Source organism: Lissotriton vulgaris, chromosome 6 (assembly GCF_964263255.1).
Source record: "Lissotriton vulgaris chromosome 6, aLisVul1.2, whole genome shotgun sequence".
In the NCBI taxonomy this organism is placed as follows: domain Eukaryota; kingdom Metazoa; phylum Chordata; class Amphibia; order Caudata; family Salamandridae; genus Lissotriton; species Lissotriton vulgaris.
The window spans coordinates 763,943,973-764,088,151 of NC_141694.1; positions in this window are offsets into that span (position 1 = coordinate 763,943,973).

Genomic DNA, 144,179 nt, shown 5'->3' on the forward strand with positions numbered 1-144,179 from the left:
AGCCCTCGAAGTGGGCATTTGGGTCCTTTTAAGTCACTTTTACCCTTCCGCCAATCCTTGAGTTTTGGCTCCCTAGAAGCATAAAAATGACTATAAAGATGCTCATTTTAGCTCCAAAAGTGATGATCCACATATGAAAGTAAAAATTAGTTGAAAGATGGAAATTTTCAAAACGGACCATTTTGGTCATCTCAGAGCAATTTCATCAGGTCGCGGGTCATCGATCGTTTAGCATGAAAAATCGAACGTTCTCGGATGAACATTAATTTATTCTAAATGTTGTTTATATCTCTTCCCGCAGTGAATAAACCCGTTTTAAGCCCTCGAAGTGGGCATTTGGGTCCTCTTAAGTCACTTTTACCCTTCCGCCAATCCTTGAGTTTTGGCTCCCTAGAAGCATGAAAATGACTATAAAGATGATCATTTTAGCTACAAAAGTGTTGATCCACATCTGAAAGTAAAAATTAGTTGAAAGATGGAAAATTTCAAAACGGACCATTTTGGTCATCTCAGAGCAATTTCATCAGGTCGCGGGTCATCGATCATTTAGCATGAAAAATCGAACGTTCTCGCATATACATTAATTTACTCTAAATGTTCTTTATATCTCTTCCCGCAGTGAATAAACACGTTTTAAGCCCTCAAAGTGGGCATTTGGGTCCTTTTAAGTCACTTTTACCCTTCCGCCAATTCTTGAGTTTTGGCTCCCTAGAAGCATGAAAATGACCATAAAGATGCTCATTTTAGCTCCAAAAGTGATGATCCACATCTGAAAGTAAAAATTAGTTGAAAGATGGACATTTTCAGAACGGACCATTTAGAGCAATTTCATCAGGTCGCGGGTCATCGATCGTTTAGCATGAAAAATCGAACGTTCTCGCATGAACATTAATTTATTCTAAATGTTGTTTATATCTCTTCCCGCAGTGAATAAACCCATTTTAAGCCCTCAAAGTGGGCATTTGGGTCCTTTTAAGTCACTTTTTCCCTTCCGTAAATTCTTGAGTTTTGGCTCCCTAGAAGCCTGAAAATGACTATAAAGATGCTCATTTTAGCTCCAAAAGTGATGATCCACATATGAAAGTCAAATTTAGTTGAAAGATGGACATTTTTAAAACGGACCATTTTGGTCATCCCGGAGCAATATCTAACCCTGGGCGGAGTTGGCGGAGTGGGGCTTCGCGGAGCTACGCGAAGTGGGCGAGAAACTACGCCCACCTCCGCACTCCGCGTAGCCCTACTCCGCAAACACCACTGGCCGCCAGCCCCGCCACCCGCCTCCCGCCTCCCTCCCGCCCTCCCTAAATACTTTAAATTAAAGGAATAAATTAATTTAAAACGCACTTACCTTGCCCGCCGCTGCCCGCTGCGTCCCCGGGGCTCGCTATCTTCCGTCTTCTCTACTAATGCGCATGCGCGGGCGGCCGCGCATGCGCATTTCTCACGAGAAAATGCGCAAATGCGCATGCGCGGCCGCCCGCGCATGCGCATTAGTAAAGAAGACGGAAGACGGAAGATAGCGAGCCCCGGGGATGCGGCGGGCAGCGGCGGGCAAGGTAAGTGCGTTTTAAATTAATTTATTCCTTTAATTTAAAGTATTTAGGGAGGGCGGGAGGGAGGCGGGTGGCGGCCAGCTACGCCCCGTCTGCGGAGCGTGTGTAGTGCCGCCTGGCTACGCCCGCTCCGCAAAATGCGGAGTAGGCGGCACTACACACACTCCGTGCACGAAGCGTAGCTGGCCGCCCACCCCTAGCAATATCATCAGGTCGCGGGTCATCGATCGTTTAGCATGAAAAATCGAACGTTCTCGCATGAGCATTAATTTACTCTAAATGTTGTTTATATCTCTTCCCGCAGTGAATAAACCCATTTTAAGCCCTCGAAGTGGGCATTTGGGTCCTTTTAAGTCACTTTTACCCTTCCGCAAATTCTTGAGTTTTGGCTCCCTAGAAGCCTGAAAATGACTATAAAGATGCTCATTTTAGCTCCAAAAGTGATGATCCACATCTGAAAGTCAAAATTAGTTGAAAGATGGACATTTTTAAAACAGACCATTTTGGTCATCTCGGAGCAATTTCATCAGGTCGCGGGTCATCGATCGTTTAGCACGAAAAATCGAACGTTCTCGCATGAACATTAATTTATTCTAAATGTTGTTTATATCTCTTCCCGCAGTGAATAAACCCGTTTTAAGCCCTCGAAGTGGGCATTTGGGTCCTTTTAATTCACTTTTACCCTTCCGCCAATTCTTGAGTTTTGGCTTCCTAGAAGCATGAAAATGACTATAAAGATGCTCATTTTAGCTCCAAAAGTGATGATCCACATCTGAAAGTCAAAATTAGTTGAAAGATGGACATTTTTAAAACGGCCCATTTTGGTCATCTCGGAGCAATTTCATCAGGTCGCGGGTCACCGATCGTTCAGCATGAAAAATCGAACGTTCTCGCATGAACATTAATTTATTCTAAATGTTGTTTATATCTCTTCCCGCAGTGAATAAACCCGTTTTAAGCCCTCGAAGTGGGCATTTGGGTCCTTTTAAGTCACTTTTACCCTTCCGCCAATCCTTGAGTTTTTGCTCCCTAGAAGCATGAAAATTACTATAAAGATGCTCATTTTAGCTCCAAAAGTGATGATCCACATCTGAAAGTAAAAATTAGTTGAAAGATGGAAATTTTCAAAACGGACCATTTTGGTCATCTCAGAGCAATTTCATCAGGTCGCGGGGCATCCATCGATTAGCATAAAAAATCGAACGTTCTTGCATGAACATTAATTTACTCTAAATGTTGTTTATATCTCTTCCCGCAGTGAATAAACCTGTTTTAAGCCCTCGAAGTTGGCATTTGGGTCCTTTTAAGTCACTTTTACCCTTCCGCCAATTCTTGAGTTTTGGCTCCCTAGAAGCATGAAAATGACTATAAAGATGCTCATTTTAGCTCCAAAAGTGATGATCCACATCTGAAAGTAAAAATTAGTTGAAAGATGGAAATTTTTAAAACGGACCATTTTGGTCATCTCGGAGCAATTTTATCAGGTCGCGGGTCACCGATCGTTTAGCATGAAAAATCGAACGTTCTTGCATGAACATTAATTTACTCTAAATGTTGTTTATATCTCTTCCCGCAGTGAATAAACCAGTTTTAAGCCCTCGAAGTGGGCATTTGGGTCTTTTTAAGTCACTTTTACCCTTCCGCCAATCCTTCAGTTTTGGCTCCCTAGAAGCATGAAAATGACTATAAAGATGCTCATTGTAGCTCCAAAAGTGATGATCCGCATCTGAAAGTCAAAATTAGTTGAAAGATGGAAATTTTTAAAACGGACCATTTTGGTCATCTCGGAGCAATTTCATCAGGTCGCGAGTCATCGATCGTTTAGCATGAAAAATTGAACGTTCTCGCATGAACATTAATTTACTCTAAATGTTGTTTATATCTCTTCCCGCAGTGAATAAACCCGTTTTAAGCCCTCGAAGCGGGCATTTGGTTCCTTTTATGTCACTTTTACCCTTCCGCCAATTCTTGAGTTTTGCCTCCCTAGAAGCCTGAAAATGACTATAAAGATGCTCATTTTAGCTCCAAAAGTGATGATCCACATCTGAAAGTAAAAATTAGTTGAAAGATGGAAATTTTCAGAACGGACCATTTTGGTCATCTCAGAGCAATTTCATCAGGTCGCGGGTCATCGATCGTTTAGCATGAAAAATCGAACGTTCTCGCATGAACATTAATTTATTCTAAATGTTGTTTATATCTCTTTCTGCAGTGAATAAACCTCTTTTAGGCCCTCGAAGTGGGCATTTGGGTCCTTTTAAGTCACTTTTACCCTTCCGCCAATCCTTGAGTTTTGGCTCCCTAGAAGCATAAAAATGACTATAAAGATGCTCATTTTAGCTATAAAAGTGATGATCCACATCTGAAAGTCAAAATTAGTTGAAAGATGGAAATTTTTAAAACGACCATTTTGGTCATCTCGGAGCAATTTCATCAGGTCGCGGGTCATCGATCGTTTAGCATGAAAAATCGAACGTTCTCGCATGAACATTAATTTATTGTAAATGTGGTTTATATCTCTTCCCGCAGTGAATAAACCCGTTTTAAGCCCTCGAAGTGGGCATTTGGGTCCTTTTAAGTCACTTTTACCCTTCCGCCAATCCTTGAGTTTTGGCTCCCTAGAAGCATGAAAATTACTATAAAGATGCTCATTTTAGCTCCAAAAGTGATGATCCACATCTGAAAGTAAAAATTAGTTGAAAGATGGAAATTTTCAAAACGGACCATTTTGGTCATCTCAGAGCAATTTCATCAGGTCGCGGGTCATCGATCGTTTAGCTTGAAAAATCGAACGTTCTCGCATATACATTAATTTACTCTAAATGTTCTTTATATCTCTTCCCGCAGTGAATAAACACGTTTTAAGCCCTCGAAGTGGGCATTTGGGTCCTTTTAAGTCACTTTTACCCTTCCGCCAATTCTTGAGTTTTGGCTCCCTAGAAGCATAAAAATGACTATAAAGATGCTCATTTTAGCTCCAAAAGTGATGATCCACATCTGAAAGTCAAAATTAGTTGAAAGATGGACATTTTTAAAACTGACCATTTGTCATCTCGGAGCAATTTCATCAGGTCGCTGGTCATCGATCGTTTAGCATGAAAAATCGAACGTTCTCGCATGAACATTAATTTATTCTAAATGTTGTTTATATCTCTTTCTGCAGTGAATAAACCTCTTTTAGGCCCTCGAAGTGGGCATTTGGGTCCTTTTAAGTCACTTTTACCCTTCCGCCAATCCTTGAGTTTTGGCTCCCTAGAAGCATAAAAATGACTATAAAGATGCTCATTTTAGCTCCAAAAGTGATGATCCACATCTGAAAGTCAAAATTAGTTGAAAGATGGAAATTTTTAAAACGGACCATTTTGGTCATCTCGGAGCAATTTCATCAGGTCGCGGGGCATCGATCGATTAGCATAAAAAATCGAACGTTCTTGCATGAACATTAATTTATTCTAAATGTTGTTTATATCTCTTCCCGCAGTGAATAAACCCGTTTTAAGCCCTCAAAGTGGGCATTTGGGTCCTTTTAAGTCACTTTTACCCTTCCGCCAATCCTTGAGTTTTGGCTCCCTAGAAGCATGAAAATTACTATAAAGATGCTCATTTTAGCTCCAAAAGTGATGATCCACATCTGAAAGTAAAAATTAGTTGAAAGATGGAAATTTTCAAAACGGACCATTTTGGTCATCTCAGAGCAATTTCATCAGGTCGCGGGTCATCGATCGTTTAGCATGATAAATCGAACGTTCTCGCATGAACATTAATTTACTCTAAATGTTGTTTATATCTCTTCCCGCAGTGAATAAACCCGTTTTAAGCCCTCGAAGTGGGCATGGGGGTCCTTTTATGGCACTTTTACCCTTCCGCCAATTCTTGAGTTTTGGCTCCCTAGAAGCCTGAAAATGACCATAAAGATGCTCATTTTAGCTCCAAAAGTGATGATCCACATCTGAAAGTCAAAATTAGTTGAAAGATGGAAATTTTTAAAACGGACCATTTTGGTCATCTCGGAGCAATTTCATCAGGTCGCGGGTCATCGATCGTTTAGCATGAAAAATCGAACGTTCTCGCATGAACATTAATTTGTTCTAAATGTTGTTTATATCTCTTCCCGCAGTGAATAAACCCGTTTTAAGCCCTCGAAGTGGGCATTTGGGTTCTTTTAAGTCACTTTTACCCTTCCGCTAATTCTTGAGTTTTGGCTCCCTAGAAGCCTGAAAATGACCATAAAGATGCTCATTTTAGCTCCAAAAGTGATGATCCACATCTGAAAGTCAAAATTAGTTGAAAGATGGAAATTTTTAAAACGGACCATTTTGGTCATCTCGGAGCAATTTCATCAGGTCGCGGGTCATCGATCGTTTAGCATGAAAAATCGAACATTCTCGCATGAACATTAATTTACTCTAAATGTTGTTTATATCTCTTCCTGCAGTGAATAAACCTGTTTTAAGCCCTCGAAGTGGGCATTTGGTTCCTTTTAAGTCACTTTTACCCTTCCGTCAATTCTTGAGTTTTGGCTCTCTAGAAGCCTGAAAATTACTATAAAGATGCTCTTTTTAGCTCCAAAAGTGATGATCCACATCTGAAAGTCAAAATTAGTTGAAAGATGGAAATTTTTAAAACGGACCATTTTGGTCATCTCGGAGCAATTTCATCAGGTCGCGGGTCATTGATCGTTTAGCATGAAAGATTGAACGTTCTTGCATATACATTAATTTACTCTAAATGTTCTTTATAACTCTTCCCGCAGTGAATAAACACGTTTTAAGCCCTCGAAATTGGGCATTTTGGTCCTTTTAAGTCACTTTTACCCTTCCGCCAACTCTTGAGTTTTGGCTCCCTAGAAGCATGAAAATGACTATAAAGATGCTCATTTTAGCTCCAAAAGTGATGATCCACATCTGAAAGTAAAAATTAGTTGAAAGATGGAAATATTCAGAACGGACCATTTTGGTCATCTCAGAGCAATTTTATCAGGTCGCGGGTCATCGATCGTTTAGCATGAAAAATCGAACGTTCTCGCATATACATTAATTTACTCTAAATGTTCTTTATATCTCTTCCCGCAGTGAATAAACACGTTTTAAGCCCTCGAAGTGGCCATTTGGGTTCTTTTAAGTCACTTTTACCCTTCCGCCAATTCTTGAGTTTTGGCTCCCTAGAAGCCTGAAAATGACTATAAAGATGCTCATTTTAGCTCCAAAAGTGATGATCCATATCTGAAAGTCAAAATTAGTTGAAAGATGGAAATTTTTAAAACGGACCATTTTGGTAATCTCGGAGCAATTTCATCAGGTCGCGGGCATCGATCGTTTAGCATGAAAAATCGAACATTCTCGCATGAACATTAAGTTACTCTAAATGTTGTTTATATCTCTTCCTGCAGTGAATAAACCTGTTTTAAGCCCTGGAAAAGGGGGCAATTGGTTCCTTTTAAGTCACTTTTACCCTTCCGCCAATTCTTGAGTTTTGGCTCTCTAGAAGCCTGAAAATTACTATAAAGATGCTCTTTTTAGCTACAAAAGTGATGATCCACATCTGAAAGTCAAAATTAGTTGAAAGATGGAAATTTTTAAAACGGACCATTTTGGTAATCTCGGAGCAATTTCATCAGGTCGCGGGCATCGATCGTTTAGCATGAAAAATCGAACATTCTCGCATGAACATTAATTTACTCTAAATGTTGTTTATATCTCTTCCCGCAGTGAATAAACCTGTTTTAACCTCTTGGCTGCTAATGACAAGGGTAACTCGTCATGGACTTTCCATTGATTTCAATGGAAATTAAAGGAGAATTCAAATAATGCCTTAGCAGCCAAGAGGTTAAGCCCTCGAAGTGGGCATTTGGGTCCTTTTAGGTCACTTTTACCCTTCCGCCAATTCTTGAGTTTTGGCTCCCTAGAAGCATGAAAATGACTATAAAGATGCTCATTTTAGCTCCAAAAGTGATGATCCACATCTGAAAGTAAAAATTAGTTGAAAGATGGAAATTTTTAAAACGGACCATTTTGGTCAGCTCGGAGCAATTTTATCAGGTCGCGGGTCACCGATCGTTTAGCATGAAAAATCGAACGTTCTTGCATGAACATTAATTTACTCTAAATGTTGTTTATATCTCTTCCCGCAGTGAATAAACCAGTTTTAAGCCCTCGAAGTGGGCATTTGGGTCTTTTTAAGTCACTTTTACCCTTCCGCCAATCCTTCAGTTTTGGCTCCCTAGAAGCATGAAAATGACTATAAAGATGCTCATTGTAGCTCCAAAAGTGATGATCCGCATCTGAAAGTCAAAATTAGTTGAAAGATGGAAATTTTTAAAACGGACCATTTTGGTCATCTCGGAGCAATTTCATCAGGTCGCGAGTCATCGATCGTTTAGCATGAAAAATTGAACGTTCTCGCATGAACATTAATTTACTCTAAATGTTGTTTATATCTCTTCCCGCAGTGAATAAACCCGTTTTAAGCCCTCGAAGCGGGCATTTGGTTCCTTTTATGTCACTTTTACCCTTCCGCCAATTCTTGAGTTTTGCCTCCCTAGAAGCCTGAAAATGACTATAAAGATGCTCATTTTAGCTCCAAAAGTGATGATCCACATCTGAAAGTAAAAATTAGTTGAAAGATGGAAATTTTCAGAACGGACCATTTTGGTCATCTCAGAGCAATTTCATCAGGTCGCGGGTCATCGATCGTTTAGCATGAAAAATCGAACGTTCTCGCATGAACATTAATTTATTCTAAATGTTGTTTATATCTCTTTCTGCAGTGAATAAACCTCTTTTAGGCCCTCGAAGTGGGCATTTGGGTCCTTTTAAGTCACTTTTACCCTTCCGCCAATCCTTGAGTTTTGGCTCCCTAGAAGCATAAAAATGACTATAAAGATGCTCATTTTAGCTATAAAAGTGATGATCCACATCTGAAAGTCAAAATTAGTTGAAAGATGGAAATTTTTAAAACGACCATTTTGGTCATCTCGGAGCAATTTCATCAGGTCGCGGGTCATCGATCGTTTAGCATGAAAAATCGAACGTTCTCGCATGAACATTAATTTATTGTAAATGTGGTTTATATCTCTTCCCGCAGTGAATAAACCCGTTTTAAGCCCTCGAAGTGGGCATTTGGGTCCTTTTAAGTCACTTTTACCCTTCCGCCAATCCTTGAGTTTTGGCTCCCTAGAAGCATGAAAATTACTATAAAGATGCTCATTTTAGCTCCAAAAGTGATGATCCACATCTGAAAGTAAAAATTAGTTGAAAGATGGAAATTTTCAAAACGGACCATTTTGGTCATCTCAGAGCAATTTCATCAGGTCGCGGGTCATCGATCATTTAGCTTGAAAAATCGAACGTTCTCGCATATACATTAATTTACTCTAAATGTTCTTTATATCTCTTCCCGCAGTGAATAAACACGTTTTAAGCCCTCGAAGTGGGCATTTGGGTCCTTTTAAGTCACTTTTACCCTTCCGCCAATTCTTGAGTTTTGGCTCCCTAGAAGCATAAAAATGACTATAAAGATGCTCATTTTAGCTCCAAAAGTGATGATCCACATCTGAAAGTCAAAATTAGTTGAAAGATGGACATTTTTAAAACTGACCATTTGTCATCTCGGAGCAATTTCATCAGGTCGCTGGTCATCGATCGTTTAGCATGAAAAATCGAACGTTCTCGCATGAACATTAATTTATTCTAAATGTTGTTTATATCTCTTTCTGCAGTGAATAAACCTCTTTTAGGCCCTCGAAGTGGGCATTTGGGTCCTTTTAAGTCACTTTTACCCTTCCGCCAATCCTTGAGTTTTGGCTCCCTAGAAGCATAAAAATGACTATAAAGATGCTCATTTTAGCTCCAAAAGTGATGATCCACATCTGAAAGTCAAAATTAGTTGAAAGATGGAAATTTTTAAAACGGACCATTTTGGTCATCTCGGAGCAATTTCATCAGGTCGCGGGGCATCGATCGATTAGCATAAAAAATCGAACGTTCTTGCATGAACATTAATTTATTCTAAATGTTGTTTATATCTCTTCCCGCAGTGAATAAACCCGTTTTAAGCCCTCAAAGTGGGCATTTGGGTCCTTTTAAGTCACTTTTACCCTTCCGCCAATCTTTGAGTTTTGGCTCCCTAGAAGCATGAAAATTACTATAAAGATGCTCATTTTAGCTCCAAAAGTGATGATCCACATCTGAAAGTAAAAATTAGTTGAAAGATGGAAATTTTCAAAACGGACCATTTTGGTCATCTCAGAGCAATTTCATCAGGTCGCGGGTCATCGATCGTTTAGCATGATAAATCGAACGTTCTCGCATGAACATTAATTTACTCTAAATGTTGTTTATATCTCTTCCCGCAGTGAATAAACCCGTTTTAAGCCCTCGAAGTGGGCATGGGGGTCCTTTTATGGCACTTTTACCCTTCCGCCAATTCTTGAGTTTTGGCTCCCTAGAAGCCTGAAAATGACCATAAAGATGCTCATTTTAGCTCCAAAAGTGATGATCCACATCTGAAAGTCAAAATTAGTTGAAAGATGGAAATTTTTAAAACGGACCATTTTGGTCATCTCGGAGCAATTTCATCAGGTCGCGGGTCATCGATCGTTTAGCATGAAAAATCGAACGTTCTCGCATGAACATTAATTTGTTCTAAATGTTGTTTATATCTCTTCCCGCAGTGAATAAACCCGTTTTAAGCCCTCGAAGTGGGCATTTGGGTTCTTTTAAGTCACTTTTACCCTTCCGCTAATTCTTGAGTTTTGGCTCCCTAGAAGCCTGAAAATGACCATAAAGATGCTCATTTTAGCTCCAAAAGTGATGATCCACATCTGAAAGTCAAAATTAGTTGAAAGATGGAAATTTTTAAAACGGACCATTTTGGTCATCTCGGAGCAATTTCATCAGGTCGCGGGTCATCGATCGTTTAGCATGAAAAATCGAACATTCTCGCATGAACATTAATTTACTCTAAATGTTGTTTATATCTCTTCCTGCAGTGAATAAACCTGTTTTAAGCCCTCGAAGTGGGCATTTGGTTCCTTTTAAGTCACTTTTACCCTTCCGTCAATTCTTGAGTTTTGGCTCTCTAGAAGCCTGAAAATTACTATAAAGATGCTCTTTTTAGCTCCAAAAGTGATGATCCACATCTGAAAGTCAAAATTAGTTGAAAGATGGAAATTTTTAAAATGGACCATTTTGGTCATCTCGGAGCAATTTCATCAGGTCGCGGGTCATTGATCGTTTAGCATGAAAGATTGAACGTTCTTGCATATACATTAATTTACTCTAAATGTTCTTTATAACTCTTCCCGCAGTGAATAAACACGTTTTAAGCCCTCGAAATTGGGCATTTTGGTCCTTTTAAGTCACTTTTACCCTTCCGCCAACTCTTGAGTTTTGGCTCCCTAGAAGCATGAAAATGACTATAAAGATGCTCATTTTAGCTCCAAAAGTGATGATCCACATCTGAAAGTAAAAATTAGTTGAAAGATGGAAATATTCAGAACGGACCATTTTGGTCATCTCAGAGCAATTTTATCAGGTCGCGGGTCATCGATCGTTTAGCATGAAAAATCGAACGTTCTCGCATATACATTAATTTACTCTAAATGTTCTTTATATCTCTTCCCGCAGTGAATAAACACGTTTTAAGCCCTCGAAGTGGCCATTTGGGTTCTTTTAAGTCACTTTTACCCTTCTGCCAATTCTTGAGTTTTGGCTCCCTAGAAGCCTGAAAATGACTATAAAGATGCTCATTTTAGCTCCAAAAGTGATGATCCATATCTGAAAGTCAAAATTAGTTGAAAGATGGAAATTTTTAAAACGGACCATTTTGGTAATCTCGGAGCAATTTCATCAGGTCGCGGGCATCGATCGTTTAGCATGAAAAATCGAACATTCTCGCATGAACATTAAGTTACTCTAAATGTTGTTTATATCTCTTCCTGCAGTGAATAAACCTGTTTTAAGCCCTGGAAAAGGGGGCAATTGGTTCCTTTTAAGTCACTTTTACCCTTCCGCCAATTCTTGAGTTTTGGCTCTCTAGAAGCCTGAAAATTACTATAAAGATGCTCTTTTTAGCTACAAAAGTGATGATCCACATCTGAAAGTCAAAATTAGTTGAAAGATGGAAATTTTTAAAACGGACCATTTTGGTAATCTCGGAGCAATTTCATCAGGTCGCGGGCATCGATCGTTTAGCATGAAAAATCGAACATTCTCGCATGAACATTAATTTACTCTAAATGTTGTTTATATCTCTTCCCGCAGTGAATAAACCTGTTTTAACCTCTTGGCTGCTAATGACAAGGGTAACTCGTCATGGACTTTCCATTGATTTCAATGGAAATTAAAGGAGAATTCAAATAATGCCTTAGCAGCCAAGAGGTTAAGCCCTCGAAGTGGGCATTTGGGTCCTTTTAGGTCACTTTTACCCTTCCGCCAATTCTTGAGTTTTAGCTCCCTAGAAGCATGAAAATGACTATAAAGATGCTCATTTTAGCTCCAAAAGTGATGATCCACATATGAAAATCAAAATTAGTTGAAAGATGGAAATTTTCAAAACGGACCATTTTGGTCATCTCAGAGCAATCTCATCAGGTCGCGCGTCATCGATCGTTTAGCATGAAAAATCGAACATTCTTGCATATACATTAATTTACTCTAAATGTTCTTTATATCTCTTCCCGCAGTGAATAAACATGTTTTAAGCCCTCGAAGTGGGCATTTGGGTCCTTTTAAGTCAATTTTACCCTTCCGCCAATTCTTGAGTTTTGGCTTCCTAGAAGCATGAAAATGACTATAAAGATGCTCAATTTAGCTCCAAAAGTGATGATCCACATCTGAAAGTCAAAATTAGTTGAAAGATGGAAATTTTTAAAACGGACCATTTTGGTCATCTCGGACCAATTTCATCAGGTCGCGGGTCATCGATCGTTTAGCATGAAAAATCGAACATTCTCGCATGAACATTAATTTACTCTAAATGTTGTTTATATCTCTTCCTGCAGTGAATAAACCTGTTTTAAGCCCTCGAAGTGGGCATTTGGTTCCTTTTAAGTCACTTTTACCCTTCCGCCAATTCTTGAGTTTTGGCTCTCTAGAAGCCTGAAAATTACTATAAAGATGCTCTTTTTAGCTCCGAAAGTGATGATCCACATCTGAAAGTCAAAATTAGTTGAAAGATGGAAATTTTTAAAACGGACCATTTTGGTCATCTCGGAGCAATTTCATCAGGTCGCGGGTCATCGATCGTTTAGCATGAAAAATTGAACGTTCTTGCATATACATTAATTTACTCTAAATGTTCTTTATAACTCTTCCCGCAGTGAATAAACACGGTTTAAGCCCTCGAAATTGGGCATTTTGGTCCTTTTAAGTCACTTTTACCCTTCCGCCAACTCTTGAGTTTTGGCTCCCTAGAAGCATGAAAATGACTATAAAGATGCTCATTTTAGCTCCAAAAGTGATGATCCACATCTGAAAGTAAAAATTAGTTGAAAGATGGAAATATTCAGAACGGACCATTTTGGTCATCTCAGAGCAATTTTATCAGGTCGCGGGTCATCGATCGTTTAGCATGAAAAATCGAACGTTCTTGCATATACATTAATTTACTCTAAATGTTCTTTATATCTCTTCCCGCAGTGAATAAACACGTTTTAAGCCCTCGAAGTGGTTATTTGGGTTCTTTTAAGTCACTTTTACCCTTCCCCCAATTCTTGAGTTTTGGCTCCCTAGAAGCCTGAAAATGACTATAAAGATGCTCATTTTAGCTCCAAAAGTGATGATCCATATCTGAAAGTCAAAATTAGTTGAAAGATGGAAATTTTTAAAACGGACCATTTTGGTAATCTCGGAGCAATTTCATCAGGTCACGGGCATCGATCGTTTAGCATGAAAAATCGAACATTCTCGCATGAACATTAATTTACTCTAAATGTTGTTTATATCTCTTCCTGCAGTGAATAAACCTGTTTTAAGCCCTGGAAAAGGGGGCATTTGGTTCCTTTTAAGTCACTTTTACCCTTCCGCCAATTCTTGAGTTTTGGCTCTCTAGAAGCCTGAAAATTACTATAAAGATGCTCTTTTTAGCTCCAAAAGTGATGATCCACATCTGAAAGTCAAAATTAGTTGAAAGATGGAAATTTTTAAAACGGACCATTTTGGTAATCTCGGAGCAATTTCATCAGGTCGCGGGTCATCGATCGTTTAGCATTAAAAATCGAACGTTCTCGCATGAACATTAATTTATTCTAAATGTTGTTTATATCTCTTTCTGCAGTGAATAAACCTGTTTTAGGCCCTCGAAGTGGGCATTTGGGTCCTTTTAAGTCACTTTTACCCTTCCGCCAATCCTTGAGTTTTGGCTCCCTAGAAGCATAAAAATGACTATAAAGATGCTCATTTTAGCTCCAAAAGTGATGATCCACATCTGAAAGTCAAAATTAGTTGAAAGATGGAAATTTTTAAAACGGACCATTTTGGTCATCTCGGAGCAATTTCATCAGGTCGTGGGGCATCGATCGATTAGCATAAAAAATCGAACGTTCTTGCATGAACATTAATTTACTCTAAATGTTGTTTATATCTCTTCCCGCAGTGAATAAACCTGTTTTAACCTCTTGGCTGCTAATGACAAGGGTAACTCGTCATGGACTTTCCATTGATTTCAATGGAAATTAAAGGAGAATTCAAATAATGCCTTAGCAGCCAAGAGGTTAAGACCTCGAAGTGGGCATTTGGGTCCTTTTAGGTCACTTTTACCCTTCCGCCAATTCTTGAGTTTTAGCTCCCTAGAAGCATGAAAATGACTATAAAGATGCTCATTTTAGCTCCAAAAGTGATGATCCACATATGAAAATCAAAATTAGTTGAAAGATGGAAATTTTCAAAACGGACCATTTTGGTCATCTCAGAGCAATCTCATCAGGTCGCGGGTCATCGATCGTTTAGCATGAAAAATCGAACATTCTCGCATATACATTAATTTACTCTAAATGTTCTTTATATCTCTTCCCGCAGTGAATAAACATGTTTTAAGCCCTCGAAGTGGGCATTTGGGTCCTTTTAAGTCAATTTTACCCTTCCGCCAATTCTTGAGTTTTGGCTTCCTAGAAGCATGAAAATGACTATAAAGATGCTCAATTTAGCTCCAAAAGTGATGATCCACATCTGAAAGTCAAAATTAGTTGAAAGATGGAAATTTTTAAAACGGACCATTTTGGTCATCTCAGAGCAATTTCATCAGGTCGCAGGTCATCGATCGTTTAGCATGATAAATCGAACGTTCTCGCATGAACATTAATGTACTCTAAATGTTGTTTATATCTCTTCCTGCAGTGAATAAACCCGTTTTAAGCCCTCGAAGTGGGCATGAGGGTCCTTTTAAGTCACTTTTACCCTTCCGCCAATTCTTGAGTTTTGGCTCCCTAGAAGCCTGAAAATGACCATAAAGATGCTCATTTTAGCTCCAAAAGTGATGATCCTCATCTGAAAGACAAAATTAGTTGAAAGATGGAAATTTTTAAAACGGACCATTTTGGTCATCTCGGAGCAATTTCATCAGGTCGTGGGTCATCGATCGTTTAGCATGAAAAATCGAACGTTCTCGCATGAACATTAATTTATTCTAAATGTTCTTTATATCTCTTCCCGCAGTGAATAAACCCGTTTTAAGCCCTCGAAGTGGGCATTTGGTTCCTTTTAAGTCACTTTTACCCTTCCGGCAATCTTGAGTTTTGGCTCCCTAGAAGCCTGAAAATTACTATAAAGATGCTCTTTTGAGCTCCAAAAGTGATGATCCACATATGAAAGTCAAAATTAGTTGAAAGATGGAAATTTTTAAAACGGACCATTTTGGTCATCTTGGAGCAATTTCATCAGGTCGCGGGTCATCGATCGTTTAGCATGAAAAATCGAACGTTCTCGCATGAACATTAATTTATTCTAAATGTTGTTTATATCTCTTCCCGCAGTGAATAAACCCGTTTTAAGCCCTCGAAGTGGGCATTTGGGTCCTATTAAGTCACTTTTACCCTTCCGCCAATCCTTGAGTTTTGGCTCCCTAGAAGCATAAAAATGACTATAAAGATGCTCATTTTAGCTCCAAAAGTGATGATCCACATCTGAAAGTCAAAATTAGTTGAAAGATGGAAATTTTTAAAACGACCATTTTAGTCATCTCGGAGCAATTTCATCAGGTCGCGGGTCATCGATCGTTTAGCATGAAAAATCGAACGTTCTCGCATGAACATTAATTTATTCTAAATGTTGTTTATATCTCTTCCCGCAGTGAATAAACCCGTTTTAAGCCCTCGAAGTGGGCATTTGGGTCCTTTTAAGTCACTTTTACCCTTCCGCCAACCCTTGAGTTTTGGCTCCCTAGAAGCATGAAAATTACTATGAAGATGCTCATTTTAGCTCCAAAAGTGATGATCCACATCTGAAAGTCAAAATTAGTTGAAAGATGGACATTTTCAAAACGGACCATTTTGGTCATCTCAGAGCAATTTCATCAGGTCGCAGGTCATCGATCGTTTAGCATGATAAATCGAACGTTCTCGCATGAACATTAATGTACTCTAAATGTTGTTTATATCTCTTCCCGCAGTGAATAAACCTGTTTTAAGCCCTCGAAGTGGGCATGAGGGTCCTTTTAAGTCACTTTTACCCTTCCGCCAATTCTTGAGTTTTGGCTCCCTAGAAGCCTGAAAATGACCATAAAGATGCTCATTTTAGCTCCAATAGTGATGATCCTCATCTGAAAGTCAAAATTAGTTGAAAGATGGAAATTTTTTAAACGGACCATTTTGGTCATCTCGGAGCAGTTTCATCAGGTCGTGGGTCATCGATCGTTTAGCATGAAAAATCGAACGTTCTCGCATGAACATTAATTTACTCTAAATGTTATTTATATCTCTTCCCGCAGTGAATAAACCCATTTTAAGCCCTCGAAGTGGGCATTTGGTTCCTTTTAAGTCACTTTTACCCTTCCGGCAATTCTTGAGTTTTGGCTCCCTAGAAGCCTGAAAATTACTATAAAGATGCTCGTTTGAGCTCCAAAACTGATGATCCACATATGAAAGTCAAAATTAGTTGAAAGATGAAAATTTTTAAAACGGACCATTTTGGTCAGCTCGGAGCAATTTCATCAGGTCGCGGGTCATCGATCGTTTAGCATGAAAAATCGAACGTTCTCGCATGAACATTAATTTATTCTAAATGTTGTTTATATCTCTTCCCGCAGTGAATAAACCCGTTTTAAGCCCTCGAAGTGGGCATTTGGGTCCTATTAAGTCACTTTTACCCTTCCGCCAATCCTTGAGATTTGGCTCCCTAGAAGCATGAAAATGACTATAAAGATGCTCATTTTAGGTCCAAAAGTGATGATCTACATCTGAAAGTAAAAATTAGTTGAAAGATGGAAATTTTCAAAACAGACCATTTTGGTCATCTCAGAGCAATTTCATCAGGTAGCGGGTCATCAATCGTTTAGCATGAAAAATCGAAAGTTCTCGCATATACATTAATTTACTCTAAATGTTCTTTATATCTCTTCCCGCGGTGAATAAACACGTTTTAAGCCCTCGAAGTGGGCATTAGGGTCCTTTTAAGTCACTTTTACCCTTCCATCAATTCTTGAGTTTTGCCTCCCTAGAAGCATGAAAATGACTATAAAGATGCTCCTTTTAGCTCCAAAAGTGATGATCCACATCTGAAAGTCAAATTTAGTTGAAAGATGGAAATTTTTAAAACGGACCATTTTTGTCATCTCGGAGCAATTTCATCAGGTCGCGGGTCATTGATCGTTTAGCATGAAAAATCGAACGTTCTTGCATATACATTAATTTACTCTAAATGTTCTTTATATCTCTTCCCGCAGTGAATAAACACCTTTTAAGCCCTCGAAGTGGGCATTTGGGTCTTTTTAAGTCACTTTTACCCTTCCGCCAATTCTTGAGTTTTGGCTCCCTAGAAGCATGAAAATGACTATAAAGATGCTCATTTTAGCTCCAAAAGTGATGATCCACATCTGAAAGTCAAAATTAGTTGAAAGATGGACATTTTTAAAACTGACCATTTGTCATCTCGGAGCAATTTCATCAGGTCGCTGGTCATCGATCGTTTAGCATGAAAAATCGAACGTTCTCCCATGAACATTAATTTATTCTAAATGTTGTTTATATCTCTTTCTGCAGTGAATAAACCTCTTTTAGGCCCTCGAAGTGGGCATTTGGGTCCTTTTAAGTCACTTTTACCCTTCCGCCAATCCTTGAGTTTTGGCTCCCTAGAAGCATAAAAATGACTATAAAGATGCTCATTTTAGCTCCAAAAGTGATGATCCACATCTGAAAGTCAAAATTAGTTGAAAGATGGAAATTTTTAAAACGGACCATTTTGTCATCTCAGAGCAATTTCATCAGGTCGCGGGTCATCGATCGTTTAGCATGATAAATCGAGCGTTCTCGCATGAACATTAATTTACTCTAAATGTTGTTTATATCTCTTCCCGCAGTGAATAAACCCGTTTTAAGCCCTCGAAGTGGGCATGAGGGTCCTTTTATGTCACTTTTACCCTTCCGCCAATTCTTGAGTTTTGGCTCCCTAGAAGCCTGAAAATGACAATAAAGATGCTCATTTTAGCTCCAAAAGTGATGATCCACATCTGAAAGTCAAAATTAGTTGAAAGATGGAAATTTTTAAAACAAACCATTTTGGTAATCTCGGAGCAATTTCATCAGGTCGCGGGTCATCGATCGTTTAGCATGAAAAATCGAACGTTCTCGCATGAACATTAATTTGTACTACATGTTGTTTATATCTCTTCCCGCAGTGAATAAACCCGTTTTAAGCCCTCGAAGTGGGCATTTGGGTTCTTTTAAGTCACTTTTACCCTTCCGCCAATTCTTGAGTTTTGGCTCCCTAGAAGCCTGAAAATGACCATAAAGATGCTCATTTTAGCTCCAAAAGTGATGATCCACATCTGAAAGTCAAAATTAGTTGAAAGATGGAAATTTTTAAAACGGACCATTTTGGTCATCTCGGAGCAATTTCATCAGGTCGCGGGTCATCGATCGTTTAGCATGAAAAATCGAACATTCTCGCATGAACATTAATTTACTCTAAATGTTGTTTATATCTCTTCCTGCAGTGAATAAACCTGTTTTAAGCCCTCGAAGTCGGCATTTGGTTCCTTTTAAGTCACTTTTACCCTTCCGCCAATTCTTGAGTTTTGGCTCCCTAGAAGCCTGAAAATGACCATAAAGATGCTCATTTTAGCTCCAAAAGTGATGATCCACATCTGAAAGTCAAAATTAGTTGAAAGATGGAAATTTTTAAAACGGACCATTTTGGTCATCTCGGAGCAATTTCATCAGGTCGAACATTCTCGCATGAACATTAATTTACTCTAAATGTTCTTTATAACTCTTCCCGCAGTGAATAAACACGTTTTAAGCCCTCGAAATTGGGCATTTTGGTCCTTTTAAGTCACTTTTACCCTTCCGCCAACTCTTGAGTTTTGGCTCCCTAGAAGCATGAAAATGACTATAAAGATGCTCATTTTAGCTCCAAAAGTGATGATCCACATCTGAAAGTAAAAATTAGTTGAAAGATGGAAATATTCAGAACGGACAATTTTGGTCATCGATCGTTTAGCATGAAAAATCGAACGTTCTCGCATATACATTAATTTACTCTAAATGTTCTTTATATCTCTTCCCGCACTGAATAAACACGTTTTAAGCCCTCGAAGTGGCCATTTGGGTTCTTTTAAGTCACTTTTACCCTTCCCCCAATTCTTGAGTTTTGGCTCCCTAGAAGCCTGAAAATGACTATAAAGATGCTCATTTTAGCTCCAAAAGTGATGATCCATATCTGAAAGTCAAAATTAGTTGAAAGATGGAAATTTTTAAAACGGACCATTTTGGTAATCTCGGAGCAATTTCATCAGGTCGCGGGCATCGATCGTTTAGCATGAAAAATCGAACATTCTCGCATGAACATTAATTTACTCTAAATGTTGTTTATATCTCTTCCTGCAGTGAATAAACCTGTTTTAAGCCCTGGAAAAGGGGGCATTTGGTTCCTTTTAAGTCACTTTTACCCTTCCGCCAATTCTTGAGTTTTGGCTCTCTAGAAGCCTGAAAATTACTATAAAGATGCTCTTTTTAGCTCCAAAAGTGATGATCCACATCTGAAAGTCAAAATTAGTTGAAAGATGGAAATTTTTAAAACGGACCATTTTGGTCATCTCGGAGCAATTTCATCAGGTCGCGGGTCATTGATCGTTTAGCATGAAAAATCGAACGTTCTTGCATACACATTAATTTACTCTAAATGTTCTTTATATCTCTTCCCGCAGTGAATAAACACGTTTTAAGCACTCGAAGTGGGCATTTGGGTCTTTTTAAGTCACTTTTACCCTTCCGCCAATTCTTGAGTTTTGGCTCCCTAGAAGCATGAAAATGACTATAAAGATGCTCATTTTAGCTCCAAAGTGATGATCCACATCTGAAAGTCAAAATTAGTTGAAAGATGGACATTTTTAAAACAAACCATTTTGGTAATCTCGGAGCAATTTCATCAGGTCGCGGGTCATCGATCGTTTAGCATGAAAAATCGAACGTTCTCGCATGAACATTAATTTGTACTAAATGTTGTTTATATCTCTTCCCGCAGTGAATAAACCCGTTTTAAGCCCTCGAAGTGGGCATTTGGGTTCTTTTAAGTCACTTTTACCCTTCCGCCAATTCTTGAGTTTTGGCTCCCTAGAAGCCTGAAAATGACCATAAAGATGCTCATTTTAGCTCCAAAAGTGATGATCCACATCTGAAAGTCAAAATTAGTTGAAAGATGGAAATTTTTAAAACGGACCATTTTGGTCATCTCGGAGCAATTTCATCAGGTCGCGGGTCATCGATCGTTTAGCATGAAAAATCGAACATTCTCGCATGAACATTAATTTACTCTAAATGTTGTTTATATCTCTTCCCGCAGTGAATAAACCCGTTTTAAGCCCTCGAAGTGGGCATGAGGGTCCTTTTATGTCACTTTTACCCTTCCGCCAATTCTTGAGTTTTGGCTCCCTAGAAGCCTGAAAATGACCATAAAGATGCTCATTTTAGCTCCAAAAGTGATGATCCACATCTGAAAGTCAAAATTAGTTGAAAGATGGAAATTTTTAAAACGGACCATTTTGGTCATCTCGGAGCAATTTCATCAGGTCGCGGGTCATCGATCGTTTAGCATGAAAAATCGAACATTCTCGCATGAACATTAATTTACTCTAAATGTTCTTTATAACTCTTCCCGCAGTGAATAAACACGTTTTAAGCCCTCGAAATTGGGCATTTTGGTCCTTTTAAGTCACTTTTACCCTTCCGCCAACTCTTGAGTTTTGGCTCCCTAGAAGCATGAAAATGACTATAAAGATGCTCATTTTAGCTCCAAAAGTGATGATCCACATCTGAAAGTAAAAATTAGTTGAAAGATGGAAATATTCAGAACGGACAATTTTGGTCATCTCAGAGCAATTTTATCAGGTCGCGGGTCATCGATCGTTTAGCATGAAAAATCGAACGTTCTCGCATATACATTAATTTACTCTAAATGTTCTTTATATCTCTTCCCGCACTGAATAAACACGTTTTAAGCCCTCGAAGTGGCCATTTGGGTTCTTTTAAGTCACTTTTACCCTTCCCCCAATTCTTGAGTTTTGGCTCCCTAGAAGCCTGAAAATGACTATAAAGATGCTCATTTTAGCTCCAAAAGTGATGATCCATATCTGAAAGTCAAAATTAGTTGAAAGATGGAAATTTTTAAAACGGACCATTTTGGTAATCTCGGAGCAATTTCATCAGGTCGCGGGCATCGATCGTTTAGCATGAAAAATCGAACATTCTCGCATGAACATTAATTTACTCTAAATGTTGTTTATATCTCTTCCTGCAGTGAATAAACCTGTTTTAAGCCCTGGAAAAGGGGGCATTTGGTTCCTTTTAAGTCACTTTTACCCTTCCGCCAATTCTTGAGTTTTGGCTCTCTAGAAGCCTGAAAATTACTATAAAGATGCTCTTTTTAGCTCCAAAAGTGATGATCCACATCTGAAAGTCAAAATTAGTTGAAAGATGGAAATTTTTAAAACGGACCATTTTGGTCATCTCGGAGCAATTTCATCAGGTCGCGGGTCATTGATCGTTTAGCATGAAAAATCGAACGTTCTTGCATATACATTAATTTACTCTAAATGTTCTTTATATCTCTTCCCGCAGTGAATAAACACGTTTTAAGCCCTCGAAGTGGGCATTTGGGTCTTTTTAAGTCACTTTTACGCTTCCGCCAATTCTTGAGTTTTGGCTCCCTAGAAGCATGAAAATGACTATAAAGATGCTCATTTTAGCTCCAAAGTGATGATCCACATCTGAAAGTCAAAATTAGTTGAAAGATGGACATTTTTAAAACTGACCATTTGTCATCTCGGAGCAATTTCATCAGGTCGCTGGTCATCGATCGTTTAGCATGAAAAATCGAACGTTCTCGCATGAACATTAATTTATTCTAAATGTTGTTTATATCTCTTTCTGCAGTGAATAAACCTCTTTTAGGCCCTCGAAGTGGGCATTTGGGTCCTTTTAAGTCACTTTTACCCTTCCGCCAATCCTTGAGTTTTGGCTCCCTAGAAGCATAAAAATGACTATAAAGATGCTCATTTTAGCTCCAAAAGTGATGATCCACATCTGAAAGTCAAAATTAGTTGAAAGATGGAAATTTTTAAAACTGACCATTTTGGTCATCTCAGAGCAATTTCATCAGGTCGCGGGTCATCGATCGTTTAGCATGATAAATCGAGCGTTCTCGCATGAACATTAATTTACTCTAAATGTTGTTTATATCTCTTCCCGCAGTGAATAAACCCGTTTTAAGCCCTCGAAGTGGGCATGAGGGTCCTTTTATGTCACTTTTACCCTTCCGCCAATTCTTGAGTTTTGGCTCCCTAGAAGCCTGAAAATGACCATAAAGATGCTCATTTTAGCTCCAAAAGTGATGATCCACATCTGAAAGTCAAAATTAGTTGAAAGATGGAAATTTTTAAAACGAACCATTTTGGTAATCTCGGAGCAATTTCATCAGGTCGCGGGTCATCGATCGTTTAGCATGAAAAATCGAACGTTCTCGCATGAACATTAATTTGTTCTAAATGTTGTTTATATCTCTCCCCGCAGTGAATAAACCCGTTTTAAGCCCTCGAAGTGGGCATTTGGGTTCTTTTAAGTCACTTTTACCCTTCCGCCAATTCTTGAGTTTTGGCTCCCTAGAAGCCTGAAAATGACCATAAAGATGCTCATTTTAGCTCCAAAAGTGATGATCCACATCTGAAAGTCAAAATTAGTTGAAAGATGGAAATTTTTAAAACGGACCATTTTGGTCATCTCGGAGCAATTTCATCAGGTCGCGGGTCATCGATCGTTTAGCATGAAAAATTGAACATTCTCGCATGAACATTAATTTACTCTAAATGTTGTTTATATCTCTTCCTGCAGTGAATAAACCTGTTTTAAGCCCTCGAAGTCGGCATTTGGTTCCTTTTAAGTCACTTTTACCCTTCCGCCAATTCTTGAGTTTTGGCTCTCCAGAAGCCTGAAAATTACTATAAAGATGCTCTTTTTAGCTCCAAAAGTGATGATCCACATCTGAAAGTCAAAATTAGTTGAAAGATGGAAATTTTTAAAACGGACCATTTTGGTCATCTCGGAGCAATTTCATCAGGTCGCGGGTCATCGATCGTTTAGCATGAAAAATTGAACGTTCTTGCATATACATTAATTTACTCTAAATGTTCTTTATAACTCTTCCCGCAGTGAATAAACACGTTTTAAGCCCTCGAAATTGGGCATTTTGGTCCTTTTAAGTCACTTTTACCCTTCCGCCAACTCTTGAGTTTTGGCTCCCTAGAAGCATGAAAATGACTATAAAGATGCTCATTTTAGCTCCAAAAGTGATGATCCACATCTGAAAGTAAAAATTAGTTGAAAGATGGAAATATTCAGAACGGACAATTTTGGTCATCTCAGAGCAATTTTATCAGGTCGCGGGTCATCGATCGTTTAGCATGAAAAATCGAACGTTCTCGCATATACATTAATTTACTCTAAATGTTCTTTATATCTCTTCCCGCAGTGAATAAACACGTTTTAAGCCCTCGAAGTGGCCATTTGGGTTCTTTTAAGTCACTTTTACCCTTCCGCCAATTCTTGAGTTTTGGCTCCCTAGAAGCCTGAAAATGACTATAAAGATGCTCATTTTAGCTCCAAAAGTGATGATCCATATCTGAAAGTCAAAATTAGTTGAAAGATGGACATTTTTAAAACGGACCATTTTGGTAATCTCGGAGCAATTTCATCAGGTCGCGGGCATCGATCGTTTAGCATGAAAAATCGAACGTTCTCGCATTAACATTAATTTATTCTAAATGTTGTTTATACCTCTTTCTGCAGTGAATAAACCTGTTTTAGGCCCTCGAAGTGGGCATTTGGGTCCTTTTAATTCACTTTTACCCTTCCGCCAATCCTTGAGTTTTGGCTCCCTAGAAGCATAAAAATGACTATAAAGATGCTCATTTTAGCTCCAAAAGTGATGATCCACATCTGAAAGTCAAAATTAGTTGAAAGATGGAAATTTTTAAAACGGACCATTTTGGTCATCTCGGAGCAATTTCATCAGGTCGTGGGGCATCGATCGATTAGCATAAAAAATCGAACGTTCTTGCATGAACATTAATTTACTCTAAATGTTGTTTATATCTCTTCCCGCAGTGAATAAACCTGTTTTAACCTCTTGGCTGCTAATGACAAGGGTAACTCGTCATGGACTTTCCATTGATTTCAATGGAAATTAAAGGAGAATTCAAATAATGCCTTAGCAGCCAAGAGGTTAAGCCCTCGAAGTGGGCATTTGGGTCCTTTTAGGTCACTTTTACCCTTCCACCAATTCTTGAGTTTTAGCTCCCTAGAAGCATGAAAATGACTATAAAGATGCTCATTTTAGCTCCAAAAGTGATGATCCACATATGAAAATCAAAATTAGTTGAAAGATGGAAATTTTCAAAACGGACCATTTTGGTCATCTCAGAGCAATCTCATCAGGTCGCGGGTCATCGATTGTTTAGCATGAAAAATCGAACATTCTCGCATATACATTAATTTACTCTAAATGTTCTTTATATATCTTCCCGCAGTGAATAAACATGTTTTAAGCCCTCGAAGTGGGCATTTGGGTCCTTTTAAGTCAATTTTACCCTTCCGCCAATTCTTGAGTTTTGGCTTCCTAGAAGCATGAAAATGACTATAAAGATGCTCAATTTAGCTCCAAAAGTGATGATCCACATCTGAAAGTCAAAAATAGTTGAAAGATGGAAATTTTTAAAACGGACCATTTTGGTCATCTCGGAGCAATTTCATCAGGTCGCGGGTCATCGATCGTTTAGCATGAAAAATCGAACATTCTCGCATGAACATTAATTTACTCTAAATGTTGTTTATATCTCTTCCTGCAGTGAATAAACCTGTTTTAAGCCCTCGAAGTGGGCATTTGGTTCCTTTTAAGTCACTTTTACCCTTCCGCCAATTCTTGAGTTTTAGCTCTCTAGAAGCCTGAAAATTACTATAAAGATGCTCTTTTTAGCTCCAAAAGTGATGATCCACATCTGAAAGTCAAAATTAGTTGAAAGATGGAAATTTTTAAAACGGACCATTTTGGTCATCTCGGAGCAATTTCATCAGGTCGCGGGTCATCGATCGTTTAGCATGAAAAATTGAACGTTCTTGCATATACATTAATTTACTCTAAATGTTCTTTATAACTCTTTCCGCAGTGAATAAACACGGTTTAAGCCCTCGAAATTGGGCATTTTGGTCCTTTTAAGTCACTTTTACCCTTCCGCCAACTCTTGAGTTTTGGCTCCCTAGAAGCATGAAAATGACTATAAAGATGCTCTTTTTAGCTCCAAAAGTGATGATCCACATCTGAAAGTCAAAATTAGTTGAAAGATGGAAATTTTTAAAACGGACCATTTTGGTCATCTCGGAGCAATTTTATCAGGTCACGGGTCATCGATCGTTTAGCATTAAAAATCGAACGTTCTCGCATGAACATTAATTTATTCTAAATGTTGTTTATATCTCTTTCTGCAGTGAATAAACCTGTTTTAGGCCCTCGAAGTGGGCATTTGGGTCCTTTTAAGTCACTTTTACCCTTCCGCCAATCCTTGAGTTTTGGCTCCCTAGAAGCATAAAAATGACTATAAAGATGCTCATTTTAGCTCCAAAAGTGATGATCCACATCTGAAAGTCAAAATTAGTTGAAAGATGGAAATTTTTAAAACGGACCATTTTGGTCATCTCGGAGCAATTTCATCAGGTCGTGGGGCATCGATCGATTAGCATAAAAAATCGAACGTTCTTGCATGAACATTAATTTATTCTAAATGTTGTTTATATCTCTTCCCGCAGTGAATAAACCTGTTTTAACCTCTTGGCTGCTAATGACAAGGGTAACTCGTCATGGACTTTCCATTGATTTCAATGGAAATTAAAGGAGAATTCAAATAATGCCTTAGCAGCCAAGAGGTTAAGCCCTCGAAGTGGGCATTTGGGTCCTTTTAGGTCACTTTTACCCTTCCGCCAATTCTTGAGTTTTAGCTCCCTAGAAGCATGAAAATGACTATAAAGATGCTCATTTTAGCTCCAAAAGTGATGATCCACATATGAAAATCAAAATTAGTTGAAAGATGGAAATTTTCAAAACGGACCATTTTGGTCATCTCAGAGCAATCTCATCAGGTCGCGGGTCATCGATCGTTTAGCATGAAAAATCGAACATTCTCGCATATACATTAATTTACTCTAAATGTTCTTTATATCTCTTCCCGCAGTGAATAAACATGTTTTAAGCCCTCGAAGTGGGCATTTGGGTCCTTTTAAGTCAATTTTACCCTTCCGCCAATTCTTGAGTTTTGGCTTCCTAGAAGCATGAAAATGACTATAAAGATGCTCAATTTAGCTCCAAAAGTGATGATCCACATCTGAAAGTCAAAATTAGTTGAAAGATGGAAATTTTTAAAACGGACCATTTTGGTCATCTCGGAGCAATTTCATCAGGTCGCGGGTCATCGATGGTCTAGCATGAAAAATTGAACGTTCTCGCATGAACATTAATTTACTCTAAATGTTGTTTATATCTCTTTCTGCAGTGAATAAACCTCTTTTAGGCCCTCGAAGTGGGCATTTGGGTCCTTTTAAGTCACTTTTACCCTTCCGCCAATCCTTGAGTTTTGGCTCCCTAGAAGCATAAAAATGACTATAAAGATGCTCATTTTAGCTCCAAAAGTGATGATCCACATCTGAAAGTCAAAATTAGTTGAAAGATGGAAATTTTTAAAACGACCATTTTAGTCATCTCGGAGCAATTTCATCAGGTAGCGGGTCATCGATCGTTTAGCATGATAAATCGAACGTTCTCCCATGAACATTAATGTACTCTAAATGTTGTTTATATCTCTTCCCGCAGTGAATAAACCCGTTTTAAGCCCTCGAAGTGGGCATGAGGGTCCTTTTAAGTCACTTTTACCCTTCCGCCAATTCTTGAGTTTTGGCTCCCTAGAAGCCTGAAAATTACTATAAAGATGCTCTTTTGAGCTCCAAAAGTGATGATTCACATATGAAAGTCAAAATTAGTTGAAAGATGGAAATTTTTAAAACGGACCATTTTGGTCATCTCGGAGCAATTTCATCAGGTCGCGGGTCATCGATCGTTTAGCATGAAAAATCGAACGTTCTCGCATGAACATTAATTTATTCTAAATGTTGTTTATATCTCTTCCCGCAGTGAATAAACCCGTTTTAAGCCCTCGAAGTGGGCATTTGGGTCCTATTAAGTCACTTTTACCCTTCCGCCAATCCTTGAGTTTTGGCTCCCTAGAAGCATAAAAATGACTATAAAGATGCTTAGCTCCAAAAGTGATGATCCACATCTGAAAGTCAAAATTAGTTGAAAGATGGAAATTTTTAAAACGACCATTTTAGTCATCTCGGAGCAATTTCATCAGGTCGCGGGTCATCGATCGTTTAGCATGAAAAATTGAACGTTCTTGCATATACATTAATTTACTCTAAATGTTCTTTATAACTCTTCCCGCAGTGAATAAACACGTTTTAAGCCCTCGAAATTGGGCATTTTGGTCCTTTTAAGTCACTTTTACCCTTCCGCCAACTCTTGAGTTTTGGCTCCCTAGAAGCATGAAAATGACTATAAAGATGCTCATTTTAGCTCCAAAAGTGATGATCCACATCTGAAAGTAAAAATTAGTTGAAAGATGGAAATTTTTAAAACGGACCATTTTGGTCATCTCGGAGCAATTTCATCAGGTCGCGGGTCATCGATCGTTTAGCATGAAAAATCGAACATTCTCGCATGAACATTAATTTACTCTAAATGTTGTTTATATCTCTTCCTGCAGTGAATAAACCTGTTTTAAGCCCTCGAAGTCGGCATTTGGTTCCTTTTAAGTCACTTTTACCCTTCCGCCAATTCTTGAGTTTTGGCTCTCTAGAAGCCTGAAAATTACTATAAAGATGCTCTTTTTAGCTCCAAAAGTGATGATCCACATCTGAAAGTCAAAATTAGTTGAAAGATGGAAATTTTTAAAACGGACCATTTTGGTCATCTCGGAGCAATTTCATCAGGTCGCGGGTCATCGATCGTTTAGCATGAAAAATTGAACGTTCTTGCATATACATTAATTTACTCTAAATGTTCTTTATAACTCTTCCCGCAGTGAATAAACACGTTTTAAGCCCTCGAAATTGGGCATTTTGGTCCTTTTAAGTCACTTTTACCCTTCCGCCAACTCTTGAGTTTTGGCTCCCTAGAAGCATGAAAATGACTATAAAGATGCTCATTTTAGCTCCAAAAGTGATGATCCACATCTGAAAGTAAAAATTAGTTGAAAGATGGAAATATTCAGAACGGACAATTTTGGTCATCTCAGAGCAATTTTATCAGGTCGCGGGTCATCGATCGTTTAGCATGAAAAATCGAACGTTCTCGCATATACATTAATTTACTCTAAATGTTCTTTATATCTCTTCCCGCAGTTAATAAACACGTTTTAAGCCCTTGAAGTGGCCATTTGGGTTCTTTTAAGTCACTTTTACCCTTCCGCCAATTCTTGAGTTTTGGCTCCCTAGAAGCCTGAAAATGACTATAAAGATGCTCATTTTAGCTCCAAAAGTGATGATCCATATCTGAAAGTCAAAATTAGTTGAAAGATGGAAATTTTTAAAACGGACCATTTTGGTAATCTCGGAGCAATTTCATCAGGTCGCGGGCATCGATCGTTTAGCATGAAAAATCGAACATTCTCGCATGAACATTAATTTACTCTAAATGTTGTTTATATCTCTTCCTGCAGTAAATAAACCTGTTTTAAGCCCTGGAAAAGGGGGCATTTGGTTCCTTTTAAGTCACTTTAACCCTTCCGCCAATTCTTGAGTTTTGGCTCTCTAGAAGCCTGAAAATTACTATAAAGATGCTCTTTTTAGCTCCAAAAGTGATGATCCACATCTGAAAGTCAAAATTAGTTGAAAGATGGAAATTTTTAAAACGGACCATTTTGGTCATCTCGGAGCAATTTCATCAGGTCGCGGGTCATTGATCGTTTAGCATGAAAAATCGAACGTTCTTGCATATACATTAATTTACTCTAAATGTTCTTTATATCTCTTCCCGCAGTGAATAAACACGTTTTAAGCCCTCGAAGTGGGCATTTGGGTCTTTTTAAGTCACTTTTACCCTTCCGCCAATTCTTGAGGTTTGGCTCCCTAGAAGCATGAAAATGACTATAAAGATGCTCATTTTAGCTCCAAAAGTGATGATCCACATCTGAAAGTCAAAATTAGTTGAAAGATGGACATTTTTAAAACTGACCATTTGTCATCTCGGAGCAATTTCATCAGGTCGCTGGTCATCGATCGTTTAGCATGAAAAATCGAACGTTCTCGCATGAACATTAATTTATTCTAAATGTTGTTTATATCTCTTTCTGCAGTGAATAAACCTCTTTTAGGCCCTCGAAGTGGGCATTTGGGTCCTTTTAAGTCACTTTTACCCTTCCGCCAATCCTTGAGTTTTGGCTCCCTAGAAGCATAAAAATGACTATAAAGATGCTCATTTTAGCTCCAAAAGTGATGATCCACATCTGAAAGTCAAAATTAGTTGAAAGATGGACAATTTTAAAACGGACCATTTTGGTCATCTCAGAGCAATTTCATCAGGTCGCGGGTCATCGATCGTTTAGCATGATAAATCGAGCGTTCTCGCATGAACATTAATTTACTCTAAATGTTGTTTATATCTCTTCCCGCAGTGAATAAACCCGTTTTAAGTGCTCGAAGTGGGCATGAGGGTCCTTTTATGTCACTTTTACCCTTCCGCCAATTCTTGAGTTTTGGCTCCCTAGAAGCCTGAAAATGACCATAAAGATGCTCATTTTAGCTCCAAAAGTGATGATCCACATCTGAAAGTCAAAATTAGTTGAAAGATGGAAATTTTTAAAACGAACCATTTTGGTAATCTCGGAGCAATTTCATCAGGTCGCGGGTCATCGATCGTTTAGCATGAAAAATCGAACGTTCTCGCATGAACATTAATTTGTTCTAAATGTTGTTTATATCTCTTCCCGCAGTGAATAAACCCGTTTTAAGCCCTCGAAGTGGGCATTTGGGTTCTTTTAAGTCACTTTTACCCTTCCGCCAATTCTTGAGTTTTGGCTCCCTAGAAGCCTGAAAATGACCATAAAGATGCTCATTTTAGCTCCAAAAGTGATGATCCACATCTGAAAGTCAAAATTAGTTGAAAGATGGAAATTTTTAAAACGGACCATTTTGGTCATCTCGGAGCAATTTCATCAGGTCGCGGGTCATCGATCGTTTAGCATGAAAAATCGAACAATCTCGCATGAACATTAATTTACTCTAAATGTTGTTTATATCTCTTCCTGCAGTGAATAAACCTGTTTTAAGCCCTCGAAGTCGGCATTTGGTTCCTTTTAAGTCACTTTTACCCTTCCGCCAATTCTTGAGTTTTGGCTCTCTAGAAGCCTGAAAATTACTATAAAGATGCTCTTTTTAGCTCCAAAAGTGATGATCCACATCTGAAAGTCAAAATTAGTTGAAAGATGGAAATTTTTAAAACGGACCATTTTGGTCATCTCGGAGCAATTTCATCAGGTCGCGGGTCATCGATCGTTTAGCATGAAAAATTGAACGTTCTTGCATATACATTAATTTACTCTAAATGTTCTTTATAACTCTTCCCGCAGTGAATAAACACGTTTTAAGCCCTCGAAATTGGGCATTTTGGTCCTTTTAAGTCACTTTTACCCTTCCGCCAACTCTTGAGTTTTGGCTCCCTAGAAGCATGAAAATGACTATAAAGATGCTCATTTTAGCTCCAAAAGTGATGATCCACATCTGAAAGTAAAAATTAGTTGAAAGATGGAAATATTCAGAACGGACAATTTTGGTCATCTCAGAGCAATTTTATCAGGTCGCGGGTCATCGATCGTTTAGCATGAAAAATCGAACGTTCTCGCATATACATTAATTTACTCTAAATGTTCTTTATATCTCTTCCCGCAGTGAATAAACACGTTTTAAGCCCTCGAAGTGGCCATTTGGGTTCTTTTAAGTCACTTTTACCCTTCCGCCAATTCTTGAGTTTTGGCTCCCTAGAAGCCTGAAAATGACTATAAAGATGCTCATTTTAGCTCCAAAAGTGATGATCCATATCTGAAAGTCAAAATTAGTTGAAAGATGGAAATTTTTAAAACGGACCATTTTGGTAATCTCGGAGAAATTTCATCAGGTCGCGGGCATCGATCGTTTAGCATGAAAAATCGAACATTCTCGCATGAACATTAATTTACTCTAAATGTTGTTTATATCTCTTCCTGCAGTGAATAAACCTGTTTTAAGCCCTGGAAAAGGGGGCATTTGGTACCTTTTAAGTCACTTTTACCCTTCCGCCAATTCTTGAGTTTTGGCTCTCTAGAAGCCTGAAAATTACTATAAAGATGCTCTTTTTAGCTCCAAAAGTGATGATCCACATCTGAAAGTCAAAATTAGTTGAAAGATGGAAATTTTTAAAACAGACCATTTTGGTCATCTCGGAGCAATTTCATCAGGTCGCGGGTCATCGATCGTTTAGCATTAAAAATCGAACGTTCTCGCATGAACATTAATTTATTCTAAATGTTGTTTATACCTCTTTCTGCAGTGAATAAACCTGTTTTAGGCCCTCGAAGTGGGCATTTGGGTCCTTTTAAGTCACTTTTACCCTTCCGCCAATCCTTGAGTTTTGGCTCCCTAGAAGCATAAAAATGACTATAAAGATGCTCATTTTAGCTCCAAAAGTGATGATCCACATCTGAAAGTCAAAATTAGTTGAAAGATGGAAATTTTTAAAACGGACCATTTTGGTCATCTCGGAGCAATTTCATCAGGTCGTGGGGCATCGATCGATTAGCATAAAAAATCGAACGTTCTTGCATGAACATTAATTTACTCTAAATGTTGTTTATATCTCTTCCCGCAGTGAATAAACCTGTTTTAACCTCTTGGCTGCTAATGACAAGGGTAACTCGTCATGGACTTTCCATTGATTTCAATGGAAATTAAAGGAGAATTCAAATAATGCCTTAGCAGCCAAGAGGTTAAGCCCTCGAAGTGGGCATTTGGGTCCTTTTAGGTCACTTTTACCCTTCCGCCAATTCTTGAGTTTTAGCTCCCTAGAAGCATGAAAATGACTATAAAGATGCTCATTTTAGCTCCAAAAGTGATGATCCACATATGAAAATCAAAATTAGTTGAAAGATGGAAATTTTCAAAACGGACCATTTTGGTCATCTCAGAGCAATCTCATCAGGTCGCGGGTCATCGATTGTTTAGCATGAAAAATCGAACATTCTCGCATATACATTAATTTACTCTAAATGTTCTTTATATATCTTCCCGCAGTGAATAAACATGTTTTAAGCCCTCGAAGTGGGCATTTGGGTCCTTTTAAGTCAATTTTACCCTTCCGCCAATTCTTGAGTTTTGGCTTCCTAGAAGCATGAAAATGACTATAAAGATGCTCAATTTAGCTCCAAAAGTGATGATCCACATCTGAAAGTCAAAATTAGTTGAAAGATGGAAATTTTTAAAACGGACCATTTTGGTCATCTCGGAGCAATTTCATCAGGTCGCGGGTCATCGATCGTTTAGCATGAAAAATCGAACATTCTCGCATGAACATTAATTTACTTTAAATGTTGTTTATATCTCTTCCTGCAGTGAATAAACCTGTTTTAAGCCCTCGAAGTGGGCATTTGGTTCCTTTTAAGTCACTTTTACCCTTCCGCCAATTCTTGAGTTTTAGCTCTCTAGAAGCCTGAAAATTACTATAAAGATGCTCTTTTTAGCTCCAAAAGTGATGATCCACATCTGAAAGTCAAAATTAGTTGAAAGATGGAAATTTTTAAAACGGACCATTTTGGTCATCTCGGAGCAATTTCATCAGGTCGCGGGTCATCGATCGTTTAGCATGAAAAATTGAACGTTCTTGCATATACATTAATTTACTCTAAATGTTCTTTATAACTCTTCCCGCAGTGAATAAACACGGTTTAAGCCCCCGAAATTGGGCATTTTGGTCCTTTTAAGTCACTTTTACCCTTCCGCCAACTCTTGAGTTTTGGCTCCCTAGAAGCATGAAAATGACTATAAAGATGCTCATTTTAGCTCCAAAAGTGATGATCCACATCTGAAAGTAAAAATTAGTTGAAAGATGGAAATATTCAGAACGGACCATTTTGGTCATCTCAGAGCAATTTTATCAGGTCGCGGGTCATCGATCGTTTAGCATGAAAAATCGAACGTTCTCGCATATACATTAATTTACTCTAAATGTTCTTTATATCTCTTCCCGCAGTGAATAAACACGTTTTAAGCCCTCGAAGTGGCCATTTGGGTTCTTTTAAGTCACTTTTACCCTTCCGCCAATTCTTGAGTTTTGGCTCCCTAGAAGCCTGAAAATGACTATAAAGATGCTCATTTTAGCTCCAAAAGTGATGATCCATATCTGAAAGTCAAAATTAGTTGAAAGATGGAAATTTTTAAAACGGACCATTTTGGTAATCTCGGAGCAATTTCATCAGGTCGCGGGCATCGATCGTTTAGCATGAAAAATCGAACATTCTCGCATGAACATTAATTTACTCTAAATGTTGTTTATATCTCTTCCTGCAGTGAATAAACCTGTTTTAAGCCCTGGAAAAGGGGGCATTTGGTTCCTTTTAAGTCACTTTTACCCTTCCGCCAATTCTTGAGTTTTGGCTCTCTAGAAGCCTGAAAATTACTATAAATATGCTCTTTTTAGCTCCAAAAGTGATGATCCACATCTGAAAGTCAAAATTAGTTGAAAGATGGAAATTTTTAAAACGGACCATTTTGGTCATCTCGGAGCAATTTCATCAGGTCACGGGTCATCGATCGTTTAGCATTAAAAATCGAACGTTCTCGCATGAACATTAATTTATTCTAAATGTTGTTTATATCTCTTTCTGCAGTGAATAAACCTGTTTTAGGCCCTCGAAGTGGGCATTTGGGTCCTTTTAAGTCACTTTTACCCTTCCGCCAATCCTTGAGTTTTGGCTCCCTAGAAGCATAAAAATGACTATAAAGATGCTCATTTTAGCTCCAAAAGTGATGATCCACATCTGAAAGTCAAAATTAGTTGAAAGATGGAAATTTTTAAAACGGACCATTTTGGTCATCTCGGAGCAATTTCATCAGGTCGTGGGGCATCGATCGATTAGCATAAAAAATCGAACGTTCTTGCATGAACATTAATTTACTCTAAATGTTGTTTATATCTCTTCCCGCAGTGAATAAACCTGTTTTAACCTCTTGGCTGCTAATGACAAGGGTAACTCGTCATGGACTTTCCATTGATTTCAATGGAAATTAAAGGAGAATTCAAATAATGCCTTAGCAGCCAAGAGGTTAAGCCCTCGAAGTGGGCATTTGGGTCCTTTTAGGTCACTTTTACCCTTCCGCCAATTCTTGAGTTTTAGCTCCCTAGAAGCATGAAAATGACTATAAAGATGCTCATTTTAGCTCCAAAAGTGATGATCCACATATGAAAATCAAAATTAGTTGAAAGATGGAAATTTTCAAAACGGACCATTTTGGTCATCTCAGAGCAATCTCATCAGGTCGCGGGTCATCGATCGTTTAGCATGAAAAATCGAACATTCTCGCATATACATTAATTTACTCTAAATGTTCTTTATATCTCTTCCCGCAGTGAATAAACATGTTTTAAGCCCTCGAAGTGGGCATTTGGGTCCTTTTAAGTCAATTTTACCCTTCCGCCAATTCTTGAGTTTTGGCTTCCTAGAAGCATGAAAATGACTATAAAGATGCTCAATTTAGCTCCAAAAGTGATGATCCACATCTGAAAGTCAAAATTAGTTGAAAGATGGAAATTTTTAAAACGGACCATTTTGGTCATCTCGGAGCAATTTCATCAGGTCGCGAGTCATCGATGGTCTAGCATGAAAAATTGAACGTTCTCGCATGAACATTAATTTACTCTAAATGTTGTTTATATCTCTTTCTGCAGTGAATAAACCTCTTTTAGGCCCTCGAAGTGGGCATTTGGGTCCTTTTAAGTCACTTTTACCCTTCCGCCAATCCTTGAGTTTTGGCTCCCTAGAAGCATAAAAATGACTATAAAGATGCTCATTTTAGCTCCAAAAGTGATGATCCACATCTGAAAGTCAAAATTAGTTGAAAGATGGAAATTTTTAAAACGACCATTTTAGTCATCTCGGAGCAATTTCATCAGGTCGCGGGTCATCGATCGTTTAGCATGAAAAATCGAACGTTCTCGCATGAACATTAATTTATTCTAAATGTTGTTTATATCTCTTCCCGCAGTGAATAAACCCGTTTTAAGCCCTCAAAGTGGGCATTTGGGTCCTTTTAAGTCACTTTTACCCTTCCGCCAATCCGTGAGTTTTGGCTCCCTAGAAGCATAAAAATTACTATGAAGATGCTCATTTTAGCTCCAAAAGTGATGATCCACATCTGAAAGTAAAAATTAGTTGAAAGATGGACATTTTCAAAACGCACCATTTTGGTCATCTCAGAGCAATTTCATCAGGTCGCAGGTCATCGATCGTTTAGCATGATAAATCGAACGTTCTCCCATGAACATTAATGCACTCTAAATGTTGTTTATATCTCTTCCCGCAGTGAATAAACCCGTTTTAAGCCCTCGAAGTGGGCATGAGGGTCCTTTTAAGTCACTTTTACCCTTCTGCCAATTCTTGAGTTTTGGCTCCCTAGAAGCCTGAAAATTACTATAAAGATGCTCTTTTGAGCTCCAAAAGTGATGATCCACATATGAAAGTCAAAATTAGTTGAAAGATGGAAATTTTTAAAACGGACCATTTTGGTCATCTCGGAGCAATTTCATCAGGTCGCGGGTCATCGATCGTTTAGCATGAAAAATCGAACGTTCTTGCATGAACATTAATTTATTCTAAATGTTGTTTATATCTCTTCCCGCAGTGAATAAACCCGTTTTAAGCCCTCGAAGTGGGCATTTGGGTCCTATTAAGTCACTTTTACCCTTCCGCCAATCCTTGAGTTTTGGCTCCCTAGAAGCATAAAAATGACTATAAAGATGCTCATTTTAGCTCCAAAAGTGATGATCCACATCTGAAAGTCAAAATTAGTTGAAAGATGGAAATTTTTAAAACGACCATTTTAGTCATCTCGGAGCAATTTCATCAGGTCGCGGGTCATCGATCTTTTAGCATAAAAAATTGAACGTTCTTGCATATACATTAATTTACTCTAAATGTTCTTTATAACTCTTCCCGCAGTGAATAAACACGTTTTAAGCCCTCGAAATTGGGCATTTTGGTCCTTTTAAGTCACTTTTACCCTTCCGCCAACTCTTGAGTTTTGGCTCCCTAGAAGCATGAAAATGACTATAAAGATGCTCATTTTAGCTCCAAAAGTGATGATCCACATCTGAAAGTAAAAATTAGTTGAAAGATGGAAATATTCAGAACGGACAATTTTGGTCATCTCAGAGCAATTTTATCAGGTCGCGGGTCATCGATCGTTTAGCATGAAAAATCGAACGTTCTCGCATATACATTAATTTACTCTAAATGTTCTTTATATCTCTTCCCGCAGTGAATAAACACGTTTTAAGCCCTCGAAGTGGCCATTTGGGTTCTTTTAAGTCACTTTTACCCTTCCGCCAATTCTTGAGTTTTGGCTCCCTAGAAGCCTGAAAATGACTATAAAGATGCTCATTTTAGCTCCAAAAGTGATGATCCATATCTGAAAGTCAAAATTAGTTGAAAGATGGAAATTTTTAAAACGGACCATTTTGGTAATCTCGGAGCAATTTCATCAGGTCGCGGGCATCGATCGTTTAGCATGAAAAATCGAACATTCTCGCATGAACATTAATTTACTCTAAATGTTGTTTATATCTCTTCCTGCAGTGAATAAACCTGTTTTAAGCCCTGGAAAAGGGGGCATTTGGTTCCTTTTAAGTCACTTTTACCCTTCCGCCAATTCTTGAGTTTTGGCTCTCTAGAAGCCTGAAAATTACTATAAAGATGCTCTTTTTAGCTCCAAAAGTGATGATCCACATCTGAAAGTCAAAATTAGTTGAAAGATGGAAATTTTTAAAACGGACCATTTTGGTCATCTCGGAGCAATTTCATCAGGTCGCGGGTCATCGATCGTTTAGCATTAAAAATCGAACGTTCTCGCATGAACATTAATTTATTCTAAATGTTGTTTATACCTCTTTCTGCAGTGAATAAACCTGTTTTAGGCCCTCGAAGTGGGCATTTGGGTCCTTTTAAGTCACTTTTACCCTTCCGCCAATTCTTGAGTTTTGGCTCTCTAGAAGCCTGAAAATTACTATAAAGATGCTCTTTTTAGCTCCAAAAGTGATGATCCACATCTGAAAGTCAAAATTAGTTGAAAGATGGAAATTTTTAAAACGGACCATTTTGGTCATCTCGGAGCAATTTCATCAGGTCGTGGGGCATCGATCGATTAGCATAAAAAATCGAACGTTCTTGCATGAAAATTAATTTACTCTAAATGTTGTTTATATCTCTTCCCGCAGTGAATAAACCTGTTTTAACCTCTTGGCTGCTAATGACAAGGGTAACTCGTCATGGACTTTCCATTGATTTCAATGGAAATTAAAGGAGAATTCAAATAATGCCTTAGCAGCCAAGAGGTTAAGCCCTCGAAGTGGGCATTTGGGTCCTTTTAGGTCACTTTTACCCTTCCGCCAATTCTTGAGTTTTAGCTCCCTAGAAGCATGAAAATGACTATAAAGATGCTCATTTTCGCTCCAAAAGTGATGATCCACATATGAAAATCAAAATTAGTTGAAAGATGGAAATTTTTAAAACGGACCATTTTGGTCATCTCGGAGCAATTTCATCAGGTCGCGGGTCATCGATCGTTTAGCATGAAAAATTGAACGTTCTCGCATATACATTAATTTACTCTAAATGTTCTTTATATATCTTCCCGCAGTGAATAAACATGTTTTAAGCCCTCGAAGTGGGCATTTGGGTCCTTTTAAGTCAATTTTACCCTTCCGCCAATTCTTGAGTTTTGGCTTCCTAGAAGCATGAAAATGACTATAAAGATGCTCAATTTAGCTCCAAAAGTGATGATCCACATCTGAAAGTCAAAATTAGTTGAAAGATGGAAATTTTTAAAACGGACCATTTTGGTCATCTCGGAGCAATTTCATCAGGTCGCGGGTCATCGATCGTTTAGCATGAAAAATTGAACGTTCTCGCATGAACATTAATTTACTCTAAATGTTGTTTATATCTCTTTCTGCAGTGAATAAACCTCTTTTAGGCCCTCGAAGTGGGCATTTGGGTCCTTTTAAGTCACTTTTACCCTTCCGCCAATCCTTGAGTTTTGGCTCCCTAGAAGCATAAAAATGACTATAAAGATGCTCATTTTAGCTCCAAAAGTGATGATCCACATCTGAAAGTCAAAATTAGTTGAAAGATGGAAATTTTTAAAACGACCATTTTAGTCATCTCGGAGCAATTTCATCAGGTCGCGGGTCATCGATCGTTTAGCATGAAAAATCGAACGTTCTCGCATGAACATTAATTTATTCTAAATGTTGTTTATATCTCTTCCCGCAGTGAATAAACCCGTTTTAAGCCCTCAAAGTGGGCATTTGGGTCCTTTTAAGTCACTTTTACGCTTCCGCCAATCCGTGAGTTTTGGCTCCCTAGAAGCATGAAAATTACTATGAAGATGCTCATTTTAGCTCCAAAAGTGATGATCCACATCTGAAAGTAAAAATTAGTTGAAAGATGGACATTTTCAAAACGGACCATTTTGGTCATCTCAGAGCAATTTCATCAGGTCGCAGGTCATCGATCGTTTAGCATGATAAATCGAACGTTCTCGCATGAACATTAATGTACTCTAAATGTTGTTTATATCTCTTCCCGCAGTGAATAAACCCGTTTTAAGCCCTCGAAGTGGGCATGAGGGTCCTTTTAAGTCACTTTTACCCTTCCGCCAATTCTTGAGTTTTGGCTCCCTAGAAGCCTGAAAATGACCATAAAGATGCTCATTTTAGCTCCAAAAGTGATGATCCTCATCTGAAAGTCAAAATTAGTTGAAAGATGGAAATTTTTAAAACGGACCATTTTGGTCATCTCGGAGCAGTTTCATCAGGTCGTGGGTCATCGATCGTTTAGCATGAAAAATCGAACGCTCTCGCATGAACATTAATTTACTCTAAATGTTGTTTATATCTCTTCCCGCAGTGAATAAACCCGTTTTAAGCCCTCGAAGTGGGCATTTGGTTCCTTTTAAGTCACTTTTACCCTTCCGGCAGTTCTTGAGTTTTGGCTCCCTAGAAGCCTGAAAATTACTATAAAGATGCTCTTTTGAGCTCCAAAAGTGATGATCCACATATGAAAGTCAAAATTAGTTGAAAGATGGAAATTTTTAAAACGGACCATTTTGGTCATCTCGGAGCAATTTCATCAGGTCGCGGGTCATCGATCGTTTAGCATGAAAAATCGAACGTTCTCGCATGAACATTAATTTATTCTAAATGTTGTTTATATCTCTTCCCGCAGTGAATAAACCCGTTTTAAGCCCTCGAAGTGGGCATTTGGGTCCTTTTAAGTCACTTTTACCCTTCCGCCAATCCTTGAGTTTTGGCTCCCTAGAAGCATGAAAATTACCATGAAGATGCTCATTTTAGCTCCAAAAGTGATGATCCACATCTGAAAGTCAAAATTAGTTGAAAGATGGACATTTTCAAAACGGACCATTTTGGTCATCTCAGAGCAATTTCATCAGGTCGCAGGTCATCGATCGTTTAGCATGATAAATCGAACGTTCTCGCATGAACATTAATGTACTCTAAATGTTGTTTATATCTCTTCCCGGAGTGAATAAACCCGTTTTAAGCCCTCGAAGTGGGCATGAGGGTCCTTTTAAGTCACTTTTACCCTTCCGCCAATTCTTGAGTTTTGGCTCCCTAGAAGCCTGAAAATGACCATAAAGATGCTCATTTTAGCTCCAATAGTGATGATCCTCATCTGAAAGTCAAAATTAGTTGAAAGATGGAAATTTTTAAAACGGACCATTTTGGTCATCTCGGAGCAGTTTCATCAGGTCGTGGGTCATCGATCGTTTAGCATGAAAAATCGAACGTTCTCGCATGAACATTAATTTACTCTAAATGTTCTTTATATCTCTTCCCGCGGTGAATAAACACGTTTTAAGCCCTCGAAGTGGGCATTAGGGTCCTTTTAAGTCACTTTTACCCTTCCGTCAATTCTTGAATTTTGCCTCCCTAGAAGCATGAAAATGACTATAAAGATGCTCATTTTAGCTCCAAAAGTGATGATCCACATCTGAAAGTCAAAATTAGTTGAAAGATTGAAATTTTTAAAACGGACCATTTTGGTCATCTCGGAGCAATTTCATCAGGTCGCGGGTCATCGATCGTTTAGCATGAAAAATCGAACGTTCTCGCATGAACATTAATTTACTCTAAATGTTGTTTATATCTCTTCCTGCAGTGAATAAACCTGTTTTAAGCCCTCAAAGTGGGCATTTGGGTCCTTTTAAGTCACTTTTACCCTTTCGCCAATTCTTGAGTTTTGGCTCCCTTGAAGCATGAAAATGACTATAAAGATGCTCTTTTTAGCTCCAAAAGTGATGATCCTCATCTGAAAGTCAAAATTAGTTGAAAGATGGACATTTTTAAAACGGACCATTTTGGTCATCTCGGAGCTGTTTCATCAGGTCGCGGGTCATCGATCGTTTAGCATGAAAAATCGAACGTTCTCACATATACATTAATTTACTCTAAATGTTCTTTATATCTCTTCCCGCAATGAATAAACACGTTTTAAGCCCTCGAAGTGGGCATTTGGGTCCTTTTAAGTCACTTTTACCCTTCCGCCAATCCTTGAGTTTTGGCTCCCTAGAAGCATAAAAATGACTATAAAGATGCTCCTTTTAGCTCCAAATGTGATGATCCACATATGAAAGTCAAAATTAGTTGAAAGATGGAAATTTTCAGAACGGACCATTTTGGTCATCTCAGAGCAATTTCATCAGGTCGCGGGTCATCGATCGTTTAGCATGAAAAATCGAACGTTCTCGCATATACATTAATTTACTCTAAATGTTCTTTATATCTCTTCCCGCAGTGAATAAACATGTTTTAAGCCCTCGAAGTGGGCATTTGGGTCCTTTTAAGTCACTTTTACCCTTCCGCCAATTCTTGAGTTTTGGCTCCCTAGAAACATGAAAATGACTATAAAGATGCTCATTTTAGCTCCAAAAGTGATGATCCACATCTGAAAGTCAAAATTAGTTGAAAGATGGACATTTTTAAAACTGACCATTTTGGTCATCTCGGAGCAATTTCATCAGGTCGCGGGTCATCGATCGTTTAGCATGAAAAATCGAACGTTCTCGCATGAACATTAATTTATTCTAAATGTTGTTTAAATCTCTTTCTGCAGTGAATAAACGTCTTTTAGGCCCTCGAAGTGGGCATTTGGGTCCTTTTAAGTCACTTTTAACCTTCCGCCAATCCTTGAGTTTTGGCTCCCTAGAAGCATAAAAATGACTATAAAGACGCTCATTTTAGCTCCAAAAGTGATGATCCACATCTGAAAGTCAAAATTAGTAGAAAGATGGAAATTTTTTAAACGACCATTTTGGTCATCTCGGAGCAATTTCATCAGGTCGCGGGTCATCGATCGTTTAGCATGAAAAATCGAAAGTTCTCGCATGAACATTAATTTATTCTAAATGTGGTTTATATCTCTTCCCGCAGTGAATAAACCCGTTTTAAGCCCTCGAAGTGGGCATTTGGGTCCTTTTAAGTCACTTTTACCCTTCCGCCAATCCTTGAGTTTTTGCTCCCTAGAAGCATGAAAATTACTATAAAGATGCTCATTTTAGCTCCAAAAGTGATGATCCACATCTGAAAGTAAAAATTAGTTGAAAGATGGACATTTTTAAAACGGACCATTTTGGTAATCTCGGAGCAATTTCATCAGGTCGCGGGTCATCGATCGTTTAGCATGAAAAATCGAACATTCTCGCATGAACATTAATTTACTCTAAATGTTGTTTATATCTCTTCCTGTGGTGAATAAACCTGTTTTAAGCCCTCGAAGTGGGCATTTGGGTCCTTTTAAGTCACTTTTACCCTTCCGCCAATTCTTGAGTTTTGGCTCCCTTGAAGCATGAAAATGACTATAAAGATGCTCATTTTAGCTCCAAAAGTGATGATCCTCATCTGAAAGTCAAAATTAGTTGAAAGATGGAAATTTTTAAAACGGACCATTTAGGTCATCTCGGAGCAGTTTTATCAGGTCGAGGGTCATCGATCGTTTAGCATGAAAAATCGAACGTTCTCGCATGAACATTAATTTACTCTAAATGTTCTTTATATCTCTTCCCGCAGTGAATAAACACGTTTTAAGCCCTCAAAGTGGGCATTTGGGTCCTTTTAAGTCACTTTTACCCTTTTGCCAATTCTTGAGTTTTGGCTTCCTAGAAGCATGAAAATGACTATAAAGATGCTAATTTTAGCTCCAAAAGTGATGATCCACATCTGCAAGTCAAAATTAGTTGAAAGATGGAAATTTTTAAAACGGACCATTTTGGTCATCTCGGAGCAATTTCATCAGGTCGCGGGTCATCGATCGTTTAGCATGAAAAATCGAACGTTCTCGCATATACATTAATTTACACTAAATGTTCTTTATATCTCTTCCCGCAGTGAATAAACATGTTTTAAGCCCTCGAAGTGGGCATTTGGGTCCTTTTAAGTCAATTTTACCCTTCCGCCAATTCTTGAGTTTTGGCTCCCTAGAAACATGAAAATGACTATAAAGATGCTCATTTTAGCTCCAAAAGTGATGATCCACATCTGAAAGTCAAAATTAGTTGAAAGATGGACATTTTTAAAACTGACCATTTTGGTCATCTCGGAGCAATTTCATCAGGTCGCGGGTCATCGATCGTTTAGCATGAAAAATCGAACGTTCTCGCATGAACATTAATTTATTCTAAATGTTGTTTATATCTCTTTCTGCAGTGAATAAACCTCTTTTAGGCCCTCGAAGTGGGCATTTGGGTCCTTTTAAGTCACTTTTACCCTTCCGCCAATCCTTGAGTTTTGGCTCCCTAGAAGCATGAAAATTACCATAAAGATGCTCATTTTAGCTCCAAAAGTGATGATCCACATCTGAAAGTAAAAATTAGTTGAAAGATGGAAATTTTCAAAACGGACCATTTTGGTAATCTCAGAGCAATTTCATCAGGTCGCGGGGCATCCATCAATTAGCATAAAAAATCGAACGTTCTTGCATGAACATTAATTTACTCTAAATGTTTTTTATATCTCTTCCCGCAGTGAATAAACCTGTTTTAAGCCCTCGAAGTTGGCATTTGGGTCCTTTTAAGTCACTTTTACCCTTCCGCCAATTCTTGAGTTTGGGCTCCCTAGAAGCATGAAAATGACTATAAAGATGCTCATTTTAGCTCCAAAAGTGATGATCCACATCTGAAAGTCAAAATTAGTTGAAAGATGGAAATTTTTAAAACGGACCATTTTGGTCATCTCGGAGCAATTTTATCAGGTCGCGGGTCACCGATCGTTTAGCATGAAAAATCGAACATTCTCGCATGAACATTAATTTACTCTAAATGTTGTTTATATCTCTTCCCGCAGTGAATAAACCCGTTTTAAGCCCTCGAAGTGGGCATTTGGGTCTTTTTAAGTCACTTTTACCCTTCCGCCAATCCTTCAGTTTTGGCTCCCTAGAAGCATGAAAATGACTATAAAGATGCTCATTTTAGCTCCAAAAGTGATGATCCACATCTGAAAGTCGAAATTAGTTGAAAGATGGAAATTTTTAAAACGGACCATTTTGGTCATCTCGGAGCAATTTCATCAGGTCGCGGGTCATCGATCGTTTAGCATGAAAAATCGAACATTCTCGCATGAACATTAATTTACTCTAAATGTTGTTTATATCTCTTCCTGCGGTGAATAAACCTGTTTTAAGCCCTCGAAGTGGGCATTTGGGTCCTTTTAAGTCACTTTTACCCTTCCGCCAATTCTTGAGTTTTGGCTCCCTTGAAGCATGAAAATGACTATAAAGATGCTCATTTTAGCTCCAAAAGAGATGATCCTCATCTGAAAGTCAAAATTAGTTGAAAGATGGACATTTTCAAAACGGACCATTTTGGTCATCTCAGAGCAATTTCATCAGGTCGCAGGTCATCGATCGTTTAGCATGATAAATCGAACGTTCTCGCATGAACATTAATGTACTCTAAATGTTGTTTATATCTCTTCCCGCAGTGAATAAACCCGTTTTAAGCCCTCGAAGTGGGCATGAGGGTCCTTTTAAGTCACTTTTACCCTTCCGCCAATTCTTGAGTTTTGGCTCCCTAGAAGCCTGAAAATGACCATAAAGATGCTCATTTTAGCTCCAAAAGTGATGATCCTCATCTGAAAGTCAAAATTAGTTGAAAGATGGAAATTTTTAAAACGGACCATTTTGGTCATCTCGGAGCAGTTTCATCAGGTCGTGGGTCATCGATCGTTTAGCATGAAAAATCGAACGCTCTCGCATGAACATTAATTTACTCTAAATGTTGTTTATATCTCTTCCCGCAGTGAATAAACCCGTTTTAAGCCCTCGAAGTGGGCATTTGGTTCCTTTTAAGTCACTTTTACCCTTCCGGCAGTTCTTGAGTTTTGGCTCCCTAGAAGCCTGAAAATTACTATAAAGATGCTCTTTTGAGCTCCAAAAGTGATGATCCACATATGAAAGTCAAAATTAGTTGAAAGATGGAAATTTTTAAAACGGACCATTTTGGTCATCTCGGAGCAATTTCATCAGGTCGCGGGTCATCGATCGTTTAGCATGAAAAATCGAACGTTCTCGCATGAACATTAATTTATTCTAAATGTTGTTTATATCTCTTCCCGCAGTGAATAAACCCGTTTTAAGCCCTCGAAGTGGGCATTTGGGTCCTTTTAAGTCACTTTTACCCTTCCGCCAATCCTTGAGTTTTGGCTCCCTAGAAGCATGAAAATTACCATGAAGATGCTCATTTTAGCTCCAAAAGTGATGATCCACATCTGAAAGTCAAAATTAGTTGAAAGATGGACATTTTCAAAACGGACCATTTTGGTCATCTCAGAGCAATTTCATCAGGTCGCAGGTCATCGATCGTTTAGCATGATAAATCGAACGTTCTCGCATGAACATTAATGTACTCTAAATGTTGTTTATATCTCTTCCCGGAGTGAATAAACCCGTTTTAAGCCCTCGAAGTGGGCATGAGGGTCCTTTTAAGTCACTTTTACCCTTCCGCCAATTCTTGAGTTTTGGCTCCCTAGAAGCCTGAAAATGACCATAAAGATGCTCATTTTAGCTCCAATAGTGATGATCCTCATCTGAAAGTCAAAATTAGTTGAAAGATGGAAATTTTTAAAACGGACCATTTTGGTCATCTCGGAGCAGTTTCATCAGGTCGTGGGTCATCGATCGTTTAGCATGAAAAATCGAACGTTCTCGCATGAACATTAATTTACTCTAAATGTTCTTTATATCTCTTCCCGCGGTGAATAAACACGTTTTAAGCCCTCGAAGTGGGCATTAGGGTCCTTTTAAGTCACTTTTACCCTTCCGTCAATTCTTGAGTTTTGCCTCCCTAGAAGCATGAAAATGACTATAAAGATGCTCATTTTAGCTCCAAAAGTGATGATCCACATCTGAAAGTCAAAATTAGTTGAAAGATTGAAATTTTTAAAACGGACCATTTTGGTCATCTCGGAGCAATTTCATCAGGTCGCGGGTCATCGATCGTTTAGCATGAAAAATCGAACGTTCTCGCATGAACATTAATTTACTCTAAATGTTGTTTATATCTCTTCCTGCAGTGAATAAACCTGTTTTAAGCCCTCAAAGTGGGCATTTGGGTCCTTTTAAGTCACTTTTACCCTTTCGCCAATTCTTGAGTTTTGGCTCCCTTGAAGCATGAAAATGACTATAAAGATGCTCTTTTTAGCTCCAAAAGTGATGATCCTCATCTGAAAGTCAAAATTAGTTGAAAGATGGACATTTTTAAAACGGACCATTTTGGTCATCTCGGAGCTGTTTCATCAGGTCGCGGGTCATCGATCGTTTAGCATGAAAAATCGAACGTTCTCACATATACATTAATTTACTCTAAATGTTCTTTATATCTCTTCCCGCAATGAATAAACACGTTTTAAGCCCTCGAAGTGGGCATTTGGGTCCTTTTAAGTCACTTTTACCCTTCCGCCAATCCTTGAGTTTTGGCTCCCTAGAAGCATAAAAATGACTATAAAGATGCTCCTTTTAGCTCCAAATGTGATGATCCACATATGAAAGTCAAAATTAGTTGAAAGATGGAAATTTTCAGAACGGACCATTTTGGTCATCTCAGAGCAATTTCATCAGGTCGCGGGTCATCGATCGTTTAGCATGAAAAATCGAACGTTCTCGCATATACATTAATTTACTCTAAATGTTCTTTATATCTCTTCCCGCAGTGAATAAACATGTTTTAAGCCCTCGAAGTGGGCATTTGGGTCCTTTTAAGTCACTTTTACCCTTCCGCCAATTCTTGAGTTTTGGCTCCCTAGAAACATGAAAATGACTATAAAGATGCTCATTTTAGCTCCAAAAGTGATGATCCACATCTGAAAGTCAAAATTAGTTGAAAGATGGACATTTTTAAAACTGACCATTTTGGTCATCTCGGAGCAATTTCATCAGGTCGCGGGTCATCGATCGTTTAGCATGAAAAATCGAACGTTCTCGCATGAACATTAATTTATTCTAAATGTTGTTTAAATCTCTTTCTGCAGTGAATAAACGTCTTTTAGGCCCTCGAAGTGGGCATTTGGGTCCTTTTAAGTCACTTTTAACCTTCCGCCAATCCTTGAGTTTTGGCTCCCTAGAAGCATAAAAATGACTATAAAGACGCTCATTTTAGCTCCAAAAGTGATGATCCACATCTGAAAGTCAAAATTAGTAGAAAGATGGAAATTTTTTAAACGACCATTTTGGTCATCTCGGAGCAATTTCATCAGGTCGCGGGTCATCGATCGTTTAGCATGAAAAATCGAAAGTTCTCGCATGAACATTAATTTATTCTAAATGTGGTTTATATCTCTTCCCGCAGTGAATAAACCCGTTTTAAGCCCTCGAAGTGGGCATTTGGGTCCTTTTAAGTCACTTTTACCCTTCCGCCAATCCTTGAGTTTTTGCTCCCTAGAAGCATGAAAATTACTATAAAGATGCTCATTTTAGCTCCAAAAGTGATGATCCACATCTGAAAGTAAAAATTAGTTGAAAGATGGACATTTTTAAAACGGACCATTTTGGTAATCTCGGAGCAATTTCATCAGGTCGCGGGTCATCGATCGTTTAGCATGAAAAATCGAACATTCTCGCATGAACATTAATTTACTCTAAATGTTGTTTATATCTCTTCCTGTGGTGAATAAACCTGTTTTAAGCCCTCGAAGTGGGCATTTGGGTCCTTTTAAGTCACTTTTACCCTTCCGCCAATTCTTGAGTTTTGGCTCCCTTGAAGCATGAAAATGACTATAAAGATGCTCATTTTAGCTCCAAAAGTGATGATCCTCATCTGAAAGTCAAAATTAGTTGAAAGATGGAAATTTTTAAAACGGACCATTTAGGTCATCTCGGAGCAGTTTTATCAGGTCGCGGGTCATCGATCGTTTAGCATGAAAAATCGAACGTTCTCGCATGAACATTAATTTACTCTAAATGTTCTTTATATCTCTTCCCGCAGTGAATAAACACGTTTTAAGCCCTCAAAGTGGGCATTTGGGTCCTTTTAAGTCACTTTTACCCTTTTGCCAATTCTTGAGTTTTGGCTTCCTAGAAGCATGAAAATGACTATAAAGATGCTAATTTTAGCTCCAAAAGTGATGATCCACATCTGCAAGTCAAAATTAGTTGAAAGATGGAAATTTTTAAAACGGACCATTTTGGTCATCTCGGAGCAATTTCATCAGGTCGCGGGTCATCGATCGTTTAGCATGAAAAATCGAACGTTCTCGCATATACATTAATTTACACTAAATGTTCTTTATATCTCTTCCCGCAGTGAATAAACATGTTTTAAGCCCTCGAAGTGGGCATTTGGGTCCTTTTAAGTCAATTTTACCCTTCCGCCAATTCTTGAGTTTTGGCTCCCTAGAAACATGAAAATGACTATAAAGATGCTCATTTTAGCTCCAAAAGTGATGATCCACATCTGAAAGTCAAAATTAGTTGAAAGATGGACATTTTTAAAACTGACCATTTTGGTCATCTCGGAGCAATTTCATCAGGTCGCGGGTCATCGATCGTTTAGCATGAAAAATCGAACGTTCTCGCATGAACATTAATTTATTCTAAATGTTGTTTATATCTCTTTCTGCAGTGAATAAACCTCTTTTAGGCCCTCGAAGTGGGCATTTGGGTCCTTTTAAGTCACTTTTACCCTTCCGCCAATCCTTGAGTTTTGGCTCCCTAGAAGCATGAAAATTACCATAAAGATGCTCATTTTAGCTCCAAAAGTGATGATCCACATCTGAAAGTAAAAATTAGTTGAAAGATGGAAATTTTCAAAACGGACCATTTTGGTAATCTCAGAGCAATTTCATCAGGTCGCGGGGCATCCATCAATTAGCATAAAAAATCGAACGTTCTTGCATGAACATTAATTTACTCTAAATGTTTTTTATATCTCTTCCCGCAGTGAATAAACCTGTTTTAAGCCCTCGAAGTTGGCATTTGGGTCCTTTTAAGTCACTTTTACCCTTCCGCCAATTCTTGAGTTTGGGCTCCCTAGAAGCATGAAAATGACTATAAAGATGCTCATTTTAGCTCCAAAAGTGATGATCCACATCTGAAAGTCAAAATTAGTTGAAAGATGGAAATTTTTAAAACGGACCATTTTGGTCATCTCGGAGCAATTTTATCAGGTCGCGGGTCACCGATCGTTTAGCATGAAAAATCGAACATTCTCGCATGAACATTAATTTACTCTAAATGTTGTTTATATCTCTTCCCGCAGTGAATAAACCCGTTTTAAGCCCTCGAAGTGGGCATTTGGGTCTTTTTAAGTCACTTTTACCCTTCCGCCAATCCTTCAGTTTTGGCTCCCTAGAAGCATGAAAATGACTATAAAGATGCTCATTTTAGCTCCAAAAGTGATGATCCACATCTGAAAGTCGAAATTAGTTGAAAGATGGAAATTTTTAAAACGGACCATTTTGGTCATCTCGGAGCAATTTCATCAGGTCGCGGGTCATCGATCGTTTAGCATGAAAAATCGAACATTCTCGCATGAACATTAATTTACTCTAAATGTTGTTTATATCTCTTCCTGCGGTGAATAAACCTGTTTTAAGCCCTCGAAGTGGGCATTTGGGTCCTTTTAAGTCACTTTTACCCTTCCGCCAATTCTTGAGTTTTGGCTCCCTTGAAGCATGAAAATGACTATAAAGATGCTCATTTTAGCTCCAAAAGAGATGATCCTCATCTGAAAGTCAAAATTAGTTGAAAGATGGAAATTTTTAAAACGGACCATTTTGGTCATCTCGGAGCAATTTCATCAGGTCGCGGGTCATCGATCGTTTAGCTTGAAAAATTGAACGTTCTTGCATGAACATTAATTTACTCTAAATGTTGTTTATATCTCTTCCCGCAGTGAATAAACCCGTTTTAAGCCCTCGAAGCGGGCATTTGGTTCCTTTTGAGTCACTTTTAGCCTTCCGCCAATTCTTGAGTTTTGCCTCCCTAGAAGCCTGAAAATGACTATAAAGATGCTCATTTTAGCTCCAAAAGTGATGATCCACATCTGAAAGTAAAAATTAGTTGAAAGATGGAAATTTTCAGAACGGACCATTTTGGTCATCTCAGAGCAATTTCATCAGGTCGCGGGTCATCGATCGTTTAGCATGAAAAATCGAACGTTCTCGCATATACAATAATTTACTCTAAATGTTCTTTATATCTCTTCCCGCAGTGAATAAACACGTTTTAAGCCCTCGAAGTGGGCATTTGGGTCCTTTTAAGTCACTTTTACCCTTCCGCCAATCCTTGAGTTTTGGCTCCCTAGAAGCATAAAAATGACTATAAAGATGCACATTTTAGCTCCAAAAGTGATGATCCACATATGAAAGTCAAAATTAGTTGAAAGATGGAAATTTTCAGAACGGACCATTTTGGTCATCTCAGAGCAATTTCTTCAGGTCGCGGGTCATCGATCGTTTAGCATGAAAAATCGAACGTTCTCGCATATACATTAATTTACTCTAAATGTTCTTTATATCTCTTCCCGCAGTGAATAAACACGTTTTAAGCCCTCGAAGTGGGCATTTGGGTCCTTTTAAGTCACTTTTACCCTTCCGCCAATTCTTGAGTTTTGGCTCCCTAGAAACATGAAAATGACTATAAAGATGCTCATTTTAGCTCCAAAAGTGATGATCCACATCTGAAAGTCAAAATTAGTTGAAAGATGGACATTTTTAAAACTGACCATTTTGGTCATCTCGGAGCAATTTCATCAGGTCGCGGGTCATCGATCGTTTAGCAAGAAAAATCGAACGTTCTCGCATGAACATTAATTTATTCTAAATGTTGTTTAAATCTCTTTCTGCAGTGAATAAACGTCTTTTAGGCCCTCAAAGTGGGCATTTGGGTCCTTTTAAGTCACTTTTAACCTTCCGCCAATCCTTGAGTTTTGGCTCCCTAGAAGCATAAAAATGACTACAAAGATGCTCATTTTAGCTCCAAAAGTGATGATCCACATCTGAAAGTCAAAATTAGTAGAAAGATGGAAATTTTTAAAACAACCATTTTGGTCATCTCGGAGCAATTTCATCAGGTCGCGGGTCATCGATCGTTTAGCATGAAAAATTCGAACGTTCTCGCATGAACTTTAATTTATTCTAAATGTTGTTTATATCTCTTCCCGCAGTGAATAAACCCGTTTTAAGCCCTCGAAGTGGGCATTTGGGTCCTTTTAAGTCACTTTTACCCTTCCGCCAATCCTTGAGTTTTGGCTCCCTAGAAGCATGAAAATTACTATAAAGATGCTCATTTTAGCTCCAAAAGTGATGATCCACATCTGAAAGTAAAAATTAGTTGAAAGATGGAAATTTTAAAAACGGACCATTTTGGTCATCTCAGAGCAATTTCATCAGGTCGCGGGTCATCGATCGTTTAGCATGATAAATCGAACGTTCTCGCATGAACATTAATTTACTCTAAATGTTGTTTATATCTCTTCCCGCAGTGAATAAACCCGTTTTAAGCCCTCGAAGTGGGCATGAGGGTCCTTTTAAGTCACCTTTACCCTTCCGCCAATTCTTGAGTTTTGGCTCCCTAGAAGCCTGAAAATGACCATAAAGATGCTCATTTTAGCTCCAAAAGTGATGATCCACATCTGAAAGTCAAAATTAGTTGAAAGATGGAAATTTTTAAAACGGACCATTTTGGTGATCTCGGAGCAATTTCATCAGGTCGCGGGTCATCGATCGTTTAGCATGAAAAATCGAACATTCTCGCATGAACATTAATTTACTCTAAATGTTGTTTATATCTCTTCCCGCTGTGAATAAACCTGTTTTAAGCCCTCGAAGTGGGCATTTGGGTCCTTTTAAGTCACTTTTACCCTTCCGCCAATTCTTGAGTTTTGGCTCCCTTGAAGCATGAAAATGACTATAAAGATGCTCATTTTAGCTCCAAAAGTGATGATCCTCATCTGAAAGTCAAAATTAGTTGAAAGATGGAAATTTTTAAAACGGACCATTTAGGTCATCTCGGAGCAGTTTTATCAGGTCGCGGGTCATCGATCTTTTAGCATGAAAAATCGAACGTTCTCGCATGAACATTAATTTACTCTAAATGTTCTTTATATCTCTTCCGGCAGTGAATAAACACGTTTTAAGCCCTCAAAGTGGGCATTTGGGTCCTTTTAAGTCAATTTTACCCTTCCGCCAATTCTTGAGTTTTGGCTCCCTAGAAACATGAAAATGACTATAAAGATGCTCATTTTAGCTCCAAAAGTGATGATCCACATCTGAAAGTCAAAATTAGTTGAAAGATGGACATTTTTAAAACTGACCATTTTGGTCATCTCGGAGCAATTTCATCAGGTCGCGGGTCATTGATCGTTTAGCATGAAAAATCGAACGTTCTCGCATGAACATTAATTTATTCTAAATGTTGTTTATATCTCTTTCTGCAGTGAATAAACCTCTTTTAGGCCCTCAAAGTGGGCATTTGGGTCCTTTTAAGTCACTTTTACCCTTCCGCCAATCCTTGAGTTTTGGCTCCCTAGAAGCATAAAAATGACTATAAAGATGCTCATTTTAGCTCCAAAAGTGATGATCCACATCTGAAAGTCAAAATTAGTTGAAAGATGGAAATTTTTAAAACGACCATTTTGGTCATCTCGGAGCAATTTCATCAGGTCGCGGGTCATCGATCGTTTAGCATGAAAAATCGAACGTTCTCGCATGAACATTAATTTATTCTAAATGTTGTTTATATCTCTTCCCGCAGTGAATAAACCCGTTTTAAGCCCACGAAGTGGGCATTTGGGTCCTTTTAAGTCACTTTTACCCTTCCGCCAATCCTTGAGTTTTGGCTCCCTAGAAGCATGAAAATTACTATAAAGATGCTCATTTTAGCTCCAAAAGTGATGATCCACATCTGAAAGTAAAAATTAGTTGAAAGATGGAAATTTTCAAAACGGACCATTTTGGTAATCTCAGAGCAATTTCATCAGGTCGCGGGGCATCCATCAATTAGCATAAAAAATCGAACGTTCTTGCATGAACATTAATTTACTCTAAATGTTGTTTATATCTCTTCCCGCAGTGAATAAACCTGTTTTAAGCCCTCGAAGTTGGCATTTGGGTCCTTTTAAGTCACTTTTACCCTTCCGCCAATTCTTGAGTTTGGGCTCCTTAGAAGCATGAAAATGACTATAAAGATGCTCATTTTAGCTCCAAAAGTGATGATCCACATCTGAAAGTCAAAATTAGTTGAAAGATGGAAATTTTTAAAACGGCCATTTTGGTCATCTCGGAGCAATTTTATCAGGTCGCGGGTCACCGATCGTTTAGCATGAAAAATCGAACGTTCTCGCATGAACATTAATTTACTCTAAATGTTGTTTATATCTCTACCCGCAGTGAATAAACCCTTTTCAAGCCCTCAAAGTGGGCTTTTGCGTCCTTTTAAGTCACTTTTACCCTTCCGCCAATTCTTGAGTTTTGCCTCCCTAGAAGCCTGAAAATGACTATAAAGATGCTCATTTTAGCTCCAAAAGTGATGATCCACATCTGAAAGTAAAAATTAGTTGAAAGATGGAAATTTTCAGAACGGACCATTTTGGTCATCTCAGAGCAATTTCGTCATCGATCGTTTAGCATGAAAAATCGAACGTTCTCGCATATACATTAATTTACTCTAAATGTTCTTTATATCTCTTCCCGCAGTGAATAAACACGTTTTAAGCCCTCGAAGTGGGCATTTGGGTCCTTTTAAGTCACTTTTACCCTTCCGCCAATTCTTGAGTTTTGGCTCCCTAGAAACATGAAAATGACTGTAAAGATGCTCATTTTAGCTCCAAAAGTGATGATCCACATCTGAAAGTCAAAATTAGTTGAAAGATGGACATTTTTAAAACTGACCATTTTGGTCATCTCGGAGCAATTTCATCAGGTCGCGGGTCATCGATCGTTTAGCATGAAAAATCGAACGTTCTCGCATGAACATTAATTTATTCTAAATGTTGTTTATATCTCTTTCTGCAGTGAATAAACCTCTTTTAGGCCCTCGAAGTGGGCATTTGGGTCCTTTTAAGTCACTTTTACCCTTCCGCCAATCCTTGAGTTTTGGCTCCCTAGAAGCATAAAAATGACTATAAAGATGCTCATTTTAGCTCCAAAAGTGATGATCCACATCTGAAAGTCAAAATTAGTTGAAAGATGGAAATTTTTAAAACGACCATTTTGGTCATCTCGGAGCAATTTCATCAGGTTGCGGGTCATCGATCGTTTAGCATGAAAAATCGAACGTTCTCGCATGAACATTAATTTATTCTAAATGTTGTTTATATCTCTTCCCGCAGTGAATAAACCCGTTTTAAGCCCTCGAAGTGGGCATTTGGGTCCTTTTAAGTCACTTTTACCCTTCCGCCAATCCTTGAGTTTTGGCTCCCTAGAAGCATGAAAATTACTATAAAGATGCTCATTTTAGCTCCAAAAGTGATGATCCACATCTGAAAGTAAAAATTAGTTGAAAGATGGAAATTTTCAAAACGGACCATTTTGGTCATCTCAGAGCAATTTCATCAGGTCGCGGGTCATCGATCGTTTAGCATGATAAATCGAACGTTCTCGCATGAACATTAATTTACTCTAAATGTTGTTTATATCTCTTCCCGCAGTGAATAAACCCGTTTTAAGCCCTCGAAGTGGGCATGAGGGTCCTTTTAAGTCACTTTTACCCTTCCGCCAATTCTTGAGTTTTGGCTCCCTAGAAGCCTGAAAATGACCATAAAGATGCTCATTTTAGCTCCAAAAGTGATGATCCACATCTGAAAGTCAAAATTAGTTGAAAGATGGAAATTTTTAAAACGGACCATTTTGGTTATCTCGGAGCAATTTCATCAGGACGCGGGTCATCGATCGTTTAGCATGAAAAATCGAACGTTCTCGCATGAACATTAATTTATTCTAAATGTTGTTTATATCTCTTCCCGCAGTGAATAAACCCGTTTTAAGCCCTCGAAGTGGGCATTTGGGTTCTTTTAAGTCACTTTTACCCTTCCGCCAATTCTTGAGTTTTGGCTCCCTAGAAGCCTGAAAATGACTATAAAGATGCTCATTTTAGCTCCAAAAGTGATGATCCACATCTGAAAGTCAAAATTAGTTGAAAGATGAAAATTTTTAAAACGACCATTTTGGTCATCTCGGAGCAATTTCATCAGGTCGCGGGTCATCGATCGCTTAGAATGAAAAATCGAACGTTCTCGCATGAACATTAATTTATTCTAAATGTTGTTTATATCTCTTCCCGCAGTGAATAAACCCGTTTTAAGCCCTCGAAGTGGGCATTTGGTTCCTTTCAAGTCACTTTTACCCTTCCGCCAATTCTTGAGTTTTGGCTCCCTAGAAACATGAAAATGACTATAAAGATGCTCATTTTAGCTCCAAAAGTGATGATCCACATCTGAAAGTCAAAATTAGTTGAAAGATGGAAATTTTCAAAACGGACCATTTTGGTCATCTCAGAGCAATTTCATCAGGTCGCGGGGCATCCATCGATTAGCATAAAAAATCGAACGTTCTTGCATGAACATTAATTTACTCTAAATGTTGTTTATATCTCTTCCCGCAGTGAATAAACCTGTTTTAAGCCCTTGAAGTTGGCATTTGGGTCCTTTTAAGTCACTTTTACCCTTCCGCCAATTCTTGAGTTTTGGCTCCCTAGAAGCATGAAAATGACTATAAAGATGCTCATTTTAGCTCCAAAAGTGATGATCCACACCTGAAAGTCAAAATTAGTTGAAAGATGGAAATTTTTAAAACGGACCATTTTGGTCATCTCGGAGCAATTTCATCAGGTCGCGGGTCATCGATCGTTTAGCATGAAAAATCGAACATTCTCGCATGAACATTAATTTACTCTAAATGTTCTTTATATCTCTTCCCGCAGTGAATAAACACGTTTTAAGCCCTCAAAGTGGGCATTGGGTCCTTTTAAGTCACTTTTACCCTTCCGCCAATTCTTGAGTTTTGGCTTCCTAGAAGCATGAAAATGACTATAAAGATGCTCATTTTAGCTCCAAAAGTGATGATCCTCATCTGAAAGTCAAAATTAGTTGAAAGATGGAAATTTTTAAAACGGACCATTTTGGTCATCTCGGAGCAGTTTCATCAGGTCGCGGGTCATCGATCGTTTAGCATGAAAAATCGAACGTTCTCGCATGAACATTAATTTACTCTAAATGTTCTTTATATCTCTTCCCGCAGTGAATAAACACGTTTTAAGCCCTCAAAGTGGGCATTTGGGTCCTTTTAAGTCACTTTTACCCTTCCGCCAATTCTTGAGTTTTGGCTTCCTAGAAGCATGAAAATGACTATAAAGATGCTCATTTTAGCTCCAAAAGTGACGATCCACATCTGAAAGTCAAAATTAGTTGAAAGATGGAAATTTTTTAAACGGACCATTTTGGTCATCTCGGAGCAATTTCATCAGGTCGCGGGTCATCGATCGTTTAGCATGAAAAATTGAACGTTCTCGCATGAACATTAATTTACTCTAAATGTTGTTTATATCTCTTCCCGCAGTGAATAAACCCGTTTTAAGCCCTCGAAGCGGGCATTTGGTTCCTTTTGAGTCACTTTTACCCTTCCGCCAATTCTTGAGTTTTGCCTCCCTAGAAGCCTGAAAATGACTATAAAGATGCTCATTTTAGCTCCAAAAGTGATGATCCACATCTGAAAGTAAAAATTAGTTGAAAGATGGAAATTTTCAGAACGGACCATTTTGGTCATCTCAGAGCAATTTCATCAGGTCGCGGGTCATCGATCGTTTAGCATGAAAAATCGAACGTTCTCGCATATACATTAATTTACTCTAAATGTTCTTTATATCTCTTCCCGCAGTGAATAAACACGTTTTAAGCCCTCGAAGTGGGCATTTGGGTCCTTTTAAGTCACTTTTACCCTTCCGCCAATTCTTGAGTTTTGGCTCCCTAGAAACATGAAAATAACTATAAAGATGCTCATTTTAGCTCCAAAAGTGATGATCCACATCTGAAAGTCAAAATTAGTTGAAAGATGGAAATTTTCAAAACGGACCATTTTGGTCATCTCAGAGCAATTTCATCAGGTCGCGGGGCATCCATCGATTAGCATAAAAAATCGAACGTTCTTGCATGAACATTAATTTACTCTAAATGTTGTTTATATCTCTTCCCGCAGTGAATAAACCTGTTTTAAGCCCTTGAATTTGGCATTTGGGTCCTTTTAAGTCACTTTTACCCTTCCGCCAATCCTTGAGTTTTGGCTCCCTAGAAGCATGAAAATTACTATAAAGATGCTCATTTTAGCTCCAAAAGTGATGATCCACATCTGAAAGTAAAAATTAGTTGAAAGATGGAAATTTTCAAAACGGACCATTTTGGTCATCTCAGAGCAATTTCATCAGGTCGCGGGTCATCGATCGTTTAGCATGAAAAATCGAACGTTCTCGTATGAACATTAATTTATTCTAAATGTTGTTTATATCTCTTCCCACAGTGAATAAACCCATTTTAAGCCCTCGAAGTGGGCATTTGGGTCTTTTTAAGTCACTTTTACCCTTCCGCCAATCCTTCAGTTTTGGCTCCCTAGAAGCATGAAAATGACTATAAAGATGCTCATTTTAGCTCCAAAAGTGATGATCCACATCTGAAAGTCAAAATTAGTTGAAAGATGGAAATTTTTAAAACGGACCATTTTGGTCATCTCGGAGCAATTTCATCAGGTCGCGGGTCATCGATCGTTTAGCATGAAAAATCGAACATTCTCGCATGAACATTAATTTACTCTAAATGTTCTTTATATCTCTTCCCGCAGTGAATAAACACGTTTTAAGCCCTCAAAGTGGGCATTGGGTCCTTTTAAGTCACTTTTACCCTTCCGCCAATTCTTGAGTTTTGGCTTCCTAGAAGCATGAAAATGACTATAAAGATGCTCATTTTAGCTCCAAAAGTGATGATCCTCATCTGAAAGTCAAAATTAGTTGAAAGATGGAAATTTTTAAAACGGACCATTTTGGTCATCTCGGAGCAGTTTCATCAGGTCGCGGGTCATCGATCGTTTAGCATGAAAAATCGAACGTTCTCCCATGAACATTAATTTACTCTAAATGTTCTTTATATCTCTTCCCGCAGTGAATAAACACGTTTTAAGCCCTCAAAGTGGGCATTTGGGTCCTTTTAAGTCACTTTTACCCTTCCGCCAATTCTTGAGTTTTGGCTTCCTAGAAGCATGAAAATGACTATAAAGATGCTCATTTTAGCTCCAAAAGTGACGATCCACATCTGAAAGTCAAAATTAGTTGAAAGATGGAAATTTTTAAAACGGACCATTTTGGTCATCTCGGAGCAATTTCATCAGGTCGCGGGTCATCGATCGTTTAGCATGAAAAATTGAACGTTCTTGCATGAACATTAATTTACTCTAAATGTTGTTTATATCTCTTCCCGCAGTGAATAAACCCGTTTTAAGCCCTCGAAGCGGGCATTTGGTTCCTTTTGAGTCACTTTTACCCTTCCGCCAATTCTTGAGTTTTGCCTCCCTAGAAGCCTGAAAATGACTATGAAGATGCTCATTTTAGCTCCAAAAGTGATGATCCACATCTGAAAGTAAAAATTAGTTGAAAGATGGAAATTTTCAGAACGGACCATTTTGGTCATCTCAGAGCAATTTCATCAGGTCGCGGGTCATCGATCGTTTAGCATGAAAAATCGAACGTTCTGGCATGAACATTAATTTATTCTAAATGTTGTTTATATCTCTTCCCGCAGTGAATAAACCCGTTTTAAGCCCTCGAAGTGGGCATTTGGGTCCTTTTAAGTCACTTTTACCCTTCCGGCAATCCTTGAGTTTTGGCTCCCTAGAAGCATGAAAATTACTATAAAGATGCTCATTTTAGCTCCAAAAGTGATGATCCACATCTGAAAGTCAAAATTAGTTGAAAGATGGAAATTTTTAAAACGACCATTTTGGTCATCTCGGAGCAATTTCATCAGGTCGCGGGTCATCGATCGTTTAGCATGAAAAATCGAACGTTCTCGCATGAACATTAATTTATTCTAAATGTTGTTTATATCTCTTCCCGCAGTGAATAAACCCATTTTAAGCCCTCGAAGTGGGCATTTGGGTCCTTTTAAGTCACTTTTACCCTTCCGCCAATCCTTGAGTTTTGGCTCCCTAGAAGCATGAAAATTACTATAAAGATGCTCATTTTAGCTCCAAAAGTGATGATCCACATCTGAAAGTAAAAATTAGTTGAAAGATGGAAATTTTCAAAACGGACCATTTTGGTAATCTCAGAGCAATTTCATCAGGTCGCGGGGCATCCATCAATTAGCATAAAAAATCGAACGTTCTTGCATGAACATTAATTTACTCTAAATGTTGTTTATATCTCTTCCCGCAGTGAATAAACCTGTTTTAAGCCCTCGAAGTTGGCATTTGGGTCCTTTTAAGTCACTTTTACCCTTCCGCCAATTCTTGAGTTTGGGCTCCTTAGAAGCATGAAAATGACTATAAAGATGCTCATTTTAGCTCCAAAAGTGATGATCCACATCTGAAAGTCAAAATTAGTTGAAAGATGGAAATTTTTAAAACGGCCATTTTGGTCATCTCGGAGCAATTTTATCAGGTCGCGGGTCACCGATCGTTTAGCATGAAAAATCGAACGTTCTCGCATGAACATTAATTTACTCTAAATGTTGTTTATATCTCTACCCGCAGTGAATAAACCCTTTTCAAGCCCTCAAAGTGGGCTTTTGCGTCCTTTTAAGTCACTTTTACCCTTCCGCCAATTCTTGAGTTTTGCCTCCCTAGAAGCCTGAAAATGACTATAAAGATGCTCATTTTAGCTCCAAAAGTGATGATCCACATCTGAAAGTAAAAATTAGTTGAAAGATGGAAATTTTCAGAACGGACCATTTTGGTCATCTCAGAGCAATTTCGTCATCGATCGTTTAGCATGAAAAATCGAACGTTCTCGCATATACATTAATTTACTCTAAATGTTCTTTATATCTCTTCCCGCAGTGAATAAACACGTTTTAAGCCCTCGAAGTGGGCATTTGGGTCCTTTTAAGTCACTTTTACCCTTCCGCCAATTCTTGAGTTTTGGCTCCCTAGAAACATGAAAATGACTGTAAAGATGCTCATTTTAGCTCCAAAAGTGATGATCCACATCTGAAAGTCAAAATTAGTTGAAAGATGGACATTTTTAAAACTGACCATTTTGGTCATCTCGGAGCAATTTCATCAGGTCGCGGGTCATCGATCGTTTAGCATGAAAAATCGAATGTTCTCGCATGAACATTAATTTATTCTAAATGTTGTTTATATCTCTTTCTGCAGTGAATAAACCTCTTTTAGGCCCTCGAAGTGGGCATTTGGGTCCTTTTAAGTCACTTTTACCCTTCCGCCAATCCTTGAGGTTTGGCTCCCTAGAAGCATAAAAATGACTATAAAGATGCTCATTTTAGCTCCAAAAGTGATGAACCACATCTGAAAGTCAAAATTAGTTGAAAGATGGAAATTTTTAAAACGACCATTTTGGTCATCTCGGAGCAATTTCATCAGGTTGCGGGTCATCGATCGTTTAGCATGAAAAATCGAACGTTCTCGCATGAACATTAATTTATTCTAAATGTTGTTTATATCTCTTCCCGCAGTGAATAAACCCGTTTTAAGCCCTCGAAGTGGGCATTTGGGTCCTTTTAAGTCACTTTTACCCTTCCGCCAATCCTTGAGTTTTGGCTCCCTAGAAGCATGAAAATTACTATAAAGATGCTCATTTTAGCTCCAAAAGTGATGATCCACATCTGAAAGTAAAAATTAGTTGAAAGATGGAAATTTTCAAAACGGACCATTTTGGTCATCTCAGAGCAATTTCATCAGGTCGCGGGTCATCGATCGTTTAGCATGATAAATGGAACGTTCTCGCATGAACATTAATTTACTCTAAATGTTGTTTATATCTCTTCCCGCAGTGAATAAACCCGTTTTAAGCCCTCAAAGTGGGCATGAGGGTCCTTTTAAGTCACTTTTACCCTTCCGCCAATTCTTGAGTTTTGGCTCCCTAGAAGCCTGAAAATGACCATAAAGATGCTCATTTTAGCTCCAAAAGTGATGATCCACATCTGAAAGTCAAAATTAGTTGAAAGATGGAAATTTTTAAAACGGACCATTTTGGTTATCTCGGAGCAATTTCATCAGGACGCGGGTCATCGATCGTTTAGCATGAAAAATCGAACGTTCTCGCATGAACATTAATTTATTCTAAATGTTGTTTATATCTCTTCCCGCAGTGAATAAACCCGTTTTAAGCCCTCAAAGTGGGCATTTGGGTTCTTTTAAGTCACTTTTACCCTTCCGCCAATTCTTGAGTTTTGGCTCCCTAGAAGCCTGAAAATGACTATAAAGATGCTCATTTTAGCTCCAAAAGTGATGATCCACATCTGAAAGTCAAAATTAGTTGAAAGATGGAAATTTTTAAAACGGACCATTTTGGTCATCTCGGAGCAATTTCATCAGGTCGTGGGTCATCGATCGTTTAGCATGAAAAATCATACATTCTCGCATGAACATTAATTTACTCTAAATTTTGTTTATATCTCTTCCTGCAGTGAATAAACCTGTTTTAAGCCCTCAAAGTGGGCATTTGGTTCCTTTTAAGTCACTTTTACCCTTCCGCCAATTCCTGAGTTTTGGCTCTCTAGAAGCCTGAAAATTACTATAAAGATGCTCTTTTTAGCTCCAAAAGTGATGATCCACATCTGAAAGTCAAAATTAGTTGAAAGATGGAAATTTTTAAAACGGACCATTTTGGTCATCTCGGAGCAATTTCATCAGGTCGCGGGGCATCGATCGATTAGCATAAAAAACCGAACGTTCTAGCATGAACATTAATTTACTCTAAATGTTGTTTATATCTCTTCCCGCAGTGAATAAACCCGTTTTAAGCCCTCGAAGTGGGCATGAGGGTCCTTTTAAGTCACTTTTACCCTTCCGCCAATTCTTGAGTTTTGGCTCCCTAGAAGCCTGAAAATGACCATAAAGATGCTCATTTTAGCTCCAAAAGTGATGATCCACATCTGAAAGTCAAAATTAGTTGAAAGATGGAAATTTTTAAAACGGACCATTTTGGTCATCTCGGAGCAATTTCATCAGGTCGCGGGTCATCGATCGTTTAGCATGAAAAATTGAACGTTCTCGCATGAACATTAATTTACTCTAAATGTTGTTTATATCTCTTCCCGCAGTGAATAAACCCGTTTTAAGCCCTCGAAGCGGGCATTTGGTTCCTTTTGAGTCACTTTTACCCTTCCGCCAATTCTTGAGTTTTGGCTCCCTTGAAGCATGAAAATGACTATAAAGATGCTCATTTTAGCTCCAAAAGTGATGATCCTCATCTGAAAGTCAAAATTAGTTGAAAGATGGAAATTTTTAAAACGGACCATTTTGGTCATCTCGGAGCAATTTCATCAGGTCGTGGGTCATCGATCGTTTAGCATGAAAAATCATACATTCTCGCATGAACATTAATTTACTCTAAATTTTGTTTATATCTCTTCCTGCAGTGAATAAACCTGTTTTAAGCCCTCAAAGTGGGCATTTGGTTCCTTTTAAGTCACTTTTACCCTTCCGCCAATTCCTGAGTTTTGGCTCTCTAGAAGCCTGAAAATTACTATAAAGATGCTCTTTTTAGCTCCAAAAGTGATGATCCACATCTGAAAGTCAAAATTAGTTGAAAGATGGAAATTTTTAAAACGGACCATTTTGGTCATCTCGGAGCAATTTCATCAGGTCGCGGGGCATCGATCGATTAGCATAAAAAACCGAACGTTCTAGCATGAACATTAATTTACTCTAAATGTTGTTTATATCTCTTCCCGCAGTGAATAAACCCGTTTTAAGCCCTCGAAGTGGGCATGAGGGTCCTTTTAAGTCACTTTTACCCTTCCGCCAATTCTTGAGTTTTGGCTCCCTAGAAGCCTGAAAATGACCATAAAGATGCTCATTTTAGCTCCAAAAGTGATGATCCACATCTGAAAGTCAAAATTAGTTGAAAGATGGAAATTTTTAAAACGGACCATTTTGGTCATCTCGGAGCAATTTCATCAGGTCGCGGGTCATCGATCGTTTAGCATGAAAAATTGAACGTTCTCGCATGAACATTAATTTACTCTAAATGTTGTTTATATCTCTTCCCGCAGTGAATAAACCCGTTTTAAGCCCTCGAAGCGGGCATTTGGTTCCTTTTGAGTCACTTTTACCCTTCCGCCAATTCTTGAGTTTTGCCTCCCTAGAAGCCTGAAAATGACTATGAAGATGCTCATTTTAGCTCCAAAAGTGATGATCCACATCTGAAAGTAAAAATTAGTTGAAAGATGGAAATTTTCAGAACGGACCATTTTGGTCATCTCAGAGCAATTTCATCAGGTCGCGGGTCATCGATCGTTTAGCATGAAAAATTGAACGTTCTCGCATGAACATTAATTTACTCTAAATGTTGTTTATATCTCTTCCCGCAGTGAATAAACCCGTTTTAAGCCCTCGAAGCGGGCATTTGGTTCCTTTTGAGTCACTTTTACCCTTCCGCCAATTCTTGAGTTTTGCCTCCCTAGAAGCCTGAAAATGACTATAAAGATGCTCATTTTAGCTCCAAAAGTGATGATCCACATCTGAAAGTAAAAATTAGTTGAAAGATGGAAATTTTCAGAACGGACCATTTTGGTCATCTCAGAGCAATTTCATCAGGTCGTGGGTCATCGATCGTTTAGCATGAAAAATCGAACGTTCTCGCATATACATTAATTTACTCTAAATGTTCTTTATATCTCTTCCCGCAGTGAATAAACACGTTTTAAGCCCTCGAAATGGGCATTTGGGTCCTTTTAAGTCACTTTTACCCTTCCGCCAATTCTTGAGTTTTGGCTCCCTAGAAACATGAAAATGACTATAAAGATGCTCATTTTAGCTCCAAAAGTGATGATCCACATCTGAAAGTCAAAATTAGTTGAAAGATGGAAATTTTCAAAACGGACCATTTTGGTCATCTCAGAGCAATTTCATCAGGTCGCGGGTCATCGATCGTTTAGCATGAAAAATCGAACATTCTCGCATGAACATTAATTTACTCTAAATGTTCTTTATATCTCTTCCCGCAGTGAATAAACACGTTTTAAGCCCTCAAAGTGGGCATTGGGTCCTTTTAAGTCACTTTTACCCTTCCGCCAATTCTTGAGTTTTGGCTTCCTAGAAGCATGAAAATGACTATAAAGATGCTCATTTTAGCTCCAAAAGTGATGATCCTCATCTGAAAGTCAAAATTAGTTGAAAGATGGAAATTTTTAAAACGGACCATTTTGGTCATCTCGGAGCAGTTTCATCAGGTCGCGGGTCATCGATCGTTTAGCATGAAAAATCGAACGTTCTCGCATGAACATTAATTTATTCTAAATGTTGTTTATATCTCTTCCCGCAGTGAATAAACCTGTTTTAAGCCCTCGAAGTTGGCATTTGGGTCCTTTTAAGTCACTTTTACCCTTCCGCCAATTCTTGAGTTTGGGCTCCTTAGAAGCATGAAAATGACTATAAAGATGCTCATTTTAGCTCCAAAAGTGATGATCCACATCTGAAAGTCAAAATTAGTTGAAAGATGGAAATTTTTAAAACGGCCATTTTGGTCATCTTGGAGCAATTTTATCAGGTCGCGGGTCACCGATCGTTTAGCATGAAAAATCGAACGTTCTCGCATGAACATTAATTTACTCTAAATGTTGTTTATATCTCTACCCGCAGTGAATAAACCCTTTTCAAGCCCTCAAAGTGGGCTTTTGTGTCCTTTTAAGTCACTTTTACCATTCCGCCAATTCTTGAGTTTTGCCTCCCTAGAAGCCTGAAAATGACTATAAAGATGCTCATTTTAGCTCCAAAAGTGATGATCCACATCTGAAAGTAAAAATTAGTTGAAAGATGGAAATTTTCAGAACGGACCATTTTGGTCATCTCAGAGCAATTTCGTCATCGATCGTTTAGCATGAAAAATCGAACGTTCTCGCATATACATTAATTTACTCTAAATGTTCTTTATATCTCTTCCCGCAGTGAATAAACACGTTTTAAGCCCTCGAAGTGGGCATTTGGGTCCTTTTAAGTCACTTTTACCCTTCCGCCAATTCTTGAGTTTTGGCTCCCTAGAAACATGAAAATGACTGTAAAGATGCTCATTTTAGCTCCAAAAGTGATGATCCACATCTGAAAGTCAAAATTAGTTGAAAGATGGACATTTTTAAAACTGACCATTTTGGTCATCTCGGAGCAATTTCATCAGGTCGCGGGTCACCGATCGTTTAGCATGAAAAATCGAACGTTCTCGCATGAACATTAATTTACTCTAAATGTTGTTTATATCTCTACCCGCAGTGAATAAACCCTTTTCAAGCCCTCAAAGTGGGCTTTTGCGTCCTTTTAAGTCACTTTTACCCTTCCGCCAATTCTTGAGTTTTGCCTCCCTAGAAGCCTGAAAATGACTTTAAAGATGCTCATTTTAGCTCCAAAAGTGATGATCCACATCTGAAAGTAAAAATTAGTTGAAAGATGGAAATTTTCAGAACGGACCATTTTGGTCATCTCAGAGCAATTTCGTCATCGATCGTTTAGCATGAAAAATCGAACGTTCTCGCATATACATTAATTTACTCTAAATGTTCTTTATATCTCTTCCCGCAGTGAATACACACGTTTTAAGCCCTCGAAGTGGGCATTTGGGTCCTTTTAAGTCACTTTTACCCTTCCGCCAATTCTTGAGTTTTGGCTCCCTAGAAACATGAAAATGACTGTAAAGATGCTCATTTTAGCTCCAAAAGTGATGATCCACATCTGAAAGTCAAAATTAGTTGAAAGATGGACATTTTTAAAACTGACCATTTTGGTCATCTCGGAGCAATTTCATCAGGTCGCGGGTCATCGATCGTTTAGCATGAAAAATCGAATGTTCTCGCATGAACATTAATTTATTCTAAATGTTGTTTATATCTCTTTCTGCAGTGAATAAACCTCTTTTAGGCCCTCGAAGTGGGCATTTGGGTCCTTTTAAGTCACTTTTACCCTTCCGCCAATCCTTGAGGTTTGGCTCCCTAGAAGCATAAAAATGACTATAAAGATGCTCATTTTAGCTCCAAAAGTGATGAACCACATCTGAAAGTCAAAATTAGTTGAAAGATGGAAATTTTTAAAACGACCATTTTGGTCATCTCGGAGCAATTTCATCAGGTTGCGGGTCATCGATCGTTTAGCATGAAAAATCGAACGTTCTCGCATGAACATTAATTTATTCTAAATGTTGTTTATATCTCTTCCCGCAGTGAATAAACCCGTTTTAAGCCCTCGAAGTGGGCATTTGGGTCCTTTTAAGTCACTTTTACCCTTCCGCCAATCCTTGAGTTTTGGCTCCCTAGAAGCATGAAAATTACTATAAAGATGCTCATTTTAGCTCCAAAAGTGATGATCCACATCTGAAAGTAAAAATTAGTTGAAAGATGGAAATTTTCAAAACGGACCATTTTGGTCATCTCAGAGCAATTTCATCAGGTCGCGGGTCATCGATCGTTTAGCATGATAAATGGAACGTTCTCGCATGAACATTAATTTACTCTAAATGTTGTTTATATCTCTTCCCGCAGTGAATAAACCCGTTTTAAGCCCTCAAAGTGGGCATGAGGGTCCTTTTAAGTCACTTTTACCCTTCCGCCAATTCTTGAGTTTTGGCTCCCTAGAAGCCTGAAAATGACCATAAAGATGCTCATTTTAGCTCCAAAAGTGATGATCCACATCTGAAAGTCAAAATTAGTTGAAAGATGGAAATTTTTAAAACGGACCATTTTGGTTATCTCGGAGCAATTTCATCAGGACGCGGGTCATCGATCGTTTAGCATGAAAAATCGAACGTTCTCGCATGAACATTAATTTATTCTAAATGTTGTTTATATCTCTTCCCGCAGTGAATAAACCCGTTTTAAGCCCTCAAAGTGGGCATTTGGGTTCTTTTAAGTCACTTTTACCCTTCCGCCAATTCTTGAGTTTTGGCTCCCTAGAAGCCTGAAAATGACTATAAAGATGCTCATTTTAGCTCCAAAAGTGATGATCCACATCTGAAAGTCAAAATTAGTTGAAAGATGGAAATTTTTAAAACGGACCATTTTGGTCATCTCGGAGCAATTTCATCAGGTCGTGGGTCATCGATCGTTTAGCATGAAAAATCATACATTCTCGCATGAACATTAATTTACTCTAAATTTTGTTTATATCTCTTCCTGCAGTGAATAAACCTGTTTTAAGCCCTCAAAGTGGGCATTTGGTTCCTTTTAAGTCACTTTTACCCTTCCGCCAATTCCTGAGTTTTGGCTCTCTAGAAGCCTGAAAATTACTATAAAGATGCTCTTTTTAGCTCCAAAAGTGATGATCCACATCTGAAAGTCAAAATTAGTTGAAAGATGGAAATTTTTAAAACGGACCATTTTGGTCATCTCGGAGCAATTTCATCAGGTCGCGGGGCATCGATCGATTAGCATAAAAAACCGAACGTTCTAGCATGAACATTAATTTACTCTAAATGTTGTTTATATCTCTTCCCGCAGTGAATAAACCCGTTTTAAGCCCTCGAAGTGGGCATGAGGGTCCTTTTAAGTCACTTTTACCCTTCCGCCAATTCTTGAGTTTTGGCTCCCTAGAAGCCTGAAAATGACCATAAAGATGCTCATTTTAGCTCCAAAAGTGATGATCCACATCTGAAAGTCAAAATTAGTTGAAAGATGGAAATTTTTAAAACGGACCATTTTGGTCATCTCGGAGCAATTTCATCAGGTCGCGGGTCATCGATCGTTTAGCATGAAAAATCATACATTCTCGCATGAACATTAATTTACTCTAAATTTTGTTTATATCTCTTCCCGCAGTGAATAAACCCGTTTTAAGCCCTCGAAGCGGGCATTTGGTTCCTTTTGAGTCACTTTTACCCTTCCGCCAATTCTTGAGTTTTGCCTCCCTAGAAGCCTGAAAATGACTATGAAGATGCTCATTTTAGCTCCAAAAGTGATGATCCACATCTGAAAGTAAAAATTAGTTGAAAGATGGAAATTTTCAGAACGGACCATTTTGGTCATCTCAGAGCAATTTCATCAGGTCGCGGGTCATCGATCGTTTAGCATGAAAAATTGAACGTTCTCGCATGAACATTAATTTACTCTAAATGTTGTTTATATCTCTTCCCGCAGTGAATAAACCCGTTTTAAGCCCTCGAAGCGGGCATTTGGTTCCTTTTGAGTCACTTTTACCCTTCCGCCAATTCTTGAGTTTTGCCTCCCTAGAAGCCTGAAAATGACTATAAAGATGCTCATTTTAGCTCCAAAAGTGATGATCCACATCTGAAAGTAAAAATTAGTTGAAAGATGGAAATTTTCAGAACGGACCATTTTGGTCATCTCAGAGCAATTTCATCAGGTCGCGGGTCATCGATCGTTTAGCATGAAAAATCGAACGTTCTCGCATATACATTAATTTACTCTAAATGTTCTTTATATCTCTTCCCGCAGTGAATAAACACGTTTTAAGCCCTCGAAATGGGCATTTGGGTCCTTTTAAGTCACTTTTACCCTTCCGCCAATTCTTGAGTTTTGGCTCCCTAGAAACATGAAAATGACTATAAAGATGCTCATTTTAGCTCCAAAAGTGATGATCCACATCTGAAAGTCAAAATTAGTTGAAAGATGGAAATTTTCAAAACGGACCATTTTGGTCATCTCAGAGCAATTTCATCAGGTCGCGGGTCATCGATCGTTTAGCATGAAAAATCGAACATTCTCGCATGAACATTAATTTACTCTAAATGTTCTTTATATCTCTTCCCGCAGTGAATAAACACGTTTTAAGCCCTCAAAGTGGGCATTGGGTCCTTTTAAGTCACTTTTACCCTTCCGCCAATTCTTGAGTTTTGGCTTCCTAGAAGCATGAAAATGACTATAAAGATGCTCATTTTAGCTCCAAAAGTGATGATCCTCATCTGAAAGTCAAAATTAGTTGAAAGATGGAAATTTTTAAAACGGACCATTTTGGTCATCTCGGAGCAGTTTCATCAGGTCGCGGGTCATCGATCGTTTAGCATGAAAAATCGAACGTTCTCGCATGAACATTAATTTAATCTAAATGTTCTTTATATCTCTTCCCGCAGTGAATAAACACGTTTTAAGCCCTCAAAGTGGGCATTTGGGTCCTTTTAAGTCACTTTTACCCTTCCGCCAATTCTTGAGTTTTGGCTTCCTAGAAGCATGAAAATGACTATAAAGATGCTCATTTTAGCTCCAAAAGTGACGATCCACATCTGAAAGTCAACATTAGTTGAAAGATGGAAATTTTTTAAACGGACCATTTTGGTCATCTCGGAGCAATTTCATCAGGTCGCGGGTCATCGATCGTTTAGCATGAAAAATTGAACGTTCTCGCATGAACATTAATTTACTCTAAATGTTGTTTATATCTCTTCCCGCAGTGAATAAACCCGTTTTAAGCCCTCGAAGCGGGCATTTGGTTCCTTTTGAGTCACTTTTACCCTTCCGCCAATTCTTGAGTTTTGCCTCCCTAGAAGCCTGAAAATGACTATGAAGATGCTCATTTTAGCTCCAAAAGTGATGATCCACATCTGAAAGTAAAAATTAGTTGAAAGATGGAAATTTTCAGAACGGACCATTTTGGTCATCTCAGAGCAATTTCATCAGGTCGCGGGTCATCGATCGTTTAGCATGAAAAATCGAACGTTCTGGCATGAACATTAATTTATTCTAAATGTTGTTTATATCTCTTCCCGCAGTGAATAAACCCATTTTAAGCCCTCGAAGTGGGCATTTGGGTCCTTTTAAGTCACTTTTACCCTTCCGGCAATCCTTGAGTTTTGGCTCCCTAGAAGCATGAAAATTACTATAAAGATGCTCATTTTAGCTCCAAAAGTGATGATCCACATCTGAAAGTCAAAATTAGTTGAAAGATGGAAATTTTTAAAACGACCATTTTGGTCATCTCGGAGCAATTTCATCAGGTCGCGGGTCATCGATCGTTTAGCATGAAAAATCGAACGTTCTCGCATGAACATTAATTTATTCTAAATGTTGTTTATATCTCTTCCCGCAGTGAATAAACCTGTTTTAAGCCCTCGAAGTTGGCATTTGGGTCCTTTTAAGTCACTTTTACCCTTCCGCCAATTCTTGAGTTTGGGCTCCTTAGAAGCATGAAAATGACTATAAAGATGCTCATTTTAGCTCCAAAAGTGATGATCCACATCTGAAAGTCAAAATTAGTTGAAAGATGGAAATTTTTAAAACGGCCATTTTGGTCATCTTGGAGCAATTTTATCAGGTCGCGGGTCACCGATCGTTTAGCATGAAAAATCGAACGTTCTCGCATGAACATTAATTTACTCTAAATGTTGTTTATATCTCTACCCGCAGTGAATAAACCCTTTTCAAGCCCTCAAAGTGGGCTTTTGTGTCCTTTTAAGTCACTTTTACCATTCCGCCAATTCTTGAGTTTTGCCTCCCTAGAAGCCTGAAAATGACTATAAAGATGCTCATTTTAGCTCCAAAAGTGATGATCCACATCTGAAAGTAAAAATTAGTTGAAAGATGGAAATTTTCAGAACGGACCATTTTGGTCATCTCAGAGCAATTTCGTCATCGATCGTTTAGCATGAAAAATCGAACGTTCTCGCATATACATTAATTTACTCTAAATGTTCTTTATATCTCTTCCCGCAGTGAATAAACACGTTTTAAGCCCTCGAAGTGGGCATTTGGGTCCTTTTAAGTCACTTTTACCCTTCCGCCAATTCTTGAGTTTTGGCTCCCTAGAAACATGAAAATGACTGTAAAGATGCTCATTTTAGCTCCAAAAGTGATGATCCACATCTGAAAGTCAAAATTAGTTGAAAGATGGACATTTTTAAAACTGACCATTTTGGTCATCTCGGAGCAATTTCATCAGGTCGCGGGTCATCGATCGTTTAGCATGAAAAATCGAACGTTCTCGCATGAACATTAATTTATTCTAAATGTTGTTTATATCTCTTTCTGCAGTGAATAAACCTCTTTTAGGCCCTCGAAGTGGGCATTTGGGTCCTTTTAAGTCACTTTTACCCTTCCGCCAATCCTTGAGTTTTGGCTCCCTAGAAGCATAAAAATGACTATAAAGATGCTCATTTTAGCTCCAAAAGTGATGAACCACATCTGAAAGTCAAAATTAGTTGAAAGATGGAAATTTTTAAAACGACCATTTTGGTCATCTCGGAGCAATTTCACCAGGTTGCGGGTCATCGATCGTTTAGCATGAAAAATCGAACGTTCTCGCATGAACATTAATTTATTCTATATGTTGTTTATATCTCTTCCCGCAGTGAATAAACCCGTTTTAAGCCCTCGAAGTGGGCATTTGGGTCCTTTTAAGTCACTTTTACCCTTCCACCAATCCTTGAGTTTTGGCTCCCTAGAAGCATGAAAATTACTATAAAGATGCTCATTTTAGCTCCAAAAGTGATGATCCACATCTGAAAGTAAAAATTAGTTGAAAGATGGAAATTTTCAAAACGGACCATTTTGGTCATCTCAGAGCAATTTCATCAGGTCGCGGGTCATCGATCGTTTAGCATGATAAATCGAACGTTCTCGCATGAACATTAATTTACTCTAAATGTTGTTTATATCTCTTCCCGCAGTGAATAAACCCGTTTTAAGCCCTCGAAGTGGGCATGAGGGTCCTTTTAAGTCACTTTTACCCTTCCGCCAATTCTTGAGTTTTGGCTCCCTAGAAGCCTGAAAATGACCATAAAGATGCTCATTTTAGCTCCAAAAGTGATGATCCACATCTGAAAGTCAAAATTAGTTGAAAGATGGAAATTTTTAAAACGGACCATTTTGGTTATCTCGGAGCAATTTCATCAGGACGCGGGTCATCGATCGTTTAGCATGAAAAATCGAACGTTCTCGCATGAACATTAATTTATTCTAAATGTTGTTTATATCTCTTCCCGCAGTGAATAAACCCGTTTTAAGCCCTCGAAGTGGGCATTTGGGTTCTTTTAAGTCACTTTTACCCTTCCGCCAATTCTTGAGTTTTGGCTCCCTAGAAGCCTGAAAATGACTATAAAGATGCTCATTTTAGCTCCAAAAGTGATGATCCACATCTGAAAGTCAAAATTAGTTGAAAGATGGAAATTTTTAAAACGGACCATTTTGGTTATCTCGGAGCAATTTCATCAGGACGCGGGTCATCGATCGTTTAGCATGATAAATGGAACGTTCTCGCATGAACATTAATTTACTCTAAATGTTGTTTATATCTCTTCCCGCAGTGAATAAACCCGTTTTAAGCCCTCAAAGTGGGCATGAGGGTCCTTTTAAGTCACTTTTACCCTTCCGCCAATTCTTGAGTTTTGGCTCCCTAGAAGCCTGAAAATGACCATAAAGATGCTCATTTTAGCTCCAAAAGTGATGATCCACATCTGAAAGTCAAAATTAGTTGAAAGATGGAAATTTTTAAAACGGACCATTTTGGTCATCTCGGAGCAATTTCATCAGGTCGCGGGTCATCGATCGTTTAGCATGAAAAATTGAACGTTCTCGCATGAACATTAATTTACTCTAAATGTTGTTTATATCTCTTCCCGCAGTGAATAAACCCGTTTTAAGCCCTCGAAGCGGGCATTTGGTTCCTTTTGAGTCACTTTTACCCTTCCGCCAATTCTTGAGTTTTGCCTCCCTAGAAGCCTGAAAATGACTATGAAGATGCTCATTTTAGCTCCAAAAGTGATGATCCACATCTGAAAGTAAAAATTAGTTGAAAGATGGAAATTTTCAGAACGGACCATTTTGGTCATCTCAGAGCAATTTCATCAGGTCGCGGGTCATCGATCGTTTAGCATGAAAAATTGAACGTTCTCGCATGAACATTAATTTACTCTAAATGTTGTTTATATCTCTTCCCGCAGTGAATAAACCCGTTTTAAGCCCTCAAAGTGGGCATTTGGGTTCTTTTAAGTCACTTTTACCCTTCCACCAATTCTTGAGTTTTGGCTCCCTAGAAGCCTGAAAATGACTATAAAGATGCTCATTTTAGCTCCAAAAGTGATGATCCACATCTGAAAGTCAAAATTAGTTGAAAGATGGAAATTTTTAAAACGGACCATTTTGGTCATCTCGGAGCAATTTCATCAGGTCGTGGGTCATCGATCGTTTAGCATGAAAAATCATACATTCTCGCATGAACATTAATTTACTCTAAATTTTGTTTATATCTCTTCCTGCAGTGAATAAACCTGTTTTAAGCCCTCAAAGTGGGCATTTGGTTCCTTTTAAGTCACTTTTACCCTTCCGCCAATTCTTGAGTTTTGGCTCTCTAGAAGCCTGAAAATTACTATAAAGATGCTCTTTTTAGCTCCAAAAGTGATGATCCACATCTGAAAGTCAAAATTAGTTGAAAGATGGAAATTTTTAAAACGGACCATTTTGGTCATCTCGGAGCAATTTCATCAGGTCGCGGGGCATCGATCGATTAGCATAAAAAACCGAACGTTCTAGCATGAACATTAATTTACTCTAAATGTTGTTTATATCTCTTCCCGCAGTGAATAAACCCGTTTTAAGCCCTCGAAGTGGGCATGAGGGTCCTTTTAAGTCACTTTTACCCTTCCGCCAATTCTTGAGTTTTGGCTCCCTAGAAGCCTGAAAATGACCATAAAGATGCTCATTTTAGCTCCAAAAGTGATGATCCACATCTGAAAGTCAAAATTAGTTGAAAGATGGAAATTTTTAAAACGGACCATTTTGGTCATCTCGGAGCAATTTCATCAGGTCGCGGGTCATCGATCGTTTAGCATGAAAAATTGAACGTTCTCGCATGAACATTAATTTACTCTAAATGTTGTTTATATCTCTTCCCGCAGTGAATAAACCCGTTTTAAGCCCTCGAAGCGGGCATTTGGTTCCTTTTGAGTCACTTTTACCCTTCCGCCAATTCTTGAGTTTTGCCTCCCTAGAAGCCTGAAAATGACTATGAAGATGCTCATTTTAGCTCCAAAAGTGATGATCCACATCTGAAAGTAAAAATTAGTTGAAAGATGGAAATTTTCAGAACGGACCATTTTGGTCATCTCAGAGCAATTTCATCAGGTCGCGGGTCATCGATCGTTTAGCATGAAAAATTGAACGTTCTCGCATGAACATTAATTTACTCTAAATGTTGTTTATATCTCTTCCCGCAGTGAATAAACCCGTTTTAAGCCCTCGAAGCGGGCATTTGGTTCCTTTTGAGTCACTTTTACCCTTCCGCCAATTCTTGAGTTTTGCCTCCCTAGAAGCCTGAAAATGACTATAAAGATGCTCATTTTAGCTCCAAAAGTGATGATCCACATCTGAAAGTAAAAATTAGTTGAAAGATGGAAATTTTCAGAACGGACCATTTTGGTCATCTCAGAGCAATTTCATCAGGTCGCGGGTCATCGATCGTTTAGCATGAAAAATCGAACGTTCTCGCATATACATTAATTTACTCTAAATGTTCTTTATATCTCTTCCCGCAGTGAATAAACACGTTTTAAGCCCTCGAAATGGGCATTTGGGTCCTTTTAAGTCACTTTTACCCTTCCGCCAATTCTTGAGTTTTGGCTCCCTAGAAACATGAAAATGACTATAAAGATGCTCATTTTAGCTCCAAAAGTGATGATCCACATCTGAAAGTCAAAATTAGTTGAAAGATGGAAATTTTCAAAACGGACCATTTTGGTCATCTCAGAGCAATTTCATCAGGTCGCGGGTCATCGATCGTTTAGCATGAAAAATCGAACATTCTCGCATGAACATTAATTTACTCTAAATGTTCTTTATATCTCTTCCCGCAGTGAATAAACACGTTTTAAGCCCTCAAAGTGGGCATTGGGTCCTTTTAAGTCACTTTTACCCTTCCGCCAATTCTTGAGTTTTGGCTTCCTAGAAGCATGAAAATGACTATAAAGATGCTCATTTTAGCTCCAAAAGTGATGATCCTCATCTGAAAGTCAAAATTAGTTGAAAGATGGAAATTTTTAAAACGGACCATTTTGGTCATCTCGGAGCAGTTTCATCAGGTCGCGGGTCATCGATCGTTTAGCATGAAAAATCGAACGTTCTCGCATGAACATTAATTTAATCTAAATGTTCTTTATATCTCTTCCCGCAGTGAATAAACACGTTTTAAGCCCTCAAAGTGGGCATTTGGGTCCTTTTAAGTCACTTTTACCCTTCCGCCAATTCTTGAGTTTTGGCTTCCTAGAAGCATGAAAATGACTATAAAGATGCTCATTTTAGCTCCAAAAGTGACGATCCACATCTGAAAGTCAACATTAGTTGAAAGATGGAAATTTTTTAAACGGACCATTTTGGTCATCTCGGAGCAATTTCATCAGGTCGCGGGTCATCGATCGTTTAGCATGAAAAATTGAACGTTCTCGCATGAACATTAATTTACTCTAAATGTTGTTTATATCTCTTCCCGCAGTGAATAAACCCGTTTTAAGCCCTCGAAGCGGGCATTTGGTTCCTTTTGAGTCACTTTTACCCTTCCGCCAATTCTTGAGTTTTGCCTCCCTAGAAGCCTGAAAATGACTATGAAGATGCTCATTTTAGCTCCAAAAGTGATGATCCACATCTGAAAGTAAAAATTAGTTGAAAGATGGAAATTTTCAGAACGGACCATTTTGGTCATCTCAGAGCAATTTCATCAGGTCGCGGGTCATCGATCGTTTAGCATGAAAAATCGAACGTTCTGGCATGAACATTAATTTATTCTAAATGTTGTTTATATCTCTTCCCGCAGTGAATAAACCCATTTTAAGCCCTCGAAGTGGGCATTTGGGTCCTTTTAAGTCACTTTTACCCTTCCGGCAATCCTTGAGTTTTGGCTCCCTAGAAGCATGAAAATTACTATAAAGATGCTCATTTTAGCTCCAAAAGTGATGATCCACATCTGAAAGTCAAAATTAGTTGAAAGATGGAAATTTTTAAAACGACCATTTTGGTCATCTCGGAGCAATTTCATCAGGTCGCGGGTCATCGATCGTTTAGCATGAAAAATCGAACGTTCTCGCATGAACATTAATTTATTCTAAATGTTGTTTATATCTCTTCCCGCAGTGAATAAACCTGTTTTAAGCCCTCGAAGTTGGCATTTGGGTCCTTTTAAGTCACTTTTACCCTTCCGCCAATTCTTGAGTTTGGGCTCCTTAGAAGCATGAAAATGACTATAAAGATGCTCATTTTAGCTCCAAAAGTGATGATCCACATCTGAAAGTCAAAATTAGTTGAAAGATGGAAATTTTTAAAACGGCCATTTTGGTCATCTTGGAGCAATTTTATCAGGTCGCGGGTCACCGATCGTTTAGCATGAAAAATCGAACGTTCTCGCATGAACATTAATTTACTCTAAATGTTGTTTATATCTCTACCCGCAGTGAATAAACCCTTTTCAAGCCCTCAAAGTGGGCTTTTGTGTCCTTTTAAGTCACTTTTACCATTCCGCCAATTCTTGAGTTTTGCCTCCCTAGAAGCCTGAAAATGACTATAAAGATGCTCATTTTAGCTCCAAAAGTGATGATCCACATCTGAAAGTAAAAATTAGTTGAAAGATGGAAATTTTCAGAACGGACCATTTTGGTCATCTCAGAGCAATTTCGTCATCGATCGTTTAGCATGAAAAATCGAACGTTCTCGCATATACATTAATTTACTCTAAATGTTCTTTATATCTCTTCCCGCAGTGAATAAACACGTTTTAAGCCCTCGAAGTGGGCATTTGGGTCCTTTTAAGTCACTTTTACCCTTCCGCCAATTCTTGAGTTTTGGCTCCCTAGAAACATGAAAATGACTGTAAAGATGCTCATTTTAGCTCCAAAAGTGATGATCCACATCTGAAAGTCAAAATTAGTTGAAAGATGGACATTTTTAAAACTGACCATTTTGGTCATCTCGGAGCAATTTCATCAGGTCGCGGGTCATCGATCGTTTAGCATGAAAAATCGAACGTTCTCGCATGAACATTAATTTATTCTAAATGTTGTTTATATCTCTTTCTGCAGTGAATAAACCTCTTTTAGGCCCTCGAAGTGGGCATTTGGGTCCTTTTAAGTCACTTTTACCCTTCCGCCAATCCTTGAGTTTTGGCTCCCTAGAAGCATAAAAATGACTATAAAGATGCTCATTTTAGCTCCAAAAGTGATGAACCACATCTGAAAGTCAAAATTAGTTGAAAGATGGAAATTTTTAAAACGACCATTTTGGTCATCTCGGAGCAATTTCATCAGGTTGCGGGTCATCGATCGTTTAGCATGAAAAATCGAACGTTCTCGCATGAACATTAATTTATTCTATATGTTGTTTATATCTCTTCCCGCAGTGAATAAACCCGTTTTAAGCCCTCGAAGTGGGCATTTGGGTCCTTTTAAGTCACTTTTACCCTTCCACCAATCCTTGAGTTTTGGCTCCCTAGAAGCATGAAAATTACTATAAAGATGCTCATTTTAGCTCCAAAAGTGATGATCCACATCTGAAAGTAAAAATTAGTTGAAAGATGGAAATTTTCAAAACGGACCATTTTGGTCATCTCAGAGCAATTTCATCAGGTCGCGGGTCATCGATCGTTTAGCATGATAAATCGAACGTTCTCGCATGAACATTAATTTACTCTAAATGTTGTTTATATCTCTTCCCGCAGTGAATAAACCCGTTTTAAGCCCTCGAAGTGGGCATGAGGGTCCTTTTAAGTCACTTTTACCCTTCCGCCAATTCTTGAGTTTTGGCTCCCTAGAAGCCTGAAAATGACCATAAAGATGCTCATTTTAGCTCCAAAAGTGATGATCCACATCTGAAAGTCAAAATTAGTTGAAAGATGGAAATTTTTAAAACGGACCATTTTGGTTATCTCGGAGCAATTTCATCAGGACGCGGGTCATCGATCGTTTAGCATGAAAAATCGAACGTTCTCGCATGAACATTAATTTATTCTAAATGTTGTTTATATCTCTTCCCGCAGTGAATAAACCCGTTTTAAGCCCTCGAAGTGGGCATTTGGGTTCTTTTAAGTCACTTTTACCCTTCCGCCAATTCTTGAGTTTTGGCTCCCTAGAAGCCTGAAAATGACTATAAAGATGCTCATTTTAGCTCCAAAAGTGATGATCCACATCTGAAAGTCAAAATTAGTTGAAAGATGGAAATTTTTAAAACGGCCATTTTGGTCATCTTGGAGCAATTTTATCAGGTCGCGGGTCACCGATCGTTTAGCATGAAAAATCGAACGTTCTCGCATGAACATTAATTTACTCTAAATGTTGTTTATATCTCTACCCGCAGTGAATAAACCCTTTTCAAGCCCTCAAAGTGGGCTTTTGTGTCCTTTTAAGTCACTTTTACCATTCCGCCAATTCTTGAGTTTTGCCTCCCTAGAAGCCTGAAAATGACTATAAAGATGCTCATTTTAGCTCCAAAAGTGATGATCCACATCTGAAAGTAAAAATTAGTTGAAAGATGGAAATTTTCAGAACGGACCATTTTGGTCATCTCAGAGCAATTTCGTCATCGATCGTTTAGCATGAAAAATCGAACGTTCTCGCATATACATTAATTTACTCTAAATGTTCTTTATATCTCTTCCCGCAGTGAATAAACACGTTTTAAGCCCTCGAAGTGGGCATTTGGGTCCTTTTAAGTCACTTTTACCCTTCCGCCAATTCTTGAGTTTTGGCTCCCTAGAAACATGAAAATGACTGTAAAGATGCTCATTTTAGCTCCAAAAGTGATGATCCACATCTGAAAGTCAAAATTAGTTGAAAGATGGACATTTTTAAAACTGACCATTTTGGTCATCTCGGAGCAATTTCATCAGGTCGCGGGTCATCGATCGTTTAGCATGAAAAATCGAACGTTCTCGCATGAACATTAATTTATTCTAAATGTTGTTTATATCTCTTTCTGCAGTGAATAAACCTCTTTTAGGCCCTCGAAGTGGGCATTTGGGTCCTTTTAAGTCACTTTTACCCTTCCGCCAATCCTTGAGTTTTGGCTCCCTAGAAGCATAAAAATGACTATAAAGATGCTCATTTTAGCTCCAAAAGTGATGAACCACATCTGAAAGTCAAAATTAGTTGAAAGATGGAAATTTTTAAAACGACCATTTTGGTCATCTCGGAGCAATTTCATCAGGTTGCGGGTCATCGATCGTTTAGCATGAAAAATCGAACGTTCTCGCATGAACATTAATTTATTCTATATGTTGTTTATATCTCTTCCCGCAGTGAATAAACCCGTTTTAAGCCCTCGAAGTGGGCATTTGGGTCCTTTTAAGTCACTTTTACCCTTCCACCAATCCTTGAGTTTTGGCTCCCTAGAAGCATGAAAATTACTATAAAGATGCTCATTTTAGCTCCAAAAGTGATGATCCACATCTGAAAGTAAAAATTAGTTGAAAGATGGAAATTTTCAAAACGGACCATTTTGGTCATCTCAGAGCAATTTCATCAGGTCGCGGGTCATCGATCGTTTAGCATGATAAATCGAACGTTCTCGCATGAACATTAATTTACTCTAAATGTTGTTTATATCTCTTCCCGCAGTGAATAAACCCGTTTTAAGCCCTCGAAGTGGGCATGAGGGTCCTTTTAAGTCACTTTTACCCTTCCGCCAATTCTTGAGTTTTGGCTCCCTAGAAGCCTGAAAATGACCATAAAGATGCTCATTTTAGCTCCAAAAGTGATGATCCACATCTGAAAGTCAAAATTAGTTGAAAGATGGAAATTTTTAAAACGGACCATTTTGGTTATCTCGGAGCAATTTCATCAGGACGCGGGTCATCGATCGTTTAGCATGAAAAATCGAACGTTCTCGCATGAACATTAATTTATTCTAAATGTTGTTTATATCTCTTCCCGCAGTGAATAAACCCGTTTTAAGCCCTCGAAGTGGGCATTTGGGTTCTTTTAAGTCACTTTTACCCTTCCGCCAATTCTTGAGTTTTGGCTCCCTAGAAGCCTGAAAATGACTATAAAGATGCTCATTTTAGCTCCAAAAGTGATGATCCACATCTGAAAGTCAAAATTAGTTGAAAGATGGAAATTTTTAAAACGGACCATTTTGGTTATCTCGGAGCAATTTCATCAGGTCGCGGGGCATCGATCGATTAGCATAAAAAAACGAACGTTCTCGCATGAACATTAATTTACTCTAAATGTTGTTTATATCTCTTCCCGCAGTGAATAAACCCGTTTTAAGCCCTCGAAGTGGGCATGAGGGTCCTTTTAAGTCACTTTTACCCTTCCGCCAATTCTTGAGTTTTGGCTCCCTAGAAGCCTGAAAATGACCATAAAGATGCTCATTTTAGCTCCAAAAGTGATGATCCACATCTGAAAGTCAAAATTAGTTGAAAGATGGAAATTTTTAAAACGGACCATTTTGGTCATCTCGGAGCAATTTCATCAGGTCGCGGGTCATCGATCGTTTAGCATGAAAAATCGAACATTCTCGCATGAACATTAATTTACTCTAAATGTTCTTTATATCTCTTCCCGCAGTGAATAAACACGTTTTAAGCCCTCAAAGTGGGCATTGGGTCCTTTTAAGTCACTTTTACCCTTCCGCCAATTCTTGAGTTTTGGCTTCCTAGAAGCATGAAAATGACTATAAAGATGCTCATTTTAGCTCCAAAAGTGATGATCCTCATCTGAAAGTCAAAATTAGTTGAAAGATGGAAATTTTTAAAACGGACCATTTTGGTCATCTCGGAGCAGTTTCATCAGGTCGCGGGTCATCGATCGTTTAGCATGAAAAATCGAACGTTCTCGCATGAACATTAATTTACTCTAAATGTTGTTTATATCTCTTCCCGCAGTGAATAAACCTGTTTTAAGCCCTTGAAGTTGGCATTTGGGTCCTTTTAAGTCACTTTTACCCTTCCGCCAATTCTTGAGTTTTGCCTCCCTAGAAGCCTGAAAATGACTATAAAGATGCTCATTTTAGCTCCAAAAGTGATGATCCACATCTGAAAGTAAAAATTAGTTGAAAGATGGAAATTTTCAGAACGGACCATTTTGGTAATCTCAGAGCAATTTCATCAGGTCGCGGGTCATCGATCGTTTAGCATGAAAAATCGAACGTTCTCGCATATACATTAATTTACTCTAAATGTTCTTTATATCTCTTCCCGCAGTGAATAAACACGTTTTAAGCCCTCGAAGTGGGCATTTGGGTCCTTTTAAGTCACTTTTACCCTTCCGCCAATTCTTGAGTTTTGGCTCCCTAGAAACATGAAAATGACTATAAAGATGCTCATTTTAGCTCCAAAAGTGATGATCCACATCTGAAAGTCAAAATTAGTTGAAAGATGGAAATTTTCAAAACGGACCATTTTGGTCATCTCAGAGCAATTTCATCAGGTCGCGGGGCATCCATCGATTAGCATAAAAAATCGAACGTTCTTGCATGAACATTAATTTACTCTAAATGTTGTTTATATCTCTTCCCGCAGTGAATAAACCTGTTTTAAGCCCTTGAAGTTGGCATTTGGGTCCTTTTAAGTCACTTTTACCCTTCCGCCAATTCTTGAGTTTTGGCTCCCTAGAAGCATGAAAATGACTATAAAGATGCTCATTTTAGCTCCAAAAGTGATGATCCACACCTGAAAGTCAAAATTAGTTGAAAGATGGAAATTTTTAAAACGGACCATTTTGGTCATCTCGGAGCAATTTTATTAGGTCGCGGGTCACCGATCGTTTAGCATGAAAAATCGAACGTTCTCGCATGAACATTAATTTACTCTAAATGTTGTTTATATCTCTTCCCGCAGTGAATAAACCCGTTTTAAGCCCTCGAAGTGAACATTTGGGTCCTTTTAAGTCACTTTTACCCTTCCGCCAATCCTTGAGTTTTGGCTCCCTAGAAGCATGAAAATTACTATAAAGATGCTCATTTTAGCTCCAAAAGTGATGATCCACATCTGAAAGTAAAAATTAGTTGAAAGATGGAAATTTTCAAAACGGACCATTTTGGTCATCTCAGAGCAATTTCATCAGGTCGCGGGTCATCGATCGTTTAGCATGAAAAATCGAACGTTCTCGTATGAACATTAATTTATTCTAAATGTTGTTTATATCTCTTCCCACAGTGAATAAACCCATTTTAAGCCCTCGAAGTGGGCATTTGGGTCTTTTTAAGTCACTTTTACCCTTCCGCCAATCCTTCAGTTTTGGCTCCCTAGAAGCATGAAAATGACTATAAAGATGCTCATTTTAGCTCCAAAAGTGATGATCCACATCTGAAAGTCAAAATTAGTTGAAAGATAGAAATTTTTAAAACGGACCATTTTGGTCATCTCGGAGCAATTTCATCAGGTCGCGGGTCATCGATCGTTTAGCATGAAAAATCGAACATTCTCGCATGAACATTAATTTACTCTAAATGTTCTTTATATCTCTTCCCGCAGTGAATAAACACGTTTTAAGCCCTCAAAGTGGGCATTGGGTCCTTTTAAGTCACTTTTACCCTTCCGCCAATTCTTGAGTTTTGGCTTCCTAGAAGCATGAAAATGACTATAAAGATGCTCATTTTAGCTCCAAAAGTGATGATCCTCATCTGAAAGTCAAAATTAGTTGAAAGATGGACATTTTTAAAACGGACCATTTTGGTCATCTCGGAGCAGTTTCATCAGGTCGCGGGTCATCGATCGTTTAGCATGAAAAATCGAACGTTCTCGCATGAACATTAATTTACTCTAAATGTTCTTTATATCTCTTCCCGCAGTGAATAAACACGTTTTAAGCCCTCAAAGTGGGCATTTGGGTCCTTTTAAGTCACTTTTACCCTTCCGCCAATTCTTGAGTTTTGGCTTCCTAGAAGCATGAAAATGACTATAAAGATGCTCATTTTAGCTCCAAAAGTGACGATCCACATCTGAAAGTCAAAATTAGTTGAAAGATGGAAATTTTTAAAACGGACCATTTTGGTCATCTCGGAGCAATTTCATCAGGTCGCGGGTCATCGATCGTTTAGCATGAAAAATTGAACGTTCTCGCATGAACATTAATTTACTCTAAATGTTGTTTATATCTCTTCCCGCAGTGAATAAACCCGTTTTAAGCCCTCGAAGCAGGCATTTGGTTCCTTTTGAGTCACTTTTACCCTTCCGCCAATTCTTGAGTTTTGCCTCCCTAGAAGCCTGAAAATGACTATGAAGATGCTCATTTTAGCTCCAAAAGTGATGATCCACATCTGAAAGTAAAAATTAGTTGAAAGATGGAAATTTTCAGAACGGACCATTTTGGTCATCTCAGAGCAATTTCATCAGGTCGCGGGTCATCGATCGTTTAGCATGAAAAATCGAACGTTCTGGCATGAACATTAATTTATTCTAAATGTTGTTTATATCTCTTCCCGCAGTGAATAAACCCGTTTTAAGCCCTCGAAGTGGGCATTTGGGTCCTTTTAAGTCACTTTTACCCTTCCGGCAATCCTTGAGTTTTGGCTCCCTAGAAGCATGAAAATTACTATAAAGATGCTCATTTTAGCTCCAAAAGTGATGATCCACATCTGAAAGTAAAAATTAGTTGAAAGATGGAAATTTTTTAAACGGACCATTTTGGTCAACCCGGAGCAATTTCATCAGGTCGCGGGTCATCGATCGTTTAGCATGAAAAATCGAATGTTCTTTGATGAACATTAATTTATTCTAAATGTTGTTTATATCTCTTCCCGCAGTGAATAAACCCGTTTTAAGCCCTCGAAGTGGGCATTTGGGTCCTCTTAAGTCACTTTTACCCTTCCGCCAATCCTTGAGTTTTGGCTCCCTAGAAGCATGAAAATTACTATAAAGATGATCATTTTAGCTACAAAAGTGTTGATCCACATCTGAAAGTAAAAATTAGTTGAAAGATGGAAAATTTCAAAACGGACCATTTTGGTCATCTCAGAGCAATTTCATCAGGTCGCGGGTCATCTATCATTTAGCATGAAAAATCGAACGTTCTCGCATATACATTAATTTACTCTAAATGTTCTTTATATCTCTTCCCGCAGTGAATAAACACGTTTTAAGCCTTCAAAGTGGGCATTTGGGTCCTTTTAAGTCACTTTTACCCTTCCGCCAATTCTTGAGTTTTGGCTCCCTAGAAGCATGAAAATGACTATAAAGATGCTCATTTTAGCTCCAAAAGTGATGATCCACATCTGAAAGTAAAAATTAGTTGAAAGATGGACATTTTCAGAACGGACCATTTAGAGCAATTTCATCAGGTCGCGGGTCATCGATCGTTTAGCATGAAAAATCGAACGTTCTCGCATGAGCATTAATTTACTCTAAATGTTGTTTATATCTCTTCCCGCAGTGAATAAACCCGTTTTAAGCCCTCGAAGTGGGCATTTGGGTCCTTTTAAGTCACTTTTACCCTTCCGCCAATTCTTGAGTTTTGGCTCCCTTGAAGCATGAAAATGACTATAAAGATGCTCATTTTAGCTCCAAAAGTGATGATCCTCATCTGAAAGTCAAAATTAGTTGAGAGATGGAAATTTTTAAAACGGACCATTTTGGTCATCTCGGAGCAATTTCATCAGGTCGCGGGTCATCGATCGTTTAGCATGAAAAATCGAACGTTCTCGCATGAACATTAATTTATTCTAAATGTTGTTTATATCTCTTCCCGCAGTGAATAAACCCGTTTTAAGCCCTCGAAGTGGGCATTTGGGTCCTTTTAAGTCACTTTTACCCTTCCGCCAATCCTTGAGTTTTGGCTCCCTAGAAGCATGAAAATTACTATGAAGATGCTCATTTTAGCTCCAAAAGTGATGATCCACATCTGAAAGTCAAAATTAGTTGAAAGATGGACATTTTCAAAACGGACCATTTTGGTCATCTCAGAGCAATTTCATCAGGTCGCAGGTCATCGATCGTTTAGCATGATAAATCGAACGTTCTCGCATGAGCATTAATTTACTCTAAATGTTGTTTATATCTCTTCCCGCAGTGAATAAACCCGTTTTAAGCCCTCGAAGTGGGCATTTGGGTCCTTTTAAGTCACTTTTACCCTTCCGCCAATTCTTGAGTTTTGGCTCCCTAGAAGCCTGAAAATTACTATAAAGATGCTCTTTTGAGCTCCAAAAGGGATGATCCACATATGAAAGTCAAAATTAGTTGAAAGATGGAAATTTTTAAAACGGACCATTTTGGTCATCTCGGAGCAATTTCATCAGGTCGCGGGTCATCGATCGTTTAGCATGAAAAATCGAACGTTCTCGAATGAACATTAATTTATTCTAAATGTTGTTTATATCTCTTCCCGCAGTGAATAAACCCGTTTTAAGCCCTCGAAGTGGGCATTTGGGTCCTATTAAGTCACTTTTACCCTTACGCCAATCCTTGAGTTTTGGCTCCCTAGAAGCATGAAAATGCCTATAAAGATGCTCATTTTAGCTCCAAAAGTGATGATCCACATCTGAAAGTCAAATTTAGTTGAAAGACGTACATTTTTAAAACGGAACATTTTGGTCATCTCGGAGCAATTTCATCAGGTCGCAGGTCATCGATCGTTTAGCATGAAAAATCGAACGTTCTCCCATATACATTAATTTACTCTTAATGTTCTTTATATCTCTTCCCGCAGTGAATAAACACGTTTTAAGCCCTCGAAGCGGGCATTTGGGTCCTTTTAAGTCACTTTTACCCTTCCGCCAATTCTTGAGTTTTGGCTCCCTAGAAGCATGAAAATGACTTTAAAGATGCTCATTTTAGCTCCAAAAGTGATGATCCATATCTGAAAGTCAAATTTAGTTGAAAGATGGACATTTTTAAAACGGACCATTTTGGTCATCTTGGAGCAATTTCATCAGGTCGCGGGTCATCGATCGTTTAGCATGAAAAATCGAACGTTCTCGCATGAACATTAATTGACTCTAAATGTTCTTTATATCTCTTCCCGCAGTGAATAAACACGTTTTAAGCCCTCAAAGTGGGCATTTGGGTCCTCTTAAGTCACTTTTACCCTTCCGCCAATTCTTGAGTTTGGGCTCCCTAGAAGCCTGAAAATGACCATAAAGATGCTCATTTTAGCTCCAAAAATGATGATCCACATCTGAAAGTCAAAATTGGTTGAAAGATGGAAATTTTTAAAACGGACCATTTTGGTAATCTCGGAGCAATTTAATCAGGTCGCGGGTCATCGATCGTTTAGCATGAAAAATCGAACGTTCTTGTATGAACATTAATTTATTCTAAATGTTGTTTATATCTCTTCCCGCAGTGAATAAACCCGTTTTAAGCCCTCGAAGTGGGCATTTGGGTCTTTTTAAGTCACTTTTACCCTTCCGCCAATCCTTCAGTTTTGGCTCCCTAGAAGCATGAAAATGACTATAAAGATGCTCATTTTAGCTCCAAAAGTGATGATCCACATCTGAAAGTCAAAATTAGTTGAAAGATGGAAATTTTTAAAACGGGCCATTTTGGTCATCTCCGAGCAATTTCATCAGGTCGCGGGTCATCGATCGTTTAGCATGAAAAATCGAACATTCTCGCATGAACATTAATTTACTCTAAATGTTGTTTATATCTCTTCCTGCGGTGAATAAACCTGTTTTAAGCCCTCGAAGTGGGCATTTGGGTCCTTTTAAGTCACTTTTACCCTTCCGCCAATTCTTGAGTTTTGGCTCCCTTGAAGCATGAAAATGACTATAAAGATGCTCATTTTAGCTCCAAAAGTGATGATCCTCATCTGAAAGTCAAAATTATTTGAAAGATGGAAATTTTTAAAACGGACCATTTTGGTCATCTCGGAGCAATTTCATCAGGTCATCGATCGTTTAGCATGAAAAATCGAACGTTCTCGCATGAACATTAATTTATTCTAAATGTTGTTTATATCTCTTCCAGCAGTGAATAAACACGTTTTAAGCTCTCAAAGCGGGCATTTGGGTCCTTTTAAGTCACTTTTACCCTTCCGCCAATTCTTGAGTTTTGGCTCCCTAGAAGCATGAAAATGACTTTAAAGATGCTCATTTTAGCTCCAAAAGTGATGATCCATATCTGAAAGTCAAATTTAGTTGAAAGATGGACATTTTTAAAACGGACCATTTTGGTCATGTCGGAGCAATTTCTTCAGGTCGCGGGTCATCGATCGTTTAGCATGACAAATCGAACATTCTCGCATGAACATTAATTTATTCTAAATGTTGTTTAAATCTCTTCCTGCGGTGAATAAACCTGTTTTAAGCCCTCGAAGTGGGCATTTGGGTCCTTTTAAGTCACTTTTACCCTTCCGCCAATTCTTGAGTTTTGGCTCCCTTGAAGCATGAAAATGACTATAAAGATGCTCATTTTAGCTCCAAAAGTGATGATCCACACCTGAAAGTCAAAATTAGTTGAAAGATGGAAATTTTTAAAACGGACCATTTTGGTCATCTCGGAGCAATTTTATCAGGTCGCGGGTCACCGATCGTTTAGCATGGAAAATCGAACGTTCTCGCATGAACATTAATTTACTCTAAATGTTGTTTATATCTCTTCCCGCAGTGAATAAACCTGTTTTAAGCCCTCGAAGTGGGCATTTGGGTCCTTTTAAGTCACTTTTACCCTTCCGCCAATCCTTGAGTTTTGGCTCCCTAGAAGCATGAAAATTACTATAAAGATGCTCATTTTAGCTCCGAAAGTGATGATCCACATCTGAAAGTAAAAATTAGTTGAAAGATGGAAATTTTCAAAACGGACCATTTTGGTCATCTCAGAGCAATTTCATCAGGTCGCGGGTCATCGATCGTTTAGCATGAAAAATCGAACGTTCTCGTATGAACATTAATTTATTCTAAATGTTGTTTATATCTCTTCCCACAGTGAATAAACCCGTTTTAAGCCCTCGAAGTGGGCATTTGGGTCTTTTTAAGTCACTTTTACCCTTCCGCCAATCCTTCAGTTTTGGCTCCCTAGAAGCATGAAAATGACTATAAAGATGCTCATTTTAGCTCCAAAAGTGATGATCCTCATCTGAAAGTCAAAATTAGTTGAAAGATGGAAATTTTTAAAACGGACCATTTTGGTGATCTCGGAGCAGTTTCATCAGGTCGCGGGTCATCGATCGTTTAGCATGAAAAATCGAACGTTCTCGCATGAACATTAATTTACTCTAAATGTTCTTTATATCTCTTCCCGCAGTGAATAAACACGTTTTAAGCCCTCAAAGTGGGCATTTGGGTCCTTTTAAGTCACTTTTACCCTTCCGCCAATTCTTGAGTTTTGGCTTCCTAGAAGCATGAAAATGACTATAAAGATGCTCATTTTAGCTCCAAAAGTGACGATCCACATCTGAAAGTCAAAATTAGTTGAAAGATGGAAATTTTTAAAACGGACCATTTTGGTCATCTCGGAGCAATTTCATCAGGTCGCGGGTCATCGATCGTTTAGCATGAAAAATTGAACGTTCTCGCATGAACATTAATTTACTCTAAATGTTGTTTATGTCTCTTCCCGCAGTGAATAAACCCGTTTTAAGCCCTCGAAGCGGGCATTTGGTTCCTTTTGAGTCACTTTTACCCTTCCGCCAATTCTTGAGTTTTGCCTCCCTAGAAGCCTGAAAATGACTATGAAGATGCTCATTTTAGCTCCAAAAGTGATGATCCACATCTGAAAGTAAAAATTAGTTGAAAGATGGAAATTTTCAGAACGGACCATTTTGGTCATCTCAGAGCAATTTCATCAGGTCGCGGGTCATCGATCGTTTAGCATGAAAAATCGAACGTTCTGGCATGAACATTAATTTATTCTAAATGTTGTTTATATCTCTTCCCGCAGTGAATAAACCCGTTTTAAGCCCTCGAAGTGGGCATTTGGTTCCTTTTAAGTCACTTTTACCCTTCCGGCAATCCTTGAGTTTTGGCTCCCTAGAAGCATGAAAATTACTATAAAGATGCTCATTTTAGCTCCAAAAGTGATGATCCACATCTGAAAGTAAAAATTAGTTGAAAGATGGAAATTTTTTAAACGGACCATTTTGGTCATCCCGGAGCAATTTCATCAGGTCGCGGGTCATCGATCGTTTAGCATGAAAAATCGAATGTTCTTTGATGAACATTAATTTATTCTAAATGTTGTTTATATCTCTTCCCGCAGTGAATAAACCCGTTTTAAGCCCTCGAAGTGGGCATTTGGGTCCTCTTAAGTCACTTTTACCCTTCCGCCAATCCTTGAGTTTTGGCTCCCTAGAAGCATGAAAATTACTATAAAGATGATCATTTTAGCTACAAAAGTGTTGATCCACATCTGAAAGTAAAAATTAGTTGAAAGATGGAAAATTTCAAAACGGACCATTTTGGTCATCTCAGAGCAATTTCATCAAGTCGCGGGTCATCTATCATTTAGCATGAAAAATCGAACGTTCTCGCATATACATTAATTTACTCTAAATGTTCTTTATATCTCTTCCCGCAGTGAATAAACACGTTTTAAGCCTTCAAAGTGGGCATTTGGGTCCTTTTAAGTCACTTTTACCCTTCCGCCAATTCTTGAGTTTTGGCTCCCTAGAAGCATGAAAATGACTATAAAGATGCTCATTTTAGCTCCAAAAGTGATGATCCACATCTGAAAGTAAAAATTAGTTGAAAGATGGACATTTTCAGAACGGACCATTTAGAGCAATTTCATCAGGTCGCGGGTCATCGATCGTTTAGCATGAAAAATCGAACGTTCTCGCATGAGCATTAATTTACTCTAAAGGTTGTTTATATCTCTTCCCGCAGTGAATAAACCCGTTTTAAGCCCTCGAAGTAGGCATTTGGGTCCTTTTAAGTCACTTTTACCCTTCCGCCAATTCTTGAGTTTTGGCTCCCTTGAAGCATGAAAATGACTATAAAGATGCTCATTTTAGCTCCAAAAGTGATGATCCTCATCTGAAAGTCAAAATTAGTTGAAAGATGGAAATTTTTAAAACGGACCATTTTGGTCATCTCGGAGCAATTTCATCAGGTCGCGGGTCATCGATCGTTTAGCATGAAAAATCGAACGTTCTCGCATGAACATTAATTTATTCTAAATGTTGTTTATATCTCTTCCCGCAGTGAATAAACCCGTTTTAAGCCCTCGAAGTGGGCATTTGGGTCCTTTTAAGTCACTTTTACCCTTCCGCCAATCCTTGAGTTTTGGCTCCCTAGAAGCATGAAAATTACTATGAAGATGCTCATTTTAGCTCCAAAAGTGATGATCCACATCTGAAAGTCAAAATTAGTTGAAAGATGGACATTTTCAAAACGGACCATTTTGGTCATCTCAGAGCAATTTCATCAGGTCGCAGGTCATCGATCGTTTAGCATGATAAATCGAACGTTCTCGCATGAGCATTAATTTACTCTAAATGTTGTTTATATCTCTTCCCGCAGTGAATAAACCCGTTTTAAGCCCTCGAAGTGGGCATTTGGGTCCTTTTAAGTCACTTTTACCCTTCCGCCAATTCTTGAGTTTTGGCTCCCTAGAAGCCTGAAAATTACTATAAAGATGCTCTTTTGAGCTCCAAAAGGGATGATCCACATATGAAAGTCAAAATTAGTTGAAAGATGGAAATTTTTAAAACGGACCATTTTGGTCATCTCGGAGCAATTTCATCAGGTCGCGGGTCATCGATCGTTTAGCATGAAAAATCGAACGTTCTCGAATGAACATTAATTTATTCTAAATGTTGTTTATATCTCTTCCCGCAGTGAATAAACCCGTTTTATGCCCTCGAAGTGGGCATTTGGGTCATATTAAGTCACTTTTACCCTTACGCCAATCCTTGAGTTTTGGCTCCCTAGAAGCATGAAAATGCCTATAAAGATGCTCATTTTAGCTCCAAAAGTGATGATCCACATCTGAAAGTCAAATTTAGTTGAAAGACGTACATTTTTAAAACGGAACATTTTGGTCATCTCGGAGCAATTTCATCAGGTCGCGGGTCATCGATCGTTTAGCATGAAAAATCGAACGTTCTCCCATATACATTAATTTACTCTTAATGTTCTTTATATCTCTTCCCGCAGTGAATAAACACGTTTTAAGCCCTCGAAGCGGGCATTTGGGTCCTTTTAAGTCACTTTTACCCTTCCGCCAATTCTTGAGTTTTGGCTCCCTAGAAGCATGAAAATGACTTTAAAGATGCTCATTTTAGCTCCAAAAGTGATGATCCATATCTGAAAGTCAAATTTAGTTGAAAGATGGACATTTTTAAAACGGACCATTTTGGTCATCTTGGAGCAATTTCATCAGGTCGCGGGTCATCGATCGTTTAGCATGAAAAATCGAACGTTCTCGCATATACATTAATTTACTCTAAATGTTCTTTATATCTCTTCCCGCAGTAAATAAACACGTTTTAAGCCCTCAAAGTGGGCATTTGGGTCCTTTTAAGTCACTTTTACCCTTCCGCCAATTCTTGAGTTTTGGCTTCCTAGAAGCATGAAAATGACTATAAAGATGCTCATTTTAGCTCCAAAAGTGATGATCCACATCTGAAAGTCAAAATTAGTTGGAAGATGGACATTTTTTAAACGGACCATTTTGGTCATCTCGGAGAAATTTCATCAGGTCGCGGGTCATCGATCGTTTAGCATGAAAAATCGAACGTTCTCGCATGAACATTAATTGACTCTAAATGTTCTTTATATCTCTTCCCGCAGTGAATAAACACGTTTTAAGCCCTCAAAGTGGGCATTTGGGTCCTCTTAAGTCACTTTTACCCTTCCGCCAATTCTTGAGTTTGGGCTCCCTAGAAGCCTGAAAATGACCATAAAGATGCTCATTTTAGCTCCAAAAATGATGATCCACATCTGAAAGTCAAAATTGGTTGAAAGATGGAAATTTTTAAAACGGACCATTTTGGTAATCTCGGAGCAATTTAATCAGGTCGCGGGTCATCGATCGTTTAGCATGAAAAATCGAACGTTCTTGTATGAACATTAATTTATTCTAAATGTTGTTTATATCTCTTCCCGCAGTGAATAAACCCGTTTTAAGCCCTCGAAGTGGGCATTTGGGTCTTTTTAAGTCACTTTTACCCTTCCGCCAATCCTTCAGTTTTGGCTCCCTAGAAGCATGAAAATGACTATAAAGATGCTCATTTTAGCTCCAAAAGTGATGATCCACATCTGAAAGTCAAAATTAGTTGAAAGATGGAAATTTTTAAAACGGGCCATTTTGGTCATCTCCGAGCAATTTCATCAGGTCGCGGGTCATCGATCGTTTAGCATGAAAAATCGAACATTCTCGCATGAACATTAATTTACTCTAAATGTTGTTTATATCTCTTCCTGCGGTGAATAAACCTGTTTTAAGCCCTCGAAGTGGGCATTTGGGTCCTTTTAAGTCACTTTTACCCTTCCGCCAATTCTTGAGTTTTGGCTCCCTTGAAGCATGAAAATGACTATAAAGATGCTCATTTTAGCTCCAAAAGTGATGATCCTCATCTGAAAGTCAAAATTAGTTGAAAGATGGACATTTTTAAAACGGACCATTTTGGTCATCTCGGAGCAATTTCATCAGGTCGCGGGTCATCGATCGTTTAGCATGAAAAATCGAACGTTCTCGCATGAACATTAATTTATTCTAAATGTTGTTTATATCTCTTCCCGCAGTGAATAAACCCGTTTTAAGCCCTCGAAGTGGGCATTTGGGTCCTATTAAGTCACTTTTACCCTTCCGCCAATCCTTGAGTTTTGGCTCCCTAGAAGCATGAAAATGACTATAAAGATGCTCATTTTAGGTCCAAAAGTGATGATCCTCATCTGAAAGTCAAAATTAGTTGAAAGATGGAAATTTTTAAAACGGACCATTTTGGTCATCTCGGAGCAATTTCATCAGGTCATCGATCGTTTAGCATGAAAAATCGAACGTTCTCGCATGAACATTAATTTATTCTAAATGTTGTTTATATCTCTTCCCGCAGTGAATAAACACGTTTTAAGCCCTCAAAGCGGGCATTTGGGTCCTTTTAAGTCACTTTTACCCTTCCGCCAATTCTTGAGTTTTGGCTCCCTAGAAGCATGAAAATGACTTTAAAGATGCTCATTTTAGCTCCAAAAGTGATGATCCATATCTGAAAGTCAAATTTAGTTGAAAGATGGACATTTTTAAAACGGACCATTTTGGTCATCTCGGAGCAATTTCTTCAGGTCGCGGGTCATCGATCGTTTAGCATGACAAATCGAACATTCTCGCATGAACATTAATTTATTCTAAATGTTGTTTAAATCTCTTCCTGCGGTGAATAAACCTGTTTTAAGCCCTCGAAGTGGGCATTTGGGTCCTTTTAAGTCACTTTTACCCTTCCGCCAATTCTTGAGTTTTGGCTCCCTTGAAGCATGAAAATGACTATAAAGATGCTCATTTTAGCTCCAAAAGTGATGATCCACACCTGAAAGTCAAAATTAGTTGAAAGATGGAAATTTTTAAAACGGACCATTTTGGTCATCTCGGAGCAATTTTATCAGGTCGCGGGTCACCGATCGTTTAGCATGGAAAATCGAACGTTCTCGCATGAACATTAATTTACTCTAAATGTTGTTTATATCTCTTCCCGCAGTGAATAAACCTGTTTTAAGCCCTCGAAGTGGGCATTTGGGTCCTTTTAAGTCACTTTTACCCTTCCGCCAATCCTTGAGTTTTGGCTCCCTAGAAGCATGAAAATTACTATAAAGATGCTCATTTTAGCTCCGAAAGTGATGATCCACATCTGAAAGTAAAAATTAGTTGAAAGATGGAAATTTTCAAAACGGACCATTTTGGTCATCTCAGAGCAATTTCATCAGGTCGCGGGTCATCGATCGTTTAGCATGAAAAATCGAACGTTCTCGTATGAACATTAATTTATTCTAAATGTTGTTTATATCTCTTCCCACAGTGAATAAACCCGTTTTAAGCCCTCGAAGTGGGCATTTGGGTCTTTTTAAGTCACTTTTACCCTTCCGCCAATCCTTCAGTTTTGGCTCCCTAGAAGCATGAAAATGACTATAAAGATGCTCATTTTAGCTCCAAAAGTGATGATCCACATCTGAAAGTCAAAATTAGTTGAAAGATGGAAATTTTTTAAACGGACCATTTTGGTCATCTCGGAGCAATTTCATCAGGTCGCGGGTCATCGATCGTTTAGCATGAAAAATCGAACATTCTCGCATGAACATTAATTTACTCTAAATGTTGTTTATATCTCTTCCTGCGGTAAATAGACCTGTTTTAAGCCCTCGAAGTGGGCATTTGGGTCCTTTTAAGTCACTTTTACCCTTCCGCCAATTCTTGAGTTTTGGCTTCCTTGAAGCATGAAAATGACTATAAAGATGCTCATTTTAGCTCCAAAAGTGATGATCCTCATCTGAAAGTCAAAATTAGTTGAAAGATGGAAATTTTTAAAACGGACCATTTTGGTCATCCCGGAGCAATTTCATCAGGTCGCGGGTCATCGATCGTTTAGCATGAAAAATCGAATGTTCTTTGATGAACATTAATTTATTCTAAATGTTGTTTATATCTCTTCCCGCAGTGAATAAACCCGTTTTAAGCCCTCGAAGTGGGCATTTGGGTCCTCTTAAGTCACTTTTACCCTTCCGCCAATCCTTGAGTTTTGGCTCCCTAGAAGCATGAAAATTACTATAAAGATGATCATTTTAGCTACAAAAGTGTTGATCCACATCTGAAAGTAACAAATTAGTTGAAAGATGGAAAATTTCAAAACGGACCATTTTGGTCATCTCAGAGCAATTTCATCAAGTCGCGGGTCATCTATCATTTAGCATGAAAAATCGAACGTTCTCGCATATACATTAATTTACTCTAAATGTTCTTTATATCTCTTCCCGCAGTGAATAAACACGTTTTAAGCCTTCAAAGTGGGCATTTGGGTCCTTTTAAGTCACTTTTACCCTTCCGCCAATTCTTGAGTTTTGGCTCCCTAGAAGCATGAAAATGACTATAAAGATGCTCATTTTAGCTCCAAAAGTGATGATCCACATCTGAAAGTAAAAATTAGTTGAAAGATGGACATTTCAGAACGGACCATTTAGAGCAATTTCATCAGGTCGCGGGTCATCGATCGTTTAGCATGAAAAATCGAACGTTCTCGCATGAGCATTAATTTACTCTAAATGTTGTTTATATCTCTTCCCGCAGTGAATAAACCCGTTTTAAGCCCTCGAAGTAGGCATTTGGGTCCTTTTAAGTCACTTTTACCCTTCCGCCAATTCTTGAGTTTTGGCTCCCTTGAAGCATGAAAATGACTATAAAGATGCTCATTTTAGCTCCAAAAGTGATGATCCTCATCTGAAAGTCAAAATTAGTTGAAAGATGGAAATTTTTAAAACGGACCATTTTGGTCATCTCGGAGCAATTTCATCAGGTCGCGGGTCATCGATCGTTTAGCATGAAAAATCGAACGTTCTCGCATGAACATTAATTTATTCTAAATGTTGTTTATATCTCTTCCCGCAGTGAATAAACCCGTTTTAAGCCCTCGAAGTGGGCATTTGGGTCCTTTTAAGTCACTTTTACCCTTCCGCCAATCCTTGAGTTTTGGCTCCCTAGAAGCATGAAAATTACTATGAAGATGCTCATTTTAGCTCCAAAAGTGATGATCCACATCTGAAAGTCAAAATTAGTTGAAAGATGGACATTTTCAAAACGGACCATTTTGGTCATCTCAGAGCAATTTCATCAGGTCGCAGGTCATCGATCATTTAGCATGATAAATCGAACGTTCTCGCATGAGCATTAATTTACTCTAAATGTTGTTTATATCTCTTCCCGCAGTGAATAAACCCGTTTTAAGCCCTCGAAGTGGGCATTTGGGTCCTTTTAAGTCACTTTTACCCTTCCTCCAATTCTTGAGTTTTGGCTCCCTAGAAGCCTGAAAATTACTATAAAGATGCTCTTTTGAGCTCCAAAAGGGATGATCCACATATGAAAGTCAAAATTAGTTGAAAGATGGAAATTTTTAAAACGGACCATTTTGGTCATCTCGGAGCAATTTCATCAGGTCGCGGGTCATCGATCGTTTAGCATGAAAAATCGAACGTTCTCGAATGAACATTAATTTATTCTAAATGTTGTTTATATCTCTTCCCGCAGTGAATAAACCGTTTTATGCCCTCGAAGTGGGCATTTGGGTCATATTAAGTCACTTTTACCCTTACGCCAATCCTTGAGTTTTGGCTCCCTAGAAGCATGAAAATGCCTATAAAGATGCTCATTTTAGCTCCAAAAGTGATGATCCACATCTGAAAGTCAAATTTAGTTGAAAGACGTACATTTTTAAAACGGAACATTTTGGTCATCTCGGAGCAATTTCATCAGGTCGCGGGTCATCGATCGTTTAGCATGAAAAATCGAACGTTCTCCATATACATTAATTTACTCTTAATGTTCTTTATATCTCTTCCCGCAGTGAATAAACAAGTTTTAAGCCCTCGAAGCGGGCATTTGGGTCCTTTTAAGTCACTTTTACCCTTCCGCCAATTCTTGAGTTTTGGCTCCCTAGAAGCATGAAAATGACTTTAAAGATGCTCATTTTAGCTCCAAAAGTGATGATCCATATCTGAAAGTCAAATTTAGTTGAAAGATGGACATTTTTAAAACGGACCATTTTGGTCATCTTGGAGCAATTTCATCAGGTCGCGGGTCATCGATCGTTTAGCATGAAAAATCGAACGTTCTCGCATATACATTAATTTACTCTAAATGTTCTTTATATCTCTTCCCGCAGTAAATAAACACGTTTTAAGCCCTCAAAGTGGGCATTTGGGTCCTTTTAAGTCACTTTTACCCTTCCGCCAATTCTTGAGTTTTGGCTTCCTAGAAGCATGAAAATGACTATAAAGATGCTCATTTTAGCTCCAAAAGTGATGATCCACATCTGAAAGTCAAAATTAGTTGGAAGATGGACATTTTTTAAACGGACCATTTTGGTCATCTCGGAGAAATTTCATCAGGTCGCGGGTCATCGATCGTTTAGCATGAAAAATCGAACGTTCTCGCATGAACATTAATTGACTCTAAATGTTCTTTATATCTCTTCCCGCAGTGAATAAACACGTTTTAAGCCCTCAAAGTGGGCATTTGGGTCCTCTTAAGTCACTTTTACCCTTCCGCCAATTCTTGAGTTTGGGCTCCCTAGAAGCCTGAAAATGACCATAAAGATGCTCATTTTAGCTCCAAAAATGATGATCCACATCTGAAAGTCAAAATTGGTTGAAAGATGGAAATTTTTAAAACGGACCATTTTGGTAATCTCGGAGCAATTTAATCAGGTCGCGGGTCATCGATCGTTTAGCATGAAAAATCGAACGTTCTTGTATGAACATTAATTTATTCTAAATGTTGTTTATATCTCTTCCCGCAGTGAATAAACCCGTTTTAAGCCCTCGAAGTGGGCATTTGGGTCTTTTTAAGTCACTTTTACCCTTCCGCCAATCCTTCAGTTTTGGCTCCCTAGAAGCATGAAAATGACTATAAAGATGCTCATTTTAGCTCCAAAAGTGATGATCCACATCTGAAAGTCAAAATTAGTTGAAAGATGGAAATTTTTAAAACGGGCCATTTTGGTCATCTCCGAGCAATTTCATCAGGTCGCGGGTCATCGATCGTTTAGCATGAAAAATCGAACATTCTCGCATGAACATTAATTTACTCTAAATGTTGTTTATATCTCTTCCTGCGGTGAATAAACCTGTTTTAAGCCCTCGAAGTGGGCATTTGGGTCCTTTTAAGTCACTTTTACCCTTCCGCCAATTCTTGAGTTTTGGCTCCCTTGAAGCATGAAAATGACTATAAAGATGCTCATTTTAGCTCCAAAAGTGATGATCCTCATCTGAAAGTCAAAATTAGTTGAAAGATGGACATTTTTAAAACGGACCATTTTGGTCATCTCGGAGCAATTTCATCAGGTCGCGGGTCATCGATCGTTTAGCATGAAAAATCGAACGTTCTCGCATGAACATTAATTTATTCTAAATGTTGTTTATATCTCTTCCCGCAGTGAATAAACCCGTTTTAAGCCCTCGAAGTGGGCATTTGGGTCCTATTAAGTCACTTTTACCCTTCCGCCAATCCTTGAGTTTTGGCTCCCTAGAAGCATGAAAATGACTATAAAGATGCTCATTTTAGGTCCAAAAGTGATGATCCTCATCTGAAAGTCAAAATTAGTTGAAAGATGGAAATTTTTAAAACGGACCATTTTGGTCATCTCGGAGCAATTTCATCAGGTCATCGATCGTTTAGCATGAAAAATCGAACGTTCTCGCATGAACATTAATTTATTCTAAATGTTGTTTATATCTCTTCCCGCAGTGAATAAACACGTTTTAAGCCCTCAAAGCGGGCATTTGGGTCCTTTTAAGTCACTTTTACCCTTCCGCCAATTCTTGAGTTTTGGCTCCCTAGAAGCATGAAAATGACTTTAAAGATGCTCATTTTAGCTCCAAAAGTGATGATCCATATCTGAAAGTCAAATTTAGTTGAAAGATGGACATTTTTAAAACGGACCATTTTGGTCATCTCGGAGCAATTTCTTCAGGTCGCGGGTCATCGATCGTTTAGCATGACAAATCGAACATTCTCGCATGAACATTAATTTATTCTAAATGTTGTTTAAATCTCTTCCTGCGGTGAATAAACCTGTTTTAAGCCCTCGAAGTGGGCATTTGGGTCCTTTTAAGTCACTTTTACCCTTCCGCCAATTCTTGAGTTTTGGCTCCCTTGAAGCATGAAAATGACTATAAAGATGCTCATTTTAGCTCCAAAAGTGATGATCCACACCTGAAAGTCAAAATTAGTTGAAAGATGGAAATTTTTAAAACGGACCATTTTGGTCATCTCGGAGCAATTTTATCAGGTCGCGGGTCACCGATCGTTTAGCATGGAAAATCGAACGTTCTCGCATGAACATTAATTTACTCTAAATGTTGTTTATATCTCTTCCCGCAGTGAATAAACCTGTTTTAAGCCCTCGAAGTGGGCATTTGGGTCCTTTTAAGTCACTTTTACCCTTCCGCCAATCCTTGAGTTTTGGCTCCCTAGAAGCATGAAAATTACTATAAAGATGCTCATTTTAGCTCCGAAAGTGATGATCCACATCTGAAAGTAAAAATTAGTTGAAAGATGGAAATTTTCAAAACGGACCATTTTGGTCATCTCAGAGCAATTTCATCAGGTCGCGGGTCATCGATCGTTTAGCATGAAAAATCGAACGTTCTCGTATGAACATTAATTTATTCTAAATGTTGTTTATATCTCTTCCCACAGTGAATAAACCCGTTTTAAGCCCTCGAAGTGGGCATTTGGGTCTTTTTAAGTCACTTTTACCCTTCCGCCAATCCTTCAGTTTTGGCTCCCTAGAAGCATGAAAATGACTATAAAGATGCTCATTTTAGCTCCAAAAGTGATGATCCACATCTGAAAGTCAAAATTAGTTGAAAGATGGAAATTTTTTAAACGGACCATTTTGGTCATCTCGGAGCAATTTCATCAGGTCGCGGGTCATCGATCGTTTAGCATGAAAAATCGAACATTCTCGCATGAACATTAATTTACTCTAAATGTTGTTTATATCTCTTCCTGCGGTAAATAGACCTGTTTTAAGCCCTCGAAGTGGGCATTTGGGTCCTTTTAAGTCACTTTTACCCTTCCGCCAATTCTTGAGTTTTGGCTTCCTTGAAGCATGAAAATGACTATAAAGATGCTCATTTTAGCTCCAAAAGTGATGATCCTCATCTGAAAGTCAAAATTAGTTGAAAGATGGAAATTTTTAAAACGGACCATTTTGGTCATCTCGGAGCAGTTTCATCAGGTCGCGGGTCATCGATCGTTTAGCATGAAAAATCGAACGTTCTCGCATGAACATTAATTTACTCTAAATGTTCTTTATATCTCTTCCCGCAGTGAATAAACACGTTTTAAGCCCTCAAAGTGGGCATTTGGGTCCTTTTAAGTCACTATTACCCTTCCGCCAATTCTTGAGTTTTGGCTTCCTAGAAGCATGAAAATTACTATAAAGATGCTCATTTTAGCTCCAAAAGTGAGGATCCACATCTGAAAGTCAAAATTAGTTGAAAGATGGAAATTTTTAAAACGGACCATTTTGGTCATCTCGGAGCAATTTCATCAGGTCGCGGGTCATCGATCGTTTAGCATGAAAAATTGAACGTTCTCGCATGAACATTAATTTACTCTAAATGTTGTTTATATCTCTTCCCGCAGTGAATAATCCCGTTTTAAGCCCTCGAAGCGGGCATTTGGTTCCTTTTGAGTCACTTTTACCCTTCCGCCAATTCTTGAGTTTTGCCTCCCTAGAAGCCTGAAAATGACTATGAAGATGCTCATTTTAGCTCCAAAAGTGATGATCCACATCTGAAAGTAAAAATTAGTTGAAAGATGGAAATTTTCAGAACGGACCATTTTGGTCATCTCAGAGCAATTTCATCAGGTCGCGGGTCATCGATCGTTTAGCATGAAAAATCGAACGTTCTCGCATGAACATTAATTTATTCTAAATGTTGTTTATATCTCTTCCCGCAGTGAATAAACCCGTTTTAAGCCCTCGAAGTGGGCATTTGGGTCCTTTTAAGTCACTTTTACCCTTCCGCCAATCCTTGAGTTTTGGCTCCCTAGAAGCATGAAAATTACTATGAAGATGCTCATTTTAGCTCCAAAAGTGATGATCCACATCTGAAAGTCAAAATTAGTTGAAAGATGGACATTTTCAAAACGGACCATTTTGGTCATCTCAGAGCAATTTCATCAGGTCGCAGGTCATCGATCGTTTAGCATGATAAATCGAACGTTCTCGCATGAGCATTAATTTACTCTAAATGTTCTTTATATCTCTTCCCGCAGTAAATAAACACGTTTTAAGCCCTCAAAGTGGGCATTTGGGTCCTTTTAAGTCACTTTTACCCTTCCGCCAATTCTTGAGTTTTGGCTCCCTTGAAGCATGAAAATGCCTATAAAGATGCTCATTTTAGCTCCAAAAGTGATGATCCACATCTGAAAGTCAAATTTAGTTGAAAGACGTACATTTTCAAAACGGAACATTTTGGTCATCTCGGAGCAATTTCATCAGGTCGCGGGTCATCGATCGTTTAGCATGAAAAATCGAACGTTCTCCCATATACATTAATTTACTCTTAATGTTCTTTATATCTCTTCCCGCAGTGAATAAACACGTTTTAAGCCCTCGAAGCGGGCATTTGGGTCCTTTTAAGTCACTTTTACCCTTCCGCCAATTCTTGAGTTTTGGCTCCCTAGAAGCATGAAAATGACTTTAAAGATGCTCATTTTAGCTCCAAAAGTGATGATCCATATCTGAAAGTCAAATTTAGTTGAAAGATGGACATTTTTAAAACGGACCATTTTGGTCATCTTGGAGCAATTTCATCAGGTCGCGGGTCATCGATCGTTTAGCATGAAAAATCGAACGTTCTCGCATATACATTAATTTACTCTAAATGTTCTTTATATCTCTTCCCGCAGTAAATAAACACGTTTTAAGCCCTCAAAGTGGGCATTTGGGTCCTTTTAAGTCACTTTTACCCTTCCGCCAATTCTTGAGTTTTGGCTTCCTAGAAGCATGAAAATGACTATAAAGATACTCATTTTAGCTCCAAAAGTGATGATCCACATCTGAAAGTCAAAATTAGTTGGAAGATGGACATTTTTTAAACGGACCATTTTGGTCATCTCGGAGAAATTTCATCAGGTCGCGGGTCATCGATCGTTTAGCATGAAAAATCGAACGTTCTCGCATGAACATTAATTGACTCTAAATGTTCTTTATATCTCTTCCCGCAGTGAATAAACACGTTTTAAGCCCTCAAAGTGGGCATTTGGGTCCTCTTAAGTCACTTTTACCCTTCCGCCAATTCTTGAGTTTGGGCTCCCTAGAAGCCTGAAAATGACCATAAAGATGCTCATTTTAGCTGCAAAAATGATGATCCAGATCTGAAAGTCAAAATTGGTTGAAAGATGGAAATTTTTAAAACGGACCATTTTGGTAATCTCGGAGCAATTTAATCAGGTCGCGGGTCATCGATCGTTTAGCATGAAAAATCGAACGTTCTTGTATGAACATTAATTTATTCTAAATGTTGTTTATATCTCTTCCCGCAGTGAATAAGCCCGTTTTAAGCCCTCGAAGTGGGCATTTGGGTCTTTTTAAGTCACTTTTACCCTTCCGCCAATCCTTCAGTTTTGGCTCCCTAGAAGCATGAAAATGACTATAAAGATGCTCATTTTAGCTCCAAAAGTGATGATCCACATCTGAAAGTCAAAATTAGTTGAAAGATGGAAATTTTTAAAACGGGCCATTTTGGTCATCTCCGAGCAATTTCATCAGGTCGCGGGTCATCGATCGTTTAGCATGAAAAATCGAACATTCTCGCATGAACATTAATTTACTCTAAATGTTGTTTATATCTCTTCCTGCGGTGAATAAACCTGTTTTAAGCCCTCGAAGTGGGCATTTGGGTCCTTTTAAGTCACTTTTACCCTTCCGCCAATTCTTGAGTTTTGGCTCCCTTGAAGCATGAAAATGACTATAAAGATGCTCATTTTAGCTCCAAAAGTGATGATCCTCATCTGAAAGTCAAAATTAGTTGAAAGATGGACATTTTTAAAACGGACCATTTTGGTCATCTCGGAGCAATTTCATCAGGTCGCGGGTCATCGATCGTTTAGCATGAAAAATCGAACGTTCTCGCATGAACATTAATTTATTCTAAATGTTGTTTATATCTCTTCCCGCAGTGAATAAACCCGTTTTAAGCCCTCGAAGTGGGCATTTGGGTCCTATTAAGTCACTTTTACCCTTCCGCCAATCCTTGAGTTTTGGCTCCCTAGAAGCATGAAAATGACTATAAAGATGCTCATTTTAGGTCCAAAAGTGATGATCCTCATCTGAAAGTCAAAATTAGTTGAAAGATGGAAATTTTTAAAACGGACCATTTTGGTCATCTCGGAGCAATTTCATCAGGTCATCGATCGTTTAGCATGAAAAATCGAACGTTCTCGCATGAACATTAATTTATTCTAAATGTTGTTTATATCTCTTCCCGCAGTGAATAAACCCGTTTTAAGCCCTCGAAGTGGGCATTTGGGTCCTATTAAGTCACTTTTACCCTTCCGCCAATCCTTGAGTTTTGGCTCCCTAGAAGCATGAAAATGACTATAAAGATGCTCATTTTAGCTCCAAAAGTGATGATCCATATCTGAAAGTCAAATTTAGTTGAAAGATGGACATTTTTAAAACGGACCATTTTGGTCATCTCGGAGCAATTTCTTCAGGTCGCGGGTCATCGATCGTTTAGCATGACAAATCGAACATTCTCGCATGAACATTAATTTATTCTAAATGTTGTTTAAATCTCTTCCTGCGGTGAATAAACCTGTTTTAAGCCCTCGAAGTGGGCATTTGGGTCCTTTTAAGTCACTTTTACCCTTCCGCCAATTCTTGAGTTTTGGCTCCCTTGAAGCATGAAAATGACTATAAAGATGCTCATTTTAGCTCCAAAAGTGATGATCCACACCTGAAAGTCAAAATTAGTTGAAAGATGGAAATTTTTAAAACGGACCATTTTGGTCATCTCGGAGCAATTTTATCAGGTCGCGGGTCACCGATCGTTTAGCATGGAAAATCGAACGTTCTCGCATGAACATTAATTTACTCTAAATGTTGTTTATATCTCTTCCCGCAGTGAATAAACCTGTTTTAAGCCCTCGAAGTGGGCATTTGGGTCCTTTTAAGTCACTTTTACCCTTCCGCCAATCCTTGAGTTTTGGCTCCCTAGAAGCATGAAAATTACTATAAAGATGCTCATTTTAGCTCCGAAAGTGATGATCCACATCTGAAAGTAAAAATTAGTTGAAAGATGGAAATTTTCAAAACGGACCATTTTGGTCATCTCAGAGCAATTTCATCAGGTCGCGGGTCATCGATCGTTTAGCATGAAAAATCGAACGTTCTCGTATGAACATTAATTTATTCTAAATGTTGTTTATATCTCTTCCCACAGTGAATAAACCCGTTTTAAGCCCTCGAAGTGGGCATTTGGGTCTTTTTAAGTCACTTTTACCCTTCCGCCAATCCTTCAGTTTTGGCTCCCTAGAAGCATGAAAATGACTATAAAGATGCTCATTTTAGCTCCAAAAGTGATGATCCTCATCTGAAAGTCAAAATTAGTTGAAAGATGGAAATTTTTAAAACGGACCATTTTGGTGATCTCGGAGCAGTTTCATCAGGTCGCGGGTCATCGATCGTTTAGCATGAAAAATCGAACGTTCTCGCATGAACATTAATTTACTCTAAATGTTCTTTATATCTCTTCCCGCAGTGAATAAACACGTTTTAAGCCCTCAAAGTGGGCATTTGGGTCCTTTTAAGTCACTTTTACCCTTCCGCCAATTCTTGAGTTTTGGCTTCCTAGAAGCATGAAAATGACTATAAAGATGCTCATTTTAGCTCCAAAAGTGACGATCCACATCTGAAAGTCAAAATTAGTTGAAAGATGGAAATTTTTAAAACGGACCATTTTGGTCATCTCGGAGCAATTTCATCAGGTCGCGGGTCATCGATCGTTTAGCATGAAAAATTGAACGTTCTCGCATGAACATTAATTTACTCTAAATGTTGTTTATATCTCTTCCCGCAGTGAATAAACCCATTTTAAGCCCTCGAAGCGGGCATTTGGTTCCTTTTGAGTCACTTTTACCCTTCCGCCAATTCTTGAGTTTTGCCTCCCTAGAAGCCTGAAAATGACTATGAAGATGCTCATTTTAGCTCCAAAAGTGATGATCCACATCTGAAAGTAAAAATTAGTTGAAAGATGGAAATTTTCAGAACGGACCATTTTGGTCATCTCAGAGCAATTTCATCAGGTCGCGGGTCATCGATCGTTTAGCATGAAAAATCGAACGTTCTGGCATGAACATTAATTTATTCTAAATGTTGTTTATATCTCTTCCCGCAGTGAATAAACCCGTTTTAAGCCCTCGAAGTGGGCATTTGGTTCCTTTTAAGTCACTTTTACCCTTCCGGCAATCCTTGAGTTTTGGCTCCCTAGAAGCATGAAAATTACTATAAAGATGCTCATTTTAGCTCCAAAAGTGATGATCCACATCTGAAAGTAAAAATTAGTTGAAAGATGGAAATTTTTTAAACGGACCATTTTGGTCATCCCGGAGCAATTTCATCAGGTCGCGGGTCATCGATCGTTTAGCATGAAAAATCGAACATTCTCGCATGAACATTAATTTACTCTAAATGTTGTTTATATCTCTTCCTGCGGTAAATAGACCTGTTTTAAGCCCTCGAAGTGGGCATTTGGGTCCTTTTAAGTCACTTTTACCCTTCCGCCAATTCTTGAGTTTTGGCTTCCTTGAAGCATGAAAATGACTATAAAGATGCTCATTTTAGCTCCAAAAGTGATGATCCTCATCTGAAAGTCAAAATTAGTTGAAAGATGGAAATTTTTAAAACGGACCATTTTGGTCATCTCGGAGCAGTTTCATCAGGTCGCGGGTCATCGATCGTTTAGCATGAAAAATCGAACGTTCTCGCATGAACATTAATTTACTCTAAATGTTCTTTATATCTCTTCCCGCAGTGAATAAACACGTTTTAAGCCCTCAAAGTGGGCATTTGGGTCCTTTTAAGTCACTATTACCCTTCCGCCAATTCTTGAGTTTTGGCTTCCTAGAAGCATGAAAATTACTATAAAGATGCTCATTTTAGCTCCAAAAGTGAGGATCCACATCTGAAAGTCAAAATTAGTTGAAAGATGGAAATTTTTAAAACGGACCATTTTGGTCATCTCGGAGCAGTTTCATCAGGTCGCGGGTCATCGATCGTTTAGCATGAAAAATCGAACGTTCTCGCATGAACATTAATTTATTCTAAATGTTGTTTATATCTCTTCCCGCAGTGAATAAACCCGTTTTAAGCCCTCGAAGTGGGCATTTGGGTCCTATTAAGTCACTTTTACCCTTCCGCCAATCCTTGAGTTTTGGCTCCCTAGAAGCATGAAAATGACTATAAAGATGCTCATTTTAGGTCCAAAAGTGATGATCCTCATCTGAAAGTCAAAATTAGTTGAAAGATGGAAATTTTTAAAACGGACCATTTTGGTCATCTCGGAGCAATTTCATCAGGTCATCGATCGTTTAGCATGAAAAATCGAACGTTCTCGCATGAACATTAATTTATTCTAAATGTTGTTTATATCTCTTCCCGCAGTGAATAAACACGTTTTAAGCCCTCAAAGCGGGCATTTGGGTCCTTTTAAGTCACTTTTACCCTTCCGCCAATTCTTGAGTTTTGGCTCCCTAGAAGCATGAAAATGACTTTAAAGATGCTCATTTTAGCTCCAAAAGTGATGATCCATATCTGAAAGTCAAATTTAGTTGAAAGATGGACATTTTTAAAACGGACCATTTTGGTCATCTCGGAGCAATTTCTTCAGGTCGCGGGTCATCGATCGTTTAGCATGACAAATCGAACATTCTCGCATGAACATTAATTTATTCTAAATGTTGTTTAAATCTCTTCCTGCGGTGAATAAACCTGTTTTAAGCCCTCGAAGTGGGCATTTGGGTCCTTTTAAGTCACTTTTACCCTTCCGCCAATTCTTGAGTTTTGGCTCCCTTGAAGCATGAAAATGACTATAAAGATGCTCATTTTAGCTCCAAAAGTGATGATCCACACCTGAAAGTCAAAATTAGTTGAAAAATGGAAATTTTTAAAACGGACCATTTTGGTCATCTCGGAGCAATTTTATCAGGTCGCGGGTCACCGATCGTTTAGCATGGAAAATCGAACGTTCTCGCATGAACATTAATTTACTCTAAATGTTGTTTATATCTCTTCCCGCAGTGAATAAACCTGTTTTAAGCCCTCGAAGTGGGCATTTGGGTCCTTTTAAGTCACTTTTACCCTTCCGCCAATCCTTGAGTTTTGGCTCCCTAGAAGCATGAAAATTACTATAAAGATGCTCATTTTAGCTCCGAAAGTGATGATCCACATCTGAAAGTAAAAATTAGTTGAAAGATGGAAATTTTCAAAACGGACCATTTTGGTCATCTCAGAGCAATTTCATCAGGTCGCGGGTCATCGATCGTTTAGCATGAAAAATCGAACGTTCTCGTATGAACATTAATTTATTCTAAATGTTGTTTATATCTCTTCCCACAGTGAATAAACCCGTTTTAAGCCCTCGAAGTGGGCATTTGGGTCTTTTTAAGTCACTTTTACCCTTCCGCCAATCCTTCAGTTTTGGCTCCCTAGAAGCATGAAAATGACTATAAAGATGCTCATTTTAGCTCCAAAAGTGATGATCCTCATCTGAAAATCAAAATTAGTTGAAAGATGGAAATTTTTAAAACGGACCATTTTGGTCATCTCGGAGCAGTTTCATCAGGTCGCGGGTCATCGATCGTTTAGCATGAAAAATCGAACATTCTCGCATGAACATTAATTTACTCTAAATGTTGTTTATATCTCTTCCTGCGGTAAATAGACCTGTTTTAAGCCCTCGAAGTGGGCATTTGGGTCCTTTTAAGTCACTATTACCCTTCCGCCAATTCTTGAGTTTTGGCTTCCTTGAAGCATGAAAATGACTATAAAGATGCTCATTTTAGCTCCAAAAGTGATGATCCTCATCTGAAAGTCAAAATTAGTTGAAAGATGGAAATTTTTAAAACGGACCATTTTGGTCATCTCGGAGCAGTTTCATCAGGTCGCGGGTCATCGATCGTTTAGCATGAAAAATCGAACGTTCTCGCATGAACATTAATTTACTCTAAATGTTCTTTATATCTCTTCCCGCAGTGAATAAACACGTTTTAAGCCCTCAAAGTGGGCATTTGGGTCCTTTTAAGTCACTATTACCCTTCCGCCAATTCTTGAGTTTTGGCTTCCTAGAAGCATGAAAATTACTATAAAGATGCTCATTTTAGCTCCAAAAGTGAGGATCCACATCTGAAAGTCAAAATTAGTTGAAAGATGGAAATTTTTAAAACGGACCATTTTGGTCATCTCGGAGCAATTTCATCAGGTCGCGGGTCATCGATCGTTTAGCATGAAAAATTGAACGTTCTCGCATGAACATTAATTTACTCTAAATGTTGTTTATATCTCTTCCCGCAGTGAATAATCCCGTTTTAAGCCCTCGAAGCGGGCATTTGGTTCCTTTTGAGTCACTTTTACCCTTCCGCCAATTCTTGAGTTTTGCCTCCCTAGAAGCCTGAAAATGACTATGAAGATGCTCATTTTACCTCCAAAAGTGATGATCCACATCTGAAAGTAAAAATTAGTTGAAAGATGGAAATTTTCAGAACGGACCATTTTGGTCATCTCAGAGCAATTTCATCAGGTCGCGGGTCATCGATCGTTTAGCATGAAAAATCGAACGTTCTCGCATGAACATTAATTTATTCTAAATGTTGTTTATATCTCTTCCCGCAGTGAATAAACCCGTTTTAAGCCCTCGAAGTGGGCATTTGGGTCCTTTTAAGTCACTTTTACCCTTCCGCCAATCCTTGAGTTTTGGCTCCCTAGAAGCATGAAAATTACTATGAAGATGCTCATTTTAGCTCCAAAAGTGATGATCCACATCTGAAAGTCAAAATTAGTTGAAAGATGGACATTTTCAAAACGGACCATTTTGGTCATCTCAGAGCAATTTCATCAGGTCGCAGGTCATCGATCGTTTAGCATGATAAATCGAACGTTCTCGCATGAGCATTAATTTACTCTAAATGTTGTTTATATCTCTTCCCGCAGTGAATAAACCCGTTTTAAGCCCTCGAAGTGGGCATTTGGGTCCTTTTAAGTCACTTTTACCCTTCCGCCAATTCTTGAGTTTTGGCTCCCTAGAAGCCTGAAAATTACTATAAAGATGCTCTTTTGAGCTCCAAAAGGGATGATCCACATATGAAAGTCAAAATTAGTTGAAAGATGGAAATTTTTAAAACGGACCATTTTGGTCATCTCGGAGCAATTTCATCAGGTCGCGGGTCATCGATCGTTTAGCATGAAAAATCGAACGTTCTCGAATGAACATTAATTTATTCTAAATGTTGTTTATATCTCTTCCCGCAGTGAATAAACCCGTTTTAAGCCCTCGAAGTGGGCATTTGGGTCCTATTAAGTCACTTTTACCCTTACGCCAATCCTTGAGTTTTGGCTCCCTAGAAGCATGAAAATGCCTATAAAGATGCTCATTTTAGCTCCAAAAGTGATGATCCACATCTGAAAGTCAAATTTAGTTGAAAGACGTACATTTTTAAAACGGAACATTTTGGTCATCTCGGAGCAATTTCATCAGGTCGCGGGTCATCGATCGTTTAGCATGAAAAATCGAACGTTCTCCCATATACATTAATTTACTCTAAATGTTCTTTATATCTCTTCCCGCAGTAAATAAACACGTTTTAAGCCCTCAAAGTGGGCATTTGGGTCCTTTTAAGTCACTTTTACCCTTCCGCCAATTCTTGAGTTTTGGCTTCCTAGAAGCATGAAAATGACTATAAAGATGCTAATTTTAGCTCCAAAAGTGATGATCCACATCTGAAAGTCAAAATTAGTTGGAAGATGGACATTTTTTAAACGGACCATTTTGGTCATCTCGGAGAAATTTCATCAGGTCGCGGGTCATCGATCGTTTAGCATGAAAAATCGAACGTTCTCGCATGAACATTAATTGACTCTAAATGTTCTTTATATCTCTTCCCGCAGTGAATAAACACGTTTTAAGCCCTCAAAGTGGGCATTTGGGTCCTCTTAAGTCACTTTTACCCTTCCGCCAATTCTTGAGTTTGGGCTCCCTAGAAGCCTGAAAATGACCATAAAGATGCTCATTTTAGCTCCAAAAATGATGATCCACATCTGAAAGTCAAAATTGGTTGAAAGATGGAAATTTTTAAAACTTACCATTTTGGTAATCTCGGAGCAATTTAATCAGGTCGCGGGTCATCGATCGTTTAGCATGAAAAATCGAACGTTCTTGTATGAACATTAATTTATTCTAAATGTTGTTTATATCTCTTCCCGCAGTGAATAAACCCGTTTTAAGCCCTCGAAGTGGGCATTTGGGTCTTTTTAAGTCACTTTTACCCTTCCGCCAATCCTTCAGTTTTGGCTCCCTAGAAGCATGAAAATGACTATAAAGATGCTCATTTTAGCTCCAAAAGTGATGATCCTCATCTGAAAGTCAAAATTAGTTGAAAGATGGAAATTTTTAAAACGGACCATTTTGGTCATCTCGGAGCAGTTTCATCAGGTCGCGGGTCATCGATCGTTTAGCATGAAAAATCGAACGTTCTCGCATGAACATTAATTTACTCTAAATGTTCTTTATATCTCTTCCCGCAGTGAATAAACACGTTTTAAGCCCTCAAAGTGGGCATTTGGGTCCTTTTAAGTCACTATTACCCTTCCGCCAATTCTTGAGTTTTGGCTTCCTAGAAGCATGAAAATTACTATAAAGATGCTCATTTTAGCTCCAAAAGTGAGGATCCACATCTGAAAGTCAAAATTAGTCGAAAGATGGAAATTTTTAAAACGGACCATTTTGGTCATCTCGGAGCAATTTCATCAGGTCGCGGGTCATCGATCGTTTAGCATGAAAAATTGAACGTTCTCGCATGAACATTAATTTACTCTAAATGTTGTTTATATCTCTTCCCGCAGTGAATAATCCCGTTTTAAGCCCTCGAAGCGGGCATTTGGTTCCTTTTGAGTCACTTTTACCCTTCCGCCAATTCTTGAGTTTTGCCTCCCTAGAAGCCTGAAAATGACTATGAAGATGCTCATTTTAGCTCTAAAAGTGATGATCCACATCTGAAAGTAAAAATTAGTTGAAAGATGGAAATTTTCAGAACGGACCATTTTGGTCATCTCAGAGCAATTTCATCAGGTCGCGGGTCATCGATCGTTTAGCATGAAAAATCGAACGTTCTCGCATGAACATTAATTTATTCTAAATGTTGTTTATATCTCTTCCCGCAGTGAATAAACCCGTTTTAAGCCCTCGAAGTGGGCATTTGGGTCCTTTTAAGTCACTTTTACCCTTCCGCCAATCCTTGAGTTTTGGCTCCCTAGAAGCATGAAAATTACTATGAAGATGCTCATTTTAGCTCCAAAAGTGATGATCCACATCTGAAAGTCAAAATTAGTTGAAAGATGGACATTTTCAAAACGGACCATTTTGGTCATCTCGGAGCAATTTCATCAGGTCGCGGGTCATCGATCGTTTAGCATGAAAAATCGAACGTTCTCGAATGAACATTAATTTATTCTAAATGTCGTTTATATCTCTTCCCGCAGTGAATAAACCCGTTTTAAGCCCTCGAAGTGGGCATTTGGGTCCTATTAACTCACTTTTACCCTTACGCCAATCCTTGAGTTTTGGCTCCCTAGAAGCATGAAAATGCCTATAAAGATGCTCATTTTAGCTCCAAAAGTGATGATCCACATCTGAAAGTCAAATTTAGTTGAAAGACGTACATTTTTAAAACGGAACATTTTGGTCATCTCGGAGCAATTTCATCAGGTCGCGGGTCATCGATCGTTTAGCATGAAAAATCGAACGTTCTCCCATATACATTAATTTACTCTAAATGTTCTTTATATCTCTTCCCGCAGTAAATAAACACGTTTTAAGCCCTCAAAGTGGGCATTTGGGTCCTTTTAAGTCACTTTTACCCTTCCGCCAATTCTTGAGTTTTGGCTTCCTAGAAGCATGAAAATGACTATAAAGATGCTCATTTTAGCTCCAAAAGTGATGATCCACATCTGAAAGTCAAAATTAGTTGGAAGATGGACATTTTTTAAACGCACCATTTTGGTCATCTCGGAGAAATTTCATCAGGTCGCGGGTCATCGATCGTTTAGCATGAAAAATCGAACGTTCTCGCATGAACATTAATTGACTCTAAATGTTCTTTATATCTCTTCCCGCAGTGAATAAACACGTTTTAAGCCCTCAAAGTGGGCATTTGGGTCCTCTTAAGTCACTTTTACCCTTCCGCCAATTCTTGAGTTTGGGCTCCCTAGAAGCCTGAAAATGACCATAAAGATGCTCATTTTAGCTCCAAAAATGATGATCCACATCTGAAAGTCAAAATTGGTTGAAAGATGGAAATTTTTAAAACGGACCATTTTGGTAATCTCGGAGCAATTTAATCAGGTCGCGGGTCATCGATCGTTTAGCATGAAAAATCGAACGTTCTTGTATGAACATTAATTTATTCTAAATGTTGTTTATATCTCTTCCCGCAGTGAATAAACCCGTTTTAAGCCCTCGAAGTGGGCATTTGGGTCTTTTTAAGTCACTTTTACCCTTCCGCCAATCCTTCAGTTTTGGCTCCCTAGAAGCATGAAAATGACTATAAAGATGCTCATTTTAGCTCCAAAAGTGATGATCCACATCTGAAAGTCAAAATTAGTTGAAAGATGGAAATTTTTAAAACGGGCCATTTTGGTCATCTCCGAGCAATTTCATCAGGTCGCGGGTCATCGATCGTTTAGCATGAAAAATCGAACATTCTCGCATGAAAATTAATTTACTCTAAATGTTGTTTATATCTCTTCCTGCGGTGAATAAACCTGTTTTAAGCCCTCGAAGTGGGCATTTGGGTCCTTTTAAGTCACTTTTACCCTTCCGCCAATTCTTGAGTTTTGGCTCCCTTGAAGCATGAAAATGACTATAAAGATGCTCATTTTAGCTCCAAAAGTTATGATCCTCATCTGAAAGTCAAAATTAGTTGAAAGATGGACATTTTTAAAACGGACCATTTTGGTCATCTCGGAGCAATTTCATCAGGTCGCGGGTCATCGATCGTTTAGCATGAAAAATCGAACGTTCTCGCATGAACATTAATTTATTCTAAATGTTGTTTATATCTCTTCCCGCAGTGAATAAACCCGTTTTAAGCCCTCGAAGTGGGCATTTGGGTCCTATTAAGTCACTTTTACCCTTCCGCCAATCCTTGAGTTTTGGCTCCCTAGAAGCATGAAAATGACTATAAAGATGCTCATTTTAGGTCCAAAAGTGATGATCCTCATCTGAAAGTCAAAATTAGTTGAAAGATGGAAATTTTTAAAACGGACCATTTTGGTCATCTCGGAGCAATTTCATCAGGTCATCGATCGTTTAGCATGAAAAATCGAACGTTCTCGCATGAACATTAATTTATTCTAAATGTTGTTTATATCTCTTCCCGCAGTGAATAAACACGTTTTAAGCCCTCAAAGCGGGCATTTGGGTCCTTTTAAGTCACTTTTACCCTTCCGCCAATTCTTGAGTTTTGGCTCCCTTGAAGCATGAAAATGACTATAAAGATGCTCATTTTAGCTCCAAAAGTGATGATCCACATCTGAAAGTCAAAATTAGTTGAAAGATGGAAATTTTTTAAACGGACCATTTTGGTCATCTCGGAGCCATTTCATCAGGTCGCGGGTCATCGATCGTTTAGCATGAAAAATCGAACATTCTCGCATGAACATTAATTTACTCTAAATGTTGTTTATATCTCTTCCTGCGGTAAATAGACCTGTTTTAAGCCCTCGAAGTGGGCATTTGGGTCCTTTTAAGTCACTTTTACCCTTCCGCCAATTCTTGAGTTTTGGCTTCCTTGAAGCATGAAAATGACTATAAAGATGCTCATTTTAGCTCCAAAAGTGATGATCCTCATCTGAAAGTCAAAATTAGTTGAAAGATGGAAATTTTTAAAACGGACCATTTTGGTCATCTCGGAGCAGTTTCATCAGGTCGCGGGTCATCGATCGTTTAGCATGAAAAATCGAACGTTCTCGCATGAACATTAATTTACTCTAAATGTTCTTTATATCTCTTCCCGCAGTGAATAAACACGTTTTAAGCCCTCAAAGTGGGCATTTGGGTCCTTTTAAGTCACTATTACCCTTCCGCCAATTCTTGAGTTTTGGCTTCCTAGAAGCATGAAAATTACTATAAAGATGCTCATTTTAGCTCCAAAAGTGAGGATCCACATCTGAAAGTCAAAATTAGTTGAAAGATGGAAATTTTTAAAACGGACCATTTTGGTCATCTCGGAGCAATTTCATCAGGTTGCGGGTCATCGATCGTTTAGCATGAAAAATTGAACGTTCTCGCATGAACATTAATTTACTCTAAATGTTGTTTATATCTCTTCCCGCAGTGAATAATCCCGTTTTAAGCCCTCGAAGCGGGCATTTGGTTCCTTTTGAGTCACTTTTACCCTTCCGCCAATTCTTGAGTTTTGCCTCCCTAGAAGCCTGAAAATGACTATGAAGATGCTCATTTTAGCTCCAAAAGTGATGATCCACATCTGAAAGTAAAAATTAGTTGAAAGATGGAAATTTTCAGAACGGACCATTTTGGTCATCTCAGAGCAATTTCATCAGGTCTCGGGTCATCGATCGTTTAGCATGAAAAATCGAACGTTCTCGCATATACATTAATTTACTCTAAATGTTCTTTATATCTCTTCCCGCAGTGAATAAACACGTTTTAAGCCCTCGAAGTGGGCATTTGGGTCCTTTTAAGTCACTTTTACCCTTCCGCCAATCCTTGAGTTTTGGCTCCCTAGAAGCATGAAAATTACTATAAAGATGCTCATTTTAGCTCCAAAAGTGATGATCCACATCTGAAAGTCAAAATTAATTGAAAGATGGAGATTTTTAAAACGGATCATTTTGGTCATCTCGGAGCAATTTCATCAGGTCGCGGGTCATCGATCGTTTAGCATGAAAAATCGAACATTCTCGCATGAACATTAATTTACTCTAAATTTTGTTTATATCTCTTCCTGCAGTGAATAAACCTGTTTTAAGCCCTCGAAGTGGGCATTTGGTTCCTTTCAAGTCACTTTTACCCTTCCGCCAATTCTTGAGTTTTGCCTCCCTAGAAGCCTGAAAATGACTATGAAGATGCTCATTTTAGCTCCAAAAGTGATGATCCACATCTGAAAGTAAAAATTTGTTGAAAGATGGAAATTTTCAGAACGGACCATTTTGGTCATCTCAGAGCAATTTCATCAGGTCGCGGGTCATCGATCGTTTAGCATGAAAAATCGAACGTTCTCGCATGAACATTAATTTATTCTAAATGTTGTTTATATCTCTTCCCGCAGTGAATAAACCCGTTTTAAGCCCTCGAAGTGGGCATTTGGGTCCTTTTAAGTCACTTTTACCCTTCCGCCAATCCTTGAGTTTTGGCTCCCTAGAAGCATGAAAATTACTATAAAGATGCTCATTTTAGCTCCAAAAGTGATGATCCACATCTGAAAGTAAAAATTAGTTGAAAGATGGAAATTTTTTAAACGGACCATTTTGGTCATCCCGGAGCAATTTCATCAGGTCGCGGGTCATCGATCGTTTAGCATGAAAAATCGAATGTTCTTGGATGAACCTTAATTCATTCTAAATGTTGTTTATATCTCTTCCCGCAGTGAATAAACCCGTTTTAAGCCCTCGAAGTGGGCATTTGGGTCCTCTTAATTCACTTTTACCCTTCCGCCAATCCTTGAGTTTTGGCTCCCTAGAAGCATGAAAATGACTATAAAGATGATCATTTTAGCTACAAAAGTGTTGATCCACATCTGAAAGTAAAAATTAGTTGAAAGATGGAAAATTTCAAAACGGACCATTTTGGTCATCTCAGAGCAATTTCATCAGGTCGCGGGTCATCTATCATTTAGCATGAAAAATCGAACGTTCTCGCATATACATTAATTTACTCTAAATGTTCTTTATATCTCTTCCCGCAGTGAATAAACACGTTTTAAGCCCTCAAAGTGGGCATTTGGGTCCTTTTAAGTCACTTTTACCCTTCCGCCAATTCTTGAGTTTTGGCTCCCTAGAAGCATGAAAATGACTATAAAGATGCTCATTTTAGCTCCAAAAGTGATGATCCACATCTGAAAGTAAAAATTAGTTGAAAGATGGACATTTTCAGAACGGACCATTTAGAGCAATTTCATCAGGTCGCGGGTCATCGATCGTTTAGCATGAAAAATCGAACGTTCTCGCATGAGCATTAATTTACTCTAAATGTTGTTTATATCTCTTCCCGCAGTGAATAAACCCGTTTTAAGCCCTCGAAGTGGGCATTTGGGTCCTTTTAAGTCACTTTTACCCTTCCGCCAATTCTTGAGTTTTGGCTCCCTTGAAGCATGAAAATGACTATAAAGATGCTCATTTTAGCTCCAAAAGTGATGATCCTCATCTGAAAGTCAAAATTAGTTGAAAGATGGAAATTTTTAAAACGGACCATTTTGGTCATCTCGGAGCAATTTCATCAGGTCGCGGGTCATCGATCGTTTAGCATGAAAAGTCGAACGTTCTCGCATGAACATTAATTTATTCTAAATGTTGTTTATATCTCTTCCTGCAGTGAATAAACCCGTTTTAAGCCCTCGAAGTGGGCATTTGGGTCCTTTTAAGTCACTTTTACCCTTCCGCCAATCCTTGAGTTTTGGCTCCCTAGAAGCATGAAAATTACTATGAAGATGCTCATTTTAGCTCCAAAAGTGATGATCCACATCTGAAAGTCAAAATTAGTTGAAAGATGGACATTTTCAAAACGGACCATTTTGGTCATCTCAGAGCAATTTCATCAGGTCGCAGGTCATCGATCGTTTAGCATGATAAATCGAACGTTCTCGCATGAGCATTAATTTACTCTAAATGTTGTTTATATCTCTTCCCGCAGTGAATAAACCCGTTTTAAGCCCTCGAAGTGGGCATTTGGGTCCTTTTAAGTCACTTTTACCCTTCCGCCTATTCTTGAGTTTTGGCTCCCTAGAAGCCTGAAAATTACTATAAAGATGCTCTTTTGAGCTCCAAAAGGGATGATCCACATATGAAAGTCAAAATTAGTTGAAAGATGGAAATTTTTAAAACGGACCATTTTGGTCATCTCGGAGCAATTTCATCAGGTCGCAGGTCATCGATCGTTTAGCATGAAAAATCGAACGTTCTCGAATGAACATTAATTTATTCTAAATGTTGTTTATATCTCTTCCCGCAGTGAATAAACCTGTTTTAAGCCCTCGAAGTGGGCATTTGTGTCCTATTAAGTCACTTTTACCCTTACGCCAATCCTTGAGTTTTGGCTCCCTAGAAGCATGAAAATGCCTATAAAGATGCTCTTTTTAGCTCCAAAAGTGATGATCCACATCTGAAAGTCAAATTTAGTTGAAAGACGTACATTTTTAAAACGGAACATATTGGTCATCTCGGAGCAATTTCATCAGGTCGCGGGTCATCGATCGTTTAGCATGAAAAATCGAACGTTCTCGCATATACATTAATTTACTCTTAATTTTCTTTATATCTCTTCCCGCAGTGAATAAACACGTTTTAAGCCCTCGAAGCGGGCATTTGGGTCCTTTTAAGTCACTTTTACCCTTCCGCCAATTCTGGAGTTTTGGCTCCCTAGAAGCATGAACATGACTTTAAAGATGCTCATTTTAGCTCCAAAAGTGATGATCCATATCTGAAAGTCAAATTTAGTTGAAAGATGGACATTTTTAAAACGGACCATTTTGGTCATCTCGGAGCAATTTCATCAGGTCGCGGGTCATCGATCGTTTAGCATGAAAAATCGAACGTTCTCGCATATACATTAATTTACTCTAAATGTTCTTTATATCTCTTCCCGCAGTGAATAAACACGTTTTAAGCCCTCAAAGTGGGCATTTGGGTCCTTTTAAGTCACTTTTACCCTTCCGCCAATTCTTGAGTTTTGGCTTCCTAGAAGCATGAAAATGACGATAAAGATGCTCATTTTAGCTCCAAAAGTGCTGATCCACATCTGAAAGTCAAAATTAGTTGGAAGATGGACATTTTTAAAACGGACCATTTTGGTCATCTCGGAGAAATTTCATCAGGTCGCGGGGCATCGATCGTTTAGCATGAAAAATCGAACGTTCTCGCATGAACATTAATTGACTCTAAATGTTCTTTATATCTCTTCCCGCAGTGAATAAACCCGTTTTAAGCCCTCGAAGTGGGCATTTGGGTCTTTTTAAGTCACTTTTACCCTTCCGCCAATCCTTCAGTTTTGGCTCCCTAGAAGCATGAAAATGACTATAAAGATGCTCATTTCAGCTCCAAAAGTGATGATCCACATCTGAAAGTCAAAATTAGTTGAAAGATGGAAATTTTTAAAACGGGCCATTTTGGTCATCTCCGAGCAATTTCATCAGGTCGCGGGTCATCGATCGTTTAGCATGAAAAATCGAACATTCTCGCATGAACATTAATTTACTCTAAATGTTGTTTATATCTCTTCCTGCGGTGAATAAACCTGTTTAAGCCCTCGAAGTGGGCATTTGGGTCCTTTTAAGTCACTTTTACCCTTCCGCCAATTCTTGAGTTTTGGCTCCCTTGAAGCATGAAAATGACTATAAAGATGCTCATTTTAGCTCCAAAAGTGATGATCCTCATCTGAAAGTCAAAATAAGTTGAAAGATGGACATTTTTAAAACGGACCATTTTGGTCATCTCGGAGCAATTTCATCAGGTCGCGGGTCATCGATCGTTTAGCATGAAAAATCGAACGTTCTCGCATGAACATTAATTTATTCTAAATGTTGTTTATATCTCTTCCCGCAGTGAATAAACCCGTTTTAAGCCCTCGAAGTGGGCATTTGGGTCCTATTAAGTCACTTTTACCCTTCCGCCAATCCTTGAGTTTTGGCTCCCTAGAAGCATGAAAATGACTATAAAGATGCTCATTTTAGGTCCAAAAGTGATGATCCACATCTGAAAGTAAAAATTAGTTGAAAGATGGAAATTTTCAAAACGGACCATTTTGGTCATCTCAGAGCAATTTCATCAGGTCGCGGGCCATCGATCGTTTAGCATGAAAAATCGAACGTTCTCGCATATACATTAATTTTCTCTAAATGTTCTTTATATCTCTTCCTGCAGTGAATAAACCTGTTTTAAGCCCTCAAAGTGGGCATTTGGGTCCTTTTAAGTCACTTTTACCCTTCCGCCAATTCTTGAGTTTCTGGCTCCCTTGAAGCATGAAAATTACTATAAAGATGCTCATTTTAGCTCCAAAAGTGATGATCCACATCTGAAAGTCAAAATTAGTTGGAAGATGGACATTTTTAAAACGGACCATTTTGGTCATCTCGGAGAAATTTCATCAGGTCGCGGGTCATCGATCGTTTAGCATGAAAAATCGAACGTTCTCGCATGAACATTAATTGACTCTAAATGTTCTTTATATCTCTTCCCGCAGTGAATAAACACGTATTAAGCCCTCAAAGTGGGCATTTGGGTCCTCTTAAGTCACTTTTACCCTTCCGCCAATTCTTGAGTTTGGGCTCCCTAGAAGCTTGAAAATGACCATAAAGATGCTCATTTTAGCTCCAAAAATGATGATCCACATCTGAAAGTCAAAATTGGTTGAAAGATGGAAATTTTTAAAACGGACCATTTTGGTAATCTCGGAGCAATTTAATCAGGTCGCGGGTCATCGATCGTTTAGCATGAAAAATCGAACGTTCTTGTATGAACAGTAATTTATTCTAAATGTTGTTTATATCTCTTCCCGCAGTGAATAAACCCGTTTTAAGCCCTCGAAGTGGGCATTTGGGTCTTTTTAAGTCACTTTTACCCTTCCGCCAATTCTTGAGTTTTGGCTCCCTTGAAGCATGAAAATGACTATAAAGATGCTCATTTTAGCTCCAAAAGTGATGATCCACATCTGAAAGTCAAAATTAGTTGAAAGATGGACATTTTTAAAACGGACCATTTTGGTCATCTCGGAGCAATTTCATCAGGTCGCGGGTCATCGATCGTTTAGCATGAAAAATCGAACGTTCTCGCATGAACATTAATTTATTCTAAATGTTGTTTATATCTCTTCCCGCAGTGAATAAACCCGTTTTAAGCCCTCGAAGTGGGCATTTGGGTCCTATTAAGTCACTTTTACCCTTCCGCCAATCCTTGAGTTTTGGCTCCCTAGAAGCATGAAAATGACTATAAAGATGCTCATTTTAGGTCCAAAAGTGATGATCCTCATCTGAAAGTCAAAATTAGTTGAAAGATGGAAATTTTTAAAACGGACCATTTTGGTCATCTCGGAGCAATTTCATCAGGTCATCGATCGTTTAGCATGAAAAATCGAACGTTCTCGCATGAACATTAATTTATTCTAAATGTTGTTTATATCTCTTCCCGCAGTGAATAAACACGTTTTAAGCCCTCAAAGCGGGCATTTGGGTCCTTTTAAGTCACTTTTACCCTTCCGCCAATTCTTGAGTTTTGGCTCCCTAGAAGCATGAAAATGACTTTAAAGATGCTCATTTTAGCTCCAAAAGTGATGATCCATATCTGAAAGTCAAATTTAGTTGAAAGATGGACATTTTTAAAACTGACCATTTTGGTCATCTCGGAGCAATTTCTTCAGGTCGCGGGTCATCGATCGTTTAGCATGACAAATCGAACATTCTCGCATGAACATTAATTTACTCTAAATGTTGTTTAAATCTCTTCCTGCGGTGAATAAACCTGTTTTAAGCCCTCGAAGTGGGCATTTGGGTCCTTTTAAATCACTTTTACCCTTCCGTCAATTCTTGAGTTTTGGCTCCCTTGAAGCATGAAAATGACTATAGAGATGCTCATTTTAGCTCCAAAAGTGATGATCCACACCTGAAAGTCAAAATTAGTTGAAAGATGGAAATTTTTAAAACGGACCATTTTGGTCATCTCGGAGCAATTTTATCAGGTCGCGGGTCACCGATCGTTTAGCATGGAAAATCGAACGTTCTCGCATGAACATTAATTTACTCTAAATGTTGTTTATATCTCTTCCCGCAGTGAATAAACCCGTTTTAAGCCCTCGAAGTGGGCATTTGGGTCCTTTTAAGTCACTTTTACCCTTCCGCCAATCCTTGAGTTTTGGCTCCCTAGAAGCATGAAAATTACTATAAAGATGCTCATTTTAGCTCCGAAAGTGATGATCCACATCTGAAAGTAAAAATTAGTTGAAAGATGGAAATTTTCAAAACGGACCATTTTGGTCATCTCAGAGCAATTTCATCAGGTCGCGGGTCATCGATCGTTAAGCATGAAAAATCGAACGTTCTCGTATGAACATTAATTTATTCTAAATGTTGTTTATATCTCTTCCCACAGTGAATAAACCCGTTTTAAGCCCTCGAAGTGGGCATTTGGGTCTTTTTAAGTCACTTTTACCCTTCCGCCAATCCTTCAGTTTTGGCTCCCTAGAAGCATGAAAATGACTATAAAGATGCTCATTTTAGCTCCAAAAGTGATGATCCACATCTGAAAGTCAAAATTAGTTGAAAGATGGAAATTTTTTAAACGGACCATTTTGGTCATCTCGGAGCAATTTCATCAGGTCGCGGGTCATCGATCGTTTAGCATGAAAAATCGAACATTCTCGCATGAACATTAATTTACTCTAAATGTTGTTTATATCTCTTCCTGCGGTAAATAGACCTGTTTTAAGCCCTCGAAGTGGGCATTTGGGTCCTTTTAAGTCACTTTTACCCTTCCGCCAATTCTTGAGTTTTGGCTTCCTTGAAGCATGAAAATGACTATAAAGATGCTCATTTTAGCTCCAAAAGTGATGATCCTCATCTGAAAGTCAAAATTAGTTGAAAGATGGAAATTTTTAAAACGGACCATTTTGGTCATCTCGGAGCAGTTTCATCAGGTCGCGGGTCATCGATCGTTTAGCATGAAAAATCGAACGTTCTCGCATGAACATTAATTTACTCTAAATGTTCTTTATATCTCTTCCCACAGTGAATAAACACGTTTTAAGCCCTCGAAGTGGGCATTTGGGTCCTCTTAATTCACTTTTACCCTTCCGCCAATCCTTGAGTTTTGGCTCCCTAGAAGCATGAAAATGACTATAAAGATGATCATTTTAGCTACAAAAGTGTTGATCCACATCTGAAAGTAAAAATTAGTTGAAAGATGGAAAATTTCAAAACGGACCATTTTGGTCATCTCAGAGCAATTTCATCAGGTCGCGGGTCATCTATCATTTAGCATGAAAAATCGAACCTTCTCGCATATACATTAATTTACTCTAAATGTTCTTTATATCTCTTCCCGCAGTGAATAAACACGTTTTAAGCCCTCAAAGTGGGCATTTGGGTCCTTTTAAGTCACTTTTACCCTTCCGCCAATTCTTGAGTTTTGGCTCCCTAGAAGCATGAAAATGACTATAAAGATGCTCATTTTAGCTCCAAAAGTGATGATCCACATCTGAAAGTAAAAATTAGTTGAAAGATGGACATTTTCAGAACGGACCATTTAGAGCAATTTCATCAGGTCGCGGGTCATCGATCGTTTAGCATGAAAAATCGAACGTTCTCGCATGAGCATTAATTTACTCTAAATGTTGTTTATATCTCTTCCCGCAGTGAATAAACCCGTTTTAAGCCCTCGAAGTGGGCATTTGGGTCCTTTTAAGTCACTTTTACCCTTCCGCCAATTCTTGAGTTTTGGCTCCCTTGAAGCATTAAAATGACTATAAAGATGCTCATTTTAGCTCCAAAAGTGATGATCCACATCTGAAAGTCAAAATTAGTTGAAAGATGGACATTTTCAAAACGGACCATTTTGGTCATCTCAGAGCAATTTCATCAGGTCGCAGGTCATCGATCGTTTAGCATGATAAATCGAACGTTCTCGCATAAGCATTAATTTACTCTAAATGTTGTTTATATCTCTTCCCGCAGTGAATAAACCCGTTTTAAGCCCTCGAAGTGGGCATTTGGGTCCTTTTAAGTCACTTTTACCCTTCCGCCAATTCTTGAGTTTTGGCTCCCTAGAAGCCTGAAAATTACTATAAAGATGCTCTTTTGAGCTCCAAAAGGGATGATCCACATATGAAAGTCAAAATTAGTTGAAAGATGGAAATTTTTAAAACGGACCATTTTGGTCATCTCGGAGCAATTTCATCAGGTCGCGGGTCATCGATCGTTTAGCATGAAAAATCGAACGTTCTCGAATGAACATTAATTTATTCTAAATGTTGTTTATATCTCTTCCCGCAGTGAATAAACCCGTTTTAAGCCCTCGAAGTGGGCATTTGGGTCCTATTAAGTCACTTTTACCCTTACGCCAATCCTTGAGTTTTGGCTCCCTAGAAGCATGAAAATGCCTATAAAGATGCTCTTTTTAGCTCCAAAAGTGATGATCCACATCTGAAAGTCAAATTTAGTTGAAAGACGTACATTTTTAAAACGGAACATTTTGGTCATCTCGGAGCAATTTCATCAGGTCGCGGGTCATCGATTGTTTAGCATGAAAAATCGAACGTTCTCGCATATACATTAATTTACTCTTAATGTTCTTTATATCTCTTCCCGCAGTGAATAAACACGTTTTAAGCCCTCGAAGCGGGCATTTGGGTCCTTTTAAGTCACTTTTACCCTTCCGCCAATTCTGGAGTTTTGGCTCCCTAGAAGCATGAACATGACTTTAAAGATGCTCATTTTAGCTCCAAAAGTGATGATCCATATCTGAAAGTCAAATTTAGTTGAAAGATGGACATTTTTAAAACGGACCATTTTGGTCATCTCGGAGCAATTTCATCAGGTCGCGGGTCATCGATCGTTTAGCATGGAAAATCGAACGTTCTCGCATATACATTAATTTACTCTAAATGTTCTTTATATCTCTTCCCGCAGTGAATAAACACGTTTTAAGCCCTCAAAGTGGGCATTTGGGTCCTTTTAAGTCACTTTTACCCTTCCGCCAATTCTTGAGTTTTGGCTCCCTAGAAGCATGAAAATGACTATAAAGATGCTCATTTTAGCTCCAAAAGTGATGATCCACACCTGAAAGTCAAAATTAGTTGAAAGATGGAAATTTTTAAAACGGACCATTTTGGTCATCTCGGAGCAATTTTATCAGGTCGCGGGTCACCGATCGTTTAGCATGAAAAATCGAACGTTCTCGCATGAACATTAATTTACTCTAAATGTTGTTTATATCTCTTCCCGCAGTGAATAAACCCGTTTTAAGCCCTCGAAGTGGGCATTTGGGTCCTTTTAAGTCACTTTTACCCTTCCGCCAATCCTTGAGTTTTGGCTCCCTAGAAGCATGAAAATGACTATAAAGATGCTCATTTTAGCTCCAAAAGTGATGATCCTCATCTGAAAGTCAAAATTAGTTGAAAGATGGAAATTTTTAAAACGGACCATTTTGGTCATCTCGGAGCAGTTTCATCAGGTCGCGGGTCATCGATCGTTTAGCATGAAAAATCGAACGTTCTCGCATGAACATTAATTGACTCTAAATGTTCTTTATATCTCTTCCCGCAGTGAATAAACACGTTTTAAGCCCTCGAAGTGGGCATTTGGGTCTTTTTAAGTCACTTTTACCCTTCCGCCAATCCTTCAGTTTTGGCTCCCTAGAAGCATGAAAATGACTATAAAGATGCTCATTTCAGCTCCAAAAGTGATGATCCACATCTGAAAGTCAAAATTAGTTGAAAGATGGAAATTTTTAAAACGGGCCATTTTGGTCATCTCCGAGCAATTTCATCAGGTCGCGGGTCATCGATCGTTTAGCATGAAAAATCGAACATTCTCGCATGAACATTAATTTACTCTAAATGTTGTTTATATCTCTTCCTGCGGTGAATAAACCTGTTTTAAGCCCTCGAAGTGGGCATTTGGGTCCTTTTAAGTCACTTTTACCCTTCCGCCAATTCTTGAGTTTTGGCTCCCTTGAAGCATGAAAATGACTTTAAAGATGCTCATTTTAGCTCCAAAAGTGATGATCCTCATCTGAAAGTCAAAATAAGTTGAAAGATGGACATTTTTAAAACGGACCATTTTGGTCATCTCGGAGCAATTTCATCAGGTCGCGGGTCATCGATCGTTTAGCATGAAAAATCGAACGTTCTCGCATGAACATTAATTTATTCTAAATGTTGTTTATATCTCTTCCCGCAGTGAATAAACCCGTTTTAAGCCCTCGAAGTGGGCATTTGGGTCCTATTAAGTCACTTTTACCCTTCCGCCAATCCTTGAATTTTGGCTCCCTAGAAGCATGAAAATGACTATAAAGATGCTCATTTTAGGTCCAAAAGTGATGATCCACATCTGAAAGTAAAAATTAGTTGAAAGATGGAAATTTTCAAAACGGACCATTTTGGTCATCTCAGAGCAATTTCATCAGGTCGCGGGCCATCGATCGTTTAGCATGAAAAATCAAACGTTCTCGCATATACATTAATTTTCTCTAAATGTTCTTTATATCTCTTCCCGCAGTGAATAAACCTGTTTTAAGCCCTCAAAGTGGGCATTTGGGTCCTTTTAAGTCACTTTTACCCTTCCGCCAATTCTTGAGTTTCTGGCTCCCTTGAAGCATGAAAATTACTATAAAGATGCTCATTTTAGCTCCAAAAGTGATGATCCACATCTGAAAGTCAAAATTAGTTGGAAGATGGACATTTTTAAAACGGACCATTTTGGTCATCTCGGAGAAATTTCATCAGGTCGCGGGTCATCGATCGTTTAGCATGAAAAATCGAACGTTCTCGCATGAACATTAATTGACTCTAAATGTTCTTTATATCTCTTCCCGCAGTGAATAAACACGTTTTAAGCCCTCAAAGTGGGCATTTGGGTCCTCTTAAGTCACTTTTACCCTTCCGCCAATTCTTGAGTTTGGGCTCCCTAGAAGCCTGAAAATGACCATAAAGATGCTCATTTTAGCTCCAAAAATGATGATCCACATCTGAAAGTCAAAATTGGTTGAAAGATGGAAATTTTTAAAACGGACCATTTTGGTAATCTCGGAGCAATTTAATCAGGTCGCGGGTCATCGATCGTTTAGCATGAAAAATCGAACGTTCTTGTATGAACAGTAATTTATTCTAAATGTTGTTTATATCTCTTCCCGCAGTGAATAAACCCGTTTTAAGCCCTCGAAGTGGGCATTTGGGTCTTTTTAAGTCACTTTTACCCTTTCGCCAATCCTTCAGTTTTGGCTCCCTAGAAGCATGAAAATGACTATAAAGATGCTCATTTTAGCTCCAAAAGTGATGATCCACATCTGAAAGTCAAAATTAGTTGAAAGATGGAAATTTTTAAAACGGGCCATTTTGGTCATCTCCGAGCAATTTCATCAGGTCGCGGGTCATCGATCGTTTAGCATGAAAAATCGAACATTCTCGCATGAACATTAATTTACTCTAAATGTTGTTTATATCTCTTCCTGCGGTGAATAAACCTGTTTTAAGCCCTCGAAGTGGGCATTTGGGTCCTTTTAAGTCACTTTTACCTTTCCGCCAATTCTTGAGTTTTGGCTCCCTTGAAGCATGAAAATGACTATAAAGATGCTCATTTTAGCTCCAAAAGTGATGATCCTCATCTGAAAGTCAAAATTAGTTGAAAGATGGACATTTTTAAAACGGACCATTTTGGTCATCTCGGAGCAATTTCATCAGGTCGCGGGTCATCGATCGTTTAGCATGAAAAATCGAACGTTCTCGCATGAACATTAATTTATTCTAAATGTTGTTTATATCTCTTCCCGCAGTGAATAAACCCGTTTTAAGCCCTCGAAGTGGGCATTTGGGTCCTATTAAGTCACTTTTACCCTTCCGCCAATCCTTGAGTTTTGGCTCCCTAGAAGCATGAAAATGACTATAAAGATGCTCATTTTAGGTCCAAAAGTGATGATCCTCATCTGAAAGTCAAAATTAGTTGAAAGATGGAAATTTTTAAAACGGACCATTTTGGTCATCTCGGAGCAATTTCATCAGGTCATCGATCGTTTAGCATGAAAAATCGAACGTTCTCGCATGAACATTAATTTATTCTAAATGTTGTTTATATCTCTTCCCGCAGTGAATAAACACGTTTTAAGCCCTCAAAGCGGGCATTTGGGTCCTTTTAAGTCACTTTTACCCTTCCGCCAATTCTTGAGTTTTGGCTCCCTAGAAGCATGAAAATGACTTTAAAGATGCTCATTTTAGCTCCAAAAGTGATGATCCATATCTGAAAGTCAAATTTAGTTGAAAGATGGACATTTTTAAAACGGACCATTTTGGTCATCTCGGAGCAATTTCTTCAGGTCGCGGGTCATCGATCGTTTAGCATGACAAATCGAACATTCTCGCATGAACATTAATTTACTTTAAATGTTGTTTAAATCTCTTCCTGCGGTGAATAAACCTGTTTTAAGCCCTCGAAGTGGGCATTTGGGTCCTTTTAAGTCACTTTTACCCTTCCGCCAATTCTTGAGTTTTGGCTCCCTTGAAGCATGAAAATGACTATAAAGATGCTCATTTTAGCTCCAAAAGTGATGATCCACACCTGAAAGTCAAAATTAGTTGAAAGATGGAAATTTTTAAAACGGACCATTTTGGTCATCTCGGAGCAATTTTATCAGGTCGCGGGTCACCGATCGTTTAGCATGGAAAATCGAACGTTCTCGCATGAACATTAATTTACTCTAAATGTTGTTTATATCTCTTCCCGCAGTGAATAAACCCGTTTTAAGCCCTCGAAGTGGGCATTTGGGTCCTTTTAAGTCACTTTTACCCTTCCGCCAATCCTTGAGTTTTGGCTCCCTAGAAGCATGAAAATTACTATAAAGATGCTCATTTTAGCTCCGAAAGTGATGATCCACATCTGAAAGTCAAAATTAGTTGAAAGATGGAAATTTTTAAAACGGGCCATTTTGGTCATCTCCGAGCAATTTCATCAGGTCGCGGGTCATCGATCGTTTAGCATGAAAAATCGAACATTCTCGCATGAACATTAATTTACTCTAAATGTTGTTTATATCTCTTCCTGCGGTGAATAAACCTGTTTTAAGCCCTCGAAGTGGGCATTTGGGTCCTTTTAAGTCACTTTTACCCTTCCGCCAATTCTTGAGTTTTGGCTCCCTTGAAGCATGAAAATGACTATAAAGATGCTCATTTTAGCTCCAAAAGTGATGATCCTCATCTGAAAGTCAAAATTAGTTGAAAGATGGACATTTTTAAAACGGACCATTTTGGTCATCTCGGAGCAATTTCATCAGGTCGCGGGTCATCGATCGTTTAGCATGAAAAATCGAACGTTCTCGCATGAACATTAATTTATTCTAAATGTTGTTTATATCTCTTCCCGCAGTGAATAAACCCGTTTTAAGCCCTCGAAGTGGGCATTTGGGTCCTATTAAGTCACTTTTACCCTTCCGCCAATCCTTGAGTTTTGGCTCCCTAGAAGCATGAAAATGACTATAAAGATGCTCATTTTAGGTCCAAAAGTGATGATCCTCATCTGAAAGTCAAAATTAGTTGAAAGATGGAAATTTTTAAAACGGACCATTTTGGTCATCTCGGAGCAATTTCATCAGGTCATCGATCGTTTAGCATGAAAAATCGAACGTTCTCGCATGAACATTAATTTATTCTAAATGTTGTTTATATCTCTTCCCGCAGTGAATAAACACGTTTTAAGCCCTCAAAGCGGGCATTTGGGTCCTTTTAAGTCACTTTTACCCTTCCGCCAATTCTCGAGTTTTGGCTCCCTAGAAGCATGAAAATGACTTTAAAGATGCTCATTTTAGCTCCAAAAGTGATGATCCATATCTGAAAGTCAAATTTAGTTGAAAGATGGACATTTTTAAAACGGACCATTTTGGTCATCTCGGAGCAATTTCTTCAGGTCGCGGGTCATCGATCGTTTAGCATGACAAATCGAACATTCTCGCATGAACATTAATTTACTCTAAATGTTGTTTAAATCTCTTCCTGCGGTGAATAAACCTGTTTTAAGACCTCGAAGTGGGCATTTGGGTCCTTTTAAGTCACTTTTACCCTTCCGCCAATTCTTGAGTTTTGGCTCCCTTGAAGCATGAAAATGACTATACAGATGCTCATTTTAGCTCCAAAAGTGATGATCCACACCTGAAAGTCAAAATTAGTTGAAAGATGGAAATTTTTAAAACGGACCATTTTGGTCATCTCGGAGCAATTTTATCAGGTCGCGGGTCACCGATCGTTTAGCATGGAAAATCGAACGTTCTCGCATGAACATTAATTTACTCTAAATGTTGTTTATATCTCTTCCCGCAGTGAATAAACCCGTTTTAAGCCCTCAAAGTGGGCATTTGGGTCCTTTTAAGTCACTTTTACCCTTCCGCCAATCCTTGAGTTTTGGCTCCCTAGAAGCATGAAAATTACTATAAAGATGCTCATTTTAGCTCCGAAAGTGATGATCCACATCTGAAAGTAAAAATTAGTTGAAAGATGGAAATTTTCAAAACGGACCATTTTGGTCATCTCAGAGCAATTTCATCAGGTCGCGGGTCATCGATCGTTTAGCATGAAAAATCGAACGTTCTCGTATGAACATTAATTTATTCTAAATGTTCTTTATATCTCTTCCCGCAGTGAATAAACACGTTTTAAGCCCTCAAAGTGGGCATTTGGGTCCTTTTAAGTCACTATTACCCTTCCGCCAATTCTTGAGTTTTGGCTTCCTAGAAGCATGAAAATTACTATAAAGATGCTCATTTTAGCTCCAAAAGTGAGGATCCACATCTGAAAGTCAAAATTAGTTGAAAGATGGAAATTTTTAAAACGGACCATTTTGGTCATCTCGGAGCAATTTCATCAGGTCGCGGGTCATCGATCGTTTAGCATGAAAAATTGAACGTTCTCGCATGAACATTAATTTACTCTAAATGTTGTTTATATCTCTTCCCGCAGTGAATAATCCCGTTTTAAGCCCTCGAAGCGGGCATTTGGTTCCTTTTGAGTCACTTTTACCCTTCCGCCAATTCTTGAGTTTTGCCTCCCTAGAAGCCTGAAAATGACTATGAAGATGCTCATTTTAGCTCCAAAAGTGATGATCCACATCTGAAAGTAAAAATTAGTTGAAAGATGGAAATTTTCAGAACGGACCATTTTGGTCATCTCAGAGCAATTTCATCAGGTCTCGGGTCATCGTTCGTTTAGCATGAAAAATCGAACGTTCTCGCATATACATTAATTTACTCTAAATGTTCTTTATATCTCTTCCCGCAGTGAATAAACACGTTTTAAGCCCTCGAAGTGGGCATTTGGGTCCTTTTAAGTCACTTTTACCCTTCCGCCAATCCTTGAGTTTTGGCTCCCTAGAAGCATGAAAATTACTATAAAGATGCTCTTTTGAGCTCCAAAAGTGATGATCCACATATGAAAGTCAAAATTAGTTGAAAGATGGAAATTTTTAAAACGGACCATTTTGGTCATCTCGGAGCAATTTCATCAGGTCGCGGGTCATCAATCGTTTAGCATGAAAAATCGAACGTTCTCGCATGAACATTAATTTATTCTAAATGTTGTTTATATCTCTTCCCGCAGTGAATAAACCCGTTTTAAGCCCTCGAAGTGGGCATTTGGGTCCTATTAAGTCACTTTTACCCTTCCGCCAATCCTTGAGTTTTGGCTCCCTAGAAGCATGAAAATGACTATAAAGATGCTCATTTTAGGTCCAAAAGTGATGATCCACATCTGAAAGTAAAAATTAGTTGAAAGATGGAAATTTTCAAAACGGACCATTTTGGTCATCTCAGAGCAATTTCATCAGGTCGCGGGGTCATCGATCGTTTAGCATGAAAAATCGAACGTTCTCGCATATACAATAATTTACTCTAAATGTTCTTTATATCTCTTCCCGCAGTGAATAAACACGTTTTAAGCCCTCAAAGTGGGCATTTGGGTCCTTTTAAGTCACTTTTACCCTTCCGCCAATTCTTGAGTTTTGGCTCCCTAGAAGCATGAAAATGACTATAAAGATGCTAATTTTAGCTCTAAAAGTGATGATCCACATCTGAAAGTCAAAATAAGTTGAAAGATTGAAATTTTTAAAACGGACCATTTTGGTCATCTCGGAGCAATTTCATCAGGTCGCGGGTCATCGATCGTTTAGCATGAAAAATTGAACGTTCTCGCATGAACATTAATTTATTCTAAATGTTGTTTATATCTCTTCCCGCAGTGAATAAACCCATTTTAAGCCCTCGAAGTGGGCATTTGGGTTCTCTTAAGTCACTTTTACCCTTCCGCCAATCCTTGAGTTTTGGCTCCCTAGAAGCATGAAAATGACTATAAAGATGCTAATTTTAGCTCTAAAAGTGATGATCCACATCTGAAAGTCAAAATAAGTTGAAAGATTGAAATTTTTAAAACGGACCATTTTGGTCATCTCGGAGCAATTTCATCAGGTCGCGGGTCATCGATCGTTTAGCATGAAAAATTGAACGTTCTCGCATGAACATTAATTTATTCTAAATGTTCTTTATATCTCTTCCCGCAGTGAATAAACACGTTTTGAGCCCTCGAAGTGGGCATTTGGGTCCTTTTAAGTCACCTTTACCCTTCCGCCAATTCTTGAGTTTTGGCTCCCTAGAAGCATGAAAATGCCTATAAAGATGCTCATTTTAGCTCCAAAAGTGATGATCCACATCTGAAAGTCAAATTTAGTTGAAAGATGTACATTTTTAAAACGGAACATTTTGGTCATCTCGGAGCAATTTCATCAGGTCGCGGGTCATCAATCGTTTAGCATGAAAAATCGAACGTTCTCGCATATACATTAATTCACTCTTAATGTTCTTTATATCTCTTCCCGCAGTGAATAAACACGTTTTTAGCCCTCGAAGCGGGCAATTGGGTCCTTTTAAGTCACTTTTACCCTTCCGCCAATTCTTGAGTGTTGGCTCCCTAGAAGCCTGAAAATGACTATAAAGATGCTCATTTTAGCTCCAAAAGTGATGATCGACATCTGAAAGTATAAATTAGTTGAAAGATGGAATTTTTCAGAACGGACCATTTTGGTCATCTCAGATCAATTTCATCAGGTCGCGGGTCATCGATCGTTTAGCATGAAAAATCGAACGTTCTCGCATATACATTAATTTACTCTAAATGTTCTTTATATCTCTTCCCGCAGTGAATAAACACAATTTAAGCCCTCGAAGTGGGCATATGGGTCCTTTTAAGTCACTTTTACCCTTCTGCCAATTCTTGAGTTTTGGCTTCCTAGAAGCATGAAAATGACTATAAAGAAGCTCATTTTAGCTCCAAAAGTGATGATCCACATCTGAAAGTCAAAATTAGTTGACAGATGGAAATTTTTAAAACTGACCATTTTGGTCATCTCGGAGCAATTTCATCAGGTCGAGGGTCATCGATCGTTTAGCATGTAAAATTGAACGTTCTCGCATGAACATTAATTTACTCTAAATGTTGTTTATATCTCTTCCCGCAGTGAATAAACCCGTTTTAAGCCCTCGAAGCGGGCATTTGGGTCCGTTTAAGTCACTTTTACCCTTCCGCCAATTCTTGAGTTTTGGCAACCTAAAGCCTGAAAATGACTATAAAGATGCTCATTTTAGCTCCAAAAGTGATGATCTACATCTGAAAGTAAAAATTAGTTGAAAGATGGAATTTTTCAGAACGGACCATTTTGGCCATCTCAGATCAATTTCATCAGGTCGCGGGTCATCGATCGTTTAGCATGAAAAATCGAACGTTCTCGCGTGAACATTAATTTACTCTAAATGTTGTTTATATCTCTTCCCGCAGTGAATAAACCCGTTTTAAGCCCTCGAAGTGGGCATTTGGTTCCTTTTAAGTCACTTTTACCCTTCCGGCAATTCTTGAGTTTTGGCTCCCTAGAAGCCTGAAAATTACTATAAAGATGCTCTTTTGAGCTCCAAAAGTGATGATCCACATATGAAAGTCAAAATTAGTTGAAAGATGGAAATTTTTAAAACGGACCATTTTGGTCATCTCGGAGCAATTTCATCAGGTCGCGGGTCATCGATCATTTAGCATGAAAAATCGAACGTTCTCGCATGAACATTAATTTATTCTAAATGTTGTTTATATCTCTTCCCGCAGTGAATAAACCCGTTTTAAGCCCTCGAAGTGGGCATTTGGGTCCTATTAAGTCACTTTTACCCTTCCGCCAATTCTTGAGTTTTGGCTCCCTAGAAGCATGAAAATTACTATAAAGATGCTCATTGTAGCTCCAAAAGTGATGATCCACATCTGAAAGTCAAATTTAGTTGAAAGATGGAAATTTTTAAAACGGACCATTTTGGTCATCTCGGAGCAATTTCATCAGGTCGCGGGTCATTGATCGTTTAGCATCAAAAATCGAACGTTCTTGCATATACATTAATTTACTCTAAATGTTCTTTATTTCTCTTCCCGCAGTGAATAAACACGTTTTAAGCCCTCGAAGTGGGCATTTGGGTCCTTTTAAGTCACTTTTACCCTTCCGCCAATTCTTGAGTTTTGGCTCCCTAGAAGCATGAAAATGACCATAAAGATGCTCATTTTAGCTCCAAAAGTGATGATCCTCATCTGAAAGTCAAAATTAGTTGAAAGATGGACATTTTTAAAACGGACCATTTTGGTCATCTCGGAGCAGGTTCATCAGGTCGCGGGTCATCGATCGTTTAGCATGAAAAATCGAACGTTCTCGCATGAACATTAATTTATTCTAAATGTTGTTTATATCTCTTCCCGCAGTGAATAAACCCATTTTAAGCCCTCGAAGTGGGCATTTGGGTTCTCTTAAGTCACTTTTACCCTTCCGCCAATCCTTGAGTTTTGGCTCCCTAGAAGCATGAAAATGACTATAAAGATGCTAATTTTAGCTCCAAAAGTGATGATCCACATCTGAAAGTAAAAATTAGTTGAGAGATGGAAATTTTCAAAACGGACCATTTTGGTCATCGCAGAGCAAATTCATCAGGTCGCGGGTCATCGATCGTTTAGCATGAAAAATCGAAATTTCTCGCATATACATTAATTTACTCTAAATGTTCTTTATATCTCTTCCCACAGTGAATAAACACGTTTTAAGCCCTCGAAGTGGGCATTTGGGTCCTTTTAAGTCACTTTTACCCTTCCGCCAATTCTTGAGTTTTGGCTCCCTAGAAGCATGAAAATGCCTATAAAGATGCTCATTTTAGCTCCAAAAGTGATGATCCACATCTGAAAGTCAAATTTAGTTGAAAGATGTACATTTTTAAAACGGAACATTTTGGTCATCTCGGAGCAATTTCATCAGGTCGCGGGTCATCGATCGTTTAGCATGAAAAATCGAACGTTCTCGCATATACATTAATTTACTCTTAATGTTCTTTATATCTCTTCCCGCAGTGAATAAACACATTTTAAGCCCTCGAAGCGGGCATTTGGGTCCTTTTAAGTCACTTTTACCCTTCCGCCAATTCTTGAGTTTTGGCTTCCTAGAAGCATGAAAATGACTATAAAGAAGCTCATTTTAGCTCCAAAAGTGATGATCCACATCTGAAAGTCAAAATTAGTTGACAGATGGAAATTTTTAAAACGGACCATTTTGGTCATCTCGGAGCAATTTCATCAGGTCGAGGGTCATCGATCGTTTAGCATGTAAAATTGAACGTTCTCGCATGAACATTAATTTACTCTAAATGTTGTTTATATCTCTTCCCGCAGTGAATAAACCCGTTTTAAGCCCTCGAAGCGGGCATTTGGGTCCGTTTAAGTCACTTTTACCCTTCCGCCAATTCTTGAGTTTTGGCACCCTAAAGCCTGAAAATGACTATAAAGATGCTCATTTTACCTCCAAAAGTGATGATCTACATCTGAAAGTAAAAATTAGTTGAAAGATGGAATTTTTCAGAACGGACCATTTTGGCCATCTCAGATCAATTTCATCAGGTCGCAGGTCATCGATCGTTTAGCATGAAAAATCGAACGTTCTCGCATATACAATAATTTACTCTAAATGTTCTTTATATCTCTTCCCGCAGTGAATAAACACATTTTCAGCCCTCGAAGTGGGCATTTGGGTCCTTTTAAGTCACTTTTACCCTTCCGCCAATCCTTGAGTTTTGGCTCCCTAGAAGCATAAAAATGACTATAAAGATGCTCATTTTAGCTCCAAAAGTGATGATCTACATCTGAAAGTAAAAATTAGTTGAAAGATGGAATTTTTCAGAACGGACCATTTTGGCCATCTCAGATCAATTTCATCAGGTCGCGGGTCGTCGATCGTTTAGCATGAAAAATCGAACGTTCTCGCATGAACATTAATTTACTCTAAATGTTGTTTATATCTCTTCCCGCAGTGAATAAACCCGTTTTAAGCCCTCGAAGTGGGCATTTGGTTCCTTTTAAGTCACTTTTACCCTTCCGGCAATTCTTGAGTTTTGGCTCCCTAGAAGCCTGAAAATTACTATAAAGATGCTCTTTTGAGCTCCAAAAGTGATGATCCACATATGAAAGTCAAAATTAGTTGAAAGATGGAAATTTTCAAAACAGACCATTATGGTCATCTCGGAGCAATTTCATCAGGTCGCGGGTCATTGATCGTTTAGCATGAAAAATCGAACGTTCTTGCATATACATTAATTTACTCTAAATGTTCTTTATATCTCTTCCCGCAGTGAATAAACACGTTTTAAGCCCTCGAAGTGGGCATTTGGGTCCTTTTAAGTCACTTTTACCCTTCCGCCAATTCTTGAGTTTTGGCTCCCTAGAAGCATGAAAATGACTATAAAGATGCTCATTTTAGCTCCAAAAGTGATGATCCACATCTGAAAGTCAAAATAAGTTGAAAGATTGAAATTTTTAAAACGGACCATTTTGGTCATCTCGGAGCAATTTCATCAGGTCGCGGGTCATCGATCCTTTAGCATGAAAATCGAACGTTCTCGCATGAACATTAATTTACTCTAAATGTTGTTTATATCTCATCCTGCAGTGAATAAACCTGTTTTAAGCCCTCAAAGTGGGCATTTGGTTCCTTTTAAGTCACTTTTACCCTTCCGGCAATTCTTGAGTTTTGGCTCCCTAGAAGCCTGAAAATTACTATAAAGATGCTCTTTTGAGCTCCAAAAGTGATGATCCACATATGAAAGTCAAAATTAGTTGAAAGATGGAAATTTTTAAAACGGACCATTATGGTCATCTCGGAGCAATTTCATCAGGTCGCGGGTCATTGATCGTTTAGCATGAAAAATCGAACGTTCTTGCATATACATTAATTTACTCTAAATGTTCTTTATATCTCTTCCCGCAGTGAATAAACACGTTTTAAGCCCTCGAAGTGGGCATTTGGGTCCTTTTAAGTCACTCTTACCCTTCCGCCAATTCTTGAGTTTTGGCTCCCTAGAAGCATGAAAATGACTATAAAGATGCTCATTTTAGCTCCAAAAGTGATGATCTACATCTGAAAGGAAAAATTAGTTGAAAGATGGAATTTTTCAGAACGGACCATTTTGGCCATCTCAGATCAATTTCATCAGGTCGCGGGTCATCGATCGTTTAGCATGAAAAATCGAACGTTCTCGCATATACAATAATTTACTCTAAATGTTCTTTATATCTCTTCCCGCAGTGAATAAACACGTTTTCAGCCCTCGAAGTGGGCATTTGGGTCCTTTTAAGTCACTTTTACCCTTCCGCCAATCCTTGAGTTTTGGCTCCCTAGAAGCATAAAAATGACTATAAAGATGCTCATTTTAGCTCCAAAAGTGATGATCTACATCTGAAAGTAAAAATTAGTTGAAAGATGGAATTTTTCAGAACGGACCATTTTGGCAATCTCAGATCAATTTCATCAGGTCGCGGGTCATCGATCGTTTAGCATGAAAAATCGAACGTTCTCGCATGAACATTAATTTACTCTAAATGTTGTTTATATCTCTTCCTGCAGTGAATGAACCTGTTTTAAGCCCTCAAAGTGGGCATTTGGGTCCTTTTAAGTCACTTTTACCCTTCCGCCAAATCTTGAGTTTTGGCTCCCTTGAAGCATGAAAATGACTATAAAGATGCTCATTTTAGCTCCAAAAGTGATGATCCTCATCTGAAAGTCAAAATTAGTTGAAAGATGGACATTTTCAAAACGGACCATTTTGGTCATCTCGGAGAAGTTTCATCAGGTCGCGGGTCATCGATCGTTTAGCATGAAAAATCGAACGTTCTCGCATGAACATTAATTTATTCTAAATGTTGTTTATATCTCTTCCCGCAGTGAATAAACCCATTTTAAGCCCCCGAAGTGGGCATTTGGGTTCTCTTAAGTCACTTTTACCCTTCCGCCAATCCTTGAGTTTTGGCTCCCTAGAAGCATGAAAATGACTATAAAGATGCTAATTTTTGCTCCAAAAGTGATGATCCACATCTGAAAGTAAACATTAGTTGAGAGATGGAAATTTTCAAAACGGACCATTTTGGTCATCGCAGAGCAAATTCATCAGGTCGCGGGTCATCGATCGTTTAGCATGAAAAATCGAAATTTCTCGCATATACATTAATTTACTCTAAATGTTCTTTATATCTCTTCCCGCAGTGAATAAACACGTTTTAAGCCCTCGAAGTGGGCATTTGGGTCTTTTTAAGTCACTTTTACCCTTCCGCCAATTCTTGAGTTTTGGCTCCCTAGAAGCATGAAAATGCCTATAAAGATGCTCATTTTAGCTCCAAAAGTGATGATCCACATCTGAAAGTCAAATTTAGTTGAAAGATGTACATTTTTAAAACGGAACATTTTGGTCATCTCGGAGCAATTTCATCAGGTTGCGGGTCATCGATCGTTTAGCATGAAAAATCGAACGTTCTCGCATATACATTAATTTACTCTAAATGTTCTTTATATCTCTTCCCGCAGTGAATAAACACGTTTTAAGCCCTCGAAGTGGGCATTTGGGTCCTTTTAAGTCACTTTTACCCTTCCGCCAATTCTTGAGTTTTGGCTCCCTAGAAGCATGAAAATGACCATAAAGATGCTCATTTTAGCTCCAAAAGTGATGATCCACATCTGAAAGTAAAAATTAGTTGAAAGATGGACATTTTCAGAACGGACCATTTAGAGCAATTTCATCAGGTCGCGGGTCATCGATCGTTTAGCATGAAAAATCGAACGTTCTCGCATGAGCATTAATTTAATCTAAATGTTCTTTATATCTCTTCCCGCAGTGAATAAACACGTTTTAAGCCCTTGAAGCGGGCATTTGGGTCCTTTTAAGTCACTTTTACCCTTCCGCCAATTCTTGAGTGTTGGCTCCCTAGAAGCCTGAAAATGACTATAAAGATGCTCATTTTAGCTCCAAAAGTGATGATCCACATCTGAAAGTCAAAATAAGTTGAAAGATTGAAATTTTTAAAACGGACCATTTTGGTCATCTCGGAGCAATTTCATCAGGTCGCGGGTCATCGATCCTTTAGCATGAAAATCGAACGTTCTCGCATGAACATTAATTTACTCTAAATGTTGTTTATATCTCATCCTGCAGTGAATAAACCTGTTTTAAGCCCTCAAAGTGGGCATTTGGGTCCTTTTAAGTCACTTTTACCCTTCCGCCAATTCTTGAGTTTTGGCTCCCTTGAAGCATGAAAATGACTATAAAGATGCTCATTTTAGCTCCAAAAGTGATGATCCTCATCTGAAAGTCAAAATTAGTTGAAAGATGGACATTGTTAAAACGGACCATTTTGGTCATCTCGGAGCAGTTTCATCAGGTCGCGGGTCATCAATCGTTTAGCATGAAAAATCGAACGTTCTCGCATGAACATTAATTTATTCTAAATGTTGTTTATATCTCTTCCCGCAGTGAATAAACCCATTTTAAGCCCTCGAAGTGGGCATTTGGGTCCTTTTAAGTCACTTTTACCCTTCTGCCAATTCTTTAGTTTTGGCTCCCTAGAAGCATGAAAATGACTATAAAGATGCTCATTTTAGCTCCAAAAGTGATGATCCACATCTGAAAGTCAAAATAAGTTGAAAGATTGAAATTTTTAAAACGGACCATTTTGGTCATCTCGGAGCAATTTCATCAGGTCGCGGGTCATCGATCGTTTAGCATGAAAAATCGAACGTTCTCGCATGAACATTAATTTACTCTAAATGTTGTTTATATCTCTTCCTGCAGTGAATAAACCTGTTTTAAGCCCTCAAAGTGGGCATTTGGGTCCTTTAAGTCACTTTTACCCTTCCGTCAATTCTTGAGTTTTGGCTCCCTTGAAGCATGAAAATGACTATAAAGATGCTCATTTTAGCTCCAAAAGTGATGATCCTCATCTGAAAGTCAAAATTAGTTGAAAGATGGACATTTTTAAAACGGACCATTTTGGTCATCTCAGAGCAGTTTCATCAGGTCGCGGGTCATCGATCGTTTAGCATGAAAAATCGAACGTTCTCGCATGAACATTAATTTATTCTAAATGTTGTTTATATCTCTTCCCGCAGTGAATAAACCCATTTTAAGCCCTCGAAGTGGGCATTTGGGTCCTTTTAAGTCACTTTTACCCTTCCGCCAATTCTTGAGTTTTGGCTCCCTAGAAGCATGAAAATGCCTATAAAGATGCTAATTTTAGCTCCAAAAGTGATGATCCACATCTGAAAGTCAAATTTAGTTGAAAGATGTACATTTTTAAAACGGACCATTTTGGTCATCGCAGATAAAATTCATCAGGTCGCGGGTCATCGATCGTTTAGCATGAAAAATCGAAATTTCTCGCATATACAATAATTTACTCTAAATGTTCTTTATATCTCTTCCCGCAGTGAATAAACACGTTTTGAGCCCTCGAAGTGGGCATTTGGGTCCTTTTAAGTCACTTTTACCCTTCCGCCAATTCTTGAGTTTTGGCTCCCTAGAAGCATGAAAATGCCTATAAAGATGCTCATTTTAGCTCCAAAAGTGATGATCCACATCTGAAAGTCAAATTTAGATGAAAGATGTACATTTTTAAAACGGAACATTTTGGTCATCTTGGAGCAATTTCATCAGGTCGCGGGTCATCGATCGTTTAGCATGAAAAATCGAACGTTCTCGCATATACATTAATTTACTCTAAATGTTCTTTATATCTCTTCCCGCAGTGAATAAACACAATTTAAGCCCTCGAAGTGGGCATATGGGTCCTTTTAAGTCACTTTTACCCTTCCGCCAATTCTTGAGTTTTGGCTTCCTAGAAGCATGAAAATGACTATAAAGAAGCTCATTTTAGCTCCAAAAGTGATGATCCACATCTGAAAGTCAAAATTAGTTGACAGATGGAAATTTTTAAAACGGACCATTTTGGTCATCTCGGAGCAATTTCATCAGGTCGAGGGTCATCGATCGTTTAGCATGTAAAATTGAACGTTCTCGCATGAACATTAATTTACTCTAAATGTTGTTTATATCTCTTCCCGCAGTGAATAAACCCGTTTTAAGCCCTCGAAGCGGGCATTTGGGTCCGTTTAAGTCACTTTTACCCTTCCGCCAATTCTTGAGTTTTGGCACCCTAAAGCCTGAAAATGACTATAAAGATGCTCATTTTAGCTCCAAAAGTGATGATCTACATCTGAAAGTAAAAATTAGTTGAAAGATGGAATTTTTCAGAACGGACCATTTTGGCCATCTCAGATCAATTTCATCAGGTCGCGGGTCATCGATCGTTTATTATGAAAAATCGAACGTTCTCGCATATACAATAATTTACTCTAAATGTTCTTTATATCTCTTCCCGCAGTGAATAAACACGTTTTCAGCCCTCGAAGTGGGCATTTGGGTCCTTTTAAGTCACTTTTACCATTCCGCCAATCCTTGAGTTTTGGCTCCCTAGAAGTATAAAAATGACTATAAAGATGCTCATTTTAGCTCCAAAAGTGATGATCTACATCTGAAAGTAAAAATTAGTTGAAAGATGGAATTTTTCAGAACGGACCATTTTGGCCATCTCAGATCAATTTCATCAGGTCGCGGGTCATCGATCGTTTAGCATGAAAAATCGAACGTTCTCGCATGAACATTAATTTACTCTAAATGTTGTTTATATCTCTTCCCGCAGTGAATAAACCCGTTTTAAGCCCTCGAAGTGGGCATTTGGTTCCTTTTAAGTCACTTTTACCCTTCCGGCAATTCTTGAGTTTTGGCTCCCTAGAAGCCTGAAAATTACTATAAAGATGCTCTTTTGAGCTCCAAAAGTGATGATCCACATATGAAAGTCAAAATTAGTTGAAAGATGGACATTTTTAAAACGGACCATTTTGGTCATCTCGGAGCAATTTCATCAGGTCGCGGGTCATTGATCGTTTAGCATGAAAAATCGAACGTTCTTGCATATACATTAATTTACTCTAAATGTTCTTTATATCTCTTCCCGCAGTGAATAAACACGTTTTAAGCCCTCGAAGTGGGCATTTGGGTCCTTTTAAGTCACTTTTACCCTTCCGCCAATTCTTGAGTTTTGGCTCCCTAGAAGCATGAAAATGACTATAAAGATGCTCATTTTAGCTCCAAAAGTGATGATCCACATCTGAAAGTCAAAATAAGTTGAAAGATTGAAATTTTTAAAACGGACCATTTTGGTCATCTCGGAGCAATTTCATCAGGTCGCGGGTCATCGAACCTTTAGCATGAAAAATCGAACGTTCTCGCATGAACATTAATTTACTCTAAATGTTGTTTATATCTCATCCTGCAGTGAATAAACCTGTTTTAAGCCCTCAAAGTGGGCATTTGGGTCCTTTTAAGTCACTTTTACCCTTCCGCCAATTCTTGAGTTTTGGCTCCCTTGAAGCATGAAAATGACTATAAAGATGCTCATTTTAGCTCCAAAAGTGATGATCCTCATCTGAAAGTCAAAATTAGTTGAAAGATGGAATTTTTCAGAACGGACCATTTTGGTCATCTCAGATCAATTTCATCAGGTTGCGGGTCATCGATCGTTTAGCATGAAAATTCGAACGTTCTCGCATATACATTAATTTACTCTAAATGTTCTTTATATCTCTTCCCGCAGTGAATAAACAAAATTTAAGCCCTCGAAGTGGGCATATGGGTCCTTTTCAGTCACTTTTACCCTTCCGCCAATTCTTGAGTTTTGGCTCCCTTGAAGCATGAAAATGACTATAAAGATGCTCATTTTAGCTCCAAAAGTGATGATCCTCATCTGAAAGTCAAAATTAGTTGAAAGATGGACATTGTTAAAACGGACCATTTTGGTCATCTCGGAGCAGTTTCATCAGGTCGCGGGTCATCAATCGTTTAGCATGAAAAATCGAACGTTCTCGCATGAACATTAATTTATTCTAAATGTTGTTTATATCTCTTCCCGCAGTGAATAAACCCATTTTAAGCCCTCGAAGTGGGCATTTGGGTCCTTTTAAGTCACTTTTACCCTTCCGCCAATTCTTTAGTTTTGGCTCCCTAGAAGCATGAAAATGACTATAAAGATGCTCATTTTAGCTCCAAAAGTGATGATCCACATCTGAAAGTCAAAATAAGTTGAAAGATTGAAATTTTTAAAACGGACCATTTTGGTCATCTCGGAGCAATTTCATCAGGTCGCGGGTCATCGATCGTTTAGCATGAAAAATCGAACGTTCTCGCATGAACATTAATTTACTCTAAATGTTGTTTATATCTCTTCCTGCAGTGAATAAACCTGTTTTAAGCCCTCAAAGTGGGCATTTGGGTCCTTTAAGTCACTTTTACCCTTCCGTCAATTCTTGAGTTTTGGCTCCCTTGAAGCATGAAAATGACTATAAAGATGCTCATTTTAGCTCCAAAAGTGATGATCCACATCTGAAAGTCAAATTTAGTTGAAAGATGTACATTTTTAAAACGGACCATTTTGGTCATCGCAGATAAAATTCATCAGGTCGCGGGTCATCGATCGTTTAGCATGAAAAATCGAAATTTCTCGCATATACAATAATTTACTCTAAATGTTCTTTATATCTCTTCCCGCAGTGAATAAACACGTTTTGAGCCCTCGAAGTGGGCATTTGGGTCCTTTTAAGTCACTTTTACCCTTCCGCCAATTCTTGAGTTTTGGCTCCCTAGAAGCATGAAAATGCCTATAAAGATGCTCATTTTAGCTCCAAAAGTGATGATCCACATCTGAAATTCAAATTTAGATGAAAGATGTACATTTTTAAAACGGAACATTTTGGTCATCTTGGAGCAATTTCATCAGGTCGCGGGTCATCGATCGTTTAGCATGAAAAATCGAACGTTCTCGCATATACATTAATTTACTCTAAATGTTCTTTATATCTCTTCCCGCAGTGAATAAACACAATTTAAGCCCTCGAAGTGGGCATATGGGTCCTTTTAAGTCACTTTTACCCTTCCGCCAATTCTTGAGTTTTGGCTTCCTAGAAGCATGAAAATGACTATAAAGAAGCTCATTTTAGCTCCAAAAGTGATGATCCACATCTGAAAGTCAAAATTAGTTGACAGATGGAAATTTTTAAAACGGACCATTTTGGTCATCTCGGAGCAATTTCATCAGGTCGAGGGTCATCGATCGTTTAGCATGTAAAATTGAACGTTCTCGCATGAACATTAATTTACTCTAAATGTTGTTTATATCTCTTCCCGCAGTGAATAAACCCGTTTTAAGCCCTCGAAGCGGGCATTTGGGTCCGTTTAAGTCACTTTTACCCTTCCGCCAATTCTTGAGTTTTGGCACCCTAAAGCCTGAAAATGACTATAAAGATGCTCATTTTAGCTCCAAAAGTGATGATCTACATCTGAAAGTAAAAATTAGTTGAAAGATGGAATTTTTCAGAACGGACCATTTTGGCCATCTCAGATCAATTTCATCAGGTCGCGGGTCATCGATCGTTTATTATGAAAAATCGAACGTTCTCGCATATACAATAATTTACTCTAAATGTTCTTTATATCTCTTCCCGCAGTGAATAAACACGTTTTCAGCCCTCGAAGTGGGCATTTGGGTCCTTTTAAGTCACTTTTACCCTTCCGCCAATCCTTGAGTTTTGGCTCCCTAGAAGCATAAAAATGACTATAAAGATGCTCATTTTAGCTCCAAAAGTGATGATCTACATCTGAAAGTAAAAATTAGTTGAAAGATGGAATTTTTCAGAACGGACCATTTTGGCCATCTCAGATCAATTTCATCAGGTCGCGGGTCATCGATCGTTTAGCATGAAAAATCGAACGTTCTCGCATGAACATTAATTTACTCTA